Source organism: Triturus cristatus, chromosome 5_2 (assembly GCF_964204655.1).
Source record: "Triturus cristatus chromosome 5_2, aTriCri1.1, whole genome shotgun sequence".
NCBI classification, from domain to species: Eukaryota; Metazoa; Chordata; class Amphibia; order Caudata; family Salamandridae; genus Triturus; species Triturus cristatus.
Window position 1 is genome coordinate 199,633,487 of NC_140588.1, and position 144,179 is coordinate 199,777,665.

The 144,179-nt window shown below is 43.8% G+C and overlaps 1 protein-coding gene across 2 annotated transcripts; it reads left to right on the forward strand.

The window, feature by feature from the left end:
- The first annotated feature begins 38,460 nt into the window (after window positions 1-38,460).
- On the forward strand, window positions 38,461-121,376 carry ADNP2 (ADNP homeobox 2). 2 transcript variants are annotated; one of them, XM_085606988.1, is made up of 4 exons: window positions 38,461-38,612; window positions 45,330-45,450; window positions 87,907-87,996; window positions 116,767-121,376. In XM_085606988.1, exons 2-4 carry the CDS (start codon window positions 45,343-45,345, stop codon window positions 119,617-119,619), a joined length of 3,051 nt encoding a protein of 1,016 aa, XP_085463114.1. In that variant the 5' UTR covers window positions 38,461-38,612; window positions 45,330-45,342; the 3' UTR covers window positions 119,620-121,376. The 2 variants fall into 2 exon arrangements, with proteins under 2 accessions (XP_085463114.1, XP_085463115.1); XM_085606989.1 differs by lacking the exon at window positions 38,461-38,612 and adding an exon at window positions 38,685-39,500.
- Window positions 121,377-144,179: the final 22,803 nt, after the last annotated feature.

A 144,179-nucleotide genomic window follows, 5' to 3' on the forward strand; every position in this document is an offset into this window, starting at 1 on the left:
GTCCGAAAAGCTGATGCTATCCCCCCCCCCCCCCCCCCCCCGCCCCCTAGACTTACAGACCAAGCTACGCCCCAGTGTAAGTCGTTTTAAAAACCATATGTGAATTTGTTGCTGCAGCAGCCGCTTTCTTTAATACCTTTTCTACTGGCCTGATCTGCGCATACTCCATCGGAAACCTCACGTCAGCCATTTTTCACCGTACATACTCTTCATGACAGCTGCAGCTAATAGCTCCATCTACAGAAGTGCGAGGGGGAAGGGCTGTCACTAACGAACCTTTCAACAGTGCTGACGAAATATGCTGTGTGTCTACTGAAACAAATGTAAAAAAAAAGTCTGCTTTTGGCCCCAGTCACATCTGATCGTATACTGTAGTTCATTTTCTTTCCTTAAAGAGTTAAAAAAAAAAACCTAGGACATACCCTGGGCGCTTCCATTCATCACGGGAGCCACGCTAAAGAAGAAAAAAAATCAGGTTTCTTTGAATTTGTACACTTGGACCTTAATCCAAACCTCGGGCGAAAGTTTTGTATGGTAAACCAGAGTACCTGTTTCCTACTTGGCAGTGCTGGTCCCAGTGCTTAATTTATTTTTAAATTAAAAGTAAGAGCTTGGGCCATACTTAGGAGACGACCGCAGCTTGCACCACTCATTGCCCCTGCCAGCTCTGCCAATGACAGTACCAACTACAAGTTTTCCACCCAAAGTCATAAGAATGGTGTGGCCGGCAGGTATTATTACATTTTACATATATATTGAATTATTCAACCCTGTGGTTGTGCTCAACCCTAAATTAGACATCGCCACATGTGGTGGACTTTCATTAGTGCCGGTGATGAAAATGAAGTACTGGTGCCAAGCACCAGAAACCCCTGGCTCAAATTAAGCACAAGCTGGCACTCTCCTATTAAAAGAATTGCACCTCTCTGCCTGTGAGTACCTGCTAATTTAAACGCTGTCTGTAATATGTGATTCTGCGGAAGGCAGTAATTAGTGTGTGCAAAATTACCACACTATTCTAAGTTTGGAAATTGTTTTACACTGTCTTGAGGTGCACAAATTCAAAATTTGCAGTTTTGGCCTGCATGGGGCCCATTAGGTTGAGAGAAATTAGCCAACTTGGAATCATGATTGGGGAGCAAACTGAAGTTTTCCTTGTGTTATAATGAGGGCCTGACAGGTAGTTTAGATTAAAGCACTAGGGCTAGAAACAGGAGCAAATTTAATTTTACAGCTTGTTTGAACACTAGCGCGTTTTCGGAGCCAAATGCAAACTGTGCTACCTCTGATTTTAGCACAGACTGGGTTTGAGAAGCTGGCCTGGTTTATGTTGTCCACTTATGTAAGTGGGCACCTTGCACCAGTCCAGACAACCCTTACAGTGATTTAAGAGGTCTTAGATAACCTTAGAAAGCTCTCTAAGTGGTAGCTGTGGAGAGCAGCCTTCAGGTTTAGTCCAGAAGGAGTGTAAAGCAGTTTGTTTTACCAGAATGCAATCTTATAGTATAGATTAAGTGAAAAGAACCACACCAAGCATTTATAAAAAATATGTATTTATTATATAATACTCTCTAGTATGTTCAAATATCTCCTACAAGGAGATAAACACAATGCACACAATACTTTAGCAAAGAAACACAGTAAATAGCATGAAATACAGAGTGGACCCCAGGGGGTGACCAAACAATATACTAAGAAAGTGGTATAAGAACAAAATCAATAAACACCATTGATGAAAAAAAAGAAAGTGGTATAAGAACCATGACTCAGATCAAGAAAATGTCGAGAGGATGTAGAAGTGCTGAAGCCCCAAGAAACCCTTCAAGGTGAGTAGATAGGGACCCCACCGAAAGTGGGTGCAGTGTGGGAACATGAACACGTGCTCCGTACAACTACGTGTAAGTCACGCTTGGATTTTTAAAGATTAAGGACCCTTCCCAGTGGACCCTGAGGAAACCCAGTGGAAGACAGAAGGTTGGAGAGCCACCTCATCTGTGGATACCCTAGTACCCACGTTACCTACACCAGGGAAGCCGGGTGTATACGTTTGAAGTGGTGTCGGAAACCGCGTTCGAACCCAATGGAGGACTTCAAGAAAGTGCCGCTGTTGCAGAAGGAGAAAGTGCCCAGTGGAATCAAAAGGTGGATTCTAGATGAGAGGTACCTGCAAGTAGAGGGGACAGAGTCCATGTCACTCAGGGGTGACCAGGAGACTTTGAAGACGAATGCCCTCCGATGTGGGTGTTGCAGGATGGATGATGATGACCTTGACTCTACAGCTGTGAGGACCAGGCGATGCTGAGGAGGACCAGGGGGCCATGCACGAGCTGTCCCACGAAGGATGTCGAGTGCTGAGGGATCGGTGTCCTATGGGAACACCAACAAGCCTTGGCAAATGCAACCAATGCAGGAATACAAGAAGGAGCAACGTCGGGACAAGCAAGGTCCAGGGGACTCACCAAGAGCAAGGGAGTCAGGGCAGGCCCCGAGCAATCAGGGGAGCCCAAAAGAAATAATGGCAACCCTCAAGTGGACCTACAGGCCGGAAGCATTGGAGTCGCAAGAGGACCTCAAGCAGCTCACCAAAAGATGCAGGCCATGATGCACACAATATGGTGTGGCTGAAGATTCTGGTCACTGGAGGTGCTCGAGGTTGGGGCTACTTGGAGCCCAAGGATCTTCTTGGAATGAAGTCAACAAGCCTTTGCAACTGCAAGTTGATGCAGTGCACAGGGGTTTGGGTATTGCAACCTCCACGAGGGATACTGGCCTCAAACTTGGCGAGAGGGCAGACATCAAGAGCTGTGGAAAAACCACCACTTGTGTTGCAGAGCATTTGGAGTCCGGAGGAGCTCATGACCAGCAGACCGGTTGACTTAGTTGCAGTGCCTGCGAATGCAGGGGAGTGACTCCGTCACTCCAAGGGAGATTCCTTCAAGTGTCTTTGATGCTTCACAGTCCTTGGAAAGTTCCTGTATGAAGCACAGGCACAGGCCCAAACGAAGTCCAGCAAAGTCCAGAGTGCCCAGTTATAGAAGAGTAATGGTGTCTGATCTGAATCTTATCCCACGGCAAATCTAGGGAGCTACACCGAGGTAAGCCCTTAAGTACCCTAGTGAAAGGGTTGGGAAGATTCAGGGGACCCACCCAGGGGAGGGTCTGGACAGGGGTGAGGTTACTTCCATATCCTTTGTCCAGTTTCCTGCCAGAGCTGGAGCCAATGGCTCCCAGGACTGGTTTGACCTGGACTATGCACAGTGTTAGAAATGGCAGAGGTATGTACCTTTGTCCAAATAGGGACCCTTCTTCCTAGTCAGGATAAGGGAGTTACACTCCTAAAATAACCCCTGCTCACCCCCTTGGTAGCTTGGCATGAGCAGCCAGACTTATCTTAGAGGCAGTGTGTAAAGTATTTGCACATAATCAACAGTAATACAGTGTAAGCACTACAAAAGGACACAGCACCAGTTTAAAATATCCAATATTTTTTTATATTCAAGACAAGACCCAAAACGATACAAAATCCACAATACAGTATTTAGAAATCTTCAGTTATCAATATAACCTTGGAAAACATTTACGCCAGGTAAAAGTTAGGTCCAAATTCCAATCAAGTCCACGTCAGGACAGAAGATGTCAAAAGGGATTAGCCTTTGTAGTTAGAAGAGCCAGTAGTCCAAAAACTAGGAGGTATTGAGTAATCCTCTAAATTAGAGTAAATCTGTAGTACGATGTAAAGATTATTAGTAAGCAGAGCTCCATGTGCGAGACGCGTCCAACGCCGTCCCGCTCCGGCATATGAATGTGGACTTGATTGGAATTTGGACCTTACTTTTACCTGGCGTATTGAATACTCTACACCATAGCCCTGAAGAAGCCCAAGTCTGGGCGAAACGTGTTGGCTGTCTTCATATGAAAACCTAGTGCATCTTTAATAAAAGACACCTAAGATCAAAAACACTTCAACGTGGAATTTCTTTGCTCTCTTTTGTACATACTAACTATTTACTGTATATATGTTGCCTCTCATACCCTTTTGAATTTATGTTGAACTTTGTGGTCATGTGGCAGCTGACCATCTGAGGTGGGCATTTTTTGTGTTACGGTTGTGACTAGTCTCGGCAGTGCAATCCTCTCTTACCCGGCTGCCTCTTTTTGTATATTACTCAGTGCACTTTACTAGGGATTGACACATAAATCAAATAGGCCAATCGTGGAAACACCAATCCATAACACATTTTACCATAGAGGCACTTACACTTTACCACTGATCAGCAGTGAGAAAAGTGCGCAGAAACACTAAGCCAGCACAAACAGAGTCAAAACCGGGAGTCAGAAAGCAAAAACTCAGGGGTAAACACGCCAAAAGATGCCAAGTCTAACACCCAGGGACACCAAATGTGCCCCTCATGCAGACTGAGTGGCGCTGGCAAGCGCACCCACCCCATCCCAATACACTAAATCCAGCCTGGGAGGTGGTCACACCTCCCTGTGACAGGATGCCTATTGTTCAGCCTTCCCCTGCTCGAGCTTGGCTAAGCAGCAGAAGGGTAGAATTGTGTCTCCGGTCCGCAACAACCATTTTGTGCTGTCTGGGTCAAGAAGGCTAGTACCAGGAACACTGAGAGCCTAACGGAGGGCTCTTCCAGTGCTTGGATTCATACCCCCACACCATTTACGGTGTGGGGGTATGAATCCAACATGTTTGATACCGAACATGATAGGATTTGTTGCAGCTGTTTTTGAGATGGTCATCGCGTAATTATGCGGAGACCCTCTATATAGTATATGGCTGCTTCACTGACAACCTGGGAGAATGGACTCCGTAGGCTGCAGGGGTGTCCTGTTCATGCAGGGGCACCCTCTCACTTAGAACCAAGCACCCTACCTTCAGAATTGCAAAGGCCTGATGTAGGGGTGACTTATAGGTTTTAAGTGCAGTGATCTTTAGTAAGTGGTGCAAGCACCAACATACACAGGCTGCATTGGCAGGCCTGCAGTTCCATTTTTAATGGTCTCTCATGGGTGGCATAATACATGCTTCAGCCCATGGGAGACCTCTGGGGTACCTATGCCCTTGGTACATGGGTACCATATACTAGGGACTTATAAGGGTACCCTAGTATCCAATCTGAGGATGTACCTAAGTACTGAACATAACAATTTAGGGAGAAAGCAGATAGACTTGGGTCCTGATTAGCAGGACCTCAGTCAGACTAGTCAAAAACCAGCATAGCACCATGCAAAAAGTGGGGGTAACCATGCAGAAAGATCCTACCTACCTACACGGGTCAAGGATTTGCAATATTTATTCTCAGCCTCAAGAAGTGGCATACTTCTCATAGTTATTTACTATCATTGAGACAGAAAAGTTTTGTTGGATATTGCCTTCGATGACCTGAAGGCAGCTGCTGTGGCATCTGTTGGTGGGGGGAGGCAGGCCAGCGACATTTCGATTTGTGAGACCAGCAGATGGATGGGTTTCACTAGTCCTGCTTGATGAAGAGTCTCTTTTCAGGGTGGAAGTTGTTTAGGGACAGTTTGGAGAATGTTGATTGTTAATCATTTAGTAATCAGAAGCATGTGCAGCACTTCTTGTCTAGGTCAGGGTGAGGCACATCGCAGTGAATGGCCACATCCCAGGGGATAGGAGCAATGCTTAATTTGGCCCTTGGTTTCCTGTGCTCAGCACCAGCACTCCATTGCCAAAACCTGCACTTATGATAGCTGCCACATGGTGGCGCTGTTTGTGTAATTAAAAAAATGAGCAGAAAAACTGTTGTGTTAATTCAATATACATTAAAAACAACTAATACTTGGCAACTGAGCCATTCTTAAAGTGCTGGCGGCCTCAAAAAGTCAAAATTGTCACGCATGTAGCAGTGTGATGATTAGTAGTTGTGTAAGGACAGTGGCAATCTGTGATGCAAACTGGCAAGCCTCCTGACAAAGGCCCGGCACTTATTTTTTTACAAATTAAGCACTGGATACGAGCATGCGTCTAGTAGGTCCTCTGAGTTGTGTTGGTCCCTCAGTTTGCACCCTTAGGTTGCTTGTCCTCCTCAGATAATTGGTCATTATTGATGTTTCGCTTGCAGCCTTGGTTTCTGGTGTTTTGTTTTCTTCTGGTACCCCAGCCTCCTTGTTCTGTCCAATTCTTTGTGGTCATGGTGATGCAATAAATGGTTTGATAAACGTTACTACAGTTGGCTGGTTTTGGAATCATACTGATGCCACTTTGGTGCTTCATCACAGAGTAAGGAGCAGGACAAGGAAGGAGATGAGGAAGTAATGGCTCAATCACTTACTGGTAAACATAATCCTTTCTTTATCCCAGTAGGTAGTTTTGGATGTTCTTAGTCTGCAATCCTATTGTATTAGCTTCATGGGGTCAGGGACAGGATTTGCTGTTGACCCAGTTCCCATAACAGTCTCAAGAGAGGGAGAGCAAGGCAAGGGGTCATTAGAAAGATGGCTTTACAGGCACTTACCTTTTTGACCGGCAGGAGTTCAAAAAAATTTTTTGTAACTGGTCCTGTGGTACAAGGTTGGTTGTATCGTTCCAAGTTTCTATGTTTAGAACACAAATCCACGCTAGTGCCTATTTCTGCACTAGCCCACAGTTGCAGTAGTTTTGATTATTTTGGTCCTGAAGAAAGCCTCGATCACTATTTCACGATCCCGTATGGCTGAAACATGTAGACCTTTTTTTGGTACATTATAAGCGCGCTCGTTAATTTGATCAGACCGCGCAACTACTCTGTTTTTAATATTGACACAGGCACATCATAATTAAAGCAATTTTTTGTTCCTGTAGTCAATTTTATATCACTTAGTTTTACACTGCAATTTTGGGCCTCACCCAACTTAGGCTAGCCTCATCGATCTTTAGGAGATCTCATTTCATTAGCGTAGTTTAAAACATCCGTGAGCTCCTCCCTTAGATATATCCTGGGAGTAGTAGCTCCTTAGCCAAACCAGGTTTGGTTAAGAGGAGATCCCATATGATGAAGCATGCCACCACGGTGGGTGATGGGATTATGTCCTCTTTATGAGGACTTTAATACTAGGTTATAGTGTTATCTTCATTCAGGTTTTGATAGGTTCACTACGTATAGGTTGATTTTTGTTTTGCTTGTAGTCTGGTTTCTTATACCCCTGGACTTCTGTGTATTCATATTGTTAGTAGGGGGATTTAGTCCGGGCTGGTAGTGTGTTCCCTCAGACCCTATTGCTTACTCGGTTTTTTGGGTCATTTTTGTTACCAGGGTTCGGCAATATTGGCCCCCTGTAACAAAATCGGCCAAAACCGTGCCCAGCTAACAGCTTGGCTGCACCCCCCTCACCCCTGGGGGGTGGGCCAAGCAGTTTGCCAGGGCCGGTTTCGATACCCAGTCCGGCCCTGGCTATTAAAGTTGTAACCTCGGATACATCATGGTTACTACATTTGGAAAGATGAGGGCTTAGTTCCTTTCCCTGTAAGGACAGGACCACGAGATGCGCAATCTGAGCTGGTATGAGAGAATTTGGCTGATTGTCCAGAGCTGTGAAATATTCCTAAAATGAACTTCTTATGATATGTTGACCATTGGGATAATTAATCAGAAATTTAGAGTGAAAGGTGAGATCTGAGTGGCTGAGAAATATTTTGTATCATGGCTCAGCTCGTAGTTGGGAGCTGTCATTCCAAGTTTACTAATCTGTTCCAAAATATTGCTGGTGCCTTGGGGGGGGGGGGGGTAACACCTGAGACGGACTTAGTCCCACCCCATGGAGTGAAAAAAAAAACATTTCATTGAAGAAAAGTTTAGGACTTAGGTTTCCCAGTTCACAGACTGATATACAAAGTTTTATTAATTAAACTATTTTCATTCATAGTCAGTACTTAATTTGTAAAATAATAAGTACCGGTGCCCAAAGATTTTCACAGAAGCCTGCAGCTAGCGCTGACAAATGTTGGGTTTGCTGAATACCAAGGCTGTGTAGACTTGATTCCACTTCGTGCCTCTGAGTTTGACCACCATACCTCACTGCCCCTTTATTTCAATCTTGTGGGTTCTTTTCATTGCTGCTTTCCCTCTTTGTTACTGCTTTTTTGTCTTTCTCTTCCTCCTTCTTTCCTCCTTTTGTGTTTTTCTATCTCTTGCTCTGGGTCAAAGTCTGATGAGGAAAAGTAAGTGCAGGTCCCCAAAAATAAGTACTGGTGGGCCCAACCTGAAACCACCGGCTGAAATTAAGCACTGTGCTTAAGACGCTAAACAGGCACTCGTGGAGAAGGGGAAAAATATGGAGGTAGTTCACAACTCGTGGTTTAAGGCTACATCATGCCCACAGCTGGACCTTGCTCATTATGAGTGAGGACCAAGGCTTACAGTGCATTTTGAAGAGGACTGGGCAAAGAACTGGGTAAGGCCAGTGACCATGCCCATCAGCCTCTGAGGGTGGGAGAAATCAGCAGAGAGCATGAATGGAGACCATGCTCTGCACCTACAGCTCACAAGGCGTGCCCAAACTGGGTAAAGCGCTTGGACGAAAGCCGCGCCTTGTGCCCCACGGACACTGAAGGTAGAAATAGGGGGAAAATGCTGGTACTTGTTAAAGTATATCACTACATAGCAAAATGGCTGAAAAACGTTTTGTTAATTCGTGGTATAATTATCTACTAAGGTCAGTAATTAATATTCAATAACAAAAAAATTAAAGTCCCATTGAAATCTTCATTTGAAATGACATTATGGCTTTAAACCAAAACGTAAACATCACAATTACGCCCAATACACTGCTCATGAACTCACACATGATAACACAGATAACCTTTCAAATGACATCATGGGTGACTTCACTTGTGCCAACATCAAAGCATCAGAGGTATCTATTGTCCTATCACATATGTTCTGACATGATGATGAAAGTTTGCATGGAGTGCGAGTCATTATGGAGTGACATTGAATTAATGTTAAGACATCCTTCAGAAATATGGAAAAAAAAGCTGCAATAGGACTCCCAGTCAGCAGATGTATTAAGGATTGCACAGAGACATAAGATTGCAGCATCCCTGTCGGTTACTAGAAGCATTTGCAGGTTTGGCAAGTAGGCTGGAATTCTATAGACTGTCACGGTATGTATGGAGAGCAATGGCATGCAGTGGAGAGGCTTCAGGTCTACTAATGGCAATTTGTCACACCCAATCAAATTACTGATAATATTATTGTGTAGCTATCATGTAACATGTTGCAAACAGCCTGGCACATTGTAAACACAAAATGTGGCTTTATTTCTACAGTCTTTGGCAATATGTTCCTTCAATGAGATATGGTGCTCATCTGGCACACATAAAAAACTACTTGGACACATAGAGGCGCTGTAGCGGATTAACGAGCCATTTATTTTAAAGGCAATATGGCATTTAGACCAAGTGAATGCCTACCATCACCATGAACAACTCCAGGCTGTTTACAGAATTGGCACAATTGAACTGCATGTAATTACTGAGAGAATATCTGGTATCTGTCTGCATAATTGCAGTCCTTCCCATATAATAGTCAGAAAGAACTTCAATTGGGCTCAGGGTAAATGTCCGGGGATTGTGCCAAGTGCTGGACCAGTAATGGAATCACCAAATACCACAATCACGGAAATACCAGGACTGGGCAGTTGTGAAGTTGATGAACTGCCCACTAAGTCCTTTGGGCAAGCAGGAGTTCTCCCTTCTGAGGCAGCACCAGGGGCACCTGATGCAACGCATCCCGACAGTCACCTCCCTTTGGTCTGAGGAGGATTGTCTGTCTCATCCAAGACCATCACAAGGCTCAGCTCCCCTCCACTTCCTTTGGTAGAGGTGTCGATGGTTCAGCCCTCACATTGCATGATAGTCAGGCAGAACACGTTTATAGTCGGGAGATGTTGAGCATCAGGGATTGGGCCATCCTGGTGTTCTACCTCCAGTTCTGAATCATCTTGATCTTGTTCTAAAGAATCATCGACTGGTTCCAGGTCAAAGGAGAACCAGACCCCTCTTCTTCCTCTTAAGCTATAACTAGGTTGATGCTTTTGATCTCCCCTGGCTCTGAGCTGAGCCCAACATGGCACTGCTGGGCCTTGTGGACAAGAAGGGAGGTAGCCAAGCCACAATATTGTTTGTGGCAATGGGACTGTTAATAGCTAAACAGATATTGCCCGTCATTGGCTGTCTCACAAAGCTCCCAGTATTAGAGAATGGAGCAATGGTATGGGACACTGCGCAAAGGCAGAGGATCATGTACATATGTCAAGGGGATGTCACATGAAATATCCTATGGTATTCGATAAATGATGTGATTACTAACATTGAATGGTTAGAATGTATTTGTTGACATGCTAGGTGACACACTATTGTGATATTATATGCCTGAAGCCAGGCCTTTGCCCAGCAGTAACAACTGTATATTGTTTCCATAGTGAAAATAAATAGTTTCAAAAAATCATGATTAAATAACATTTAAGTCAAGATAAAAGCATATCGACTTGAACAAAAAGCTTTGTGAATTAAGCTCAACATAAGTAGGATGGGACTCCCGCAGAAAATGCTCTATTCCAGCGGGTCTTAACCTTTTGGCATCTGTGGACACTTATTGATTTGCCCCTGGAAGCATGTGACTCTACCTAAGTAATTTCTATGATTTGAACCTCATGACAGTATACAAAAATACAGAAACATGAATACATCAACCAAATGCTCAAATTATGACAAATTTAGTTTAATTCAAAACAAAAAATATATAAAAAATCGAAATTTAGATTTTAATGGGAAGATTGGAACTTTTCAAAAGTTTCTATGTCTAAAAGATGAAGCGAGATGCTTCTAATGCATGTTTTCTTTTTTTGCCAGTGCATACCAGTTCTTCAATTTAGGCCTCCACTCGCCCATACTAGATTTTGTTTGCTGTACATGTGCTGCTCCCACTCAAGCTAAGGATGACAACTTAATTGTAAATTCCTCCACATTTACAGAGCATTTAAAAATGTTCAGTTGCTGCTTGCTACTCTTCAATGCAAGTGATACCTGCCTGGAAAATATTTTCCAGTAAAAGAGAGGTTTAAAGTAATGCAGTGTCATCTTAAGGATTTTGAGGTCCGTGGGCAAGACATATGTTGGGGCAGTGGCGGCTCCTTCACTAAGGCGGAGGAGCATCGCCCACTGTCTGCAAGCAGGAAAAGAAAGGAAAAAATAAAAATGATAATAACATAATGTCATTATCATTTTATTTATTCCTCCTGCTGCGGCAGCTTGCGTGAGGGGGCGGGCCTGAAGAGCACGGGAGGAGGGTACAACCCTCCTAAGTGCACAATGACTGTTTTGTCGGCCCTCTTGGGCTGCCCAAATCAGTCATGCGCACTTTCCCTATTCTCCATGCAGGCAGCATTACAGCCTGCATGGAGAACATGCCCACCCCTGCAGCCCTTGGCTGAGCGCCAAGTCACGGCGCCCGGACTAATCACAACGCTTTTAATTTTTGATTGTTGTGACCTGCGTGCCCCCTACACCTCCCGTGCCCACGTACACCCCCCACATGCTATGCCACCCGCACTCCATGCCTGCTGCCGCTGTGTTGGGGACCCATTTTAGGAACAACATTGACATTTATTAAGCAATTCCTTGTTAATTCAACACCGCATAATCCCAAACTATACTAAATTATATATTAAACTTCCAGAAACTGGGTCAAATAAAAATAGTTTAAATAAGTTTTGCCTGGGACCACAAACATCCTTAAGATGATACTAAGTAGAGAGACAGAGTAAGAGGTATAGGCAGGCAGAGAGAGGGAGAGTTGTTTAGATAGTGAAATAGACATCGTAGAAAGAGGTATAATAGAATTTCCCCTTTCCCGGGGTGGCTCCCTGGAAGGTGCCCACTTTGCCCATGCCTTAAAAAACCCTGAAGTAATGGTCATTGTAATCCCATAGAAGAACACAGGAACTGCACTTTTAGTGTGACCACCTAGCCAGCCATGCAGAACAAGCATTTGCAATGCAATAGGTCTCGCATTTACGTGAGTTTGAGCTATTGACATTGCAAATAACTATGCCTTTTATTTTTATTTTAAAAAACATAAATAAAAGGCATTGTCATTTACAATGCCAACAGCTTATACTCGTTTAACTGCGAGACCTATTGCATTGCAAATGCTTGTTCTATTTCTTTACTTTTGATGAAATCATGGCACCCGCGTGGGTGCCGAGATTGTAACTACAGTAAAGAAATAGAAAAGAAATGGCAGGGCGGACGCATTTAGCATGCGGCTTGCTGTGCCGCTTAAAAAACAAGCATTTGAAATGCAAGAAGAGGAGCGTTGTAAACTTATTTTCGGCGATGTGCGCGGCCGCCATAAAAACACAGCAGGGCACTGGGAGGCCGTGGGCCATATGGTCGTTTCACAGTGGGACTGTCCTAAATGCACGCTCCGTGGCAGTCTCAGGAGAAGGGGGGCGGGGGGGAGGCGCAGCGTGGATAGAGCACGCCGCCGCTGGGGCTGCCGGGAATTGAAGTCCCGTGATGGCGGCAGCGCTGCTTGCGGCTGCAAATGACTCCTGGCAGTGGCGGCGCTGCTTACGGCTTCAAATGACTCCTGGCGGTGGCGGCGTTATCGGTGTGGTAAGTCCCCCGACTCCACCGGGCTCAGCGCTGCTCAAATGCGCCTCCTGGCGCTGGCGCAGCGTGGATAGAGCGCGCCACCGCTGGGGCTGCCGGGAATTGAAGTCCTGTGATGGCGGCGGCGCTGCTTGCGGCTGCAAATGACTCCTGGCAGTGGCGGCGCTGCTTACGGCTTCAAATGACTCCTGGCGGTGGCGGCGTTATCGGTGTGGTAAGTCTTCCCCAAAATAACTCACTACACAAAGATCGCACTGCAATTAATACTTATATAAAATCAAGCTCATTTTCAGCATATTTAAATACTGGGTTACTATTCGCACTGCAGCCCTAACATGTTTAAAGGCAAGTTTTTGACATTGGGAAGAGGTGCAAGACGACTTTACTTTATTGTAGTAAAAAGTGTAGTGGAGCGATGCAATTTGATCAGTATATGTGCATTCAGGAGATGTTTTTGTACTCGGTTTTCACATGCTGCCGATAGCTTGGTTCTAATGACAAATGTATGAGATTCATAAATGGTGAATAGCTCGGCAACTGTGACGTCATGCCTCCATGATGCTTGGGAGATGTAGTTTTGCTCCTGCTAAAGTGTCGCGATATGTGGATAAAAACGAATAGGTGCAACTACGCCCAGAAACGGGCAACTGTTAAGTGTAACATATTAGCTGGAAGTTTGGCGAGTCAGAGTATATTGCGGTTCAGCCTCCCTTTCTTTAAATGAACATATCGAGTTGAGCGTTCTAGCACCGCACTTAAAACTCCATTCGGCTCAACAATCAAACAGTAAGGTCCTCAGAACTGGAATGATGGTGTCTTTGTTTTACGATGCATTCACTGGAACTCGGCACAAATGCACTTTCATCTTCTCCTCACGCTGTGCAAACTCACAACAAAGGGTTTTCCTTGCACTGTGACGCGATAGGTCCGAATGATCACGTGACTAAAAGAGCACGCAGTCATTTGGGGGAATGCTACTACTGTATTTATGTGCGAAGAGAGCGGAAGGTGAACGTTTTATATGCGTGGAAGACATATGTATTTATTTCAAAAGAAGTCCTTTTCGCTCGCTAGATGGTAAATAAATATTGTATATTTACGGAATACGGATGGATTAATTAGTGATGCATCTCATAGCTTTGGCAGCCTTCCCCCATCCTAAACTGTACCATTCACTGATGCCGTATAAGGAATCGATCTGCCGTACTTTGACAATGCCGATCCTTGCCTGCATTCTGCACTGTGCACGTGCACTGAGGCGTCCGCTGAGCTCCAGCCCTGCAGTCAGTGCGCCTCTATCTTGGCTCTCGTGATGCACCTGTAGTAGCCCAGTGCGAGTACATCCACGGAGCTCCAACAATGACTTCTGATTTCGGGCGCACTTTGGCTGTCTCAGCAACGAGGCAGCAACTGAGCCCTCTCGATGCCCCTCGCCCTATTCTATTTGAATCATCTGCAGAAAGAACGCTAAGAGCGCGCTTCTTGGCTGCACGGTCTGTATATGGACTTTTAGCAGGGCTAGCGGGCCGAGACGGGTCCCTCTCGGGCTTCATTTATACCCTCAGGGTGAAATTAGAAAAAGAAAATACTTAAGTCTGCAATAGTTCCACCCAGAGGCGCATCTAGAGCCACATTTCGAGGGGGGGGGGGGGGGGATGGGGCTACTAGAAATTTCGGGGGGGGGGGGGCGGCTAATTCTTCCAGCGATAGTCAGAGTGGAGATCTTGGGGCTAAGAAAAGGAGGTGAAAAACAAAGCCTTGTTAGCGAGTAGATGGTCTTTTAAAAGCCTGTGATGTACTCGGGTGCGGCTGTATGGGTGCCCGGGAAGCTGTCTCAGCCCGGCTGCTACACACGAGGGGAGGGGGGGGGGGGGGGCTGAAGCCCTTTCCGCCCAATGGGCGTTGCACACCTGGTACCATCCCTCACTGCTTTTGATGCAACTTCAGGGACCGTGTTTCAGTTTTATATAGTTTAAACTTTGAGCACTTTACATGAGCACAAGTTACATTACACAAGGACCTACTTTGAATCACAGGATGTTGAGCCGACGTCAGGCCTTACCCCACAACCTCGCTCACAAGAACTGAAGCATTTTGAAAATGATATACAACAAAGTCATAGTTGTTGCTTATTTATCGTATGCAATTTAGAACCTCTGACAAAGCCAGTAGCTCTGGCTTGTTGCAGGTGTAATGTTACTTGTGTTATATATCTGGAACAGGGCCGGACTGGGAACAGAAACCGGCCCTGGCAAACTACTCGGCCGCCCCCCCTGTTGGGAGGGGGGTGGTGCAGCTGAGCTGTTTGCAAGGCCCGGTTTCGGCCGATATTGTTACAGGGGGCCGATATTGCCGACCCCCAGTAACAAAAACGGTCCCCAGGGGCCCAAAACTGGCCCCCACCCTGGTGGCCCACCGGGGATCCTCCCGGTGCCCGCAACGGCCAGTCCGGCCCTGATCTGGATGAATGGACAGAAGCAGTTAAATACCAGTGGGGCGGCACACTATGCTAAGTACAGATTTTTAGCTTAATTACATCAGCCACACCCCTATGTAAGACCCCCCTAGTTTTTTCATCCAACTTAAAGCCCTGACTTTAAGTTCACTAAAAAGAGACAGACAGGGCTCTTGCAATACACCCACCCAGTGATAGGATCAGGTTGGTAAAGCGGGCACTCAAACAATGGGCGATGGTGGTGCGATTACTTGCTGCTGCTGGCCGTTATTTTGTGTAGCCAGGTGGTCGATTTGGGGGGAGTCTATACTGTTCAGATGCCGCCAGGGGCCTTACCAGAAGCCGATGGGTCTCTTTAACCTTCCTTTTTCCAACCGGGGGGGGGGGGGGGGGGGTGTCATTACCAGTTTCATAAATGTATGCAGATTGAGCAGGGGCAGGGGGCCTCAGCAGAAAGGGCCTCACTTATATTTAGGTGCAGTTCACCATTTGTGAACTAATCCGTGCACAGAGTCCTGGCAACATTAGCATTTTTTTTTTATCTCAGTGAAGTTAAGAAAACATTCCTCAGTTGGTCTTTTTTTTTACAGACAATCCTCCCCCCCCCCCCCCTCCTTTCATACTACTAGAAACACTTATGCAGTGTTTTGCGAAAAGGCACAATGTGCAAATGTGGGCCACTTTTGTTTAGGGTGCCAGGTCCTATTTTTTATCCCAATTCAGCCCTGCCCAGTACTGAAGGAGGTCATTGAATATTTGCACCCCCTTTCCAGTACATAGTTGCAGATTTAGAGGTGCGAATATTGAATGGGCTACCGCCACCTTTTATCATTCAAAAGTCAATAAAATGAGTACCATTGAGATTGGTAGTCATAGCCACTATTAATGATATTATTGATAGCTGCAAAGTAGTTCAGTTTAAATGCCCTATGCATTTTCTTTCCTCTGAGAACATCAAGAGATCATCTAGAATCGTCTTTAGAATGAGGCACAAAGCAGCCCTCCAGTCCGAGAGAAACATCGAATGCTAAATAACATGGTGTGTGATGAACTTGCTTAGTGAGCTGAGCATACATTGCTGTGACCTTTGTGCAACATGTAGGTCTCAGAGTCCATTCCTAGTAAGAGAATTTGAAGCAGTGAGAGCCTAGAACAGAGACCTGTGTGTAACAGGCCCACACATTTCCAATTCCTGTATGAAAGTCCAGCGGGTCAGTGCAGCTGCTGTAGATGTCTAAATATAACTAGGGCTTCCAGTTTTCCGTTTTGGTTGATTTTTACAGATGAATACAGACAGAAAACAATTTGTTTCCTGTCTGTATTTATTTTTAAAAGTGGAAAAAACAGAGATTTGTGCCTCTTGTGAGTGACTTTTCCTTAGTGAATTCCAGGCCAACACCTGAGCAGATAGACAGCATTGGGAGTTCAAAAACAGGATGATATTTCCTTTAATACAGGCATATTTTAACATATATTTGTATATAATGCTAATATTTACATGTTGGATCAGTGTTTTGCTATATTGGCTGCTTAATGTTCTAAAACGCGACAAGCATCAAAGTATGAGTGCATGTTTATGAGTTAAATACATTTGGAAATATACCATTTTATCACTCGATTTGTTGTTAAAACACAAAATAAATATAGATAAATACAGACTGAAATGTTTAAAAAATAAAAACTATAAAACTGGGAGCCCTCAATATATAACCTGCAGGTTCAGATCTAATTAAGATGACTCAGACAGCCACAGAAATCTAGTTGTAATCTACAGAACTCGGGTTGGAAACCCAGAAAATGCCCCAGGGCATTAATGTGTGCGGTGCCAAGATACTTTGGTAACTTGCCAGATACAGATAGAAATACCAATATGTTGGTTCAGAGGTCAATTCATGTGTGCTGACATCTATGTGTAGTTTCTAAGCTATATGTTTTAAACCAAATAAGATGACAATGTGGATTAATGTGCACACTGTAAAGATGTTTAAAGCAATTAAAAGCCAGAAATTCCAGACTGCAATCCAGATTTCCTTTCGTTTTCTCACAACAGTCCATGATATTTTTTCCTCATATGTCATAGACTAGATTTTACTTCTAGGCTATCTTTGTCTTTTTATATGCTTTTTGGGCAGAGGTAAGAATTTGTTTACAACAATTAGGTAGGGAGTAAACCAAGGCTTGTTCTCATAACATTTAGTTAGTAAGAGACTATTATGTTTTGATTACACTTCAGGGTGTCCACAAGCGAATCGACAATTTTTAGTCAAAGCATCAAAGAATGGTTTGCATCAAAAAAGATATCAATCCAATCCATGGTATTTTTTCAAACTTGCCACTCTTATTTTTGCCAAAGAAACTCAACATCTTTTAAACATTTTCAATGAGGCTAACTAATCCTTTCATGTTCATCACCACATTATGCGTTCTGCCTGTTTTACATCATTATCGAAAGACAACACTAGTGAAAAATTATCACTTTCTTTTCGTTGTAACATGTCAGGCAACTACCTCGAAACACGTGTCCAGGGATGGCACACGCCACGCATACTTGCACGCACTCTTGAGCATAGGTGTATCCGCCGACGCTGACCTTCAGGGACCATTTTCATTGGGGGAACACGACTGGTAGGTGTAGCAGTGTGCGACCAATCTGATGTAACTTTATATTCAGGCTCCCTTGAGCCGGTGGAGTCGACGGACTCATGGTTACGCACCTGCGCGCTAAGAGAGGTACTAGACCTGATTATGTTTTTAGCAGCTTACACAGCAACCCCACTCTCATTTTCCTACTCCCTGCTGACGAGAGGCAACTACCTCGAAACACGTGTCCAGGGATGGCACACGCCACGCATACTTGCACGCACTCTTGAGCATAGGTGTATCCGCCGACGCTGACCTTCAGGGACCATTTTCATTGGGGGAACACGACTGGTAGGTGTAGCAGTGTGCGACCAATCTGATGTAACTTTATATTCAGACTCCCTTGAGCCGGTGGAGTCGACGGACTCATGGTTACGCACCTGCGCGCTAAGAAAGGTACTAGACCTGATTATGTTTTTAGCAGCTTACACAGCAACCCCACTCTCATTTTCCTACTCCCTGCTGACGAGAGGCAACTACCTCGAAACACGTGTCCAGGGATGGCACACGCCACGCATACTTGCACGCACTCTTGAGCATAGGTGTATCCGCCGACGCTGACCTTCAGGGACCATTTTCATTGGGGGAACACGACTGGTAGGTGTAGCAGTGTGCGACCAATCTGATGTAACTTTATATTCAGGCTCCCTTGAGCCGGTGGAGTCGACGGACTCATGGTTACGCACCTGCGCGCTAAGAGAGGTACTAGACCTGATTATGTTTTTAGCAGCTTACACAGCAACCCCACTCTCATTTTCCTACTCCCTGCTGACGAGAGGCAACTACCTCGAAACACGTGTCCAGGGATGGCACACGCCACGCATACTTGCACGCACTCTTGAGCATAGGTGTATCTGCCGACGCTGACCTTCAGGGACCATTTTCATTGGGGGAACACGACTGGTAGGTGTAGCAGTGTGCGACCAATCTGATGTAACATGTCAAAAATAGTGCAGGTGGAAAATAATGATTGAGACACAAATGTGTAATCTAGTGTAGATAATCCACAAAATTAATACTGTGTGTGCACGTGTCGAATTAAATTTACCTCTTCTTTGCAAAGACTGAAGGTTAAGAGAGGTAAAGAGCTTAGCAATCCTTCGATCTGCTCTATTTTTCATGCTTAACATTTTGTCATTATAGGGTCAGTTAATTTGTGATTCAGTAAATGTTTCCAACAAATTAAGATTGAATTCAAGTGTTATTATGACTGCATGTCTTGGATATTGTCACGGCGGAGCACAACTGTATGTAAATAGATGGTTGTGCTAATTTTGTAGGAGCAAGATGTATATCCAGATGCCAGCTCCCCAAGCCTTCTCGAGCCTTGTCACCACTGGAGAAGAAACCTCCTAGTTATAACAGCACCCAGAACAAAGGGGAACTTGGAGAAAACAAATAATGGTGTAGTCAGGATTCCGTTGTAGCATCCACCTCACGTCTGGAATTTCCAGGAGGAGTCGTCTATGCTTCATGTATATCTATAGAAAACAATGTAAGAACATTTATAACCGGTTTGAATAGTTCCTATGTTACTACTTTCAGATAAATTTAGCTATGGATTGTGGTATTCCTTACCATGAGTTCCTACTTTCCCTGCTGTTGCCCTAATGATATTTAGCCACTTATGATTTTGGGAAATCATAGAAGTAGGTAACATACAATGAGTGTTGAACAGTTTTCCAACCAACATGTGCACTTCACATCTATATCCCCCTTAGTCCATGATACCATATATCATTACAGAATCATTCCAATGCATGAGAACCCTGAAATCATCCATCATGCACATAGGTTTGCAAAAAATATCAACAAACACAGAATGTTATAACACAAATAAACAGTGAAATCCTTCTCAACATAATGTTCCAAGGAAATACAAAAGTGTTCCAGCAGACTTTACTCTTAGTAGACAGAATTAGTCAATAGTTTTTAAAGTCATTATAGTACAGTTTTCTCAAACAGAAATCTAGAAGATCTAATCCCAAGTTTTAAGATAGAAGCCTGTTGCAGTACGGTAGGTTACTCCCAATAATTAATAGGCATGCATCTTACCACTTTGGTAGAAAAAAGTATTGTTGGTAACATGTTACTTATTCTTTTGTATAGGCTACCACCTTCAACATGGTGCTGCAGTTACCACAAGCAGAAATGGTCCCGGGTCTCTGAAGCCCGTAGGTGAAGAAACTGTAGAGAGAGAGGGAGCCAAACTATAGAACAAAAGAGGTCCAGAGACTGGGTTGAAGAGGGAGCGCACGCCGACCAAATGCCCAACCAAGGATTCCATGATACAGGTAACACCAGGTAAGTACAATTAAAAGCCCCGATGGGTCTCCGAGTGCTGTTTTTGTATTCGGCGCTCGGGAACCCAAGCCACATCTTGCACGAATTCTGGGATGCGGGTCAACATCAGAGGCACATGGAGAACTGGACCACATCATCCATCTCAGTCCAGCTCTCTGCTTCCGGATCACTGGCTGCCACTGCGCTCCTCGATACCGGACACGTGGAACAGCCATCACAGAACACCCCTCCCAACACTCTTTCCACTGGTTTGAGTTTGTGTGGGTATCACAAATAAAACTACTGAACAAGTCGGGGAGCCCTAATGTGAACTGCAGGTTCCCAGGATCTATTCTCCGGTCCATAACACTTCCAATAAATGAGATAGAAGATATATCCATGCACCCTTTTTGAGTCCAAGATAGCTCTTACTTCATATTCAGTATTGTTCCCCATATCAAAGGGGGGAAACTGCAGGTAAATGTTTACCTTCTACTACTGGTTTAATCAATGATCCATGAAAAACGGGGTGGCCATGTAACATGGCGGGTAAGTCCAATTTAAGCGCTACAAGGTTGATCACCTTACATACTTTAAAAGGTACCATACAATTTAGTTGGAATTTATTTAATCCCTCTAAGCACAAATATTTGGTGGTCAACCATATGGAGTCCCCAACAGAATACATTTTGTTTGGGGGATCAATGTTTATCAGCATATTTTTTATATCTGTCTTTGGCAGGTTGTAAATTCTCTTGTGCACTCTGATGTATACTACTCAAATGTTCCTGATATTCATGTGCTGCAGGGACAAACTGAGGCATATCTATTTGATTGTTTATTATTTTAGGATGAAAACCATAGGGCCTACAAAAAGGAGAGAATCCCAAAGATTCATTCAAGGAGTTGTTACAGACAAATTCTTAATCCCAGAGTAGATCACTCCAATTGGAACCTTCATGTAACATGTAACATCTGATATATTGCTCTAAACATTGATTCACACTCTCAGTCTGCCCATCTGTCTGAGGATGATGACTGAATGACAATCACACCTCAATGCCCATAAGTTTGCACACAACCTTCCAAAAGTGGGAAATAAACTGGGAATCACGATTAGAGCTAAGTACCTATGGTACACCATGTAACTAAATTATGGCTTGTGCAAACGTTCTGCTATTATTTTGGCTGAGAGTAAACCCTTTATGGGAGTAAAATAAGCCAACTTTGTGATATGGTCGACTGTAACCAAAACAGTATTGTAACCCTCTGGAGTATGTGGTAACTCCACTATTAAATCCAAAGACAAGGTTTGCCATGGCAGAGGGGGTACAGGGATGGGCAATAATAGACCCGTAGGAGCTGCATGTACATTCTCCCACTATTAAATCCAAAGACACGGTATACTCTGGCCGAGGGGGTACAGGAATGGGCTTTATTAGACCTGTAGGAGCTGCATGTACATTCTCTCCCTGAGCACAAATAGCACATGTTGCTATGAACTGTTGTGAGTCTTTCACCATAGTGGGCCACCAAAAATGTCTATGCAAAAGTTTAAGAGGTCTTTTCTCTATTAGATGACCAGCTAATTTGCTCGAGTGGCACCATTCCAATGCTTTTTCCTGCTAATCTCGGGTTGGTAAATATAGCCCGCTTTTACATAATGTAACTGATCTTTCATCTCACTGTCGAAGTGCTTCAACACTTCTTTACTTTGTTGTGTCCCTTGTTTATGTTGAACAGTAGTTAAAAAGTCAGGGGCCACAGTAAGTCCTAATACCTTCTCTGCAGGAATTATAAGTGGGATTTCAGTACCGTTTTCACTTGGCTCATACCCATATCTAGAGAGTGCATCTGCTTCCTGTAAGACCTGGGGTCACCAAGCCCTAAGGGGGTAACGTGACTTGAGCGGCTGGGCACCCAAAGGCTTTTGTGTACAGCGACCATACACCACACACAACCTCTGAAGCAGGGAACGCACACAATAAGGGACGCAACACTGTAGGGTTTATACAACAACTCAAGTTTATCTAAGCAGATAGGCATAAAGACAGTTCATTATATGTAAATGCAATTCATCAGATGTAAATGCAGTTCATTATAGGTAAATGCAATTCACTAGAGGTAACTGCAGTTCACTACATCAGTTAGCATCTGTTGCACTATATTCACCAGCAATTCCCTCTGAGGCCCTAGGCCACACTCATGTAGCTTGATGTCCGTTGTACGGACTGGGAATTGTAGCGCCACACCTGGGGTCTAGTGGGGGCTCAGGGCCGACTTCGCGGGCTTCCCGCCCCTCTGGTACCCTTAGTGCCTCAGGGGGCGGTTACCGCGCTACCCGCGATAACTGCACCGTGAATCCTTGTGAGCAGAGCCTGCGGACATAGCGTTACTCGTAATAAGTACGCATCGAACACTTCCGAGCAAAGCCTACCAACACAGCGTTACTCGTAATAATTGGGCATTAAACACTTCAGAGCAAAGCCTACGAACACAGCGTTACTCGTAATAATTGGGCATTCAACACTTCAGAGCAAAGCCTGCGAACATAGCGTCAATCGCAATAATGGAGCATTGATCACTTCAGAGCAAAGCCTGCGAACATAGCGTTAATCACAATACTGGAGCATTGATCACTTCAGAGCAAAGCCTGCGAACATAGCGTTAATCGCGATAATGGAGCATCGGACACTTCAGAGCAAAGCCTGCAAACATAGCGTTACTCGTAATAATTAAGCATTGAACGCTTCCGAGCCCAGCCTGCGAACATAGCGCTACTCGCACTAATCAAGCTTCAAGTACTTCTGTGCAGTTCGTGGGGCACAACGCTGCTCGACAGTCTCGGAGACGAGGGGCAATCCCTCGGCGGGGTGTCAAAGTCTGGCGTGGACGGGGGGCCTCCCACGGAGGGGAACCAGGGTCTCAGGGTGCGGTGCTGCTCCCGGCCTGTAGGGGGCGCACCGGGTCCGGTCCAAGCCTCCCGGGCTTACCTTGATCTCAACGTCTTGAGGCGTCCCAACCAGCTCCGAACTCCGCAGTCGGTCCTTCCGCGACGGGGGCAGGCCACGGCCCCACACACCTTCACCAGCAGCTGCGACGGCAGCGACGGGGCCCCGGGCTTCTCCACGGGCCTCGACACGATGAGGGGTGAGGATGCACACTTCAGGCTTCCGGGCCGCAGCGGTGAGCGCGCTCTAGCCCCCGCGCCAGGGGGGGGGCAAATTAAGCGGAGAGTTCCGCGCTCGACGGGGCTTGCTGCAGGGGATCCCAGGCCAGGTCAGGGAGCGCAGGGGTCACAGCACTAATACCTGGTCGATCCCCAGCAATTCCACAATCAGCTTTGGCATAAAGTTTCAGTTGTCAGTTCTGGCATGCAGTCTCAGCATTCAGTTTCAGCATGTCGTCGTGACATGAGGTTTCAGCATTCAGTTTCTGCATTCAGTTTCTGCATTCAGTTGCTACCTGAATTCTTGATGGCGCAGGTGTCTCTGGCGCCCTTGGGGGGTTCTGTTCCTGGGGGGTAGGGATTGAGTTGGCGACTAGGTCCTTCCTAGTCAGGCTGGGCAGAGGTTCCCTGGGTCCTCCTACTGCTGGGCAAGATCATTGGGCTTTACAGGATCCCTCACTCACTTAAGAGGCAGCACCTAAATCCTGTCACTCTCAGAGGCATAAGTCCCTGGCTAGGCCCTACCGCCTAAAACTCCTGAGTGGATTCTCCAGCTCTGCTTTACCCCACTGGCCAACTAACTAGAAAAAGTTCCCTCCCTCACTTAAGTAGCCCTTGGTCAGGTGACCTCTAGCCAAGGCGACAAAAGTAAAACCACTCCTCCCTTCTAGAAGGTTCCAGCACATTCCAGGAGCTTCCCCATACTACCTATGGGGCAAAAAAGGCGGGCTGGTGTTACAACATTGTTGTGGGGTTCCAGCCAGCTCCTGGCAGCTAGGGTGCTACTAATGAAGACCACTCCGCAGTAGCAGGGGCCTGTGGCAGCCATCTTGGGAGAAGGGAGCACCTGCACCTTAACACTGATTGGCAATGAAAAGGCGCCCGGAGACCTAAGTCCAACATCAAAATGAGGGTGGGAAAAATGAGGCGCGATCAAAAATAGATGGGGAGACCACCCTAGGGCTGACAGGTCCAACACTTCCCCATTCTTTCTTCGAGGATAAAAAGAAAGCACAAAATCATAATCCAAAAAGAACTAAGTCCATTGTAACTGCGGTGCTGACAAGGCCCTGTCTGATTTAGGAAACTGCAAATTACGATGGTCAGTATGAACAGTCAATGTGTGCTGTACTCACAACAACGAGTGCCTCCACTCCTCAAAAGCATATTTAATAGACAGCAGTCTCTTGTCTGCCACAGTATAGTTAATTTCAGCAGGGCTAAGCTTTTGAGAACAATATGCAACTGCTTGCAGTTGACCAGTACACGGATGGTATTGGGACAACATCCCACTCACAGCAGTCTGGGAGGCATCTGCCTCCACAATACAAGGTTGTGGGGAGATCTGGATGTCTCAGAATGGGTGCTGTAATAAAGCATTTCTTAAGAGCCTGAAAAGCCTTTTCTGTGTTACTATCGCACTGGGAACGCACCTCTTTTTTCAAAAGTCTGGTAATTGGGGAGAACAAAGTAGAAACGTTATTTCTAAATCATCTGTAGAAGTTAGAAAAGCCCAAAAAACTCTGCACCTCCTTAATAGACTGTGGAGATACTCAATTCACAATAGCGTCCACTTTCTTAGAATCCATTTGTATTCCTTTTGTAGAATGATAAAACCTAACAACTCTACTTCCTCCACATAAAAAAGACATTGTTTCAATTTTGGAAAAAACTGATGTTACCTCAAGGTTTTCAAAACATACATGACCAATACGTTTGTCAAGTGTATTAGTGAAAATTAATATATCATCAATGTATAGCTCAGCACAAATATCAATATATGCACGCAACACTTCGTTGATAAAAAAAAAATTGGAAAGCTGCGGGAGCATTGCAGAGGCCAAAGGGCATGACCAAAATTTGAAACAATCAAATTTGGTACGAAAAGCGATCTTCCATTCATGCCTCCATGATCCAATTTTGTGAAAATGGTAGCGTTTCTCACTTAATCTAGTAGCGAGGATGTTAAGGGTAATGGGTACCATGACACGGTTTCAAGCTCTATAGTCAATACACAGCCTGAGTTTTGCACTCTTTTAAGGCACAAAAAACAAAGGAGAAGATACCGGCCAACAAATGAGCCGAATGTCTAAGAGTTCATCAAGATATTGTCACAAATGCAAAAATTTCCTCTCAGTCAGTGTATACATTCAACTACATGTTAGCTGTGCCCCAGGTTCTAAATAAATTCTACAGTCAAAAGGGTGATGTGAGGGCAATACATAATTTCTTTCTTATCAAATATATCCAACAAGACCTGATAGTCTATAGGAACCATAGGATTGATACTTCCTAATGTACGTTGTGTCTGTTCCAGCTCCAGAACAGGTTTCTTAAAATACTTTTGTTGACAGCATAGGGAATGGTAGGTAATGGTACCCAAAACCTAATCTATGGAAGGATTAAGTTGATATGGCCAAGCCACCCCCAAAATAGCATGAAATTGGGGTACAGTTATTAAGTCAAAACATATTTCTTGCTGTTGTCATTCAGCCATCGTAAGTTTCAATCGAACAGTTTGAGTTTTTACTGGTCCAACCAGAATTTCCTGGTGATCAATAGTAAACATATTCTCTACTTTAGTTATAGGTACTATTGGAATGCCTAACCTGTTGGAAAATGTAACATCCATGAAATTACCAGTAGTGCCTGAGTCAAGCAAGAGATCAATAGCCACTTTATTCTTCACTTCCCACGCTAAGAATACAGGCATGTTAAAATGCTTAATTTGAAAGACACCAGAGGTATTACTCAAGTAAAAAAAGACTTTAATATCAAAAGTACCCGGTAATGTGGTCTCTGCAGTTACTAGGCTTATGCGTTTCCTGATGGCTAGACGCCTGAAGATGACACCATAGCATCATCCTCAGGTCTGTTTGTACAATCTTTCAAGAAATGGCCTGCTTTACCACAATATGAACATAATTTCTTCTCTTTTCATCTTTGTCTTTCTTCCTTAGTAGGGGGACCACAAAGTTCTCCAATGTGCATGGGTTCATCAATTGGTTTCTGTTCTATTGCTCCGTCTCTTTCTACAAAGAGTCTAGGTTCAGTCTGTCCTTTGTCCAATTTTCTTTCCCCCAGCCTGTGATCTATTAGAACAACTAGATCAATCAAGTCATCTCAATCCTCTGGAGGATGCACCGCCTGAGCCAATAGACCTTTCAATTCCTCTCTCAACCCTTGATAAAACAAGGATGTTCTCTTTACTTGAGTCCATCCATATTCTGCTAACAATCGGTTGAAGGCAGTTAAATAAGTGATGAGATTCTTGTTGTCCTGTTTTAGATTCAACAACAGGGGCAGCTCTTACGCTATGGCAGAGGAGCGTCGCCCCACTGCTTTTAAGCAGTCGGAAGCAGAAACCTAAAATGATAATAACTTTGGGTTATCATTTTAAGCTGCTTCCTGCTGCTTTGTGGGTGGGTGAGTGGGCAGAGCGGCTCTGCTCTTGCAGCAAGGCAAGGGAAGAGTGGTTGGCCCATTCTAAGTGCGCAATGACTGTTTGGTTGGCCCTCTCTGGCCTCCCAAACCAGTCATGCGCACTTTCCCCATTCTCCATGCAGGCTGCATTACAGCATGCATGGAGAACAAGCCCAGGCCCCCATTCCCTGGTTGAATGTCAAACCAGGACACTCAAAACAATCACAAAGCTGCATTGCAGCACTGTAATTGGTCAGGGGAGCCTGGGTGTGAGTTAGTGGGGTCTGCTTTCTGTTACTCGGTGTGCTCGAGGAGAGCAGAAGCAGAGACGCGGGACCCGGCCATCGGCAAGGTAAGTTTATTTTCATGGTTTTGTTTTATAATTGATCCATTTTTAAAGACAGTGGTCCCTAGACAATAATCTGGTACAAAACAAATACTATAGACTCAATCAGTGCTATATCTCTCTGTCCAGCCGGACAGACATTTAATATGCGATTTAAAGTATAACATGGATTAAGAGAAAAAAATGATAAGTGGGACACAGCCTGCGTCCAACTAACACCAACCGACAAACAACATCAAGTGAAGGGTTCAGGCAAGAAAAGCTTGTCTGTTTAGAGGCACATTACATTTCAAACAGACAGGATATATTTGAGACACCATTACATATTTTACATAACAATCTCATAAATGTATATGGTGCGTACTGTGTCGACTCCATTTCGATTCCTTAAATGAATGTTGGAATCATCATCAGGACATTTATAGTAGCATGCCTGTATACAATAAACTAGTAGGTGGAATGGTTATTGTCCCTGAATGGGGAGCGATGGATCGAGGTGCACAAGGGCACTGGCAGTGTTTCTATCCCCTTAGGGGGGTATGGAGCACTGGCAAAGCACTGTGTAAAGCAGGGTGATGCTGTCGTTATTGTAGAGTGTGTCCTTGTGGAATAGTGGGAACTGCGGGATTCAAGCACCGGATAAATTGCTTGAATTGATCGTTAAATTAGAAATGCCAAGTTCGGAATATGGATTAATCTGAGCCACGTTCGCGGTCACACTGTTCGGTGTGAGGCAAGCCGTGGTGATTAAAATGCGGATACAGAGGCCTTAACTCCAGCACTTAGCTTGCCCAGCATTGAGACCGCAAACGGGGCTCCTTCTCATCCATATGCCGATCCTGGCATTTTAATCACCACGGCTTGCCTCACACCGAACATTGTGACCGCGAACACGGCTCAGATTAGTTCATATGCTGAACTCGGCATTTCTAATTTAACGATCAATTCAAGCAATTTATCCGGTGCTTGAATCCCGCAGTGCCCACCATTCCACAAGGACACGCTCTACGATAACGACAGCATCACTCTGCTCTCTTCTTCCTGTCACACTGGTATTTTGTGTTTTTACCCTATATTAAGTAAAGTCAAGTCAAGTCAAAGAAACTTTATTCGAAATGCACAATGCAATTCAACAAAATATACTGACATAAACTTATCGTGTAGTCACATCACAATTCAATAAATAGATATTAACAGTGAAAAGGGTTAATAAAAGTACTTCTCAAAATGTCATTCTTAGAACACCAGATAAAAACAATGGTAAAAAAAAACATACCTTAGGGCTAGATAAAGATTGTAAAACAGAAGAGTAAGATTCTCTTGCCTAAAATCTAAAGGTAACAAGAGGGGCAAAATATATTTATAACTACCTTGTATTCAGGAGAGAGACTTTTAGCACCACTAAGTGCACTTTTTAGCAACCGAAGAGAGGGCTAGGTGCACAGAGAGGATCACATATTGTTTTAGGTTAATAACCAAAAATATTGAATTATATGAGAAACAGAGGCATCCGGTCCCAAGGAAAGAAGTTCCTAGAAGGAAGTAAAAAGAAAAGGATCAGGGTGAAAGTATAAAAGCGACTAAGCCTCAGTAAGAGACAATAGCATTGTATTTAAATAAAGCCTGGCAGTTTAAAACTAATACAAAGGTTTATCTCTACTATACATCCCTTTACCATTCGACAGGGACTTAGAGAGCACACCCTGGGAGGTGAGGTGGGGGTGGGGGTAGGGGGGTGGAAACTGCCACAGGTATATATCAATCAATATGCTTAAAAGGTTTGCGAGCCGCCATTGTTGCCTCCCGCTTCACCAGCTCTGTCCCCCTAGATGACCCCCTCCCCCAATCCCGGGCACAGTGGTTTCCCAGTCCCGGACCTATTTCCCTTCCCCTCCTTCGATTTTAGTGTAGGGTTGGGGTCCCCCCATTTGAGGAGCATATGTTGTCACTCTTGTTCTCGGGTTGCCTTGCGGGTGTGGTTTTTTGTTGTTAGTGTTGTATAAAACGAAACCGTATTGTGGGCTCAGAGTCATGTGGCCCACGTTGTTGAGACCTCCTGATAGCGTCTCTGTAATGCCAAGTGCCTTATTGTATATATGTCACTAATTGCTGTCACTTTAGCGGCCGGCCGGAAGGTTGTAGGCCCATACCTGTATATATTCGAGATTGTAATAAACGGTTTCAAAAAAAAAAAAAAAAAATATGCTTAAAAGGCCCAACACACATACCTATCCTCAAAGGTCATCAAAAATGTATCCAGTGTGTTTTTTTAAGACGTTAGACTTTTTTTTATGTTATGTTTTTTCTTGTATCTGCCTATCTTCTGTGGGCCTTTTAGCACAGATCACAATTGGTTCCTATAAGCAGTTTATCAGAAGCGCTATGGAGATGTCCTTACTGTATCTGAGCTCTGCTTATGTGTAAAATGTATGCTGAGAACTTGTGGAAATGCTGAGTTGGTAAAATTCGGGATACCTGTTTATCTTGGCACCTGCACTCTGCTCAATTGAGCTACAATGGTTTTGTATTCTTGTAAAAGACCAATAAAAAGATTTTGACACAAAATGTATCCAGTGGTCGTGAATTGACCCAGCTATCTCCAAGGATAGATTGTTTGGCGCGATGGGGATAGAACTGAACACTGGGGGTAACTGGCCTCATAATTTCACCTCTCTAATGCCACAAAGTCATTAAAGGCTGTTGGGCTATTTTCCCACAGTTGTTTCACCAATGGTCCATACAGACTCATCCCTTTAATCCTCTTCCTTGTGATAAACCTCCAATTCTTTAGTGTATGAATCTCTTGACCCACTGAGTCCTTTGAGATGGGGGAGTCATCTGATACAGTCTACTTTTAGTGAAGTAGGTTCTCCAATTTCTGGTTGGCAGGCCATATTGCCTCAGGTAGTATGCCTCAAAGTCATTAGTCACTGATGCAGCAGTTATCTTCAGCCAATTTGTGTCTGTTTTATTATAGAATGAAAGACCAGTCAATCTTTTTGTGAGTCCCTCCCTCAAACAGCTATCCTACGCAGTACAACATACATTAATTTTATCCAATTTGCTCTTTTTACACCTTTTCAGCTCCCTTTTTTAACATTTCTCCTCTTCTGCACACAGACCCTGCTTCCCCTTTGCTTGCAACGGCCTTCCTTTTTGCCAACTTCTTGCTAACCTGTTTAAATTTCCTTCTAGAATTGAAATACAAAGACTACTGTCACTGAGTGGACACCTTTATTTTTAACTCATCTTCTTTAAGGCTTGAACATTTTTAACCTTCAGTCCCCTCTGATTTGGGAATTGTGATAAGTTTTTTGTTGTCTTCTTTCACCTTTGTCTATGTTGCCACACTCAGGTTTCAATACCAGGTCTGTCACCATTCTTTTGCTGATTCATGTTGGTGATTCATATATTTTTCTGTAGCTAAACACACTCCATGAATGTAGATCTGCATCTGGATTAAGGTGTTGAGTAGTGTGATTGGTAAGGATGTAGCACGGAATTTGGAGGGAAAATGGGATGAGAGGAACCTACAGAATAGAAATATCTTCTTGGTCTGCTGATTTGCTGTTGATTGCAGAACTTGAGATTACATCACTTTGGCCACTACAGGAAAATGCAAATGCTGAAATAATCGAAAATTTGGCAAGTACTCAATTTTGTTTTGCATAAGCTAATTCATTAAACTGTTTTTGTTAAAGGGAAGAAGGTCATATGATATTTGTAGACGTGTGTTTTACAACCTTTAACTACTAAATATTATGGTGTACCAAAGGGACCTTATAGCTCCTGATACTGTAAATTCAAATGATTGAGTTTTCTCACACTGTCTCTTTTTTTACAAGTTTTTTATTTTATTTTTGGAAGTCAATTATTGGTGTGTTTAAAGTGTTACATGTATCACCAAATGCAGATATTTATGTTACTTTCACACTTTCATCATTTTTTTAAATTTATTTAGAAAATCCAAGCCAGGCTATCTGCTGTTTCTTCTTTCCCTCTTTGCACTTAAAAATGTGCTTGCTATATCTACAAATACTATGGAATTTAAATATATTAAAATTAAAGATGCAGAAATAATATCAGTGAGCGAGATGATTCTTTAAAAGAATTGTTCCCACTTTTTTCTCAAATGTTCACAAATCTGTTTATTTGTTCAATTAGCAATCATTGAGATGTTATTATTAAATGGTAATTGTAGATGTCTTAAGCATTGCGTATCGTATTTGATATAATTGGGTATTGATTTGCAAATTGTGTTACAAAATATGTCATCATAATTCTACTAATGTTGTAAAAATATTAAAGAAAATGTATGGAAATGGTCTTTATACTTTTTGCCATAGGAGGTACATGAAAGCTTTAGAACTTGGTGTATGATCCCACTTTAATGTTTTTTCATTATGCTAACCTCCTCTCTAAATATTTTGGAACAATAAAAGGACATGTACTAGTTTAAAGAAACCAAAGTAAAGTTTGCCCTAATTCTACGTTAAGGAGAGTGCCACGCATAAGAGATGGTGCAGGTGTAGGGAAAGATTTCTGACTAAAGATTTGCAAGTAGAAGTTGTGAGTATGTTCAGCAGTATTTCTGGAGATCCACTTGATATGCTCAAAAAAGCATTTGTGGTGGGCCCCACAGTATCAAAATCTAACTTATGAGGATCAATGCAACTTTGGATGTGAGTTGTAATTTTTACAAATACATTGCAAATGAGGCAGATTTATTGAATATCACGATTGGCATATTCATATTTTTCTAGCTTTTTTTATAGTTGAGACCTTAGCTACCTTTTCTCTTACTACTCAGATGGTTAATCACATAACGAACCAACTGATAGCCTGGATGCTACATGTTTCCAGAATTTCTATCACTAAATGAAGAAAGAGGAGTGCCCAGAAGTTGTGAAAGTAATGTGGTTCCAAGTAGCTACTGAGAAGATGATACAATTGATATGTAAAGAATATCAAAGGATACAAACGTGTTGACACCATTTGCAGACAATGTAGATGAAAGGGACTGTAAACATAAGGACAGTCTACTTAGAGAGGTGGTACTTACATTAAAATGCGGTCAAAATCACTGGCTGGTTAGTCATAAGAATATATCTAATGCTGAACTGTAACACACAAAGATTTTTAAATTATATTTCATAGGACCAAATAAGAGGCAAAAGCAAGGTTAATACTACCTATTATCGACCATGACATTGGACAAAAGGCATATTGAGTAGTGCCCAGTAGTTTTCTGAAATATAATGGTAGGTGTGCTTGTAAAATGCTTTAGTGCATTTGTGATATCTGTTGGACCAGGTATGGTATATTGACAGCATACCGCTAATTATCCTCATTATACTTCCAATTCAGCTTTGTTTATGTTGTAGCTTTTCTGAATATTTGAAGCCAGGAGCATTACTCATAGTTTATCGTCTTTTTGCCTGTACTATAAGCCATTATGGTGGTATTAGGCCAGATTTAATATCAGTTATTGGAATGTAGTCATGCCTCATATGTTGATGAGGTTTTAGCTACAGCCACAATCAGATATGATAATAACCAGCTATTAGGATTTGGCCTCACACAAAGAGAATTATGGGATCCTTGGTCATACCCACCATTAGTCTTAGCTTTACTAAAAGAATATTAGCAAGCTTAAATTCTAAGAAAAAGAGAGGAGATTTTCCAATTAGTGATTGCTACAGGACTGCTGTACTATTTTGGGCCTTCTGGTTCATCTATTTCTCAATCCTAAACCACAATTCATGACATTTTACAAGCTTATAAATGGGAAATCGAAAGTACATAATGTGTGATATTAGCCATATACAGCTCATCTTGCAGAGTTGCTTGCTTTTTGCAAACTATTAGTTTAATAAATTCCAGAATGCTTTCAAATAAATTCACAAATTATCTTATTATTTAAAACATTTTTCATCAATTATCCTTTTTCGTTGTCTTGATAAAGCATAATTTTTTTTCATAAAAGCCAAAGCATTTCATGTGCTCAGGCACACATCAAAAGTTGTCTTATTATTTCATATTTTTCATGAAGTTTCCTTTTCCATTTCGTGATAAATCATTGCTATTTTTTCATTAAAATCCAAGCATTTTATGTGCTCAGGCATACTTCTTTAGAAGCGTTTATTGCCTAACAAATGTTGTTATTCGTTAACCTAAAAACAGACAATAACTATTTGATCAATGTCTTAAACTTCACTGTTCTCTCATATGCACAAGCAATATAAATCCTTGTAAAAAGAGATTCACTCATTTTCATCACTAACAAACACCAGCGCCCATGTCTCTCATGTACTGATCCATTACTCAGCCGTTATATCATTACATCATTGTCCAATGGTATGTTCACAAATATGTCATGCCATAGCATATATTTTCAATGTTGTAGGTCATACATCCTTTCAAGTGTCTTAAGGATAATTGCTTATGGGAAATCGAGTCTTATCTCAATTGAAAACCATCATTAAAACATTTCAAATCCAATTGTTGGCTTGCCTCCTGTTTACTGAGTCTCAGGGATATCAAAGAGACTGTAAACAAAACAGCAGTATTGTAACAACTACAAACATTAAAAATCTATGCAAATGCTAAATAATTGGGAATGAAACATCAATTATAGTGTAATATCGAAGGATATACCCATCAGTAATGGTTATTTTATCAACCACAACCATATTATAAACGTTGTATTCAATCCTCTTATAAGCATCTATTTTATTGATAAAAAAATCTAATGTCACTATCTTTCCTAGAAAACCTACCAGGATCTGTGCCAATAGTCAGCACCTTGCATGTCAGCCAGTCAAATGGTGCAGAGTTAAAGTATCTCCCTTATGTACTATGTTGCGCACTCATTGAAAACACCTGTGGTCATCAAGCAATCCACAGGAGTGCCAAAAAAGGCAGTAACATAGCTGCCATCCTGTAGTGATGAAAAAAAATATAAATTATATCATAAAGCTTAATGCAGAAGTGTCGATGAAGCCAACCACTCACATTCATTCTCGGACTTGTCTAAGTAAGAATGATTACACATACTAATATATTACATTTCCTAAAATCAGAAATGCATTTGCTTGAATTCCACACCAGTGCCGTCAGTCCAATTAAATAGCCGCCATCTAGTCTTAGAGGAACGGTATGACAATTACGAAATATTCTCACGTTGAAGTAACTTCAGTTTCAATCATTGATGTCCAATCCATCCTGCATATTGTAGCTTATCCCAAATATACGCTCACTTGTGTTGGTTCCGAACTTTAATTAAGTTGATTTGTTGATTTTTGGAATAAGTATTTTAAAGTGAGTGTGTATTTGGGACATTGAACATTTTAGTAAGTGGTTCTTTCCTTTAGAGAGAACATCCACAAACTAGAAAGTTTGCAAGCAGTCATATTCATTATGCAGGTTGTTTTCAACACTGTATATACACGTGACACTAGTAATGTCAAGGACAGAAGCAGGGGTGGGGATGGGAAAAGACCCTATTTTGAACAGAGTTTTATGTAAGGGGTTTCACAAAAAGGAAATTAGATTTACAATAGGAGATTAAAAAGGTTGGATTTACAAATGCAGATTTATATGCCTGGTTCTAATTAAAAATTTGGGAATGTTGTGCATTTGAGCATTCCTGACAATCTACAACTGTCATAGATTTCCTTCACTGCTCCAGTAAAAACCTTAGCTCCAAACAAAGGAGCAATTTCAGGGGAACAATGTTTTACATTTTTTGCCTTGTCCTTTGTAAATCAGGTCTCCCTATCTTGACCAGGGCACCAAAATTGGAATAAAGACCTTTATTTGATGTTCTTCCATAAGGGACTGCACAAATAGTTTTACGCTTTTAGCAATTGCAACAAAATAGGACTAAGCTATGTGTTGTGACTTTTGTACTACATTGCCTATATATTCTATAAACAACTCTTTGTCCTTTAGATTGGTGTGCTCTAACCCAATCACATATAGAGGTTGTGTCTTTGAAAGACAACGGCAATTGCCTTTGTGATGTATTGTTGAATATTCCATGAATCCTCCAGCCTCTCACTTATCAGCAGCATTTCCATGAGAAATGTATTTACATAGCTTTATGGATGGTGCATAGATCAAAGAAGATGGAGTGATTGACAGTTTGGACAAAATGACAGTTGTTGCATAGGTGAATTGCACCAGCTGTGTCCTTGAAAATGGTGGGACACATATTTTAATAAGTCTATGACATGTATCCAGTTAGTAGATCATACACTCTTACAATATAAATATTTAGAAGGCAGAAGAGTAACCACCCTCTTTTTATGCCTACATTGGCAGCGCAGCTGTCGTCAGACCTTATGTGATCAACAAAAAAGAGCTTTCAGAGTACTACTGAGAGAGGGGATTAGGTTCCACCCACATGTCGGTTACCCCACGTACAGGATGTTATTAGGCCAAAGTTGTGTGTGTCCACAGAAAATAGACTTCTTGAATTGCACTTTTTGGATTAAGACAAACTGTAAACTCAATACAGCAGAACTGGGTTGGCTATAGCCAAAGATGACGGCTATAGACTTGACCTGATTATTACAAAATATTTTGATAAAGGCAATAGGCCTTATGTATAGGTTGTGAAAAGCATTTGTTAACATCAATCCATTTAAGGGTGGATTTTTACTTCTCTGCATGAATGTCTGCAGAGAGGGATTTTGTTACACAGACTCTCACAGATTAGTGTAGTGAGCAAGAATATTGGTGTTGGTTAACCCCTGTGACACACAGTAGAAATACAAGATTTGCTCTGTGATAATTCATGTTAGGAGAGATGGTCTTTGCTTAGCCAACTGTTATTTAGTACACTTTTGTAATTATATGTCTGTGTGTTTGAGGACTGCCTTGTGGAGAAACGTGGGCTCAAAACAGTAGGCGACAGTTGGTTATGGTTGGAAGATATAGGCCTAATTGGTGCACTGGGAAATGTTATGTCTGATGCCATAGGTCTGATCGGCTTATTATGAAAAGTTATGAAAAAGGCAGTAGTCCTAGCTTAATTATTGTGAACAGCATTTGTCAAAGCTAGATGGCCTTTAAAACAATGGGTTGTTATCACATGTGCCAAGCTATAGACAAGTATGTTGTTATATTTAATCTTAAAGATTACCTTAATAGCCAAATGTTTTTGATAGTGACCCACTCTGACAAACCCTGGTGGTTTTCACTTTGATGATTCTTCTTAGGTGCTATTGAGAGAGGTTGTATGCTGTTTTGGAAAAAACATCTACATATTGGTCATTTTATACAGAAAGCATGATGGTTGCCAGTTTATGTGCACTTAAATAGGTCTGTATTCGTTTTGGTGTCAAGCAAATGGTAAAACCTATAGGCCTTATTGGTTGATTGGGAAAAGTTATACCAACTTCCAAGACTCTGATCTCTTTATAATAAAACATTATGACAAAGCCAATAGGCGTATCTTACTTTTTGTGAACAGCATGTGATAATGACTACATGCTTTAAATGATGGATTATACTATACTGTGCTAAAGCATATAGGCAGATATTTTGTTACATGGAGTCTCATACATAGCCAAAGTAGGTGTTTGTGACTCTCATGGGCAAACAATGGGGATAGAAAAATTACTTTATGATAATTGTTATTAGGTTCTACCAGGGGGTATTTTATATTGTTTTGATTACTGTAAATTTGTAGATATTTGTAATTTTATTACGCATATTTCTACTTGTATTCTTGTAGTGTATCTTGTGTTATGTATGTGAGTTTGTGTGTGTTTTAGTGTGGTTGTGTCGCAGGATGAATCATATGAAGCATGACGGCAAAAATTAGTGACACAGTTACATGTATGATGAATTATTGAGTGCCATAACCCATGACTGCCATAAAGAATTTCCTTCATCAATCTATTAGATTAGCAATGCTTGTTTCAAGTTGCTGTTTTGAATTCTTGTAGAGAGTCTTCAAATTAGTAGGGTGAGGCTGGCAAACTGTAGGTTGCAAGCAGTGTTGTATTGAGACAGGATACTGTAGAGGCCATTTGAAGCCAGAATGTTTCCTGCTTTGAAAATAAGTGTCAGGAAGTTGCAGAAAGCCTGGTTCTTTGTGAAGCCAATTATCTTGCTGGAAGTAAGCTGAGATGGAAGTATGTTTGGGTAAGCTGTGTACCGTTCAGATAAACTCTTCCTGAATGTAATGTTATGGATCATGACACTGCTTGCTAACTTTAATAGGTTACTTGGGTCCCCTGGCCTCATTTTCCTAAAAAAAAACAATTTGATGTTTTCACTTTATCTGATAAGAATATTAATATTTCTCGAAGGAAAGTAAAGGAATGATGAAGAAATCTTATTTAAGGTTTCATCAGTATTCATCTGTGGATCCAATATTGCTGGGAATGTCTGTGAGTAGTTTCTGTCCACTTTACTTAGATATAACCTACCATTGGTTTTGGAAGGTATACCCATCCTTATCCAATAATGGTTTCCTGTTGTGACTCTAACCTATTGTAATTGGCATTTGTATTCATCCAGTCCACTGTATTTCAAAATTAAGATCAATTTGGACCACTAATTCCAAGTGATAGAAGCCTCATTACAATGGTGTGAGGGTAAGAATTATGCAAGGCCTTCATGTGACCTACTGTGAGAAAACACCAACTGACATCTCGAGGTCTGTACCACAGCAATGGATTGCCATGGTTTGACGTTTTAAAAGCACATTTATATCATTAACCCATCACTGTGTTGCAGTTAATGTCTAATTCTGAGGTCAAATCAGCAGAACCCCATACAAAGATCTGCTAGAATCATAGTGTAATAAATGTGTATGTTGGATGGTGATTAGATGCAATTAAAAGTGATTATAGGCATATTAGTGACATCTCTATAGAAAATACAGCATGCTGTGATATAAGTAGAAGTACTCCACTCTGTATGGTACATCATTAACAAATAATGGACAAAACAACATTTTACCCCCAAATACAGTCAAAATATTATTGAAAGGTGTGAAAAAATTACACATCATTTGAACAATAGAATGTTGGGTTGACCAATTGAATTGTCATATTGATTGGTGGTGTCAGCTAGATCCTACTTGACATGACTCATTGTCCAATTGAAATGCAGGATCAGCACAATAGACTTCTGCTACTGGCTGATGGGTGAGTGGGCGGGACTACTGAGCTCCACCTCCGTTCCATGCAGATTTGGCAAGACATTTTTCATTGCACGTGATTGCTTTACGTATGAGTCAGACCCTCCCCTCTCGGTGACGTCATCCTCAGACATTTCACGATTACTTCAGAGGCATGCCCATCCCCTCCCCCACAAAACAAAGAATGTTGATGGGGGGTGCGATGACGTTGGGTACTTTTTGGGGGTCATGACCCCTTCAATGCCAGACTTTCTAGCAGACCCTTGAAAGTGCCCAAATGGAAAGGGGCCAAATTCTACATGCCATCTTATTGGTCAGTTGACAGCACATGCAAATGAGGGTCTGCGTCACTTCCTGGGTATAAATGGGGCGCCATTTTCTCGTTCGCAGGAGTTGGAACCTCAATTGCGGGGGGAGGTGCAGCTGCCGCTTGGCGCGGGACCGAGCGGGTTGGACCGGAGCGCAGGAGGCGGCGCACCTAGGTCGCAGCAGATCGCAGCGCTGCCGGTAAGTGCAAGTGGAATCTGCACAACGGAAGGTGGGGATGGGGTGCAATCTTGCAGAAGCGGGAGAGCACCGACCCCCTGCAGCCAGGTGTGCGGGGCAGTGGGAGGAGGCGCGTCCTCACCCAAGCCCTGCAGCTCCTGGGTTGCCTGAGAGTTCCCATCCTCGGATGCCGCCCTTACACCGGGCCGTACTTCCAGGTGGCTCCTCCCGCTGGCCGGCTTCTTGAAGCCGTTGCAAAGCGACCGCTTGCCCGGGAGGGGCTGCAACCCTGGAGCGCTCTCTGCGTCCCGGGCACATCCCTTCTGCAGCAGCGCACAGCATTCGTTATGCTGTGGTGTCTCCCGCGCAGTAAACTGCGCTGCTGCAGCACCGCCAATTTTTGGAGGGAGAAAGCGCAGACTGAGCCAAGCTTTTCAGGCACCGGAGCCGCCCCTTTCCTCCCTCCCTGCAGAAGGGGCCGGGCCCAGCGCTGCTGTTCCATGTGCTGCGCTTAGCCCCGCTGGAGCCGAGTAACAACACGAGCGCAACCAGGAGCGGAGGACCTGTGAAACTCTCACCAAAGCTGTGTCGAGGTGGTGCAGCCAACGAGTTCAAGAAAAATGTATTCGGTTTCGCTTCATGTTTATACACCCGCCGGATCAGGCCGTGGCTCTCGCCCTCTATTTCTTTGATATTGAAACTCTGAACATTGTTTACTTTTCTTTTGAATTGCAGTTAACATATAACCGTTTCCAAGATTTGCTAAGGAATTATAATTTTGTGACAGGAAAAAAAAGGATCTTCTGTTGGCCGGACAAGTCAGGAGACTTAGTTTTTGGGTGCTGATCCTGTCAGACGTAATGCCTTTAATGCTGATGGCCACCCAGGCTGCACATTATCCCGCCAGCAGTAAGAATTCGTCTCAAGTTCTGTTTTGCCATTCAAAGCCTATTACCCCACCGCCCCCGTTAATTCAATATATTATATGTTGTCCATGACCTCTATTGCTATTATTCATTGGTTCAGATGTTGAACAGTAAGCTTTTATGAGAAGCGCACGATGACTCGTGTGAATTTGCACTATCCCTGTAACACTCCTGGGTCTGGGTGACGTACACTTGTTGTGATTTAGCAGCCTGCTTATATTATGAATATTTATGATGCGTTTACACAGCTTGAGCCACATATGTAGTAATATCAGTTGATACTTCAACGAGAGCTGAAAATGTCATGGCTTTTGTGGCATAAATCGTATGCAGTTACCATTTTGTTGCGTAGTAGACATAAATGTGTATCTTAGTAACAATGAAGTATTTGCAAGTCGGACATTTCCAGCATTGACTGTTATGAATGAAAACTATGGTAATACGCGCCATATATAAAATTGTATTGTAACATTTCTAGAATGCTCCTCTGACTCTTGCTTGAGACCTCGAAGCACGTTCTGACTGGTCAAGTAGAAATGATCTAATTTTGATATTAACAGATGGGAGAAAGGTATTGACTGTAGTGATATATTAGTGTTACATTTTGTGTCCTGCGAGAGGCCTAGAAAGTGTGGTGCACACTTCGCGACGCGGCTTGTGGCTGTGGCTTGGACTGGGAATTGCAAGTCAGAGGAACATCACGGATAGTCTCACTTGCTGCAGGGGCATAGATTTCATTGGTGCAGCAGATGCAGTGAGTGTACTTGGGCCCAGAGGGGGCCACTGAACCCTCTTTATTGCTGTATTTTATAATTCAAAAAGCAGCCAGGGGGGCAATTTTCTTACTTGCACTAGAGCTCATGACACACTGGCTTCCAGGCTCGGATTGGGAAGGCGAGCAATTGGACCTTGGTTGATGGGCAGGTGCCCCAGTGTTACCTGTGGGCCGTTTTTTGGGGGCCTCTGTAAACCGTCCCAAGAGACTAATCCCCCCCCCCCCCGCTTTAATGTGGTGTCATTATCTTGGTCACTCCCCTGCCGTGCTGTATATTGAGCGGTACAAAAGGGGGTGGTGATGGACGGAGCATCAGAACCAATCAAACACTCACACCCAGTCAACAGATCTGGGTTTGATCCATCACTGTGTATTGAGGCTGGGGGCCAGGTGTTCCTTTAGCCTTTGGGGCATTCTCACCATTCCGAGCTGCCTCGCGTGCCCTTCCAGAAGCAGTGTTATCCCCCACCGGGCGACCACTTTTAGGCCATGGCGGGTGCTGGAGGGTGGGTTGCATGCAGGGGCCTCGCGGGGGGGTGGGGGGGGGGGGTAGGTTTTATTGGAATGAATTTGATCTTGTGCAATGTAACTGGTGCTCATGTACATTGATCCAATGACTTTGGCCGGAGTTCACACTATACAAACTATAACAAAAATAACTGCCCAGATTCCAGTGAGACTAACCAGATGGTGATCCATGAAAGGTAGGATCGGGGAATGTGGGCCACTTTTTTCTTTTTTGAGTTCCCGGGCCTAACGGTGATCCTGATCCGACCCTGCTGGCTTTGCTACTCGTGCAAACTTGGTGGGGTGATTCATTTGGGCCCTACTTTTTAGCAACATTTAGGTCGTTATTGTGTTTCTGAAAACCCACTGGTTGTTTCTCGTCTATTTTCTTTGGGAGTTTATTAAAGGGGTTTATGAGGAATGGAGGCATTTGCAATCTGAGATTTCTCCTCTGACTGACCTAGGCTAGATTATAGAAATGTTTGGTCCTGTGTTTATTAGCCTTCTGGAGTAAGTGCTGAGTGCTTAGAAGAATATCCTTTTTTAGATCAAGCCTGAGCAGCGCATTCTGTATTGGAGTATGGACTTGAAGCCCGCTCACTCTCCGCCCATATTTATCATAGGCTTGTGAGATTTGTTAATAGCTTTTTAGTACCTCCATGTCTTTATTTGTAACCTCCCATGAGAGCTGGCCCTTTTACTTCGGTTGTTACATGGTACGTCTTATTTACCCTGTAAGCACTATTTTCTTGAATGGTTTCTCCGACTGCAGGCACTACATGCTTTCAAAGGGAACTTTTACCCACTTTATAGTGGCCACGGACATTTCTTTAGACATGGCTCGTCTAAAGAAAGGGGCGTGGCTCCTATTAACGTGAAAGTGCAGCATGATGCGTTTGTAAACAAGCATTTGCAATGCAATATGTCTTGTATTTTAGAAAGTTTGACCTATTGGTATTGTAAATGACAATGCCTTATATTATTATAGGCTTTTTAAACACAAACAGCGTTGTCAGTTACAATGCCAATAGCTCAAATCTCGCGACTGCGAGACCTATTACATTGCAAATGCTTGTGCCGCTGGTAGCCAGTATAGAATCTTGAGTGCAAGGGAGGCGTTGTCATGTCTGATCAGGTTTAGAACTTATTTGGATTCTTTGTAGTTTGATGATTAGTTACCAGGAGCATCTGATGTGGAGGTCTTTGGCATCATCAAGGCATGACATAGCTGGCACTAGTGATGCATGTATCTTGTGAGTGAGGTTAAGTAAGGCAAACTACCTAAAAGCACTCTACTTGTTTAAAATTAGTCTCTTGTCACTTTGTTTATTTGGGTTTGTACTGAAAGGTTGGAATCAACGATCACACAAGGTCTTTAATTCCCCCTGACCCCCGTAGATAATGGTTGGAAGTTGCATCTCCTAGAACTGAAAGGCCATGATTTTACCAGGCTCCACGTGTTAATATTTCCGTTGTGAGGGAGTTATGTTTAAGATGTTTGATTAGATGTTTTACTGCCGATAGACGTTTGCTTGATGTCTTGCCCTCCAGCGGTCTTTGCATTTTTAAGAGGATATCTGGGTTTTCAACTTGTGTAGCAGGTTAGACTGAGGTAGTTAACCAGATCATGAAGAAACAATAGGTAAACATTGAAGTGTTTGAGTCCTCTGGGATACCTTCCCAACAGGTGAAGGGTGAGAAAATTTAATAAATGTATTTAACTATTTAGAATCCATCATTAAGGTAGTATTTGATATAGTTGAGAATGGAGTCTTGAGTCAAAGTTTGTGGGCTAGTATTTGGTGTCAAATGCTAATGACCATTCACACATGGTTTTGAAAATTTGAATCCAGCACTTTCGGTCATGGTCTTAATGTTTGAGTGTTATTGTTAACAAATGATATTACCCACACCAGAGGTAGTTGAAACTCTGAAATGCTCCATACAGGCAGTGCAGTGGCAAATGTTTAGTATATTTCTCCAGGAGAAAGCCCTGACTATTATGGTAAAAAGCTTGATGCACAATACAGAGAGCTTAGAAGTGAATACCCTCACTTATATATAGACCGTAAAGTGAATAAAAGCAGGGTAGGTGGGGATCATATTTCATCCTAACTTGAGCCAGGCAGCTGAATTATGAAGTCGAACCACATTATGCTCATTAAGTTCTTTTTGTTTTGAGTCCATGGTGGGCGACCCAAAACCGTACAACAAGCAGCAAAATCTTGTAAGAACAACATTGTCAGAATATAGTGCATAAGTCTGAAATGGAGAACAGCAGGATTTAGCGGTCAATATTTTTAAGTTGGCATTTCTCACAACTCTCGACATGGCCATGCAGGGGGTGGGTCAATGTGCTACATTGAATAAGTGGAGTCTTGCTGAGAAGAATCGTTGACTTTTAGGCATTCAGTGTTATCTGATTCGAGGACTAGAATGGCTGAGGGCAGTGATGATCATTGTGCTGTGGGCATATGCTGAGTAAGACAAAGTCCATTTAGTGGTATTATTTTAAATGACTATAATCTGGTTGAATGTAGCAGGATTACTAATGGTCTTTGGTAACAGTTAAAAAGGGACAGTGAAATATCTGATGCCTAGGTCTTTTGCCCTAGTCAACTGATCATGAAGAAGGTCCAAAAAAGGGATTAACCTTCTTAAAAGGCGGCCCAGTTTAGGGTAATTCACTGAATACTGCCATTGACCAAACAATGACATTGAAACAATGACATCGAAGTGGATGGTCCTGACAGCAGAAATGCTTAAATAGACAGCGGTTTGCATTTGCTTCTCTCTTCTCCATTCTTTGATCATCAGATGTCAAAAACAATTCCCATGCTGTGTATATTTGATATGCAACTAGCCAGAGAAAGATCAAAAGTGTCCTTTGAATATAATTTTGCATCTGTGCTGTTACTGCATCATTCACAGGTAACACCAGCAAAGAATTTGGAGTAAAAGGGATCGGTTGGACCTAAAGTCGGCTATTCGCTTACTTTTTGGATGTTGCTATTTTCAACTTGGCCATGACCAGCTCAGAATGTAAGAAACCGTTGTATCAAAAAAGGATTCCTACTGCTACAGCTTTGGTATCCTCCAACAGAGGCACCATTAGCGAATGAATGACCGATGTTTAAGTGCTTACTTAAAAAAAAGAATACCATTGATAAATAGTGCTGCTATAGTACCTTTGAAAATTTACCCAAATGTTATATTTAATGGACAGTGGTTGAGGTTTTCCAGTGTGCTCCAAGTTTTGTCTTGTGTTGGAATGCTATTATGTATTGAAAGTATGCATAGCTCAGGAGTCTTGTGCACTTTTTTACTGGGAATATCTTTGACATTGTGCTGGGGGGGAAGCAGGGCAGGGCAAATTACGTGCCAGCCAATGGAGTTGATGCCCTTGACCAGCACCATTTGGCGTTTAAGGTCTTATGGAATTGGTTTGTGGTGCTTCAGAGTAATTGCACAAGGGAATGGCAAACATTGAATGGAAGGATCCTCTATCTTCTAGAAAAATTTTCTCGTCCACTATCTGAGTAATGATACATTATCAGAAACCAGCCGTGGGTAACTAACTGTCAGGCTGGAAGATAGAAGCAGGAGAGGGAAGAAGGTAGTAGAAAGATGAGCATGGATTCAGGATTGACAGAGTAAGAAGTTTCTGATGCCTGTTGAAGAAAGGGAGAGAATGATTTAGGAATATAGAACCCGTGGTCTGGGGTGCCTTTGTGAGATATCTGGCTTACCCTGAAAATAGTTCTTTACTTCTACCTCTTTGTAATAGATGGATTTAACTGCAGACACATATTTTGAAGAGCAAGCTAATGAACTCTGCGTAGGCATAATTGCATTATCACCCTGAATTGCCAGTTGTGGAATTACAGGCAATGAGGACTGAAATGTGTGCATTACAAGTGGACTCCTGTGAGGGCAAAATTGTGACTTCCGTATTGAGCAAACCTGGCTCAGAACTTTTATTTGCTGTAACTTTGCGTCCATGGCTTCTTGACTGTAATTGTTAAACTCCTCAAGTATGAAGGTAAGCTTGATACTTCTATGATTCTTGGGTTGGTGATTATGTACCTCGTTGGCATTTTAAAAGAGCCGTTTAGTGAAAGTGCAGTTCGTATAGATTCCATATCTGTAGGACTTGACAATGAAAAGCTGGTTTTTGACAATGTTAAATGATCTATTAAACATTATTAAATGTATTCCGGCCAGGACGGATGGAATAATTTTAAGCTATTACCTGCTTTCCTTATCGTTTCAATTTATACCTTGGTGTTTAGCGAAAACAAATGTTTTGACAACAGCGTTGACATTAACATATATGGCCCGTAAGTGATATCCTTGACTGGAACACTAATCTGAATAAATTCCTTCTGGTGTAGGAACTACTCTAGCAGCCGCCAAAATAAAATTTCTCTTCATAACAAAGTGGTTCTTTGTTTTTGTTGCAACGTTTTAGTCTGTATTGTGTAGGGTCCTGCTGCTGCAAGAGGAATGACATGGCCTCATCTCTTTCAGGTAATTTGCCAACATGTTTCAAGTTCCGGTGAATAATCTTGAGAGAATCCGAAGAGCTCGTAAAAAAGTGAAAGGAATTCTTCTAGAGCTTGGTCTTGAAAGCTGTAGGGACTTGTTGCAGGTAAGAAGAAAATATAAACGATAGACCGAAGGCCCAGTACATTAACTACTAATAATGGAGCATTTTATGCAGATGTTTTTGCTGCTGTTTGAATTTGTTTGGCTTTGACAGTGCTTGAAAAACCAGATCTTGAGATGCAGTTAAGGAAAACAACACTACATGTTGGTTAGTATAGGCAAAAGATAATATTTTGCAGTGTAATGGAACTTGTTGGGAAAGCTGTGCTTATATTTGCATTTTGAAAAACAAACCAATAAGATTAGTCTATGAACAAAGCTTCAAACAATGAAAGAAGCACATGTTCTCAATAGCCCAATACTATGATTAAATATGGGGCTAATTATGTGAAATGTGGGGGGGCACATGTTCTTAATAGCCCAATACTATGATTAAATATGGGGCTAATTATGTGAAATGTGGGGGGCCACGTGGATCCCCCGTAGCACTGGGGACCACCGCCTCCCCAGGGCTGTGTTTTCAATGATGCAATGGGGGTGGGGAGGGGCTGGAGCCCCCACCACGCACCCCTGGGGACTGCCACCTCTCAGGGGGCTATGTTTACAATGATGTGTTGGGGGGGGGTCCAGCCCCCCTGCGCAGCCTTGGGGACATATTTAAAAATGTGTCCCTCCCGGAGATGTAAATGGCCCCGGGGGCCGCCACACCCCAGGGCCAACTCCTGCAATGTCCCAAGATGCCCACCCCGGGACATTGCAGTTTGCTATGGGCTGGCAGGAGCATTACTCCTGCCATCCCATAGCAAAAAGTGCTTCACTTTGAACAAGCGAGAGCATTTTGCTCTTACTTTTTTTGAAGTAGAGCACTTAGCTTTTTACCCCCAGGGACCTGCATCTTAGCAGCCCCCTGGTGGTAAAAAGCAGTGCCGGTTCCCGCAGGAGGCGGGGGACCGCTGGGGCCACCAGGCTCCCCCATGGTCCCAGAGGAGATGGCCATGCCCCAGTGCAAGGGGTCCTCTGTGTCGAAAATGGTCCGGGAGTGGGACTGCCCCCCCCCCTTTTTTTTTTTTATAAATTAAAAACAAAAAATGGCTGGGAGATGGGGTCCCTATCTGCCTTGGGAGGGGGGCGCGCGGTCTCCTTCCATTAAAATAATTTAAAAAATGGCCTGGCCCCAGGGGGTATGGTCGCTGGGGCCAAAAACGGCCCGGAAGGGGGGCCACTTGGTTCCCCCCTCACTTTTCAAAATAAAATATAAACAAAGGCCGAGCTTCGGGGGATGGCGTCCCCACGGCAGAAATCTGCCTCTGGACTAAAGTGGACTTCATTCCCCAAGTAGCAGTGTGCCAGGAGGTGCATTTGCAGAGTGGTGGAGAAAGGTGCTTAGCCTGCAACCACCTCTCAGCAATCCCACTGTGTGGGGCTTACTGGAGGTATCAGTGGGCTAGTTGGTCCCTAAGGACCCTCCCCAGCGAAGGGGACTTCTTCCCCCAACCAAGAGCATGCCAGAAGGCACTTTTGCAGAGTGATGTTGAAAGGGGGCGTGGCTTGCTATCAGGACTCAGTAATTCTGCTGTATGAGACTTACTGGAGGTAATAGGAGAGGTAGTTGGCCCCCAAGGACCTCCTTGGGGGGAGGGGGGGCAACTTCCCCTCCTGTTCCCTCCAGTAGGTCTTAGTTGTCAGAGGTCACCCGCCCTTTCTCCACCACTCTGCAAATGTGCCTCCCGGCACATTAGTAGTTGGATGATAAAGTCTCCAGAGGGACCTTGAGGGCCAAGAAACCCTCCTGCTACCTCCTGTAAGTCCTACACAGTGGAATTCCTGTGAGCTGGTTGGAGGCCCAGTCCCCTTTGTCCACCACTCTGCAAACGTGACTGCTAGTTAAACATTGAAAATGCAATAGGTCTCGCCTTTGATTAAGTTAAAGCCATTTGCTTTGCTATTGGTATTGTATAGCAAAGCAAATGGCTTTAACTTAATGAAAGGCGAGACCTATTGCATTTTTCATGCTTGTTTTACCTCACCTCATGTAACACCGAATGGTTAAACACTAACTGGCAAAACAGTTTGTGGCAGGAAAAAAAGGCCCATCAAAATGAACAATAACAAAAGCCTGAATACGTCGATAGTAAAATTCAAGAGTAAACCTTCTGCTCCCCTAAAGCTCCTTGCTCTCAGGTCGCATGCACACGCATCCCCAACCGCCGGTCTCTTCTGTTCCCCACTAGGGAACAATTCAAGACATCACCTTCCAGTTACTGTAAAGGCACTTCACCCTCTGATAGTAAGCCTCCTTGTCCAGAGTGACAGCCATGCTGCCCAGCGGAGGTGCTTGGAGTGCGCCGCGAGAAATCACGCGAGCCTGGGGCCTACGAAGTGCGCCGCGAGAAATCACGCGAGCCTGGGGCCTACGAAGTGCGCCGCGAGAAATCACGCGATCCTGGGGCCTACGAAGTGCGCCAAAAGAGGGAATCGGAGGATCCCCAATAACTCTAGTGAGAAACACGGGCAACAGAGAGTGTGGGAGCTTTGGGACACCCAAGGCAGGGCGCGCACCCGCACCAAAGCGCACTCACGTTCCCGCCAAGAGTTTAAAGGGGGAGGAGGAATGGAACCCCGAGACAAAATGGCCATGCAGATATCCACCAGCCCTTTCTATGTGTATGATGTGATAACCGTAGGTACCCATCGGTCCCACCCTTATGCTTGTATGTCTGCGAGAGTATTTACAGGCAGATATCTTTAGTTTTTTCTTAGTGCAGGATGTGAGGGTAGATGAAGGCATGTATCCCCTACACTCACACATTCTGTGTGTATATGCCTGTATGTGTCAGTACAAGCAGACACCCATCAGCCACACGCCTTCTGTGTGTACGAAGGTAAGTGCAGATACCTGCAGACCCAAGGCTTCGCTGAGTAAGGCGAGAAAAGGCACCACGAGTGCTGCTACTACCAGCAGGAGGCACTCTCACCTTACCCAGTACAGGCACATTGCCTATGAGGGTGGAGCAGATCCTCTCCATGGGGTCAGTACAGTCACGCGCCCAAGAATGATGGTAATGCAGGAAGATCCCTCCTGCCCAGAAGAGGCATTCGCATGCAGACATGTGCTGAGACAGAGGCCCCACAACGACGTGCGTGCCCCACCACAAACGTGCAAAGTTCATCAGTTCCTCCTACTTTTACCGCTCTATCTGAGCCTTCCAAAACATTTTAACAACGGGTCCTGAAATAATCTGCCTGCGCAGTTTTTGCGGGTGCAGGTTTTACTTTTATTGTCTCTTAACGCGCTAGGACTAGTGTCAGTACGGCGTAAATACCAGACACTGTAACTGGCCCCCTTCGAACCACCACCCTCGGAACACCTCTCTGAACAGCCCAAAGACCTCGTTACCCACCCATGCCACAGTATTACCTATTTATTATCTATTGATCAGAACAGATTTATCACACCCGGCTCCAGTGCTACAAATCTTCATGACGAACGACACATGTCAGAAGCAATCTGCGCAGGAGGGCTTTTCTATTCAAAAGGTCTTTTTTTGGATTTGTTTGTTTCTCCGTTCTCCAAAGTAATGGAAATTGGAACATCTGTGACACTTGCCAATGCGTTTGTTATGTACACATTTTATATTCCCAAATGCCCTCCCTAGTATCGTCCTACCCCCGCCACCCCCTCATGCGCGCACACAGAGGCTGCAAATTATCCCTGTGGGCACAGGTCTCTGTAAACTCTCGCATTACTGGGCTCTGCTTGACTGAAAGATGCTGGCATATAATTAATTGTAAGAAAAGGGCACCGACAGAGCAATGAAGACTCCCAGAGATTAGGCCGACTGAAGACGAGGCCGAGCCAAATCTACTCGCCAACACAGCTTCCTTCCTTCTGCTCTGTGGACATTTGCGTCTGGTCCCCAAGGGGCTCTCCGGAGAGAGAACCCCTGTAATCATGAATAATACAGGAGGAAATCAGGAACGAGGTCTGGGGTGAAAGCGATATCGTGTTCAACCATGGACGAGCGTTTCTCTGCAGGATGCATTCCTCCTAAATAGCTGAAAGCCGGCTTTCATGAACAGGCAACGTGGCGAGCGCTGGTGACAAATAGCTCTTGGAGAACGCCATCACCAGCAGAAGGTCGAGCACCCAGAAAACCCCAATCTAAGAAGGTATATCCATTGTTGTAGCAGACGTGCGAACACCGCGTTAAAAACCATAATTCCCGCAAATTTTCTTCCTGTACTACTACAGTTGTTTAGTTGACTCCGCTTCAACTACCTACTCTTTCTCCCTATTGGACAAGCTAAAGCCACCAGAACGAGGCTATGTGCTTGCACAAGTCCCGCTCATGTACGATACATCCCTACTTTATAGGACTTTACTGAAAGTGTGACGTCCAGTCCGCAATGAAAACATCTTTACCGCGCATCCCCTGTGTTCACATGCGTGAAAGAACAAGCTCGGTACTGCAAAGGCAGCCGGGTGTTTATTTTCGCATTGCGCTTTCACTTTAAGTGAAAGCGCGATGCGAAAATAAACACGCGGCTGACTTTGCCAAAGCCGAATGTGAAGAAAAAAGTGCGTACCGGCTAATGAAGGAGAGTCACACTGCCAGTAAACGATCCAATCCCAGTAGGCGGGACCAAAAGGAGACAAGGCAGCAACAAGGAGGGACTAAGAAGCATCTTTTACAATGAGAAGCCAGCATTTTGCATGGAAGATGATGCTACCCATTTAAAGATGGGCGGGGCTTCAACTCCGCCTCCAAGCTTCGGAATCTGTATGGATTCCAAGCACCTCTTGAATGCCGAGAGCAGCGCATGCGCGCTGTCGCCAGCCGAGACCTAAAAACTCAAATTCACGGATAAAACAAAGATTACAAGAACGTTCTAGTTAGCAAACAGTATTTAAAAAACCTTATAAATTCACACAAAGTTACAGGGGCGTTCTAGTTAGGCTGGCATTTCACTTATACAAAACCAGAGCAATTCAGTTATTATAGTTACCTGCGTTAACTATAACTAGCGCCCCTGCAATGCACTGCTTATGACTTCCCATAATAAATCACTCATGACCTGGTCAGTGACATCATCCACATTATCTCTGATGCACCAACTCACACCCCTATAGAATTTTTTTAACACCCACTGCCACTCCCACACAACTATAAACTGTTCGTATTGTTTGAAAGGAGACTGACACGCCCGTCTCTACAGCTGAAAAAGACAGGATTTTTCCTATAAGAATTCACAAGAGAGATTGGTAAGGGAGCTAGTTAGAATATTAGTTTCCTGCCTGTGTTTTTTAAAGGGATGAAATCGCATAGATAGGATAAGTAAAAGCAAGGCAGTGCCACCAGTTACGTGACAACAATTCTTTTCAGCGCTTTGAAACCATATGAAAATATGATCATAATTACAGCGTTTTATTTATTATTATTATTATTATTATTATTAGTTCTTATATAGCGCTCAACTCACCCTTGGGCATCTTGGCGCTTGCATTGGGAACCCGTCCTGGTTTTTCCCTGTGAGATAACCCGTACTGGGCATCCCCAAGGTGAAAGCCAGGCATCCCGCCGCGGGGGGGCCGTTGTGGATATTAAGCAAGCTTGTTGCCCAGAGCTGCATAGTGTGAACTCGTGCTTAGAGTGGGCACCGAAGCGAGAATTATCGAGTCCGTGGACAATTGGGCTCCGGACCCTGCCGCGTCGGGAATTGAACCCTTTTCCCGGGTCTGACCTCTGCTTCAGGGTATGCCTCCTCTAACCAGTGAGCTACACTTCTCCACTTCTGAACTTAAATGTCAACAAGTATGCTGCATAAAGTTATTTGAATTAAAGGTTTTTTCTGCGCTTTCCATGTAAAGCACATGACTGGAAAACTACCAAATAAAGTGTTTTTTACTTACTTCCATGAGAGACACGAGGTCAGTTGAAAAATGGAAAAAAACCTTACTTGTGATCAAGGCTCCCGAGAGAGCTGAAACGTGTTAGGAGGTTGGAAGTGCACTGCTGCCTATCTAAAGAGAAATATAAAGCGCTTGAAACCCTTTGAAATAGGATGTCGGCGTCTTCTTGTGATGAGAAGTTTGTTTGGTGTATGTATGTATCTGCATGTGAATGTGTGTTTTTCTGAAAATTAAATATGTTTTATATATGTATATCTCAAGGTCGATGGAAGAATAAATGGGTATATTACTGTCTAAATGGATAATTTCTTTTTGAAAAATTGATTGTGTAACTGACTGATTAAGTGTATCATAGTGAATACATGGCTTAGTGAGTAATGTTTAAATATATAAATATCTGTATCAGTCTCTCACTTTGTGTATAAGTGGCTGCATGGGTTGGAGAGTAGCTACATGGGTGTCTATATAGGTTATTAGTTGGTTTTTTGAGTATCAGTATGAGTGTCTGCATGGTTCGGTGGGGGGTATGACGTAGTGCATAGGTGCATGAATGAGTGACTCACTGTTTGTATGTGTTGAACAGAGCATGTGTGCAGGACTGCATGGGTGGATGAGTGTGTGTATGGGTGTGTTAGTGAGTGAATGACTGTCTCAATAGTGTCTTTATGAGTAACTACATATGTTTAAAACTAGTATATGTGACTATTGGTTTATATATGTGAGTATATGTGAGAGTGAGAGATTGAAAGAGTTCCTGTATGAATAAGTATGTATTTCTATAAGTAATTGTTTAAAAGACTAAGTATGTGTAAGTTTCCGTAGAAGTAAGTGTGGTGGTGTGTGTATAACTGTATATGCAAGTAAATGTATGTTTGATTCTTTATTAGCATGAGTGACTGTGTGTGAGTAGCTCTATGGATGAGTGGCATTGTGTAACAGGATGTATAGGTGTATGAGTACATATGATAAGTGAGTACATGTATGAGTGACTGTATTGGACTGTTGGTGAATGAGTGGATGTGTATGTGGATCTTAGAATTACTGAAGAGGTTGTTGTAACTGTTATTGGTATGTCCATTGTTTTGTAAATTTTAGTCTCTATTTTTGAATGTGTGTATCAAAGGTTTTATTAGGGGAAGAGGAGGTCTGCCACTCTATCACAAGGATGATGTCATCAGTGAGGTCATCAGTGATGTCATTTGAGATGTCATCAGTGATGTCATGAGTGATGTCACTGACCATGTCATGAGTGATGTAATATGTGACGTCATCAGCAGTGCATTGCGGGCGCGCGAGTTATAGTTAGCTGAACTAACTATAACGGGGGAATTTCATTGGTTTTTTACGAGTAAAATGTCCAGCTAACTATAACATGTGTGAAACCTATGGTTTTTTCACTGAATTTCTAAGGTTTTTTTAAATGCTAATTCCTAACTATAACGTGTGTGAAACCCATGGTTTTTTCAGTGAATTTGCAAGGTTTTTTAAATGCTAATTCCTAACTATAACGTGTGTGAAACCCATGGTTTTTTCAGTGAATTTGCAAGGTTTTTTAAATGCTAATTTTTTTTTTCTTCTATTTTTTCTAACATATTTTTATTTTAATTTTCTTACCTTTTATAAAGACTATGATTAAATTTTTAAAATTCTTTAATGTTTTTTTTTATATATTTTTTAAAATAAACATGTAAAATTTATTTGCAGTACTTTTTTTCTATTTTTAAAAAAAAATTTTTAGTACGCGTACCGTAAGCTCACGGTAAGCGTACGGTTTACGCAACGTCCGTAATTTTCCTACGCTGCTTGCGTATAGTTACGCAATTTGCGTAGCCGCGCGTACTCCGCGTGGGACGCGTACGCGTGTACGCTACACGCGCACGTTACGCGGAAGTGCCGGGAGTGACTGTTATGCGCATGCGCGCAAGCGCGTGTCTTTTTTACGCGCATGCGCACTTTTGCCGTAAGCGTACCGTAAGCGTACGGTAGGTCATGTGATCATGAAACACAACTTTTGATTGGTTGAAACTACTTTCAGTTCTAGAACTCTCCTACACCACACCCATTCCCCTCATTTCTGCTTGTGATCCCTTGGGAGAAGGAGCTGGTTTGTCTTTGGGATACGATGGCAGAACAGCAGAGCTCTTCTGAGAGTGAGGCTAGCACTAGCAGCACTGTCTTGAGGCAGAGATCGAGGAAACAAAAGCCCTCTTATGTATGGGATTATTTTACTTTTCCTGAAGGCCAGCAAAAGGTAAATGCACCCTTAGTGACTTGTAAGCTGTGTAAGCGTGTACTTTCTAGAGGTAATCCTAACAGGAAGTATTCCTTTGGGAATCACACCATGAAGAGACACCTCCAGGATGTACACAGAAGGACACATGGTCATCTTTTTGGAGGTAACTCTTCAGAAAGACAAGCCAGTACATCCACAGCAGCTCAGCCTGGACCATCATCTGCAGGGCTGACTCCTTCTTCTGCAGGTCAGGTGAGCCCTTCATCTGTGGGGGGAGAATCTCCTTTTGCTGGCCCTCTGGAAATTAACCCTCGGTTTGCGAGGGTTGAAGTACGGTGCGCCACTTGTCACGATCTAATTACTTATAGGGAGACCAGTGTTTCCCTAGTGAACAGTAAAATAGATCAGCACACTTGTCGTACCGTCTAATATTCCCAATCTTTCTTTCCTCTGTCCCTGCATGAACACAACGGCTCTTTTAAGAGCCAACCTTACCTTTCATCTATTTTTTATATATGTTTTTAAAAACTTTTTTTTTTTTTTACCGTACGCGTACGGTACGCGTAATTTTTTTTTTTTTTTTTTTTTTTTTTAAAACACTAAAAATCAATTATCACATTACAAGGTCCTTGAGAGACTACAATTATTATTATTGACTTACCATACTCACTCAAAAAAATATTTATTCATTTGTTTTTTTAAAAAATAGCTTTAAAAATGGTTCTAGTTTTCGAAAATTTTCTATATGAATCTGAAAAAAAAGAAAAAAGTATTAATATTTTTAAAACATTTTATAATACAGTACACATATTTACATATTTATCAAAAAATATTTTTGCCTTATTTTTGCTGTTTTCAGAATATATTGCATTTCACTATAAATTGTGAAAGCAATTGCATTCATCATTTTACAGCGGGCAAAAAAAAATAACAATCACAAAGATTGTAATAAAAAAGCCCAGAATCTCTTTTTACTTAAACTTAACATTATAGAAATGCATAATATTCTAAAAAAAATATCATCTAATACCAATACTTATTTCTTTAAAATACCGGTTGTTATGTTTGTTTCAGAAGTATAATCACAATATTATATCTCAAATAACTCCAAAATACATCTGATTTCATTTCCTTTAGACCAAATAGTAATTTTCAATTTTTTTTTGGAATAAATTTCCAACGGTAATCCAATAAAATTCTAAAGTTTAATTTGTCCAGATCTCACCGATTCTCTGTAACATTTTGGTTCACGAAAATTTTTTGAATAATTTATTAAGTCCACAATAGAATTGGTTACTTTTCCGCATGGCCAAATAGTAATTTTTTAAATCATTTTTGAAAAAATTTCCAATGGCAGTCCAATAACATTCCAAAATTTAAAATGTGCAGAAGTTACCGATAATCTCTAAATTATTGGTTTTTCAAAGTTTCATTAAAAATTTAAAAAGTCCACATTACAATTGGTTATCTTTCCATTAGGCCAAATGATAATTTAAAAAATCTTTTTTCTACAAAATTGTAATGGTAATCCAGTAAAATGGTAAAATTATTTTGTCGAGATCTTGCCAAATCTGTCTAAAATTTAGGTTTCAGGAAGATTAGATAGGAATTTGCTAAATCAAAAGGCAAACGTTGTTTGAAAATCAATTGGGAATCATTACACAGTGTCCAGCCTTTTTCACATTTAAGATAAACTGTGTAATGTCCAGAAGTAACAGTAGGTCCATCATGGAAAATTATTGCAACAGTTACAAAAGTTTTTCCTGAAATTGATAATTGCTGTCCTGTAAACTTCTTTATTAAAGTATCCAATTTTGAACCATCAGCTCTACATCGTTGCATCATTAAAATTACATACTGTCCGTATTCCTTTAAAATTAATGTTGAAAACATGTCAGAATTACACTCACTACATTTCATGCTATGATTAGCATCTTTAACTAATTTTGCAAAAGTGACTGTTTTACTCTCTGGCAATGTCAAATAAATAAATCTTTCATTATCAACAATAGAGCCACATATATTATAACAATTATCACAACTATGTTCCCATTTATAAGAGAGACCAAAAAAAATGTCAATGGGAACTCCTTCTTCTTCCACTACCTGAAGAAAATACATCAAAAATTCATGTGCATCTTGCTGTTCATTTTGAGAAAACTGTGTTCGTCCTGAACATACATCTAAAAGTTTTCTAATTTCAGTAGCACTTTCTATTTGAGTTTTATCTTTACTCAGCTTTTGAAAAAGGAGACTCAGCTCTGAACAGAATCTTTTTCCCTGATTTACTATTATCTGCTCTTGCAAACTTTTCAGATAAAATGCAACATTCAGCACTACATTTGCGTAGCAGTTGACACCAGAGCTATTTTCAAAATGACATCCTACAACCTGTTCTTCATTTTCCTTTTTCTTTTTGCTTGCAATTACATCACTCCTCTTTTTTTTCCTCTTCTCTACATCTTCATTACAGATATTCTCATTTTTTCTTTTACGAGAAACTACACGTTTCTCCAACACAGGATACTGACCTAAATGAGGAGCATAGCTTCTTCTTAATCTATTATACTCCTTTACACAGTTTGTATCAGCACTAACTTTTGAGTCATCAAAGTCTATCATGAATAAACCTGATAATGTTTTCACTCGTGACAAAACTACATATGCCATACCTTCTTTGAACACAGTTGAACCAATGTTCACAAATGCACAATCTACAGTCAATCCTTGAGACTTGTGAATAGTTACAGCATATGCTAGAGAAAACGGAAACTGCTTCCTACGTACATATAAGTCTTTCACAAGCATAAAACGTACTGTACAACGACAAATATCTTTAACTTCTTCTATCTGATCAAATTTTATTTTTAAACATTCAACTCCTTCTTTTTTCTGGTAATTAATAAAACCCACAACTCTTCCCATCGCTCCATTAACTAAACCTTTTTCAACATCCAAATTTCTCCTTAAAAATACTCTACAGTTCATGCAAACATATAGATTTTTTTCTAATCCAGCTGTTTTGGAGATGTTCTTCTCTAGTGAGTCCAATTTATTTTTCAGTTTGCCTGTTACTGTGACACTAATTCTTCCATCCTCAATTTTGTCCACTGCTTCCAATTTCCTGATCTCTTCCTTTTCCAATTTCAAAAGCTCCTCATTGAATATTGAGCATTCACGTAGAGTTGGCATTAAGCAGATGACACTTTTGTTTTCTGCAATGTTCTTGTATATCTTCTCTGCAACTATTTCTTCCTTTGGAAATAAATTATGTAGCAGCCGACTCTGTAATTTGTTTTGCCAACTTCTGTGAGTAGTCCAATCCTGATATCTTTCAGAATACTTCCATATTCTTCATCGTTTGCTTGCCTCATATTAGTAGTAAGTTCCTTGTACTCAAAGAAGGACCAAATATTTGTATTTCCGATGCTTCCCAATGACTTCTTCGTGTCTTCATGTGTGACAGTATTAAACACTGGTTGTCCTTTAACTGGAGTAAGTTGCAAAAGATCTCCAAAAACTATGACGTGTTTTCCACCAAATAACATGTCATAGTCTGTCTTCAAAATTTGCTGCATTCTTAAATGCACAAAGGCAAGCATTAAGTTTGATACCATGCTCACCTCATCAATAATGAGAACTTGCATCTTCTTCAATACTCTTGAAACTTCCAAGGATGCTTCTCCAGTTAGCTTGTTGAATTGTATTTTGTTCTCATGCTCCACTGGTAACATTAGCAAACGATGTAAAGTGATTCCTTTTATGTTATATGCTGCTAACCCAGTTGGAGCAGTAACCACACAAGACAAAGTAGAATCCGTTTTTTGCTTTAGGTAGCTTCTGATTACTTTTATTAGGAAACTTTTTCCAGTTCCAGCTTGTCCGCTTACATACATCCTGATTGGATGAAATGATGTGCATGAGCACTCTTTTTTTTCATGTAGAAATCCGTGATCAATTTTGTTTTTGATCTCTTCATAAATTTGTTGCTGCTCTTGATTCAGTTGTCTTTCCAAATTTTCTAAGTCTATAAATTCTTCTTGAGCTTGATTCATAGCCGTTTCCACTTCATTCATGGCTATTGATGCTTCATTTTCAATGATTGGTTGTCCTAGGGGATCTTGACTGAGTGTTCCTGAACTTTGGCTGTCCTGAGAACTATCTCTAGCGATTTCTGCTGCAATTGTAGTTTCCTGATCAATTTCTTCATTTAACATTTGCAGATAAGTTGAGAATGTACTGCATTGTATGCTGTCTTTGCAAGCATTAAAAGAATCTTCATAGCTCTGGAATTCTCCCAGTAGTTCATCCTCTGTACGCCATGGTTTAAACAACTGTAAAAGAGCCAAGTAGTAAAATTCCTTCTTGTCAGTAGTGTCGCAACTCAGCTTCCGGTGATTTATCAAACTTCCTTTTGTTTGCTTCACCAAACATCCTTCTTCACCAACGACTTTATATTTTCCATTATTGATGTCTTCTGTGGCTTTCCGTGAATAAATGTAGTTCTGCAGCACTTCATAGAGACACATGTTCTCCAGATGTTGACTTCTCTTGGGATAATATGTGTCCAACATGTTTGTTTTCAAAATATCTGTACTTTCTGGGTCATTCTCGGCCAAATATTCAATTTCTCCTACAGATTTCAGTACCCGATTTCTCATTGCTGCAAGGCCTAAACTTGCCCAAATTATTCTTCTTGACTTCGAGTAGAGACTTGCAGAAGATAACCTATCTGAACATTCGTAGGATCCAATTTCTCGATGCGATAACATCTTCAAACTGAAACTGTACAGCTTCTTACTGACAGTCTTCTCGTGAGAAATCTCTTCCCACATTTCCTTCAATTCTGTTTTTTCTGATTTCGTAATGTAAGACGTTACATATCGAGCAACAGCAATGGAATTGTCAGCTACATACTGTATATCCATGTTAGCGTTCCACATGGATAAAATGACTGGGTTGTAGTCATTTATATTTTTTGATTCTTCTTTTCTTTTTAGGTTGTAGGTATTCTTAGGTGATTTTCTTGTGATAGTATGTCTCACAGCTGACATAAAACTGTTGACTCTTCCATTTGAAAGAACAGGTCTAGGAAATCCAAATCGACATTTAGTGTAGTATTTTTCTTTGCTCTTGTATTTCCGTCGACAGTATTTTCCACACCGATGACTTTGGAAACGTAAAACTTGCTCCTTTAACTTGTTCTCTTCTGTGCTTTTTGGTATAGCACATGTTGCATATTCTTCAATGTAAGATAACACTGCTTCATCAGCATCTGTTCCAAACTTTGGGGCATCCTTGATCCACAACAGCATATGAATATGAGGAGCACCTCTTGCCTGGTACTCTTTTCTCCAAAAGAAATCCACTACTTCTCCAAGGGGTGGATTTTTTTTATTGCAGATGAAGGACATCATAGCCTCAAATCTATGATTGAAATATCTGCAAACATTAACCGGATCCAATGAGCACAGTTCTCCTGCTGTCTTGTATTCGATGTTTTTAATGTTTGAATTGGCCTCTCGTAGAAAATCCAGTAAATCATCCCAAGCGTACTCGGCACAGCTTAGGGTAAGGAACCATGTTGGTGTTCCTAAATTCCGTAACATGCATTTTAGTTCACCATGGCGTCGGTACCAATATTCATTTGTCCCACGCTGACAAGCCATCAGATTGATCAGTTGTGTTTCCAAATGATCATCTCAGTGCTGCACTTTCTCCATAAAATCCTTAGCAGACACATTTTGTAAATGTACTCCACTTTTTAAAATGTGATTTACTGCATAAGACAGTGCAGACAAGTCGCTTTCAAATAAAAGATGGAACAAATAAGGAATACTTTGTCGAAATCTGGGATCTTCAGCATATAGTCTTGTAGTCCGATACTCAGAAGCTGGAATCTGTTCTGGACGTTCATCGTATCGTCCTCCTTTTCCTTTAGGAAACAGCTGGGGAAAACATCGAGCTTCCAAGCTCTCCTCCCATACACTCACGGGAGTTCCTTTTGCTTTCTTCATCTGAAAGAGATCAATATTGTCTCCCATAACTTCTTTCGAATGAAGAGGATGTATGCTAAAATGTTCATAAATTTCTTCTTCCTTTGACTTGTCCACTTTTTCAATTTGTCCAGTTGGTATTTCTGTGTCTTCTTGTAAATCTTCTTCTTCTTCTTCTTCTTCTATATAAATTGATTCATACCATTTGTTATTTTTTTTCAAATACAAATTTGCTCTTTGTACTTTCTGCACATCTACCAGCTCCTGCCAAATCTTCTTATTCTTTGTAGGTACACCATTAACCAGAATAATTAATGGTTCAGTTTCCAAAGTATCCGCATCAATAGTTTCCATATTTTTTTTCAAATCCAAGGGCAAATACACCACTCTACCTTTTAAACCTCTCAGTAAATCTGAAGGAGGTAATTTACCAGTTTTGGGCTCCATACGTACTATGGTCTGGAACGGATGAACACATTGAATGAGTATAGACTCATATGTATTTAATTCAGAAAGTTCAGCAGGAATAGCATCCAATTCTAAATTATGTACAGCTCTGGTCGGCATTCTATTTTCCTCTAACTTGTTGTAACAGTATTTACAAATACGCTGATCTTCACCCAATTCAAAACAATTTTCTAGAAATATATATGTGGCAAAATCCTTCCACTTATAATTATCTTCATTTTCACTCTTTCTGTAGAGATCAACATTCCTAGTTTGTTTTCTATAATGAGTTCTGCGGCAACAAATACAAGTAAAATTTGGTCTTTCATTAGAGACTATTGCAAATTTTGTTATGTGATCATTAAATGTGTTACTTACAGAGGGTTCTACATTCTCTTCCACTTCTTCCTCATTTACTGTGTCCTTCTCTGCACTGTTTTGTTCAGGACCAAAGTAACAAAACTGAATTTCATCAACAACCTTCTCTACATCTGATACTGTTCCTCGGAACAGAGCCCTATTCAATTCATTTAACTTTATTGCTGGACTTTTGGCAAAATACAACCGTCTCACAAACTTTCTCATTTCAGTATGATGAACAGCCAGCATCCTAAAATGATGGAAAACACTATTGCACACTTTTCTAGATAGACAAGCCAGAGAATGACCCTGCAAACCAGTATTCTCTCTCACTCTGCATGGATCCAGACTTTGAAGCACCTTAATCTTCTGTTTTACACTTTTTTTTACTATATTCTCTTAGAAACTCTCGAAATTTGTCAATAGATTCCGGACGCACAGTGCAAATACTACTACAATTCCAAGTGTACACTGGGGCTTTAGGACGTCTCCCCATTGCCTCATCTGCCATCACTTGTACCTCATCTCTTGGAACCATTATCTCCTTCTCCATTATGCAACCATTTGTTACTTCGTATGAACGACCTCTGGTGTCAACTGCATGCAGCAAACTATTACTTTGAAAATAGCTCTCTTCATTAAAAAAAGGTTCACTACTTGAACTATGCATCCACTTTCCTAAAAACACTTTACAAAAGTTTGTTCTGTTCACTACTCTTTTCCTTTTGCTATGTGATTTCAGTACATTAACCATTTTGTCTAATGTACGCATCCTATTCAAAATTAATATGAATAGTTTCCTTTTTAATTCTAATGCCTTTGCTGCAATGGCTTCAATTTCTTTTTTTCTCTTGTAATATTTTGCCTTTTGCTTATATTTCTTCACATCCTTTATCAAATTGGACATAACTCTTCTCTGAAACATTTTTCTACGTATCTCTTTAAACGCTGTTTTTCTGTTTATGTAAATCTTTTCAGTTGCAGAAGGTATATTTGCATTAACTAAATTCTCAATTTTTTCCTGTTCTGTTCGTTTCGTAACATTCTTTCCAGTACAGACATTTTGTACATTTTTCCTTGTTTTGAATATATTTTTAAGAAATTGTTTTTTCTGCTTACCAGAAGATTTTTTCTTTTTCCCAACATGAGCATCTTCTACTAACTTTGGTCCTCCAGTTGTCTTCAAATATAGTTTTTTTTTTTTTAGCGTTTTTTGAACTCTGGATTTTGTAGGCATCTTAAATTTTGTTCACTGCTCTTCAGCAATACCTGAAAAAAACTAAAAAAAAATTCCTTTATTGTATTTAAATATATTACTACATTTCTTTTCACAATAGTCACAAAACGAAATTTCTATGCCAATTTGAATGCACACTAACTGCTCTTTTTTTTTTGGGCAAGTGAAAATCACTTTTACAAACTGTCACATTATGAAACCACTTTTCAGATTTTTTAAAAAGCCCATGTCCAGACTGCTACACTACAGCAAGGGCAACCAGCCTTAGTGATGCTGAATGTATTTGCATTACAGACTGAAACCTGAAAACCCCACTCGCTTGTAAATACTGTGCATGATTATACATGGCAAGCACATGGGTGTGTGCTAAGAGTCTGCTTCTTCCCCCAAAAATTCGCTCCCCCTTTCCATCTAATGCAACTGTGAAATCACCAGAGCAATACGCAATAAATCTCTGCCTATAATTCCTCTCTGCACACAGAGTCATGTTTTCACATTAGTCCAAAAACGAAATTTCTTTGCCAATTTGAAAGCACACTTACTGCTCTTTTTTTTTTCGGGGCAAGTGAAAATCACTTTTACAGACTGACACATTATGAAACCACTTTTTTTGATTTATTTAAATGCACATGTCCAAACTGTTTTTTCAGACCACCACCATGTGTATTCTCGGTGACTGCCTACACTCCAGCAAGGGCAACCAGCCTTAGTGATGCTGAATGTATTTGCATTACAGACTGAAACCTGAAAACCCCACTCGCTTGTAAATACTGTGCATGATTATACATGGCAAGCACATGGGTGTGTGTTAAGAGTCTGCCTCTTCCCCCAAAAATTCGCTCCCCCTTTCCATCTAATGCAACTGTGAAATCACCAGAGCAATACGCAATAAATCTCTGCGCACATGGGTGTGTGCTAAGAGTCTGCTTCTTCCCCCAAAAATTCGCTCCCCCTTTCCATCTAATGCAACTGTGAAATCACCAGAGCAATACGCAATAAATCTCTGTTTTTTCAGACCACCACCATGTGTATTCTCGGTGACTGCCTACACTCCAGCAAGGGCAACCAGCCTTAGTGATGCTGAATGTATTTGCATTACAGACTGAAACCTGAAAACCCCACTCGCTTGTAAATACTCTGCATGATTATACATGGCAAGCACATGGGTGTGTGCTAAGAGTCTGCTTCTTCCCCCAAAAATTCGCTCCCCCTTTCCATCTAATGCAACTGTGAAATCACCAGAGCAATACGCAATAAATCTCTGCCTATAATTCCTCTCTGCACACAGAGTCATGTTTTCACATTAGTCCCAAAACGAAATTTCTTTGCCAATTTGAAAGCACACTTACTGCTCTTTTTTTTTCGGGGCAAGTGAAAATCACTTTTACAGACTGACACATTATGAAACCACTTTTTTTGATTTATTTAAATGCACATGTCCAAACTGTTTTTTCAGACCACCACCATGTGTATTCTCGGTGACTGCCTACACTCCAGCAAGGGCAACCAGCCTTAGTGATGCTGAATGTATTTGCATTACTGAGTCCAACCTCAAACCCTTAAACTATTCTTTTTTTTTTTCCAGTACACCTTAATTTATTGTGAAAACATACTCCATATTATTTTACATGTTCCTCACATTTAAATTTCTCCCAAAACAGAAAATGATAAACGCAACTACAACAAAAACAATTTCCATTTCTATTATTCATTTCTTAAGTTACCACATACATCCCCTCTCAAACTGTAAACTCACCTTTAAAATTAGTTAGTTGTGAAAGAAATGTGACACTCAAACAGCAGATTATCAGAGCCAGGATCTCTGTTGTGTTCACCTCTCTCCTCTCAGCAGAACCAGATAATGGCAAACTTTCCCTCTATTTTTCCACACATATACATGTAAGTTTCAAATCTCAGTGCTTCCCCCTTTTTTTCAAATGTAATCACACATTTCTATTGGTTGAAAACCAACCCTTTTCCAAAAGTACCCTTCCCCCAACTTGACTTCTGCCTAGTACCCTTCCCCCAACTTGACTTCTGCCTGCTACCATAGCAACAGCTCATGGAACACTGCTGTGTTGAGTTAGGTCAGAAGTTCGCCAAACAATGTTTCAATTCCACAGAGCAAGAGTGCTTGACTTTTCAAACCTAACAGCAAATCCATAGTACTGTTCTTTGGTTACACATTTTTTTTGTACCAATACAAAACATGCTTCTATTAATTTACACATACAGCCTAGTTTTTATTCTAGAATGGTATGAAACAGCCAATCAGTTCTTTTTGTTTTGAAAAAAATATGTATGCCTCCATTTCCAAACTGTCTTTCTTTTCATATTGCCATTCTACTGAAAGACACCTCCTGAGTGCATCCAGATCTCCTTTGAAGATGTTCACAGTGTGGATTGTAGGGCACAGCTATGTCTTCTGGAGTGAAAAGTTTGCAGAGAAAACAGGTATGGTGAGAGACCTTGCTTTGCCAAATGTAGACATTAAATGGATTGGTCAGAGAGGGTTAAAGTGGCACCAATTGATGCCATTGGTGAAATCCTTCATGCAAATCCAACACCCTGACCTCATAATAGTGCACTGTGGTGGCAATGACCTAGGCACTTTGACTGGGGTAGGTCTGGAAATGCTTATGAAGGACACCTTTGCACAACTGTTTTCACTTTTCCCTAAAACTGCCTTTGTGTTTTCCAACATATGCCAAAGGCAAAAATGGAACTGGTCCAATCATTTCTGTCCACAGATTGACAAAGCAAGAAAGCACGTCAACAAATCTGTTTCTGCTTTCCTCCGTGACTATGGTATGGGTGCCATTTACCACAACAACTTGCGTTATGACATGCAAGACATTTATAGAGGAGATGGTGTGCACTTCAATGATGAAGGGAACAGAGTCTTCCTTTTGAACCTTAGACTCTGCATCGGTACTTACTTGTAGGTACCACTAAAAAAATGACTTCATAAACACAACAGCTCTTTTTAGAGCTCCCTAATATCTAAACTCTTAAATCTGCTTTTCATTTATTTTTTTTTATTTTTTTTACCGTACGCTTACCGTAAGCTTACCGTACGCGTACCCCGTGATTTTTTTAAAAATCAATAAATGTTTTTTTTGTACTTTTCTGTCCTTCTTTGACCCCCTTACAAATGTTAGGGGGTCTGTAACTCTCCTCATTGCCCCCTTTTCTTGTTTTCACTCTTTTTTTTCAGAGTGAAATACACAAAATGGCGGCCGCCGCTTCCTGGTTTCGGCCGATTCGAATGTTTACTAAGATCTAAGAGCCAATCAGAATCGCGCTCGCGCACGCCACCGTACGCTTACGGTAAGCGTACGGTAAGCGTACCGTAAGCGGGCTCAGATATATATATTGATTTAAAGGCTATTTTCTCAGAATCTACTGAACAGATTTACACCAAACCTACAAAAGGCACTTCCTTGACCTAGGGACTACCTCTCTGCCAAATTTCGAGTAATTCTGTTCAGCCGTTCGGGCTGTAGCTCGTTCTAAAGGTCCTATGGAAAAATGCATGGGAAAAACGCGTTTTGGGACCCCCCTTTTATCTCAGCCCCCGCTTGACGGATCCCCCCGAGACTTTCAGGGTAGGAGCGGAGCGTAGCGCCCCACCTATTTTGAGAAATTCGCGAGGATTCATCGACCGGCGCCAAAGTTATTCAAAATAGAATGTTGCGGATTTCCTATGGAAAAGGGGTCCTAACTATAACTACCTACTGGCGACCGCCAGTAGGTAATATATATATATATATGTGTGTGTGTATATATATCTATCTGCACTGCGGGTGTCTTCGGCTCGTGAGGACGAACACAGAAAAACACTGTTTCGCCTTAGATAAATGCCGGACACTTCGGACCTTTGCTGATTTAATTAATATCCCTCTAAGATAGCCCTCTGTAAGGTTCTAAACACCGAACCCTACTCATCATATGCAAATGTATGACCCTAACCTTGTTGCAAAAGAGACCCTCCTCCCTTTTACAGTAGTTGGTGCCTATAACAATTGTCTTCGTGTTCTTGTGTAAATGTTCTGGAACCTGTTGAAACCAGGGTGTTCTCCATTGTGAAGGCCTACCTTTTGTACATCTAGTTATATTGCAGCATACTGTCTGCTTTACCTCTTACACCCCCTGCCCGCCAGTTACGGGGAGTTTTTTTTTTTTTTGTACATTAATGGGCAAACAGTCTATACTTTGCATTTGACAACGTCTGTGATGTGCAGGCCTCTGGCCCAAAAGGTACTGGTATTCTGATTACACTTGCCCATATTATGTATATTTTGAACGATAACCCAGGGACCTGCTTCTATTGTGTTCTCCATTAGGTGTTATTAGTAATGAAGTTTGAGGTGGTGTATCCTTTGCTCTTAACTGCTAATTTACATATTCCAGATGATAACTTTTTTTGAACCTTGAAGTCCGCAAAGCAAGTCCACCAATCCCTGTTTGCAGTTGGGGACCTGAATACTTATTTGCTTCACTATCTCTCCATAATAACCTGATCAATAGTTCAAGTGATTTACGGAAATATGATGTTATATCATTTGAAAGTGCTTCACAAATTATAAAAATCCATGCAGTAAAACCATTTGCCATGAAGCCTGAATGGAAATCAGCACTGCCATGAATCCGAACGTATCCTGCCCTAAAGAGCCCTAGTCTTTTTGTCCAGAGGCACCGATTGGGTGGGTAGGGGGGTGAGGATTTCCTGAGACAATATTGGAGCAAACTAGGTACGATGCATGTGGTCAGTTTTCAACCATTACTGTCATGGGCCGAGCCTCATAAGTGGGGTACTGTTTTTTTTAGAGAAGTGTGGGAATGCTGGATGGTAGGAAGTTTGAGGATTCCTCCAGATTATGAGAAATGTGAGGTAAATGTATGATTTTAGTACTGTCAGGTATCTGAATATTCTGAGTAAGAAAACCTAGTGTAATTGTATTTATAACGTTTTTTTTATATAGCCAAACATGACCCGTGAGTGTATGTGATTTACAGGTGGGCGAAGTAAGAAACGAGTAAGACACAAGAGAACAATCGCATATATGAGAGAGGTACAATAAAAAAAGAATAACAATTTGAGCAACATGACATTTATATGAAATCACCAGGATAGTAGTTGTGATTGGCAAACGAAAAAGAGTTAAGGGTAAGAATAAGCGACAAAAGGTGTAGTCTTGGGGCAACCATTTGTTAATTAGATGTGTTCACTTTTTTTGACGGAAGTTGTAGATGGAGTCAGATGGAATTTTGGAGGCAAAGAATTCCTAATTTTCTGGGTGATACAACAGATGGCTCTGTTGCACATTTTCTGTTTGTGGAAAATCTGTGGTTTTAGCAGCAGGGAGCTGTTATTTCGCCATGATCCGTATCCGCCCGACTATTGTAGCTTTTGTGCCAAGTACCTAGGGGTATGGCAATGCAGGGCTTTGAGTCGTGCAAGCAGTTGCTTATTTTTTATTTTTAGTTTGAAAAACCTTATTAAGGGTAAAGTGTGAATCACAGCGTACTGCCTACATCCCTAGTAGGGCCGGCATTGCGATGCATCGGGTATGGAGAATGTATAAGTAAGAGGTGGGGAAATACACAGCAAGCCGCCTACAACCACATTGGGCCGGCCGCGTTAGTTGGAACAATGAGCTTTAAGGGCAGTCGGATATCTGTATTCATATAATAATTAACATGAACAGTGAAGGAGAAAAAGATTAACATTTCCACTAATACACTGTATTCGAGGTATGTATATCTGAGTTGATGACGCACTCTGCACCAGCGGATAGAGGGTAGTGTCTCGTGTTCTCCAGTAAATGGTGTGTGTGGATGAGAGTGGGGGTTCCCTCTGTATCATGTCATATTTCTACTGGGGCGTCGTAGATTCTGTGCCAGTAGTGTGCTCCAAGAGATGTTTGTGATTTGGGGCCCAAATAGCCTTTGGGCGGGCTGAAGGGGGTTGGAGATCCGCATAAGTATGTAGTTCTTGGCAGTAGATAAGGTCTTGGAGCCAGTCCTTAAATTTTGGTGCCCTCCCTCTTCCCCCACCTACAGGCGATCGTCTCTTAGCGAGAAGGAGCGCAAGAGAGGTGTATTTCCGCACTTTGGCAGCAATGGGTTTAGTGTATCCCAATAGTGTGGTCAGGGGGTCTTCAGGAATGTGTACTTGCGTCATGTGATCTAGCGCCATTAGTATCCCAGAACAGTTGGATGGGCCGGCAGTCCCAGGCAGTATGTTTAAAATTTGCACCCTCTCCACCGCAGCGGTCCCATTTGTCGTTATCTCGAAGCCATAGGCGGTGCAGACGCGCTGGGATGTAGTAGAGGCGATGTATGTACTTACAGTGTATGGTTCTAAATCTACTGCTAGCGGATATATCTTCCGTTTGCTTGCAGCAAAATGTCCACTGTTCCTCAGTAATTCCTCCTCCAATCTGCCCCGGTCCTGAGGTGGGTCATACACTGTTAGATTGTACTGTGCGGTATAATAGTGAAAGCACATGTGCAGGGGCAGTTGGTTGCAGGAGTGGGGGCATAATAAGGGGCTCTTGCAGGAAATCGGGTGTAATCGCTTTCACGTTCTGGCGCAGTCTAATATTATATCGTTCTAGGGGGGGTGGGATCGGCATCGCAAAAAAAATAAAGGCTTGTGCGAAATTATCCTGCTGTGTAGAGTTTCCCCCACGTTTGTATGGATAGCTTACGGAGGAGCAGACAGCATCCGCCTTCCTGTGTAACCGGGATATCCTGACGACCTGGGAGGGGCAGGAGCGAGGAGTACATCAGTGTGCACTGTGTGAACTTAGCTATATCACGCCAGGCGCTGGTAGTGCATTGGACAGTGGTGGAGGCGAGGCGACGCTGGACTGCCGGGGTGCTTAGATAGACAGAGCAGGGGGTAGGGGCCATATAGCCATCCTCAATTGCAATGTGGGGCATGTAAGGGGGGGGGCATCATCCAGTATGCGGCAAACTGGGCTTGTGCGCAACTATAGTATAACTCCATATCTGGTATTCCAAACCCCCTGCACAGAATGGACGCGTAAGGGTGTCCCATCACAGCCTGGCCTGTTTCCCTCCCCAGGTGAGTCGTATGATCTGAGTCCTAATGGACGAAAAGAAATGGCGACTGGGGGCATAGGTAATATTGACAACAGAAAGACTCATCTGTGCTGAAATATGACTGCCCGGTTTGGGGGATTCCTACCCATGGTACGCGGACTATGGCATTTTATGCTTTTTTTGCATATCCCCCATTCACCAATCGCTTGCTCTCCTGGCTCTTCGCTGCTGAGCTTGCTTGCGAACCCGGGTTTGCTCATTGGGGTGGGGCCTTCCCGAGGGATTTATGTGGCCCCTCTTGTAGTTATTTGTGAGATTCGCGGTTCTGTGTACGGTTCTGTACCCAACTCCTGGATAAATCTACCGCTCAACAGATTCTGTGTCCCTTTGATGTCAACACCACGCCAGGGCCGGGTCCAAAGTCACAAAAGCCGATCTAGTCATATGGCATCTTTCTTGCGCCTTGCGGGACTCCCGTCCTGGAGCCCCGATTTTTTTTTTTTTTTTTTTTTTGAAGAATAGCCAGGATTAAAATAAAGCCTCTTTCGTACTGCTTCCTGAAATGTTCAAAGTAAATTTCATGTCCACAAACCGTAGTGGAAGCAACCGCCAATCTAGGTTTCCACTTTGCCAAACAGCTATCAGAGAAAGATCCCTTCCTCCCCCCCCCCCACCCCACTAGAACCAACTGTACAGATTTCTAAACCTTTGCACTTGAGATATGTACTCACTGCAGTTCAGCTGCTGATGAAAGTCAGATCAGTCACTCTACACAGCCCCGGCTCCGCAGGTGTGGTGTCCCGATGGCCAGCCTCCGAGAAGTGTCAGACAGAAGGTACAGTCAGCGGGAGCTGCTGACACATGTGATCCCAACACACACTGCCTCTCATTTACTCCACTTCCTGTGACACGGCCCTCTGGCTTTTAACTACTTCGGTCTCCAGGCGGAGCGGGCGTGGGGCACGAGAGCTGCCTTACACAGAGAAGGAAGTTAAACTGCCGTCTGTGCCTCTCCTTCTACTCGAGACCCAGCGCCGAAGCAGGTTTGTTCAGTCTTATGCAAGTCAATCAAAGGCAGGGTTCCCACGTGACGTCAGCGATCATAGCAACTGCAAACACTGAGTTTAGAGACACAAACTTACAAGACTATGCCATCTCATCAGAGACTCAGTGCTCCAGCCGGACCTCCTATGTAACAAAATGCATTCTGGGAGTTGCAGTTCTCCCTAACGTCAGATTATGTACAGTAATTAATATACTCAATAACAATTTCTAAAAGAAAACTCCATGACTGGAAAATTAAGGGCTTGTGACATGGGGTCATATGGTAACCTTAGCCAGGGATCAAAAGGCTCTCCAAGTCTGCCCCTTTTCTGCCTAGCCTTCACACACCGACCACAACATGGTCTCCAGCGTTGTGTAATGTTCTTCTTCCACAAAATTGTTTTTTCCCAAACCTATGCAGAGAAAGGAACTTCACGTTAAAATAATTAAAAAAGTAGCGTGCAAGCTGAGAACCGAGAAATGAAAAGCGCAGAGAACAGAGAAATGAAAAGCGCGTCAGCCATTGTTGAAGGCAAACGCGGTAATACAAAAAATAGTGCTTGGCGGCTAAATAAGAGACAGTGTCTCCCGCCGCAAGTAAAAGATCAAATCCCGGTGGGCGGGGCCAAACGCAGACAGGGTGGCAACCCTCAGTGTAATGATTGCCTCCGGTGCAATCCTTACACTGCGTTTTGCATCATCCATGATGTAAAACGATGTGCACCAATCACAATTGTAGGTGGAGCCGCATCACGACTTCTGGAATCGTATAGATTCCAAGAAGCCCTCTCATGGCGAGAGCAGCGCATGCGCGCTACTAACGCCAGGCGAGACCTAAAAAGAGTACGAATGTTTTTTTTGTGAGAATTCCGGACCTAAACACTAGATGGTGGAATAATGTACAGCTTGTGAATCCCAAAAATTCTTCAAGCTGCAAAACTACACCGACCGCTAAGAGACTATATGGCCAGTTAGAACAAGACATAACACACAATTTGACACCGACCGCTATAGAGTGTGGGTCAAATATACTAACCTAGTTCATCATGGCCAAAGATTTTACCTTATGACTTCAGTCATTGAAGTCCAAACCATCACAGGAGTACGCTTCTAAATCCCCAAAGGGTAGGCACTTAGAGACTCAGTGTGGGAAGCAAAGGCCACGAAAGGGTCCACACGCTCCAAAGCTGACTGAAATGGAATAGATTCAACGCATCTGGCCTGACAGCCTGGAAAAACAATTGGCCTGCAAAATGGTCAAAACTGGTCCCAGAGCTGCACTGTCTATTGCTAGGCACAAAACCAAAGAATCAGCCCTAACCCAATGAAACAGTGTGCTGACAATCCAATCCACGGTGCAAAATAATCCAACTAAGTAAAAAGGCACTGAGGTAAGCTAATCGCAATTAATTACAAGCGGTTGAGGAACGAAACAGCTCGTCAAACATGGCTGACAGCCAGGGACACTCACAGGAGAAACGTATCTGACTTCAAAAGGCAACAAAAAGAATCCCACTGGCTGCACATCCAGTCTTCTAACTCCAAGCAGAATTCTGGCTATACATCAACAGGCTGTCTGGACATGGTCACGATTGGCAAAACGGAGTTCCAAGTCACATATGGGACTCTTCTCTCAACCTCCCTTTAGACTACGACCATTTATGAGCACCTGCCCATATAAAGACACTGATAACAAAAACTGGGTAAATAAAACCAACATGGAGGAAGCACGTGAACCTCTGGATGTGTACAACTGCATGTTAAAAATACTAAATAACATGAAGCAACAGAGTCCCAGGGCCCAATGCCCTCCCTGGACAATTGTTCAAAGAGGACATTGTATTCTGGGCGACAATCCTCACCCCATTATACAAGTTTTGCATGATTAACTCAACAGTCCCTGAAGCCTAGAAAGGATCCCTGCTCCATCCAGTACATAAAAAAGGCGTCACCTGAGATCCAACCAACTAAGGGATGATAGCCCTCCTGGACATCGAGGCAAATACATATGCAAGCTTTCTTCTACAAGATCTACAAATCTGGGCTAATGAGGACGGAATACTACCAGTCTACCAATCTGGCTTTAGGACAGGAGCATCATCACTGGATAACATTCTAGCCCTAGCCGATCTGGTAGATCAGTCCACTCGGGAAAACCAGTGCCCCCTCTTTGCCTGCTTTGTTGACTACTTGGCAGCGTTTGACTGTCAACAGAAATCTACTTTGGCGAAAACTACAAAATTAGGGGATCCCAAACGGGTTGCTGAACGCTATGATAGCTCTCCACACCAGAACCTGGGTGTGCGTCTAACTCACCGGGAACAGAGTCACAAAGAAGATATACATGGACAGAGGGTTGAAACAAGGCTGCGTATTGGCACCGCTACTCTTTAACTTATGTACTGCAGATCTTGGCAAAACCATATCCAAAGCCAACCTGTTTGCACCCAAAATTGGGTCAACTAGACTATTCTTATTGCAATACGCTGATGACCTGGTCTTAATGGACCACACAAAAACGGGCCTGCAAAGAGCACTGGATGCACTCAGCATTTACAATGAAGAAAATGAATTGACCGCAAATGTCAGTAAAACAAAGGTAGTCATCTTTTGAAAATACCCCAACAAACTTAAACATCTATGGAAAATGGGCAACCTGAAAATATTAACAACCAAATATAACTACCTGGGGGTATAGATTATGAGTAATGGCAAGCCAACAGCTCACATTTCATCTATAGAAGCCAAAACCAAGGCGGTGACGTACCTCCTTTGCAAACTCAATGCAAAATTACGCAGTGCAACAACTGAGCCTATTCGAAAGGTCATAAGAGCCAAGTTAATACCTTCAATCTCCTACGGGCAACTTGTTTTTCCCCGGGCCCCAATTAACATCATGGAGTCTGCCAACTGCTACGCATTCAAACATATTTTCCAGATACCGGCCTATGCCAGAAATGCGCTAGTAAGGCTGGAATTTGGCTTAAGTAAACCATCTTATGAATATTGGGCCTCGGGCATCCGTTATTATCGGGGGACCTACGCTGAACTCCCTCCCCCCCCCCCCCACACACACACACACACAATGAAAGCTACCCTGAATTTTTTTTTTACGAAAGGGGAAAACCCATGGGCGGACGTTTTATCAACTGCCCATACGGAGCTGCTCCTTGATTTGTCCGACTTGGGTTACTTAACTCATCAACTGGGCCTGCTTAAAACAGGCAACAAGTTATAATATTATCAAAGCAGGAGGACATGGGGGAATAAAGAGTCCTCTAGCAGCAATATTGGGAGACTAATCAGTTCTTATAAGGACAAATTGAGGCAGCCTTACCTTGATTCAGCTCTGAATAAACCAATACTAAAGCAAATCCTTTCGGTGAGAATCATGGCAATGCCAATTAAAGACATTCATACTCGCTGGAAATCACTAGAGGTGGTTACCTCCTGCAGACTCTACCATCAGTTCGAGGAGTCCCTGGCTCACCTAGTTTGCATCTGCCCTGAACGGAGTCTCGCACGTTGGACTTTATTAAAACCCTTGTTTCTAAAATATGTCATCCGTACCTGCATGGACGCAATGAAGCTTCTCTTTAATTTAGAGATCCTCATGGAACTGGCTAGACTAGCGAAATTTGCACGAAAACTTAGGGAACTTTTAAGTAAAGATCGAGCTTTGGCCTAATAGAAGACTCTAAGCCCAAAGTTGTGAGCACATATCAAGTATCTATGGACCTTTATTTTATGCTTTCGAAACAGTTCTGAAATGAATTGAAACGATATTGTTTTTATTAACGGTCGAAGAAGGGTCTTGGAAGTACACACTACGCATGGTCTTTTGTAACAATTTTTATTAATTGAAACAATCATTTTGCACACCTAGTCCCAGTTGCCACTGGGCAGTTGCAGGAGTAGACCTCTTGTAGTTTTTGTCCCCGTATCTTTAACAGGAGGTCAGACTTATGATATTACCTATGGTTATCCCAGTGTCCTCCCATATCTTTTAACACCAAAATTCAGCTAGTGTCAGTCCCTATACTCACATTAAACTCAGACAGAAGTCTGGTAGAACAAAGCTGAGTTTTCAGCAACCAGACGTGCTAGACCAGGATTATTGCGGCAGCCTCAGGTCTCAAACTATTCGCCTATTCATTATGGCGAGTCAGAAATTATCAGGTCGAGCTATTTATAGGACCTACTTGTTCGTGCAAGCGAGTTAACTTGAGCTGGAAATGGACATGTGTTCTCTTCATCCAGAAAGTGAATGAGCAATAAAGATGCCTTTAAATTTGCTGTCTGTTACAGAACTAAGGAGGTGTCAGTTTGTCTTTTACCCGTTTACTGCCTCGCTTATCCATCAAAACTGTTTACTTTTCTTTCTCTTACTACAGTGAGAGGTGTTTGTCAATTGAGCTGTCTGACAATCACAATGAACCACAAGGCTGTATGTACGATGCCAATTTTTCTTTTCTAACACGCAGCATTTAAATAACTTGTAAATGAATAGTGCAAATATTTATAAATATATTGGGAATTACAGAAGCACTTTATTTATTTTTTATTTTTAAGTTCAGAAGTGTGATGCAAACATTATTTTAAATAGGCGCAAAACAAATCGGAGCACTTTACTTGGTGGTGTACAAATGACAAATATTTGCCGAAACTCAATATCCACACATTGTTTGTACACTGTATAGTTTTATCAGTAAAATTGCACATCACTGGTAAATTTTGTGGTTATTTCAGTGGAAAATGTGCTGATTGCAAATGAGTGTGGTACCTTTCCATGCTTTAATTATGTATTTATTAAAATTGATCGTTTTTAAACATAATGTTTTCCTGCCCCTGTCCTGTTGCCAGTGCGGTTAATAAACTAAGAGGCAAGTAAGGGGTTATGTGTGTCTTAAATGTGGCTAGATTTGTATTCTATATGGAGCGAATGTTTAGTCTATTGAATCAAATGAAAGTTTTTTTTTTTTTTTTGTACAGCAGACATGCTGAACTTGCATATTTGAGGGTGCTCCTATATTTGATAATGACGAAAATGGCGGCTCAGTAAAAATAAAAGAAAATACATTTTGAAAATGTGCACCGCTTAATTAATTTCAGATTTCCTTATACTAATTCCCCACTAATCCTGTTTGGGCCCTGAAGTAGCGTGCTACTCGCCAAAAAGTGAGCAGCAAGTGCTGTATTCATGCAAACCTTTCCCTCTTGTATCCCTCCACTATCCTTTTACAATACAAATAACAGACTAACATGTCCACCGCTCAAATTAAATTCCCATTTCCTTACACTAATTCACTACTAATCCTTCTTGGGTTCCGGAGTAGTGTGCTACTCGCCGAAGAGTGCTTCAACCTCTCATCCGGGGTAGCAAGGGCTATGTAAATGCAAACCCTTCCCCCTCCATCCTTCCACTATGCTTTTCAATCCAAAGAACAGACTAAAATGTCCATCGCTCAAATCCTTTTTTGGTTCTGGAGTAGCATTCTTCTTTCTGAAAAGCGCTTCAACACCTGGTGGCAGGCGCTATATGAATGCAAACCTTTCCCTCTTCTATCCCTCCACTATCCTTCTCAATTCAAATAACAGGCTAATGTATCCACCGCTTAAATTAATTTCATATTTCACTATATTAGTTCACTACTAATCCTTTTGGGTTCCGGAGTACCGTGCTACTCGCCAAAAATGCACTCTCGTCAGGGGTAGTAAGCGCTATATAAATGCAATTCCTATACAGTGTTTAATTCTGCCCATGGAATTTGGGGACACTTGTGACACACAGTTCTGGCCGAATTCCGCCAATCGCAGAATATTTTCCTGCGATGCTTCAGATGCTTTATGTAAGTCTATGGAATTACGCAGAGTGAAACTATGAAAGTTCAACCCACACCTACTTAAGACCCTCTGGGTTTTTATGGCTCGGACACAGTAGTAAGATTTTATCAAGCTGTTTGTACACCCAGTAGTCCATACAATGACACATGCGCAACTAAGCTCTTGTTTTGGACACTGAATTGTGTTCTGCATCTTCAAGCAACACAACTGTAACTCCATTATCTTGAGTGCCTGCCTCTGTTTTTGAGAATGAGTTGCTGTTGATCAGCACTTGCTTTTTAGGAGTAGGTGTTATGCTTGGTAATCTCATAATGCACAGGATGTATTGACTTGCATGCACGTGCTAAGTGGATTATTTACAAGCTCGTTGTGCTGACTGCGTCACTTTTTTTTTTACACACCGGAGGCACAATGACCTTACCTATATTTACAAGGCCAAGTAAAGTCACCCTGCGTGACTTCACGGTCTTGTAAATATGGGACCATTTCACGCATGCATCTATATGAAAGAGGTGTGTTCCATGGATGTTGCTGTGGGTGTTCCCACCCAACATCCATGGAGCATGACTCATTCCCAGATTTGCTACATTTTGTAAAACGGGTAATCCATCAGAATCCTATGCCTTTCCAGGGGAGGTGTAGGAATGGCAAAAGGAGGAGAAACTTTTATTTCTCAGTGGTTTTTAGGTCGCGCGGAGTCAGCGCGCATGCGCTGCTTGGAGACATTTTGTAGTTAAGTTTTCAAAGTGCTGCTGGCTGGTCTTGCGCTTGCATTCGCGCGAGCAGCCGGCCGCCAGCAGTCTTTCACGAGTCATTAGAACCGTGATGACTTTCACTTTATCGCGGCACCCGGTCTTTACTTTTAATGTGCAAAGTAAAGCGCCGGTGCCGCAATGCTCGTTCTCGTGCGCTGACAATGCTTGTTAATTTAATTTTTGCGATCGCGATGACAGGCTGCTTCGGAAAGTGAGAAGACTTGTGATTTACACAACCTGTCGTGAAATATCTTCCCACAACTTGCAGGCAATGACCAAGATCCAGTCTATATTCACAAAACTTACCTTCAGTTTCACTAGCGAAGCCCTGAATCAAAGATCTGGAGGCTTGAGCAGTGAGATGTAGGACTTTACATCAAAGCTGCAGTGCTTTTTCTGGGATAAATCCCTTTTCTTGATTAAGTGTTATTAAAGCATTTTGCCAGAGATGAAATAGCGGCGTTTGTCGGTTTGCCTTTGACGACGCCTGCCCAATTACTCTAATTCATGTAACACCTCCATAAGGCCTTTCAGCCAAATGCCTCCTCCATTTGTCCGTCTGTCCCCCAGCTGCAGGAAGCACACACTCGTGTATGCTTCGGGCGAGACACGCTGATAGACTCTGATGGCACATGTTAAGATAAGGCTGGTCAGCGACCAATTACCTTTCTCAACATGAGAAAGTGTACTTTTTTGAGCAACGTCTAACATAAGCTCCACGTTTGCACAACTCGTTTTTAATCAGGGTTGGTTGCCGTGCGTTGATGGGTCTTGTTTAGACATGGCATCAAATCCCTCACATGGGTTATTTTTGCACTTTTTCATTTTGGACTTAAATTTGTTTGGGAGCACGTGGGATGGATATCAACTTCAAAGAAATCTTACATCAAAGCTTTGGACGAACAGTTGTAAAAAAATACTGGAGACTTCCCACCCCGGAGAGCTTGGTGGTCCAAGCCTCCACCTCCAAAAGCGCCTTCCCTACCGCTCCACTGGAAAGGGAATCCAAGAAGCTGGACCACCTTGGCAAGAATATTTTCTCTTCCGCCAGCTTATGACTGCGGTCCGTAAACACCGCATGTCTCTTGGGGCGTTATTCGCACTCTGTGTGGGATACGGGGGCGCAAGTGCTGCCTCAGTGTCCGGGTGAGGCCCGGGCAGTGCTCTCCCAGGCTGTTGCCGTCGGGAGAGATGCAGCAAAGTTTACAATCCATTGTGGATGGACACCGCCGACTCTCTGGGCAGGACCATTTCAACGTCGGTAGCGCTTGTGCGCTGCGCCTGGATGAGGTCCACTGGCTTTTTAGGGATGTCCAGAACACCTTGATGGACATGCCCTTTGATGGCTGGCGCCTTTTTGACAACAAAGCAGACAACGCCTTCGAGCCCTACAAGGACTCCCGGGCTACGGCCAAGTCCTTGGGCCTCTCCTCCCGTCCGGCGCAGTCTTCTTTTCGCCCCTTTTGTGGTTACGGATGGGGTGCCCCGCTACGCCCCACCCAGGGCCACAGGCCGCGGCAAGTTACCCAGCCTTTGTGCGGCCAGAGACATGGAAACAACCGTCATGGTTCCGGGGGCCAGTGGGCGGGCCAGTCCACCACCCCCCCCCCTCTGCAGCAGCTTCCAAACCCTCCTAGTCTGTCCTTTCAGGCCCATCAAACGCCAGTGAGTGGCATGATTCGCCATCACCTATCCCCACTGACGCACCATCACTTCGGACAGGTGGGTTTTGCAGATAGTCCGAAGGGGCTACTCCCTCCCCTTCGAGACTACCCCACCAGCCATGCCACCGCAATACCACCACACGTCGGAGGATCATCTGGCCCTTCTCCAGCAGGAAGTTACGGCTCTCCTGGCCAATGGAGCCATTGAGCGTGTTCCTGTCTCAGAAGTAGGTCGTGGTTGTTCCCACTACTTTCTGGTTCCCAAGAAGGACAAGGGCCTGCGTCCTATCTTGGACCTCAGGGACTTCAATCGATTCCTCCGGAAGGAGAAGTTCAAGATGTTGACGCTTGCTCAGGTCTGGTCTGCCCTCGACCCGCAAGACTGGATGGTAGCGTTGGACTTGCAGGACGCTGATTTTCACATCCCCGTCCTGCTGGCCCACCGGCGTTACCTATGGTTCACAGTAGACCACGAGCACTTTCAGTTTACTGTGCTCCCCTTTGGCCTTACCAGCGCCCCTCGGGTGTTCACAAAAGTTGTGGCGGTAGTCGCAGCTCATCTGCGCAGATCTGGGGTTTCAGTCTTCACCCTATCTCGACGACTGTCTGTTGAAGGCAGGCTCGCTCCAGGCAGTAGTCTCCCACCTCCAGACTACGGCTGACCGCCTGCATTTGCTGGGGTTCTCCATCAATGTGCCGAAGTCGCACCCGAGTCCCTCTCAGAAGCTCCTCTTCATCGGAGTGGTTCTGGACACGGCGCGGTTTTGGGTCTATCCTCCCGAACAGCGAGTCCGGGATATTCGGGCTATGATTCCGATCTTTCAGCCTCTATCCCAGGTTTCAGTCAGAATGTCCCTGAGGCTGCTGGGCCTCATGGCCTCCTGCATCCTGCTGGTCGATCATGCCTGGTGCTATTTGCGGGCCCTGCAGTGGGACCTGAAGTTCCAGTGGGCGCAGCATCAGGGGAATCTGTCCGATTGTGTCCAGATCTCTGAGGGCACTGCTCAACAACTGCAGTGGTGGTTTATGAACTAGGATTAGGTCTCACTTCCCCAACCAGACCACACTGTGGTGACGGACGCATCCCTTCTAGGATGGGGCGGCCACATGGGAGTGGTGGAGATCAGAGGCCTCTGGTCTCAGGCGGAGTCCAGGCTTCACATCCACCTTCTGGAGCTCCGGGCGATTCGTCTTGCACTGAAGGCATTCCTTCACTCTGTCCGGAAAAGAGTAGTGCAGGTGTTCACGGACAACACCACTGCCATGTGGTATTGCAACACACAGGGCTGGGTGGGGTCGTGGACCCTATGTCAGGAGGCCCTCTGCCTTTGGACATGGCTGGAACATCAGGGCATTTCCCTGGTGGTTCATCACCTGCCCGGCTCGCTGAACGCCAGGGCGGACAAACTCAGCCTCAGGTGCATGATGGATCACGCATGGCGTCTTCACTCGGAGGTGGTGCAAGGTCTCTTTCAACAGTGGGGAGAGCCTTGGTTAAATCTATTTGCCACCGAAGTCTGCAATTCTGCGCGTTCGAATTTCCAAGTCGGCGCTCGCTCTGCGACGCTTTTCGTCACGAGTGGAGTTGCGGTTTGTTGTACGCCTTTCCGCCTATACCACTTCTGCCCAGAGTGCTAAAGATCATCAAGCGCGACCGGGCCCAAGTCATTCTTGTGGCTCCGGATTGGGCGAGAAGAGTCTGGTATCCCGAGCTGCACCGTTTGTTAAAAGGCTTAACACATATTTTTCCCCCAATCCCCTTCGTTATTCCTCAGTGGAACTTGAACCTTGTGCTCACTTATCTCATGTGTGCTCCTTTTGAGCCACTGCATAACTGTCCTTTACGCCTTCTCACTCTTAAAACTGCTTTCCTGGTAGCCATCACTTCTGCTAGAAGAGTGAGTGAGCTCCAGGCTCTTTCTTCAAAACCTCCTTTCCTGACTGTTCATCCGGACAAGGTGGTTCTCAGGACCCGTCCATCCTTTCTTCCTAAGGTGGTCACTGCCTTCCACATTGGGCAGACCATTACTTTGCCCACCTTCTTTCCGCCTCCGCATCCTTCAAAGGAAGAAAAGAGGCTCCACCGTCTGAACCCAAAGCATGTGCTCTTCTATCTGGATCGCACAAAACAGTTCCGGGTGGATGATCAACTATTTGTCGGCTACGTGGTTGCAAAAAAGGGTTGGGCTGTACACAAACACACCATTTCTCGATGGTTCGTGTTGTGTATTAAGGCTAGTTACTCTCTGGCTAAAAAGTGCCTTCAGTCGGGCTACACGCTCACTCCACTTGGCAACTGCAGCCACTACTGCCTTTGGAAGAGGAGTGCCTCTGAATCACATTTGTCAGGCAGCCATGTGGGCATCGCTGCACACGTTCACCAAACACTGTCAGTACAGCCAAGTCCGGAGAGACCGCTTCTTTGGCCATTCTGTCCTCCAGGACTTTCTGGTGTGGTCTTGGCTTGCAGACCCACCACCGGGGTTGGTATTGCTGGGGTATCTATTCTAAGGTAAGGAATCTATAACTAACGTGTTTTTTATCAGATTCACAATTTACTTACCTTCGGTAACTATATCTGTAAGAAACATTAGTTAATTATAGATTCCTTACGCCCCCCCCCCCCCCCTCCTACTTGTTCTGCGAACTGATTTCTAGGGTTAAGGACATCCTTTCAGGGCCCAGGTTTTGTGCACCAATGGTCAGTGTCTTGCATGGCGCTGCGTTTCTGGCATGGAAATTTGTGTACAGAACTGACGTCCGTGTGCGAGGGCGGCGTCTAAGTAGCTGCCGCGACGTCATCCCGGCGACCACCAAAACGACTGCCGCGGAGCGGACCAATGCCACCTTCTGATGCGCAGAGGTACTGCTGACGAAAAAACCTTCCGGATCCAGTCTGACGGGTGGGAGTAATTCTAAGGTAAGGAATCTATAACTAACAAATGTTTCTTACAGATATATGGTTACCGAAGGTAAGTAACTTGTGCGTTATTTATGATAGTTTCAGAACACACTTGTTGTCGGCCTGCCTCTGGTCGTGTAGTGATTAGTTTTTGCGTCCTACCAAAGCCCCGGCTTCATGGAAACAACCCTCTGCTCTATTATCACTTGTTTTGGGGTTGTGTTCCATTTCAAAGCTAATGACAATATGTATCTTTCTATATATATCTTTCTATATATATCTTTCTATATAACTGGCTTCGAAAACTACTTTTACCGACAAAAAGCATTCCCGTGCACACACAGGAATCCACTTCTGTGCTGCCTCGTAACTTTATGCAAAATCAATACTTGATGGACCGAATGCAGAACAATGTCATACATTCACCCCAGTACAGAGATCTGGGGTCTAACTCCATCGTTGTTTTGCTCACCATGCCATTCCAGTTTGAACCCAGCCATATGCAAATCAGTATTGACCCTGTGCCTCATGGGAACAGTCCAGCCCGAACTGTCAAGCCAGGTCCTCCCTGGACTGGAAACAGTCTTGACTTTTGGTTGTCATACTGTCTGGTTAAGTTCACATTCTGCCTCTGTCTTCCACAGTATACAGCACGGAGCACTTGGGGTCAGTCCACTTGACAGATTGGCACAAGGCCTGTACTCATTGTTCACATATGCCTAGAAAAGTTCCCTTCTCTCAAGTGGTGCAAAGGGTGCTATTTTGAATTTTCCTATATTAACCTTAAATACCGTTTACTTGTTTTGCCTGCACTGTAGGTGCCAAGTTAGACAGCAAATCATTAAGTCTTCTTGTTATAGTTGCTGTTAGTGCTTAAGTAATCTTGTAGCTACCTGCAGTATAAGCATTTGGCTAGTTTGAGATTTGGTCTGGTCTCCTTAACAATCAATGGAAATAAAATACATGGCACCATGCGCCGCTTATGAGAAGGGAACTGTTTTAGGCAGATGTGAACAATTCGCCCATACCTTGTGAAGTCCAACACTTTACACTGTAGGTAAATCTTTCCTAGGAAATGCGCAAGAGAAAATTCAATGTGTGTTTTCTCTGAGAAAAAAAATACAAATACCATCAATTTTATTGGCCCCTTTTTCAGTGCAGTGAATACAGTACATTACTGTTTGAAATACTGCTATTACAACTTGCACCATGGCTTATTTTTAGCAGAGATGCAAATGCTGCCTATGAGTAAAAGATGACATGCCTGCATCACCTTTTGACTTTGCTTTCGAGCAACTTTAAAGGTGTGAAACACTTAAAAAGAGGAATGACTGTAAATTTGCACAGCTGCTTCCTTTTTGCATCAATCACTGGTGTGGCAGGTTTACTAAGAAAATGACATGCTGTTAATTGTGGCTCAAGTAATCTTAATCCTTGTTTTTCCTTCTGTTTCCTGATATTTAAGGATCGTGGGAAATAGGATTTTTTTTTTAAAGATTTGGCTTGTTTAATTTTGAAAGCCCACTTTACTTTCAGTCTGCTTAACTAGCCTGGACCTATCCTTACTACCCCGGTCTGTTCACACTCTACATATATCCCAGCCTCTTTTCTCCCCTACTCAAAGCAGATTTACCCATTGCTGTTCATGGGGACCCCGAGTTAGAGAAGAGTTGGCTGTGCCATGCTTATGAGCTTTGTGTGCTTCCCTATCGGTGTGGCAACCTCTCTGCGGACGCTACCAGCATAAAGTACCTCCGTCCTCCCTGTTGCTTTCTAACACTTCTTTGCAGAAGTCATGCTGCCTGGTGGTGCTCTTCTATGTCCAGCACTTCAGTGTTATCTTTGTATATTACCTGGTCGGTAGTAAAAAAAAAAACGCATTTGCAATTCAGTAGGTCTGGCATTTGCAAGACTTTCAGCTATTGGCTTTTGTCAACAGAAAACCGGGCGCCGTGCTGAAATGTAGAGCACGGTGCCCGTGTTGTAAAGATGAAAGCGAGCGCTGTGCTGAAACCAAAGTTGGACCGTTGCCTAAAAGAATGTGTAACCTCATAAAAGGAAAATGGTGTAGATTTAAAAAAAAAAAAAAAAGAATTCCAGGATTGGGGCATTCCCGAACCTTCCCTAATGCAATCTTAAATGAGCATTTGCAATGTAATAGGTCTCGCATTTATGCGAGTTTGAGCTATTCACATTACAAATAACAATGCCTTTTATTTTTGTTTTTGTTTTTAAAACTTAAATAAAAGGCATTGTCATTCACAATGCCTTAAACTCGTGTAAATGCGAGACCTATTGCATCACAAAATGATGGATTAAACCCAGATCTATGACTAGGTGTGAATGTTTCCATTGTTCATCATTCCGTCCATTAGCTGTGCTGTCAGGCCAGACTATAAAAACGTATGCCTGTGGACTTAGATTCCCCTAAATGCCAGAGATAAAATGTGACATTACACAACCTTTTCACCCCCCAAAAAATCACAAGAATGATTCCAGTGTACCAACTTGATTGTTCTGCAACCTCTTGCTGCTCAGGGGCAAGGAACGAAGTCCAGAAAGGAAGCATGCCTATAAGAGTCTGGTCATGTGTACCTTGTGTTCCTGCTGCTGTTCCCATGCCCCCTGAGATCATGGGGTGCAAAAGCAGTGCCTGTGAGGTAGCAGCTACTACCCTTGGCTACCTCAAGTGTGGCTCTCGACAGTCGTTTTTCCAGAGAAACTGCCCAACATTCTACCCTAATTTCTGATCACATCCTTGAAACGACCCCTAGTGTATTTCAACAGAAAAAACATCGAAAGCAGAATGTTTTTCATAGGTAGTACAAAACCAGTGGCATTTGGATCATGTTAAGTTCTCAAAGAAGAAATACGCCCTGAAATATTTCCAGCAGAAGTGTTCTAAGAAACACAACTACAGCAAAATTGTGACCGACATCAAGATGTCTTAGAATTTTATTGCATTTCACAAAAGAAATAAGTATTTTAAGACTTCCTGTTCCAGACTTCTGCGATCGGCGAGAAACTGGGAATATTTCACGTGGGACAGCTGTACTTGCACGTACCCCTGAATGCCATATTAATGTCTAGCAGGAGCACAGAAAGGAGGTAAACTCCAAACTACAATGCACAGCACATCTATACTATGGGGAGTAAATGTGGTGACCGCAAAGAATGAGCTTTTTTTTTTTTTTTTTTTTTACTCGTCACGCTGTCTGGTCATGGTGCGAACAAGATCACACGTGCAAAGTGAGGCATCACCGTCGTTTTCCTTTCTATTCTTTTATAGTATTCCTTTAATTACACCTAAGCACACCAATCTACATGAAGTTCCCTGAACGAGACCAGTGATTTACTGCCAGGCGCTCAGACCTCCGATATGTGACTGCTTTTACTAAGTAGTAGTATAGTCTCATACCCAGGGCCACTGGAATTATGTGATTGCGCAGTGATTTTTGCATAATTATAGAAATAACAAATAGACTTGTTGCATTTGCCACATAATCCATCTGCTGCATAATTTGCAGATATTAACAAAAAAAATTTTCTAGCTCAAACGCTTCAAAAGCTACTAAGAACGCTGCGACACATTTTGCAATGCAGTGGAAAGCTCTTTGCAAAGGTTGACTGGTCCTCTTTCTGTAGCTTATTGTTGTATTTGGGTGTTAAACTGGTACTAATGAGGTGCAACTAAGGTCCAGACAGTGTTAACAAATTACCAAAATAATGAAGAAATACCATCAGAAAATGTGCCACATAAATGCCGCATGACTTGCCTTTTCTTGCCGCATTATTTTCTTAACCCTGCAGCATAATTTGCCCCTCATGCCGTATAATTCCAGTGGCTCTGCCTATCCTGTGCACATACACTGCCATTAATCACCTAACCTGACTATAGCAGCAGAAACCAACAGCTCTGATGTCACTTCAGAGTGAAGTATAAGTGATAGTGCCCTGGCATGACGTCATAGTGCATGCAGTCTCTTTCATGCGATCTCCCTCATCCCCCATGCTGCACGTTGGCATGACGTCAGTCTAGGCAGTTACTTTCATGCAATGTCTCATTCCCCCCATATGCACCCTGACGTGATGTCACCGTGCATTCAGTCTTTCATGTGGTTTATCTCATCCTGCAGAGTGCACCCTGGCATGACGTCAGTCTTTTATCGGTCTCATCTTCCACAACCACTCGGTCTCCACAAATCACAGAGAGTGCTGGATTGACAGCTGTTGCATCACCCTCTTCTGCGATAGGCGAGAAACTGGGAACATTTCATGTGGGACAGCTGTACTTGCACGCACCCCTGAATGCTATATTAATGTCTAGCAGGAGCACAGAAAGGAGGTAAACTCCAAACTACAGAGCACATCTGTATTATGGGGAGTAAATGTGGTGAGAGCAAAAAACGAGTGAAGCTCTGTAGAAAGGAATCTCCTCCGATTTTTGACTCTCCATGCTGTCTGTGAACGGAGTAAAAGTTGTGGCGAAGCTCAGGTGCATTATAAGGTTCCGGTAGATTCTTTGCGCAACATGAATAACAAGCGCCTTTGTCCCCATCAGTGTCCATTTTAAAAAATAGTGCTCAACCACCATATAAGCCCACTGTCTAAAGCCGCAAGAAAATGATCCAGTCCGGATGGGCCATCCGAGAAGGAGATGGGGCTGTAAACAGCAACTGTATATAATAATACGCGCTGGGCAATGGTTCGCTCTTTCAGCTTGTCAACGGCGTTTCAACCCTCTATCAGTACGGGGTCTCCTCAGGACTAGTGATGCAGGGACATCTGGATTGCGTAATGCGCAGCCTTGTGAACTAGTGATGTGCCACAAGTGAGAAGTGAAAGGGTATTACTCACAAGAGGACCCGTCCGGGTACTCGGTGTGAGGAAAGGCTGGCAGTCAGGGGTACGGTTTGGCCGACCGGCTCTTTACATCAACTCGCGTCAGTCATTGTACCGTCCTTGAAGCTGACTCACGCAGCTTGGGAATACAGATGCTGTGATTCTTCGCGCACAGAATATCATCCAGACCTACACAGTGCATTGTCACGGTTTCCAGAACTTACCAGAGATTAACCATACCGCTATGGCTATAGCGAGTTGATGTAAAGAGCCGGTCGGCCAAACCGTACCCCTGACTGCCAGCCTTTCCTCTCACTGAGTACCCGGACGGGTCCTCTTGTGAGTAATACCCTTTCACTTCTCACTTGTGGCACATCACTAGTTCACAAGGCTGCGCATTAAGCAATCCAGATGTCCCTGCATCACTAGTCCTGAGGAGACCCTGTAATGATAGAGGGTCGAAACGCCGTCGACAAGCTGAAAGAGCGAACCATTGCCCAGCGCGTATTATTATATACAGTTGCTGTTTATAAAGAAATTATACAAGAATGGTCGCCTTTTAAGATTTGTGGAAACCTTGTATATAAATATACACCCTGTCACTTATGATTAGGTTCCATTTTTCACTTTGGGACACTGTGCACAAATATCTGTTCTATTGTAAATTTAAACAATGTATATAATAAGTCTGTTGTGTTTATAAAACAAGTCATAATTGTACAAATGTGTTGGTGGTTCCTTGCCCTCTGACATTATTCTACCCTCTTTTTATTGCGATTTTGCAAATATTGCTTGAATCATTTTTTATGAGTCCACAGGAACCGTTGTTTCCTTTTCAATGGGAAGCCTGCGTTTAACATAAACGCTGACGCGAGCCAATAAAAATGATGTGTGGGGCTTAAACTGAAGTTCCAGAAAATCCCAACTACAAAAAGCCTCGCAGAGTGAGCAGTGCATGCGCGCTGCAACGCTAGGCGAGACCTAAAATGGAAATTGATTCAAAGTTCTCTTCATCCACCATGAACCTGTGTAAAAGATGGTCTAATATCTACTGGTGCATGGCACAGTGAAATGATTCTTCAGTCATGGGACCTTTTTTTCTAACTTTGAGCCTCCCCTGAGCTGGAGCAGCAAATGGGTGGGTTGTTTTATCCACAGCTCATTTCACATCGCTTCCCCTCCCATTTGTTTTTTAAAGCCATTTCTAGGGTGAAGCCACCCCTTTGAAGAGGTATTGTAGGAAGCTCTGGTTTCTCAAGAAATGGCACAAAAAAGGCAGAGTTGAGATGAATTAAAACAGCATTTTAGAAGATGGAGCTGAAGCCCACAAGAACTGTAGTGATGATGAATGAATTTAGCTAAAGCATGATTGGGGCCGTTTTCCCCCCCCATGCCTCGGTTGAGACCAGCCTGATGGGATACTGTGATATCTATCTTCCAGTGTCCAGAATTAATAAAGCCTCTAGTGCCCTTGGACTTTTAGCATTTTGGATGACTATCTTTATTTCAGATGATGTTACATGCTAGATCCGAGAGAGGTAGAAAACGGCATGAAGAAAATGGAAGTCTGCATACAATGGTCTGATGACCACATTGGCTATTCTGTAAGAGATCTCACATCCTTGGTTTGTATGCGAGTGATCTGTGCTGAACTAGCATAGTACTTGTAAGTCTCAAACGGCTGAATTTTCCCTAGTCTGCTGACATAGGCCTTATGACTAAGCAGAGTAAACCTTGTTTAAAATTGTATGAATATCGTAACCGCATGCAAGTCTAGGTGGCAGACGGATACAACACAGAAGCCTCAAAATAAAATAATTTAGAACTTTCTCAATCGCGAGGTGCAGAAAATCTAATAAGGAGCGGAATATGTTGCACAAGCAGTTGCTGATAGAACTATGATACCAAGCTACAGCTTACATTTTATGGTGTATGTTAAGTGGTTGGAGGAGTGGACAAACAAAGTATGGAATTGCACAACAGGGGCTTAAAAGTCTTAAACTAAAAGCGCCTGATATAAAAAGCTGTTTCCGGCATGGTTTGCTACTGATTAATAATTCCCAACCACTTGGGTAGGATTGAGAGCATGGACATTTGTATGTTTAATACTAGATGTACCTTTAAACTGATGTTCCACACTCCATTTCATGTTTTGTATTTGACTTATTTAAATTCATGTTTGTTTTTAAGGAAATTAACAGTTGCAGTCCAGGAGAAAAATGCTTTTCCAACACAACCTGGGCAGATTTATCTCTTTGGGAAACTACAGGAAAAAGAAAGGTAAGTTCACCAAACTTGTGGTCATTATAATCGACCACAATAATTTTAATTGTCATAGAGGATGGAACGGGCAGTAGAGTGCCAGAAGTAAATTAGAGTGACGGTTGATAATTTTTGTTGCTTTTTTCCACATTGCAGGTACTGTTAGAATTCATTCAAATAATGCAATGCATTCCTAATGTACCCTTTTAACGTAATTTTATTGGAAAAAGTGGCTAAATCGGTTGTTCTGTTATATTCTGCATGGTAATGATTTCCTATACTGTTTAAGATTCTTTTTAAATTTGTTGATTGAGGAGCTCCACCTTACCACTTAATTGCAATTACGAAAAGTTGTCTTCAGTTATGCTGAAATTAGTATTTGCATCAGTTTGTTTCTTGCTCTTATATTGGGTTAGTACCTTTATCTCATTGTGCCAGAAGTGATTCAAATAGTTGGGGTCGGGTGCAATGGGGCATTCATTGTAAATCATTTGGATTCCTTTCCTTCCAAACCTGCCGTTGCCCTGCTTCAATGAGAGTTGGGAAAGAAAGGTAAGACTTCCTCAATTAGAACCATCCCAAATTACCTTTACCCCTCAGAAGCCTTTTACTACCTAAACAGTATATCAGAGAAGGAGATTTTAATGTGAGCATTGAGCTAGTAGTTGATATAGTCTAATTGTCTCCTAGGGATCGGGTAGGCAAACAATGAATCACTTATGCTGCCTTAGATAACCCCTTTTGGTTTTGAAGCTATATAGCACTTCGAGCATACCAAAAGTCAGGCATTTGCATTTTATATATAGCTTATGCACATTTGTTATTTGATTTACAGCTAGGCTCTAAATTATGGCCAGATACAAGTGAGATTTTTGTATGTAGATCATAGTGTTTTGTCCTGTCCCTGCAGGTTTGCTGAAGCAACTGCATCCCATGGACCATTGTCACCCGGATGCCGGTGGTTCAACTTGTAGCGTTTGAGCAATAAGTAGCTTGCAGCAACATAAAATGTGAAATGGCAAGCAGCATTTGCCAGGCTCCTTGGAAAGATGTGTATCAAGTTATGCTACCTTTCACGTATTCCTGCGCTTCTGACACAGCACTGTGTCGGAGTTGGAAAAGTCACAAATCTAAAATGCCCTCTCCTGCTCCACGATGACCCTTAGCACATGAGTGTAAGAAAGTGGGTTTCTGTTGCAGTAACCCCCCCCCTTTTTTTGCCTAATAGCTGATGGACTTTTCCTTGTTGTGCCCTGGGCTCCTGCCAATCAGGTACCCAGGGCCTGTGTTCCTTCTCTAAAAACTGCCTAACAGCCAAAACCCAAATTGGCAAACCCTGGCCACATGTCAGCCCCTGGTAAATGGTACCCTAGGTACCCAGGGCCTTGTGACCAGGGAAGGCCTCTAAGGGCTGCAGCACTCATTGTGCCACCCTTAGAGGCCCTGTATCCTAACACACACACACACACTGCTTCTGCAGGCTGAGTGTCTGGATACAAGACAAAGCAGAGAGTCGACATGGCACACATCCCTGTGTGCCATGCCCACAACCTACACTGCCCTGGCATACATCAGCCACCCCTCTAGCTGGGTACCCTATGCTAGTGATGTGGGCACAGAGGCAGGAGCCCTGTGCCCCTACAGTACCCAGGTCCATTCCTGGGTCCTGTAAGTGCAGTGCTGCCATCTAAGAGTATATGGTGCTGTGAGCTTGTCAAACACGAACTCCACAGCACCATAATGGCAGCACTGAAGACTGAAGTTTGGTATAAAACTGCTCAGCACATTAAATCCACACTGATGCCAGTGTGGGATTTAAGGTACCAAGCACCACAGAGGGTATCTTAGAGAGGCCCCCTGAAACCTAAACCTACAATCCACGTCTGTTCTGAGGCTGCCTAGGCTGCCGCACAGCATACATGTTGCTGGTTGCTGGACCCCTGGGTAGGAGTGCCCCTGCTCTCCTGGGTCTGCAACAATGCACATCCTGGGCGAGGTGCTAAATCTCCTCCCCCAGGTTGGGCAGGGGGAAGCTTAAAAGGCATGCCGCCTCTGTGAGCTTCCCCAGGCCACTGCAACCCCCCACTCTGGCGGGAAGCTTGGCCGGAAACCCCAAATAAGGACAGGGGATGTGCCACCCCTCTGGTGGGGGAGGCGAGGTGAAGCACATCTCCGGGCTCTCGCCATCTTGAAGATGGGAAGCCCTGCCCAATCAGGACTAGACTCCTGCCCCCCTCCCACAGGAGAGAGGCAGGATAGGGGGTGTACCCACCCCAGGACAGGGACACATTGGCCCCTGCCCTTCACCTACCTGTAACGCCCCTAAATCTAGTATTTAGGGGCACCCTGAACCTTCCTTCCCCAGATTCCAGATTCCAAAATACAAAGAAGAGCAAGAAGAAAGAAGACCTGCCCTGCAGCTGCTAAGAAGAGGAAGACACCAACTGCTTTGGCCCCAGTCCTACCGACCTGTCGACCCTCGAACCTACTCCTGCTCCAACCCGGCATCTCTTGTGGCCAGCAACCTCGCAAACCCCGGAGGACCTGGCTACCTTTTGGCTCTAAGCCCCTGGGACTCCCATGAGTAGAGGCTCTACTCAAAACCTACTTCTAATCCCTGGCAGCAGCCCGGAACCGCGAACCCAGCACACTCTGCACCAGCCAAGCCTGGCCAGTGCTGGAGTGAACAAAGACCACGAGGACGACCCCACGGCGACTGTGACCCTGAGTCCGGCACCCAAGGACCTCCCTCGACACTCCTGAAGAAGCCTGCAGCCTCAGAACAAGGTGCCCCCCTTACAGCGATCAACAGAGGGTAAGATTTCCCGACACCAAAAGGCACCCCTGCACGCGGAGCCCCGCAGCCCCCTGTGCCCAATCCTGGGGTACCTACCTATCCTCCAACTCCCCAACTTACCTCTCGAAGTGGTGGTGGCACCTGAAGAATCCTCGTCCTCGAGATTGCAGTCTTTTTCTAAACTGGAGATTTCCCATTGAAATCAATTGAGCGCCCGAAGGCTCAAAAGCACCCTGCACCCAGCCGCCCGAGTGGCCTTGGCAGTGCAACCTCTACACCTACCTAGTTCCCCACTTGCCCTGAGTAAGTGACCAGGAGCCCAGCTCCCACAGCCGCGTGGCTTGCTAGTCAGCAGCCACCAACCAAGGCCCCCCTATCCCTCATAGGATAACATTGGGCCTAACTCTCTCTGCACCCAGCCGCCCTTGTGCCGCTGAGGGTGAACCAACTGTACCTACCTGACCCTGGGGGACCCCTGAGTCTATGCCCAGAACCTCAACTCTGCCAGTCGAGTACTTACCTTTAAACCGATAACTCTATTTTCTTCATAGGGTAACATTGACTGACTTTTTCCTGAAATTTCTTCTAAGTGTGGACTTTTCAAATCTTAAAATATTCACCACAAATCAGCCGAGTAACAAACGAAAATACTCACCTGCTCTCAGTGCTGGATCTTGGTGCCCAGCACTGACTCTGAAAAATACTTACAACTGTACTTGCCAGTAACCCAATTTTCTCCCATAGGAAATCATTGACTGTTTTTCTGTGAAATTTCTTCTGTCAATTTCTGCAATCTTTAAATATTCTTTAAAAATCGTATAATATCTGAAAACGTAATTACTTACCTGTTTTGGATAAAGGTCCCAGTACTGAGTCTAGGTACCCAGTACTGGATTACAAAAGTAACAAGAACATACTATACCTGTAACTTGACTTTTCTGCCATAGGGAATCATTGACTGTTTTCTATGAAATATTTTCGAAGTGTCAACTTTTAAAATAGCAACATATTGTCTAAAAATCATCACTGTAATTAAGTCGATTTTTATCACTGGATTCAAAGTACTGACCCAGGACTGAATCTAGGATCCAGTCCTGGAATTCCAAAAGTAATCCTAAAAGTAATCGGTTGCAAATAACATAACTTCCATTGAACTCCATGCATTATTGTGTTTAAAATAGTGTTGCCTATTGCAACCACTTGTAACTGTTTACAAAAGTCAATTGCATATTGCAAAAGTATTTATATAAAGCATCTCCTTCTGAGAAAGTATATTTTAATTCCAATTGTTGGTTCTAAAATAAAACAAGCAAATATTTTTTTATATATAAACCATTGGCCTAGAGTTCAGTTATTGAGTGTGTGGAACTATTTGCTGACTGAGTGTGTACAACAAATGCTTTACACTGTCCTCTGATACTGCCTTACTGCTCGACCAAGCTACCACTTTAGAGAGTAAGGTTATATCTAACTTTAGCCTCTGCCAAGCGTCTGGGGACTGTGGACTCTGTACACCCTGTACCTATTTGGGAACAGTATATACAGAGCCACTTTCTCACAATGAGTCAACCACCTGGCCCAGCAAGCGATGAGGACCGGTAACAGTAGTACTGCACCATTGTCATCTATACCCCACCACCTGTAGTGCTGGTGCTAGCAGATCCACTGACAAAACCACACTAGCCCTACCCAGCTCAATCAAACACAAGGTCCAACCGTCCAGCAGACCTGCCCCCATCATCAGCAGAAGCCATCAACCATACTAGAGCCAAGTGCCCCGCTCATAGGTACCTGAAGTAAGCGTTTCTTTAACTATGACTTCCTCCAGGTGGTCTAAAAATGTTATTTCAAACTGAATACAGTGTGCGCTAAACTGGCAGTCTGAAATAGATGGCATTATTGGAAACACTGAATATATTATGATAACTGAGATACTGGTCATTATGGAAATATGGGAAGTTAAGAATACTGTAGGAGCCAAAAATATAGTGACCTCTACGTGTGATGGACAGAAAGACCACTAGACACGAGTAACTCTTTAAAAATGAAAAACCACGGATAATGTTATCCTGGAAGCTATTAGCACGACACATTCTTTGGAGGCCAAGGTAGGTGCCATTGCAATAGACCTTAATCTCCTCAGGAATGATCACAAGAAACTGACTGAACAACTCGTCTGTGCAGAAGAGACTCTTCAGGGTTTACCAGCACTATCACTTGAGAACATGGGGCGAAATCGCACCCCACTCCGGGCGCACTGCATTCCTTCTCAGCATTACACAGATGCCACAATTAGACCCGTTTGTCAAAAGTGTTTTTTCATTTAATCCGCTGTTTGTAGTACATTTATTGTTGGTATTCCAGTAACATGATGGACACTTGTGTTTACAATTTCCTTAATGCTGTAGATATGCCGATACGGGCCTTATACTAGAGCATGGTGTAAACATAGATACTCCTCGATAAATGATTATCATCACCCAATGCATTTCGGGCCCAGATTGGCCCTTAGTCAGGGGTTCTCTACAAATTGAAAACATTAATGTTAGACTGTGACTTTAAATAACTCGATACTTATCGTATTTTACACGTGATGTAAAAAACTGTGAAAAATACATGCTTAAAACTGTGGTTTACCCCATTATCAACGTTGTGCCCTCTGAATTCAAAATAGTGCATTTAACTAAATTTCTGTCCGTTCGTTCCTCTCCCACTCATTTAACCCTTTCCTCTCTTCCGCTCTAGTTTCTCAATGTACTTATTCATGTGAAAACGACCTCTTATCACATAATTGTCTCTGACAAAACCTTGTTAAACGAGCCCGTACCTTGCTTGTGCTGATAACCGCTTCCACTCCTGTTTGAAGCCATTCAGAGTGCTTCACTTCCTCACTCCATTTAACACCCCTGTGACGTGTCCCCGCCCATACTGATTCCTCTGCTTAACGCCCACCGATCCATTGTACTACCAAACCCATAATGCATCACATTTGCTGTTGAAAGCCTCCTCCTGTTTTTCCGTTTGCGCATTTCGCAAGCTCGTGTTTACTCACACATTGTATTTAAACCAAATGTGTTAATCTTCAACATCATCCCGTTTATCTATAATGTTCTAGTCTTCAAAATCCTAAATCTGTTGTAATGTGATCGCTGCGTTAATTTTCGTGTGGTAACCTCTCACTCTGTTCATCCTGACGTTAATTTCTATGTAATGCAGCCCCTCATTTCTCCGTCTCTTACTAACATTACCCACTGCAATGTGTGCCAGATTTTTAACACGCTATATACCTTCATAATAATGCTTTTCTACCCTTCATCGGAGTGTTAACCTCTCATATTACTATCACCCTCCCGGATGAATAAGTAAATTGAGAAACTAGAGCGGAAGAGAGGAACGGGTTAAACGAGTGGGGGAGGAACGAACGGACAGACATTTAGTTAAATGCACTATTTCGAACTCAGAGGGCACAACGTTGAAAATGGGGTAAACCACAGTTTTAAGCATGTATTTTTCACAGTTTTTTACATCACGTGTAAAATACGATAAGTAACGAGTTATTTAAAGTCACAGTCTAACATTAATGTTTTCAATTTGTAGAGAACCCCTGACGAAGGGCCAATCTGGGCCCGAAATGCATTGGGTGATGATAATCATTTATCGAGGAGTATCTATGTTTACACCATGCTCTAGTATAAGGCCTGTATCGGCATATCTACAGCATTAAGGAAATTGTGAACATAAGTGTCCATCATGTGACTGGAATAACAACAATAAATGTACTACAAACAGCGGATTAAATGAAAAGAAACTTTTGACAAACTGGTCTAATTGTGGCATCTGTGTAATGCTTGAAGGAATGCAGTGCGCCCTGAGTGGGGTGCGATTTCGCCCCATGTTCTTAAGTGATTTATGTACACGTGGCTGGGCTGTCCACGATACCGGGCTAGCACGCAAACACAGGACAAAACCAAGATTATTGATCAAGCGTGAAAAGAAAATTGGAGTCAATTTCTTACATGTGATTTACCAGCACTATCTCAAGATCATCAACACAAGCTCCTGATTCTCTGACTGAATGCGTTCTTTAGAAGGAAGGGTAGAGGAAGCAGAGGGCTGGTCTCGGAAGGACAACATCAAAGTGGTGAGCCAGCCAGGGGGTTGCAGAGGGTTGCAATCCCATAGAATAGTAGCTTAAGATCTTGTGTGTGTTGGTGCATCGCTTTACTGCACTTCTTGGCAGAGTTGTGCCTCTGGGCTCTGATATCTAGGAAATGCATTTGGGCCTTACACAGGCTTTGCCCCCTTGGGTCTGTTATGAGCCCCAGTGTACCCCAGTATGGGCCTAGGTAGTTGCACGACTTAGACCTGGCACCATTGGCATGTGTCTCCCTTCCATTTTTTCACTGTTGCCTCCTGTGTTTTGCTATGTTTTTGCTGGTCTAGATGCTTTGGGGCCCTTTGCCACTGCTTTTCAGTGTCAAAGTGCAAGTGCTCCCTATTGGAAATGGATGTATTTGATTAGTGACTCCATGATTGGCTTATTTGATTTACTCGTCGGGCCCTAGTACAGTGCACCATGTGTGCCCAGGGCCTGTAAATCAAATGCTACTGGTGGGCTTGCAGCACTGATTGCGCCACCCACAGAAGCAGCTTGTAAACTATGGCTCAGGCCTGCCTTTGCAGAGCCTGTGTGCAGTCTGGGACTGTCATGTCGACTTGGCAAGTGCACCTACTTGCCAGTCCCTAAACCTTCCCTTTTCTACATATTAGTCACCCCTAAGGTAGGCCTAAGGGCAGGGTGCATTATATGTAAAAGGTAGGACATGCCCTGATGTGTGTGGCATGTCCTGATAGTGAATAACATCCAATTTCGTATTTCACTATTGCAAGGCTATCTGTTCCTATTGGCCAGAATAGGCTGTTTGATTATAACATCTAATAATCCTAACTGATCCTAGAAACGAGACAGGAAAATAACGTTTAGTATAAATGTAAATTGACACTTGTATAGCGCACTACTCACCCACAAGGGTCTCAAGGCGCTTGTACGAATACCGCTGTGAAACCCATCCTCGGTACAAAAGGGGGTGGTGATGGACGGAGCATCAGAACCAATCAAACACTCACACCCAGTCAACAGATCTGGGTTTGATCCATCACCGTTCTTTAGCCCACTCTGCCACCCCAGTTCAGACATGGCCATATGCAAATCAGTCTGACCCATCCTGGCTTTCCCTGTGAGGTGTCCCCTCCTGGGCACCCCCAAGGTGGAGGCCAGGCATCCTTCGCGTTGTGGGGGCCGTTGTGGAGATTAAGCAAGCTATTGCCAGAGTTGCAGAGTGCGACTCCATGACTGGAATAGGCACCGAGGCGAGAATTGTCAGGTCCGTGGAATTTTGAGCCCAAGAACCGCCGAGGCAGGGAATTGAACCCTGGTCCCGGGCCAGACCTCTGCATCAGGATCTGCCGCTCTAACCATTGAGCCACACTTCTCCACAGTATGCCTGAGCTCAGAAAGTTAAAATACATCTTTTAGTGAGGGTGATTTTTACATTCTGTGTTTGAAAATACCACTCTTAGAAAGTAGGTATTTTCTTGCCTAACCATCCAGCATGCCTCTGCTAGGTTTGTGTATTCCATGTCTGGTTTGTGAGTGACTGGGCTGGAGAGGGCCTTGGCTCCAGCAGTCTGATGGATCAGGGCTGAGCTGAATGGGACCTGTATTGAATAGAGAGTAGGGGGAGGAGTTTTCCTTTCACTGACCTGAGCCTTCATAGTATAGAGTAGTGGGAGGAGATTTCCTTATAGCTACCTGGGCCAGATCTGCTTTTAACAATACTGTCTCCACCTCCTGCCAGGAAGGACTGAACTGGTTTTCGCTGGGCACAGACACCCCCTGCCTTCAGAGGACCAAGGATTTTGCAGTATAAATATTGGGGCCCAGACCCCAGAACTATAGGTCACTTCTGGGCATCAAGTCGAACCTTTGCCAAGGAGAAGAACCAGAGAAGCTGAAGGAAGATTACTGCCCCTGTGCTGTTTGCTGTTGGGGTTGGCCTGCAGTGGTTACTTTATTGCCAAGGAAAGGAAAAAAGGACTTTGTTGTGTTTACTTTATCTTGAAGAAGATCTCCAAGGGTTTGTGTCTGAGCTTGCCTCCTGTTCTGAAGTCTCAGGGACACAAATACTTCACCTCCAGCTCCCCCTGAATTCCCTTGCTGGGAATTCTACCTGCAGAGAGGTGCCTGCTGTTGTTTGGGCCCTCTGAGAAGACTGCGTGTCTCTGGGAGCTGGAAGCGCGACGCAACAAGGAAGAAGCGTGTCGCCGCTGCAGTGGTTTGCAATCGCATCGCCAAGGAATTTTGTCTCCTCAACGGAGAAGCGTGCCGCCGTCGCATCACCGGAGAAGCGTGTCGCAGGGCTTGTTGCGCCTCAAGAGTCTACAGAGTTGCCGCACGGCCATCCACGCATCGCATCCACGTTGTCGCATGTCAACCAGGATGCCATTTTGACGCATCGCACCGGATCATTGCATCAGAGCGCCGTCTTGTCGCATCGTAACCGGAACGCAGTAAGAAACAGACGCATCACCTCCTCTCCGGTAAGGAACCGATGCGTGATGCATCACCTCCCCCCGAAGCAAGGAACCAATGCATAATCTTCCCTGCGACCCTTTTGTTTGTGTTGCGTGACGCATCCAAGGTACTTTGAGAGTAAAGTGTTGCTTTTACCATCTACATTGAACTAAGCTATTTCTACTATTTTAAAGACTTATTTTTGATTACAGTATTGTGGATTTTTGTAGTTTGGTCTTGTGTTAAGTCTAGTAAAGATTACTTATTTTTCTAAACTGGTGTGGTATCCATTTGTAGTGTTTTCACTGTATTGCTGTATGTGTTGACAAATTCTTTACACATTGCCTCTGAGATAAGCCTGTCTGCTCGTGCCAAGCTTCCAAGGGGGTGAGCAGGGGTTATCCAGAAGTGCACCCCCCTTTCCCTGACTAGAAGCAAGGGCCCATACTTGATCAACGGTACCTACCTCTGCCAATTAGAGACCCCCATTTCTAATAACCTTTTACCTACATTTGTCCTACCTCGCTCTACATAACGGCTCTGGCACGGACCTTTTACCTAGTTAGGTGCCGAATAAATGATGTGTGGTTTCCCTCAAACTAGCCTAATTTATTATGCATGAGGATTCTCATTATCACAGCAGGATTACCATCTCCTGCAGAATAACTCTGTACAAACGTCCCTACTATCGTCATATTAAGCCGACAGGCCCACAGTATCGTGACACATCTAGGTAGAACCCGTGAGGGTCCTTTCGGGTATAGAAGTACCCATCTTCGCTGGGCAAACAGAGGAGAAGCTTCCATGCTGACACGAGACGCTGAAGTCCCTGCACGCAGACACTCCAGCACGCAGTGGTCTGACATCCCTTGCGGGATGTCCAACTCTAGAACAAGACGGGGTCCGTCATTCTCTCCCATCAGATAATGGGGTTGGCTCTTTCCTAGAGGGAGTCTTGGCTTTATACCTACATACATGCTAGGTACATTTAGTTAGGATTTGCATCTTGGGAGTACTAATGATTACTGCCATGTTTCTATATGCCTGCATATATTCACTGTTTTAGCACCATGGCCGAATTCTACCTTTTATTCACTCTGTTTGTGCTTGTAACCTTGTATATCTGTTTCTGTCTAATGGTTGTTGCAGGACACAATTTTTTATACAAGAATGAAGTTGGTTTAATAAATGCTTATTGAAAATGTCCCCACTGTTTATTCTGTGTGTCTCTCGGCAACAAAGTGAGCATGAGTGGCTGCGCGAAAAGTACTGAACTGTTTCCATGATCCCGGAGGGGTCAGAGTTGTCACGTTCGATAGTTTCCAGAAGCAATTCACTTCTTGGTAAGGTGGGGGATTTATAGTGGCACTGTGAGCTCGCTAGTCTACAGACTAACATATCCTTTGGGGGTGTCTGGAATCAGTCTAGACACCAATCCCTTCGTTTATGTTGTCTAAACGTGTAGATCCTAGATAGTTTTGTAAGAACTACACGACAGGTCACCACCAATGTTCCCTCTAATTTCATTCCTGCAAGATCTGTGCCCTGCAGCAAAGACTGTGTGCCAAGCATGCGTCCGCAGCATGCGAATATTTAAATCCGTGACAGTTGCCACTCAGAAATTTTGTTTATAATGAGATCGAGAACAAGTGCGTTTCACACACTTGGCTCTAATCAGACCCCCCAGGATTTCGCGATTTGCAAAAAAATCGCGAAATCGGCACTTTTGTAAAAATGCCGCGATTTTTACAAAAGTGCCCGCGAAATCCTGGCATCCTGGCGGCATCCCACCCCCATCCAGCAGCAGACAGCAGATCACGCGCCTCTCTTCCTCTTCTATTGTTCTATTGGGCCAGTGGCTCTTGCCACGGGTCCAATAGACCAATAGAAGGGGGTTAGGGGGGGTCCTCACAGCAGGCAGTGCTGACGACACGATGACGACGCGACTCACCTGGTCTGGAGCGGCGCTGCTGGTCTGGATCGTCATTGTATCGTTGTCTGGCTGGTGGTGGATCGTCAGATCGTCGTCGTCTCGGGAGGCCCAGAGGCCCAGGTAAGCTGCTGTGAGCTGGGAGGCGTCTCTCGCCCTTAACATTTGCTTCCACAGGCAATAGTGGGAATCCATATCGCCTGAGTTCTTTTCAGCAGCGGTAGAAAAGTGAAGGATCGACCCGTGCTGGCCGCCGCAGCAGAAGGGCTATAGATTGTATATAGTTATACGTTGCACTCTGATTCAGGGCCGGCTTTAGGGTGCTGGCTTCCTGGGGGCGCCGTCAATGAAAGTCTATTAAGCTTTTGAAGCACCTGCCGCAGCGTTTCTTTCCGCGGGCAATGACCAGGCCTCACATAAATGTCAAGATAACTCCTGTGATTAATTATCTTCCTGGATAGAGATCAGCATTTTGTGTAGTTCAGGGTTTGACTTGGGTGAAGTTAGTGCAGAGGGTTAATGTGCCTGCTGCAAAGAACGTGTACCAAGTAGATTACAGAATGCGTAGGATGTAAACGGATCAGCAGGTTACTGCTTTCAAAAGAGACATCCTTTTGTTACTTGCAATTTATAACTTAAAGTCCTAATATAGAACAGCGAGCTATTACCTTTCATCCCGGAACTGCATACACACCGCAAAGTATACATTATTAGAACATTGATTAATGTTGCAAAAAGAGTTAATTTGGCTATTATTAAAGAAAACTCCCAACTCTGCTGTTTCTTTTTCAACTCTGCGTTTGTGCTTCTCCGCACCAAGCACTCTTAAACTATACTGCCTACGAGTATGGACGTAAGCATACAGGTACCCTGGGCATTTATTCAGTAACAGGTTTATGTCCTATTTGTAGTCTTGAAGACAAACAAAGTCTCTACATTGTAAATAAACCAAATATACATAGCTTCATGGTGTTAAATAACTCAAAAAACAAAGATCTGGGTTTGTTGTAGGATAAACTGCCAAATAAAACGCCGCTAAATTGCCGCTAAATTCCCATATTTGTGCCGCTAAATTTCCATATTTGTGCCGCTAAATTTGCTAATCCATGCCGCTATATCCTGGGGGGTCTGTCTAATTAACACAGTCTTGAGATCGTTTTGCAGTGTGGAGAGAGATCATCATAACATTAATTGTTTATCCTAGCTGCACTTTATGTTCGAGGCATGTGGGCTGCTGAATTCATATCTGTGCATAGATCGCCGCCTAGTGTTGGGTCCGGATGATTGCACATTGTTGTCCTGGAAGAGTCTTCGAAGTATCACGAGATAGGTGGCTCCTCCCCTGGACTACAGTGCGCATGGGCATCCTCTCCATCCTTAGATTGTTTTTTTCCGCCATTGGGTTCGGATGTGCTTATCTTAGCTCAAGTTAGGAAAATTTAGTTTAAGGCCAAAAGGCCTTTAGTTCTCGTCGGTACTGTTCCCGTTCGGTATCGACCAGTTTCTTTAGTGCTTTAGCACTTTCTTCAAGCTTTTCGGATCTGCTTGGTCCGAACATCGAACTTCGATCGACGATGGAATCGCCCGGTTCCGCTCGAAGAAAACTCTCCAGAATCGACTGGCAGCGAGATTGGAGGTGCAGCAATCGGCGCCTGCCCCGGCCAACATCTTTAGCACCGAGGACGAAGACGCCGAGAGCGTAGAAGACGTAGACTCCAGCCACGCTTCCGAACACGACTCCCGATCGGAAGACGACGATGAGGTGATCTTTGAGGGCGAAGACGTCGTCAAAGAGGTAGGAGACTACGATGAAACCCTTGGGGCCGAGGAAGATAGCTCCAGTGAAGAGCTAGGCCAACCCGTCGATACGGAGGCCGAGACACGTAAGTCGTCATGAGGCTCAGGTCGAGGGATCGCCTGCGTGCCTTACCTAAGATAGATCACAGGGTTCTTCGGCCCCGCCTCCGGGCCCGGCCTCGAACATTTCACAGGAGCCATTATTATCGAAGACGACTGGATTCCCTCAAGCGAAACCGTCCATCGCACCGGTTCCATCGAAACCAAAAGTGAAACTGGTTGCGTTCGGCTCGACGGCCTCGAAGCCCTCCACTCCTTCGACACCCGGCAAAGGTCGTCGGCTCCGACCGCGAAAAAAGATTTCGGTGCCGAGCTCACCGCAACGGGTCCGCGCGTCGAGCCGAAGAAGAAGGCCCTCGGTCCCCACGCGGCGTCTCGGCATTTGGCACCGAAGATTACGGCACAAACCACCAAGGTCAAGGTCGCCGACCCGTCTGCGTCGACGTCGAAGACAGCGGCGCATGCCAAGTCATCGACTCCGATAAGTGTCGATACCTCCCTTCGAATCGACGACCCAAAGACTGCAAAAAAGTCGGATGCAGTTTCGACGCCTACCTCCAAGGTGCCGATCGGTTCCAAGGCGCCATCGGCGTTCACCGTGCAACAGGTCTCCGCATCGTTGCAACGCATCAGAGACCGGGCAACCCTCCACTCTACGTCGGGTCCCGAAACGCTCAAGGCCGCAAAATCACACTCTGCGCCAGCGAACATCACATTTGGGTTGCCGCCACCCACGGCGCCGAAAATGTTCGACATTCGGACACGTGTCCGCCAAACACAGTCCCCATCCACTGGACAAACCGATAGCGAGCCTTCACAGGCACACTTTATCAACGCCGACACTGGTAAGTTGATACTCCGCAAGCGGAAAATCACGCCAGAGAGGGGCTTGGACTCCTACAGAATTCCTCTGAAACAGAAATTGCCGGCAGGATCAGAACCCGTGCTTCATGAACACTTTCAACCCTTCCATCAGGATCCACCGTCCTTTTCTCCTACGCATTCAGAGACAGACGCAGGAGAGGACTATGTAGGGGATGATACCACCTACCCTGGGGATATCGATCCTGATGATCACTTGCAAGACCTGGATCAGGCATGGGATGACCCCACCGACCAGGGTAACGCACCAGATACTCCTGACACGCAGCTTTACAATATAAAGACATCTCCCACAGAGGACACTGCTGCCTTTAATGCCCTCCTAGAACGGGCTGCTGCCAATCATGGAGTGCAACTCCATTCTGACACTGTAGAAGAAGACTTCTTAGTGGACACTTTCGCCTCCTCTGAAAAAACTGTCAAAACTCTGCCAATGTTAAAGGGAGTTCTAAAACCTGCAAAAGACATTTTTAAAGAAACAACCAGGGCACGGGTGCTGAACCCCAGAATCGAAAAGAAATACAAGCCTGCACCCGGAGACCCTATGTACATGAGGGGTCAGTTACCTTTAGACTCCATGGTTGTTGCTTATGCTCGCAAAAGAGACCACTCAAAAACAACGGGTGATGCTCCTCCCCCAGACAAGGAGTCCAAAGTGCTGGAGACATCAGGCAAAAGAATAGCAGCGCAAGCGGCAAACATCTGGCGCATTGCCAACACACAGGCACTCCTGGCCCGTTATGACAGGTCCCACTACGACACACTAGAATCACTGCTACAACATTTGCCAGATGAATATAAAGAGGCTGCTGAGCTCCTTATCAGAGAGGGACAACTCCTTACCAATGCGTCCATCAAATGCGCACTGGATGCAGCCGACACTGCAGCGAGGGCGATTAACAAAAGCGTCATGTTGAGGAGGCACGCATGGTTGAGAATCTCAGGCTTCAAGCCTGAGATTCAGAACAATATCTTAAATCAACCGGTCAACCGAGACTATTTATTTGGCCCTGAAGTTGACACTACCCTCGAAAAAATTAAGAAAGACACTGAAACTGCTAAATCAATGGGGGCTCTACAGTCGCAGCAGTTTCGTAGTGGCTCCTTTCGTCGCCCCGGGAATAGAGGAGCAGCTAGAGGTCAGGGGTCCCAGCAGCAGTACAATAAAGTGGGCACACAAAGTAACTATGATAAAACCACCAGAGGTGGATATCGTGGATCCAGCCCCAAAGGCAGAGGACGTGGGTACGGCAACACCAGGTCCTCCCCCAAAAACAAACAGTGACGCCTTCTCCCTGACCCCCGACCACATAACACCTGTCGGGGGGAGACTCCAGCAGTTCCTGTCAGTCTGGAAAACCATCACCACAGACAGGTGGGTCAGGGACGTTATCCAGCACGGTTACTGTCTCGAATTAACGTCCACTCCACCCAACATACCGCCAAAGCACCGTCCTATGTCCGTAGAGCACTTGGCATTATTGCAGCAGGACGTACTAAGTATGCTGCAAAAAGGTGCTATAGAGGTCGTGCCCGTCAACCAACAGGGGACAGGGGTGTACTCTCTGTACTTCTTAATCCCAAAAAAGGACGGTTCGCTCAGACCAATACTAGACCTGAGACCCCTGAACCACTACATTCTCTCAGAGCATTTCCATATGCTCACCCTACAACAGGTTCTACCACTACTCAGTCAGGGAGACTTCGTAGCCACACTGGACTTGAAAGATGCGTATTTCCACATACCCATACACCCATCACACAGAAAATATCTCAGGTTTACTATTCAGGGCAATCACTATCAGTTCAAAGTTCTCCCCTTCGGAGTGACAATGGCACCCAGGGTCTTTACCAAGTGCCTAGCAAAAGTGGCTGCACATCTACGGAGACAACACATTCATGTCTTCCCTTACCTGGACGACTGGCTTGTTCAGGCAAAGTCAGCCCAGCAATGTGCCAGCCACATGTCCCTCACCATTCACCTTCTTCACAGTCTGGGATTCTCACTAAATTACCCAAAATCACATCTCCAACCCGCACACGTACGACAGTACCTGGGCGCGACAAGAAATACTCTGGCAGCCACAGCTCAGCCAAATTTAGTGAGGATCAACAGCATGCAACTGCTGATCACAAAGTTCAAACCTCAACACTCCCTTCCTGCGCGAGTGTTCATGCAGTTGATAGGCATGATGGCCTCCTGCATTTTCATAGTCCCGCACGCGAGACCACATATGTGTCCGCTTCAGGAGAGCTTCGCACGTCAATGGAATCAGGCTCACGGACAGTTGAAAGACCTAGTGTTGGTAAGCGGTCGGGCATACAACTCTGCATTGGTGGAATCCACAAAACCTTTGCAAGAGCCGACCGTTCCAAGAGCCTGTTCCACAAATATTACGGACAGCGGACGCCTCTCTCCAGGGTTGGGGAGCTTATGTACTCACTTACACAGTGCAGGGCCTATGGACGACACAGCAAAAGAAGATGCACATCAACGTTCTGGAACTGATGGCAATCTTCCTAGCCATGAAGGCATTCAAGGTACACTTGTGCAACAAGGTCGTGTTGATCCGGACGGACAACATGACTGCCATGTACTACATACAGAAGCAGGGAGGAACACACTCTCCACAGTTGTCTCATCTGGCTCAGAGCATGTGGAAGTGGGCCATTCAGAGGAACATCTTCCTCATGGCAGAACACCTCCCTGGCAAGGACAACCAGATGGCGGATCTGCTCAGCAGACACAGCCACCAGATGCACGAGTGGGAGCTACACCCGTCAGTACTCCAACCGTAGTTCCAACATTGGGGTCATCCAGAGATAGACCTATTCGCCACAAACAAACGCAAAATGCCAAAGCTTTGCCGCCAGGTTCCCACATCCACAGTCACAGGGCAATGCGATATGGATGAACTGGTCCGGCAGATTTGCGTACGCTTTTCCCCCAGCGCCATTAATACCGCTAGTGGCATGCAAACTGCGACAACACTCATCCTAGTTGCTCCCACATGGGCACGCAACCATGGTACACCACCTTTCTAGAACTTTCCGTGGTGCCGCATCAAAGGCTGCGGATCAAACCCGCACTTTTAACGCAGAACCATTGCGAAATTCAGCACCCAGATCCGCAACAGCTGAACCTGGCAATCTGGCTCCTGAAGTCTTAGAGTTTGGCTACCTCAACCTGCCACCTGAATGTATGGATATCATCAAGGATGCCAGAAGACCCACTACCAGAGCTTGCTATGCGGCTAAATGGAAGAGGTTTGTCATTTACTGCAACAACAATGACATTAACCCGCTGGACGCATCCATTCAAAACATCATCTGTTACCTCTTACACTTATACCGATGCAAGCTGGCATACAACTCAATACGTATCCATTTAACCGCGATAGCAGCCTATCTTCAAAACAGGCAGCACCTCTCTTTATTCAGAGTGCCTGCCATCAAAGCCTTCTTGGAAGGACTCAAACGAGTAATTCCCCCAAGACACCCACCGGCACCGGTGTGGAACCTCAATGTGGTCCTCACCAGATTAATGGGTCCACCCTTTGAACCTCTCCATTCATGTGAGATTCAATTCCTCACCTGGAAAGTAGCTTTCTTAGTGGCAATCACTTCGTTAGGCAGAGTTAGTGAACTCCAGGCACTAACCATTCAAGAGCCATTCATACAGGTTCACGCAAACAGAGTTGTACTACATACCAACCCCAAATTCATGCCCAAAGTGATATCGCAGTTCCACATGAATCAAACTATTGAACTGCCTGTTTTCTTTCCAAGTGCACAAAATGTCGCAGAGAGAATGCTCCATACACTAGATGTAAAGAGGGCCCTAATGTACTATATAGACAGAACTAGGGACTTTAGGAAAACAAAACAACTTTTCGCTGCCTTTTCTCCACAACACAAGGGCAACGCCATTTCCAAAGCAGGGATAGCCAGATGGATCGTTAAATGTATTCACATTTGCTATCAAAAAGCTAAATGCACTTTAACGATTCCCCCACGAGCCCACTCAACACGAAAGTTAGGGGCGTCCATGGCTTTCCTAGGAAACATTCCTTTACAGGAAATATGTAGAGCAGCCACATGGTCCACTATACATACATTTACCAAACACTACTGTGTAGATGTACACTCAAAACAGCAGGCAGCTGTAGGACAGGCTGTTCTCAAAACTCTTTTTCAGACTGCTGCAGCTGGCACGGACAGCCGCCGCTAATGGAGGGACTGCTATATAACCTATGCACAGATATGAATTCAGCAGCCCACATGCCTCGAACTGAATATGCTACTTACCAGTGTGCATCTGTTCTTGGCATGTAGGGCTGCTGACATTCATATCGCCCACCCTCCTCCCCGGCGCCTGTAGCGGCTGCAGCACTCAATTACTGTATAACATGGTCATCACTTACTGTATCTACTCCATCACTGCCACAATGGCGAAAAACAATCTAAGGATGGAGAGGATGCCCATGTGCACTGTAGTCCAGGGGAGGAGCCACCTATCTCGTGATACTTCGAAGACTCTTCCAGGACAACAATGTGCAATCATCCGGACCCAACACTAGGCGGCGATCTATGCACATATATGAATGTCAGCAGCCCTACATGCCAAGAACAGATGCACACTGGTAAGTAGCATATTCAACCCCAGGCTTAGAAAAGGACAGGACTCAGAAGGGAGCACCATTATAAGATTTACTGAATATTCTTGATTGGCGCACAGATCATTTGGTGGGGAATTGCTGGTAGACTATACAAGAGAATATATATTTTGCAAGTGGACAATTACATAGCACAGTTACATTTTGATGTAGAACCTAATGATTAATGTATTTGCTAAGACAAAGTATGTGAAATCTGAAAAAATGATACAAATTAATAAAGATCTTGAACATCTAAGGCAGGTCTATAGAGGTAAATTAGAGACAAAAATTAAGGCACAATGGTCCGTTCAAAACATGCAACATTTTGAATATGGCGAAAAAGCGGGGGCTATTTTAGCTTGGAAAGCAAGAGCAGACCGCGCTAAAAATAACATAAGTGAACTAATAATTGATGAGAGGGGGGAGAGTTCAGGAAAATGGGAGGACATGCAGAGATGTCTTGTGTCCCTGTTTTCAGATCTATATAGAGAGGAGTCTATACCAAATGCAGATAGTATTCAGAAGTGGTTGCTACTTAAAGAACTACCTGTGTTAACTGAAAGCAGCCGACTCACTATAGATGCCCCTATAACCGAGTTAGAAGTAAAACTACATATTAGCAAGATTAAGAGCAATAAAGCTGCAGGGACGGATGCCCTTCCAGGTGAAATATATAAAATACTACAGAATGAGTTAGTCCCTGTGATGTGTGAATTGTTTAATTCAATATATAGCCCAAGTGGTAGAGTTCCAAATTCTTGGAAAGAAGCTACTATTGTTCTCGTACTTAAACCAGGGAAAGATCCCCGTAAGGCAGATTCATATAGACCAATCTCCCTGCTAAATGCTGATTATAAGATCTTAGAGCATACTTGCAGGGAGATTGGTCAAGATAATCCCCTTTCTGATAAATGGGGACCAAAAGGGCTTCATCCCTGGCAGATTCATTCAGAATCAGACTCTCCAGTTAATTGGCAGTATCGACCTAGCGTCAGCAAGGACGGAGCCCTTGGCCGTAGCTGCATTTGATGCGGCTAAAGCCTTCGATCGCGTTTGTTGGATCTTCTTATGGGAGCTCTTGAAATCAATGGGCTTGGGACTAATTTTTATTCAGACCTTGACTAATTGTTACCAGGGGGCCTCTGCTACAATTTTACTTAATGGTCTGTTATCATCTAGCTTCGCAATAACTAGAGGGACTAGGCAGGGTTGCCCCATCTCGCCCCTGTTATTTGATCTGTACATAGAGCCTTTGGCTCAAGCCATAAGACTAGATGAGTCAATTACTCCTTTCAGTGTTAACCTATACAGCTGCAAGGTAGCCCTATATGCAGATGACTTGCTCATATATACTAACAACCCAAGTGAGGCACTCCCTAGAGTAGAATTAATTATGGATGAGTTTGGAGTCCTCTCGGGCTATCTTTCCAACTCATCTAAAACGGAGGTGATGTGCTGGAACATCGAGAACTGGACTGGCCGTATCAGCAAGGAATTTAGATATTTAGGGGTAACTATAGTGAGTAATCTAGATGATGTTCCGAGGATTAATCTGAAAAAAGCCTCAAATGAGATCGATCATCTATTCTTAAGGTGGAAGAACTTACCCCTAACCATATATGGAAGGGTTAACTTGGTAAAAATGGTAATCTTGCCAAAATTGACTTCTCTATTTAGTACCATCCCTCTCAGTTTCTCTAACAAAGATATTAGTAAAATTCAAGGCAAGATTGGCAGCTTTATTTGGTCCAATAAAACCACGAGGCTCTCCTGGAAGAAGCTAAGGCGAAAACTTCTGACAGGAGGCCTTGCTCTTCCTGATCTGTTTCTGTATTCCTATTCATTCCAATTTAAAAATGTCCGGGCGTTACTTATCTTCCCGGGGGACTCAAACTGGGGGATGATCCTGAAAGAAATGGCTACCTTCGAAGGTGGAGGAAGGGGTTTCCTATACAAATTTGGAGCCCCGAGGTTTTTCAAAAAGGTACGCTTGAAGGTATTAAAAACAGCCCTAAATGGGTGGTATAAAATCAGGAAAATGTGGGGAATCTCTTATTACTCAGAGTTTGCTCCAATCTGGGGTTCCCCCGGTATCCCCGCTTGCCTGAAAGATAGCCTTGCGAAACCCATAATAGATGCAGGCCTTACCACCTGGGCTGACCTCATTTCATCAGAAGGTGTCCATCCATGGGGGGTGTTAAAATCCCGAATTGGTTGCTCTTTCTCAAAGTTTAAATATCTCCAACTGGTTTCCTGGTTTGCCGCAGAGAGAGAGCATATAGGTGGAAATTGGGAAATTGAGTCTCTTTTCCAAAATACAAATCTCATCAAAAAAGAGGCAGGCCTTTGGTACAAAAATCTTTTGGAAAATGTTACAACTGAGTCACCCCCACAACAGATGGTTTGGAACCTGTCAGTCTTGGACAATGCCGCAGAAGAACTATACGAACTCTCATTGGCTATATTATATAAATCCATCAAACCTGCTTCGTTAAAAAAGAACCCTTTCTATGTTATAAACAGGTTATATTACACCCCCAAGAAAATAGCTAAGTTTGCTCCCCTAGCATCTGCAAAATGCCCAAGATGTGAATTTTCCCCGGCTGATGATCTACATATTTGTTTTGAGTGTCTGAAATTAAGGCCTTTTTGGCAGCAAGTAGAATATGCACTCCAAGCCATTTTTAAAGTTAAGATCAACTTGAGTCTCCCGTTAGTAATTTTTGGAACTGATAAGGACTTGATGAACTGGATGTCCGTAAAACAGAAAGGTCTGATTATGTATTTAATCCTTATAGCTAGAAGGGAGATTTGCAGGCTGTGGAAGGATCCATCACCCCCACTGTACGAAAAATGGTTGCGGGCTTCTTTTAGTGCTGCTCGATTAGATCTTGGACATTTTGATGGTCTGGAAATCAGCATGTGGTCACCTCTCTTAAGTTGGGGTAGAGATTTGAGATTGATTTAGTACCCCCAGGTCCTATGATTACACCTAGCTTCAAAAGAAGCTGACCTGGGTTGGTCTATAGCTGATGCAAGATGCAGATGCCAGGGAGAGCTCAGGACCATAGCTGGCTTACTGTTCTTTATTGCAGGTGCTATATGGTGAGATGAGGACAAAAAAAAGACAAAGTATGTGAAATCTGCCCATCCAGGCCAAACAGACTGCGGGAAAGTGTGGCTCAGACAAGTAAAGTGCCATCACTAGATGTGAAACATTTGCTTCTCTCGCTGGTCCTGGTCATTCTCCCCGTGCTGAGAAACTCTTAGCAAGGTCAACTTTGCCATTTAAGAGAGATGCCTTCGTCCTCATCAGCATAACCAAGTGATTCTCCATGAGTCCAGCCAAGTCCCACAACGCAAAACATGCTATTGGTTGAACATAAAAGAAAGGTAGATGGTATATGTCAATAGCACTCAGCAAACCTGGGAAAGGAAAGATAAAATGTAGTTTGTGTGTACACTTAGCAGTGTATATCTGCTTTCGTGATACAGATGCATCACGTAGGGCCTGTACAAAACCACAAAATAACGTGGAAGGCTGACAAAAGAGCATCATAAGAAATACTCAATTACTCTGACCATCCCCATTTCAGTAATTGTTAATGCACGGGCTCCCAGAATATAGCAATACAGGAGAAGGAATACCTCAGAGTAGAGGTGGGACAATCCAAGAAATTGAGTAGAACAGAGCCAAGGATTGGCTATAGCTCTAAATCATTCAACAAACATGTTTGAGTAGGATATGGTGCATTCAAAATTCAGAAAGTATTTCCTCAACGCACACAAATGTTTCACCTTGCATTCCTGGCCTAGTCTTAATACCAATGAATGCTACTGAACTAAGAGGCAAGTCCATGATCATGTATGCTTTAGTTAGTGGCTTGATTTGTGCTTTAGTTGGAGAAATATTATAGACTATTTAATAAACACTAAGGTTTCTGTATAGTGCACATCTTGTACTCGCATGTTTGAAGTTGGTCTCGTAATATTGTACAAAACCGAGGTGCAGTGAAATAAAGTATTTTCATTGAATCACACAATTTGTTCGAGCAGGGATCTCTCAGCTTTAAAAATAAACCAGCATTAGCAAAAACAAGCGACCTGGTGCTAGCCGCTGTCTTGGCTTTGGTAATTAAGTTTTATTTTTTTGTTTGTTTTGGTTTTGAAAAAATAGTTTTGGGGGTAAGCTTTGTGCCATCATCAATCTAAAAAAAAATGTAAACAACCTGTTGAAAGCTAAAATATGTCTTGGTCTGCACATAACACACATTACTAGTTCCTGGTTCTGAAATGAACTACTTTTTGTGTGGGTGTACTCTTTCTGAAAAGGCATCATGTTGTAATTTACAGTGAAGTCAACCAATGGCTGAAGAGAACGGATTCATTGCCCCTTGATAAATGCTGAAACGGGTGGAAGAAAAATGGGAATGACACAACAGGCTAATGGAGGACACCTGACTGAAAAGTCCTATAACTATGCGCCACACACCTTTCGTAAAGCCAAAAGGTCTTGGATCTTACCAGACCTAAAAAAGCAAATTAATTTGCTGTTTGCTGCTAGCCACTTTGCTGATGCATTTTTAATGTTTTTGGAAATGTTTAGCTTCCTTGTACAAAGGTCAGTTCTGAACCCGAATGGCTTGTCGGTTGGGGGGCATAGAGGAGATAGAGTGCGGCAGAGTATGTGACCTGAAATTGTGTGTATGATTAGCAAGACTGTAGGAGAAGGTAGCTTACAGGGAACAATAGTCGCCACTATATTAGCCCCCATTTCGAAGGGAGTCCCATCACAAGACTGGGCGGTCAGCCAATTGCTCCCTGCCCAGTTCAGTTGATTGCCCCATCTACATTTTTCCCTACCTCAACCCAGACTTGGGCCCATATATACAATAGGCTTTTGTAATGCGCACAGTGCCAGTCTGGTGACTTCTGGTCAATATTTTGTGGATAATATGGCATTGAGCGAGGGACATTCATTTCCAGGTACCTTATGCATCCACTTTAAGGGGATTCCGGCAAATTACCCCCATGGAATATTGTGGGATGCACATGGCTGATAGGAGGTACATAATAGACTTTTGAAATGCTAGTGAGGCCAAATTTACTCCACTACTTTTTCAGTATTTGCGAGGGGGCACTAATCTGGGTCAGGGCAAAGGTTCCCCTCTATAAAGTCAATAAATATTGACCTAGCGGATTTGTTCCTTTTTGTGGAGGGAGTGCTTGATGGGATGCCTCTTGTCTTGGGTAGTATCTATGCCCAAGGCGTGGAGCAAGCAGTATTTCACAATAGCCTTTCGAGCTCCTGGCTAAACTGTTTCACCTCCCTTGGGCCCTGGGCTGGTACTTTAATGCTGTTTTGGATATATTCATAGATTCTGCCGTCCCCTGCCATGTACTCCCATGATCCGTAATGCAAAACAGCTTTCAAATTGGCTTCAATGGGGGGCTCCTAGTGAACATATGACTTCACCAAAACCCTGAAAGCCCTTCATCCCTTTCCCCAATCTTCATCTCCATATGATTTATACATCCACTTAGACCATATATTCTGTTTCGCCCAGTTGTGCTCAAAGCTGTCTATCTAGGCAGATCCAATCCTGTTTGCAATAACCACCTCTGTCGTGGCACTTATTCTAACAAGGCGCTTTTAAGGCACAGCATTGGAAGAGACTCCATTCAGTGCTTCCTCGGCAGCCTGTTTTCACAATTATTTTGAAGTTGATAAGGGCGCCACCACTTCTCATTGGACAGAAAATAATCACACCTGGCCACTGTGTATTCATGAAATATCAGGAATTTGAAAAACAATTGGGATTGGACATTGGCAGAGAATGCCAGTAGGGTGCTTGAGAGACAAACAGTAGTCCACCCCAATATTTGAGATCCTCTTCGAAATGCTTGCGAGATTCAGTTCTCCTTGATTTAAAAACCTGGTGGGCCTTGATTACACCGCTTAAATGACTCATTCATACAGAAGACAACAAAGCCGTCTGGCAATTGGCTTGGCTGGCTACTTGTGACACCTGACAACCCCCAATCGCTGAACACAGAGCCCCAAATGATACTCTAGGTTACTGCCAACATGAGCTGCTCGAAGGCCTCCTCAACTTTTACCAGAGACTTTACAATATGAAACCTATTGCCCCTCCACCATAGGTTATCACATTTTTGAGAGATCTTCCATTACTCACCTCCTTGGCGGATATCCGAGAGGATTTGGAAGTGCTTTGTCTCTCAAAGGATGCCATTCAGAATCTCTCAAGGGGGCAAGGTGCAGGGTACAGAAGGCATGCTGTTGTATTTCTATCTAACGTACCCTGATTTGCATGCACCTAAGTTGGCCATGGTGCATGAAGCAACCCTGAAAGATGGGCTCCTCTCTAAATTATTCAGGGAGGCCCTCTTGGTTTTCCCCCTCCAAGCCAGGTCGACTGTAGGATGACCCATCCTCCTATACGTTGATAGCCATTCTCAACATGGACTATACGATCCTAAGTAGGATCCTTGCTGCATGCCTCTGTTCCTCTCTCAATTGTCCACCCAGACCAAAATGGCTTTTCCTCCTTAGAAATGTTTTTCAAAATCTTGGGTACCTTTGCAAAACTTCTAGAGGCCAGCCCCTTGACCATGTCTTAGTCTTCTTCATTAAGCTTTGACCTGGAAGAGGCTACATACACAGTGAGAACCGTGGCAGGGTATAAGATGCTGCACCAATTACTTGTTCTTGTACAAAATCTAATACATATTAGTTATTTCAACCAGTAGTGGTCCTACAAAGGCCCACCTCCCGAAACCAGCCACCAATTTGGTTTCAAATATAAAACAGATCTACAGAAAGAAGGGAGAGGCAATGCTATAATGACCAAAGAGTTGATCTCTTTCATTCATCACAGACGATGACCGAATAATTTTTGTAGCCGGAAATGTTCTTAGTCTTTTTTTTATTTCAGTTTTTTATGTATAGCAGCAAAACAGCCAACGCGTTTCACCCTTTCAGGCTTCTTCAGGGCAACTATGTTTCGCAGAGTCTTCGGCTCGGAGTTTCCCGATACTCATTCTAGACACTTTCAAATTTTAGGATATACACTTTTATAATTTAGTATGAGTTACTGTAGGTACATATTCTGGTCCACATTCCTCTTTCCAATTCAGCGGGTCCTACTATCACACCAATAAGTGAATGCGCTCAATCGCCCAATCTTTCAAAATCAAAAAGTTGTGCTTCTATGTGTTTTAGTCCACACCCATAGTAAATCCAAGGACCTCGAATAATAGACAGTAATGTCGGCGCTCAATCGCTACCCCTATTCAGCATGGAGTCTCCTCTTCCATACACAGGTCCGGACACAGGTAGCGATTGAGCGCCGCCATTACTGTCTATTACTGTATATTATTCGAGGTCGCTGGACACAGGACAGGCGTCATCTTCTTTGCAGAGTTTTTAAAGCTGGAAACAGGCCGGTAGGGTTGGGGGCAAGTCTGTAGTAGTCTTCAGGCTTTGGTGCACTGCGTTGTCTTTGTCCTTCTTCGTAGGTTTCAGCAATCAAACTTCTGGGTCTGGGAAAGCCACCTAAATATGCAGCTTAGGGGAGTAGTATGCAAGTCCAGTAGGCACCTTACCCGAAGGGACTACACCCACTATTATGCCACCCTCCTGTAGAAGGAGGCATAGACCTATTCCTGATTGGAGGAGCCCCCCACATTCTCAAGATGGAGGGTGACTGGAAAGTGTGCTAAACTTCACCTCCTCTACCTGAGGGGTCAATGTGGCAAAGGTGGGCACACCTCCTAGCCTTTCTAAGTTTTCCTGCCCAAAGTGGGGGTGTAAACTGGGGGCTGCCACCTGCTGCTAGCAGCAGCGGATGGGGATCACATTACAGAGTGGCAGGGCTTTGATGCTTTCCCTTGGATCACTGGCCCATCCTTGGGGAGGAGGTGTGACACCTGTGCCCAGGATGTGCATTGATTCTGGTCCCACGAGTGCAGAGGCTCTCCACCCAGGGGTAAAAAACATGTCTGTGTGTGGCAGGCTGCCTAAAGCGAGTCAGTGCCCACACCAGGGTCCGTAGGGTTTCAGGGGGCTCTTCTGAAGTGCTCTCTGAGTAAATGTTACAATAAATCCCACAGGGGCATCAGTGTGGGTTTATTGTAAGAAGTAGTTTGGTACCAGACACTTTTGTGTTCACTGATGCCTTTATGGTGCTGGGGAACTAGAGTTGTCGAGTTTCAAGCCCATGTACTTGGCTACACTGGCACTTACAATATTAAGGAATAGGCCCCAATTTTGTAGGAGCATGTCTGCTAATGCAGATATACCCACATCTGTGATCTAGTGCAACCTGCCCTAGGGCTGGTTAGGCCTGCTAGAGGGGTAACTTACCAATATCTTAGTGCTAGTTGGCATGCCACACAGGTAGTGTGCCATGTAGACTTTGTCAGTTTGTCTGCACTAGGTCATACATGCTGCAGTGGCAGTCTGCATGTCCTAGGTGAAGGCTCCCTAGGGGATCCTTTTCAGTCCTAATGCCCTTGGTACACGGGTACATTTTACTAAGGACTTACAAGGGGCCTGAAGTTCCAATTGGTGAATATTTTTTAGGAAAGAAGCACTGGCACAGGGCACTTGATTGACAGGGGCCCTGAGCACTACAATCTAAATCGCATCAATATCAGGCAAAAAGTGGGGGCTAGCCATGTCAAGAGGCACTTTCTCCCAGTGACGATTTATATCTGGATTTACAAGATGCCATACACTGAGTTCTGTTCTCCCCTTAGACACCAAAAGAATGGAGTGCCTCCTTTGCAGTGTTGATGCAGCAGAGGTTTTAGTCCTGCAGTTATCCACAATGGAAGTCAAAACCAATGGTCTCAGACATTTCTGATGGATACTCTTTAACAGCAGATTCCTCGCCTTTAGAATACTCCCCTGCTTATTGCTATGTGATGCCTAATGGGGCACCCTGCTGACATAGTTTTACTCCGGTAGGATACCACATATAAGCATCACCCAGTCGCGCTAACGTCAGTTTTCCTTTCTGCACCCCCAGATGTGGATCCGTAGCTACCCCTCGTCTCTTCACATGACTAATTTTCCGAAGATTTAGACATTCTGATACCAGTGTGCAAAAGAAAATGTCACCCCTTAAAACCACAGGTCTCAAGCCTGGTAGGTACTCTTGCGCCCGGCCACCCACCCACACCATGCCCCCACAATCCCCGATTAGTCTTTGGTGCTTCAGGCCCCAAGGAACTGCGAAGACTTCTGACTGGGACTCCACTGGCAGGTCTGTTCTCTGATCCTTTCGCTTTAAACCCAGGTCACAGTGCACTGAAGCACAAAGGTGCTATTAAAGCCTTTCATTTAACTTTCTCTACAACTACAAGTTCTCAGGCGACACTGTATAGACTCAACTGGTGAACCACGTCAACATATACGAAGGAGAGCCTTTATCCTTGAGACAATGACCTATAAATGTATAGGCTTTCAAAGGGCCACCTAAAGAATGCTTTAGCTTTTATCCGTCATATCCATAGCCTCCTTTTTATGTAACAAGGACACTTATTATCTCTCCACTGATGCTCCTGTTAAATTTTAAGTGGTCGGGTGTTATAATGTGAATTTTGGACTAATAGCCGTACACTAGGTGATGATGCCTAATAAGACAAACATACTGTTTTTTGTACCCAGATTAGTTTTTGCCCAAGGTGGTTGACACAGGTCACTTACCCGCACATCTGCATGAAAGATTTTATAATATTGCTGCAAATCTGTGCCATAATACAACCGACCTGTTACAAAATATTCTACGTTTTTGATGGCCTAAAGTGATTATTTATCTATGATTGTTAGAATATAAGCATATTATACATGTATTAACAGACACAGTTGATGTATGTTTTTGAAATGTATATTGCATGTGCCTGTGCATAATGAGAGAATAGCATGATGGTATCCATCTTCAGAATTGTGCATTGGCTTGCATGCCTACTCCTAAAGAGTTTATGAAACCAGTGTTATTGTATGTAAATATTTGAAAATGTATCCCTTAAGTCAAGTTGTAATGTTTATTTTCTATTTTTGCAGAGATACAGAACAAAGCCGTTTTGCTGCAGCTTATGTAACTTTTCAGCCAAGATTCCTTCCTCATTGAAGAGCCACTTACATCGAAGTCATGAAGAAGAAATAGATCAAGAATTGGTTGTTCCGTGCCCAAGTTGTGCATTTTCTTCTCAATCAAAAACAGTTGTGAAACATATGCGGATGTTTCATACCTCTGTTCGGAAAATCAACAATGCTGCAGCGAATAATGGTGGTGGTGCAGGACAGACCCATTTCAAGAGGGATACTCAATTTTCCTGTCTAAAATGTTCTTTCACAGACACTCTGTATTACAGTATAAAAAAACATGTGCTGGTTACGCATTTTGATAACATTTTAGGAGCTTACTTTGGTGAAATGCCAGCAAACTTCAGTGAAATGCACGAATACGCAGCACTCAGCAGTGAGCAGAAGAGCCAGCTTCCCAACAAATACTACTGTAAGAATTGCCACACACCAGCTACCTCTGCGGATGCTCTGATATATCACATTCTGACCTCTGAAAAACATCGTGATCTAGAATATGAGCTTCGATCTCTTATTTCTGAATTCAACAGGGCATCAACTAAAAGGATTGTGTCTTCAAAGCATACAGTTAGTCAATATTCTGGTTCTGCAGCTGTTCCAGTTCCGAATCCTGCTTCTGTCCAACTTGTTTCTTTTTCCCAGCACAATAGAAATTCACTTATGATGGGACAGTTGACTGGTCCTTTGCAGAACTCTGTTGGGCCAATGCCAGGTGTCCCAAATTGTCAGGTGGGAATGATGCATACATCACCTGCTTCTGTCATGCCACAATCACGTCATGGTTATTTGTCCAATTCTATTCCAGTAAGTCAAAACATGTCCATTCCGTCTTCACTTTCACAACCCATATTTGTTTCCCAGGGTTTTCATATGAGTCAGTCTATTGGACCTGGTGTTCACCCTGGAAATCATGCAATTTCCTCAGGGGTTCTTCCACCCAATCCATTTGTTAGGCCTGGCATGTTTCCACAGTATCAGTCTGGTGTTCTCCCTCCTAATCAGGCTTTACATCCTGGTGGGCTCCCATTAAATCAGTCTAATTCTGGAGGTTTTACCCTTAATCACTCTGTTCCACCAGGGCTTTTTGGTGTTAATCAGTCTGTGAGGCCTGGATATTTCCCTCCAAATCAAAATGTCAGGCCTCCTACTATTCCAGGAGCACAGTCTAATAGCCCTGGGGTCTTTCAGACAGGTCAGTATACTGCCCCAGGTGTGTCACAAAATAATTTCATGGCTACAGGAGGCCCACTGATGCGACAGTTAATTCCAACGGGTAAACAGGTTAATGGAATACCTACTTACACACTTGGACCAGTTCCCGTTACAATGCCAGGATCCCCAAGCGGTGTATCCTCTACTAATCCACCCCAAGTGCCTGTGCAGCTCTCCCAGTCAGGTGCTGTTGTACAGGTTTCTCGGTCACCAGCGAGTGCGCCCTCTCCTCCTGTAGTTGCCTCTCCCCAGAGTATTATAGACCAGGCCCTCCGATTGCCACCTATCCCAAGTGCTGAAGAAAAAAATACTAAGCAGTGGAAGACCTGCCCAGTATGCAGTGAACTTTTTCCTTCCAATGTTTATCAAGTACACATGCAGGTGGCTCACAAACTACAAGGTGGTGCAGAGAGCAAAGAAAAGGACAAAGTTGACCAAGAGAAACTGGCTGCTCGTGCGCCATTTTTGAGATGGGTGAAAGAGAAGATCGTCCGATGCTTATCGTGCAAGTGCTTCATGTCAGAAGAAGGACTTGTAAAACATTTATTGATGCATGGCCTAGTTTGCCTATTCTGTACATGGACATTTCATGATCTGAAAAGCTTTGTGGAACACAATGCGATTGTGCATAGTGGAAATAAAAAGATGCCTGTGGATTATATCCAGAAGGGACTTCAACTTGCTAATGATGCTAATGGAGAGATCCTGTTTCCTCACTTTGATTTTAACACAAAGATGCCAAAAGACCAGATTGGTGGAAAAGAAGTCCATTTGGCTGTTTTAGCTGGTGCAAACCATAAGGCTGTGATGCCAGTTTACATTAAAGTCCAACCCCTAGCTGCAGATATGGGGGATACATGTGTTAAACAAGCTTTCAAATGTCCCTTCTGTCTGTGTGCTTTTGCTGGCTTACAGGTATATGAAACTCACTTAAAGGAGCGGCATCACATTATGCCAACTTTGCATACCATTTTAGGGACTCCTGCTTTCAAGTGCATCCACTGCTGTGGTGTTTATACAGGAAACATGACACTGGCAGCCATCTCTGTTCATTTGATGCGCTGTAGAAGTGCCCCAAAAAAAGGCAGTTCTAGTGTTGACCTCACGTCTCAGAGTAATGGGGACATAATTCCTCCAATGAATGGTGAGAAAAACAGCTTTTTGACGAAGAGAAGATCCTCTGACTCCTCATCCATGCTAATACAGGACCAAAAGGATAAAGAAGAAGATAGTGAACAGATGCTTTCTAAAAGAAAGCGACTTGAGGATGTGATGCAAAAGGTAGAGATTCCTATTGATGATAAAGCTGGTCCTCAGGGACTTGCAATGGATCCTGACGAGTTTGAAATTGATTCAAAGGGAGATGCTAAGCTATTTCTGTCTGAATATTTTAACAAGAGGCCATATCCTACAAAGAAAGAAATGGGAATTCTATCTTCTATACTTTGTGAGTGGAAAATTGATGTGCCTGCATTCTTTTTGGGAAAACAGCAAGTATGCCTGAAGGCAATTGAAAGACAACAAACTTGTGTGGTTCTGGGATTTAATATGTGTGAACTAAAACACGTAAAGCACAATTTGAGCATAGGACAAGAATAAACCAACATCTATATCTTGAAGTGCTCGCTAAAATTCAAACATGGAGATAATCATACTTGTAGTATTCAGTGTAGCAATCTGTAACACATGTTCATTTTTACAAAAATATTTACTAATCAAACAGAACTGAAGGGTTAGCAATGGTTTGCCATAGATTGAATATTCAGGTGGTTTTGTCCATGAAGATGCAACATGGCCACACTCGAACTTTTTGGAGAAATGGATTCATTTGTATTTGATAGAACTTTTAAAATATATATATATATATATATATACACACATTTTTGGAATTTGTATAGATTTTTTTAAGTTTCTATCCTTTTGGCAGAGAACTATATTCCATGCAAACCTTCATTATTTGCTGATATTTTTCCATTCAGCTCTGTAAAAAGTTTCCTTTTGCTTGAAAGCTATTGTAATATTTGCAATGGGATGACCAGGTTCTTGCTTTATTTTCGGTTAGGAGAGGTGATGGGGTGGGTAATAATCATTGTTTAAACACCTAATGAATCCGATCCTCAGTTGTTTTATTTCTAATGTTGTGTGTTCTTCCAATCTTCATCTTAGGTATTTATGGTTGCTGCCATTTTTACCATCCTTATAGTTAATAACAATCGAGCTGTCCTGTGATGCACAAATTGCACTTATTGACGTTGGTGGTACATTATCAGCTGTACCAAAAGGACGACTGGTTTATTTTGGTCCAATAAGATTCATACATTCAAATCTTAGTTTTTGTTGGGTTTTCTCAGAGTACATTGCATTTCTCCTGACTTCGTCGAACTGCAAAAATATAGTACCTATTTTACTGGGGACTTTTTTCACTATCACTATGCTTTCTGTAGGAGTTGTGAGTTTGACAATATGGTTAAAATGATGAACTAATAGTTAAATTCATCTGCTTAATCTGACTGTTTCATATATTGGAAGATCACCGCAAGTAAATGTTATAAAAGCGATGGGCTGATGAGGACCTATACAAATTAACATGTGCTAACAGTTTAACAACTTTGTTTAAAACCATTCTGGATAAAGCATATCAGCCTAGTAATACACAAAGTAGAAAGTGATCGGTTTTGTGATACACTTTGTCTTGGCTACTACTGGTTGTGAAGGCGTATAGTACTGCGTTCCAGCAGTGCTGCATATGTGCTATTCAAAAAAGTATACCATTCTGCAAAAGCCCAGCTTAAACAGTGTTAACATGGCTATTTCAAATATATCTTATTTTACATTGACTTGTTTGTTTTGCTCTTAAAAGGTAGCACTACATCTTTTGCTTTTTGACAAATATATTCCAGCTTTTCACCAATTCCGTGTGTTTAGTAGAAGTCTTCAGAAGGTCTGTCTGCACAGCAAATCTACCTGTAAAGGAGTATGTTTATTGAAATCCCAAAGCAAAATGGCCTTTATGAGCAATTCTTTTTCTCAGTATCGAATTTTGGTTGAGAAAATAGCTGGCAATATTGAATTTCTTAAATATATTTATATATATTTTTCTCTTTGAGGTTTTATTGTTTTGAATACTTCCTACAGTTCATTTCAAGACCAGTGGTACTGGAATCTGTTTTCTTCAGATATATAATTTATTAATAGCTTGGGCTATGAGGAAATGGTCTATTTAGTTATAGTTCATGCTTGTGTATGTGGGTGTGAAGTCAAAATGGCTTTCTAAACCTTTCTTTAATGTCTGTCTAGTAGAAAGAATGTGTTAACCATTTTATCTATTCAATTTTCCAATAAACATTTTAATGGCTGAGTTGTGCAGAGGTTAATTGATGTGCACGAGTGATCATGCAAAAGCAGAGCACGTGTGTACCAAACATTTTGTTCTAACCAAGAAATTAAAACAAATCTGCCTTAAGTAGTTATCACCTGTGATATAGTAGTTGTCATACCCTTTAGTACGTATTGCATATTTGGTCAGTTCAGTGTACAATAATTTTTAGCGGCATGTGGCTTGAGTGCTTCAGAACTCAAAATCCACACAAAATAGCAAAATTGTAGACTGAATGTAGAATTTCCTTCAGCAGCTATATTTGTAGTGTTGATGGATGCAACCTCTGTTTCATTGCATTGATGTGCTGAAAGACCATATAAATTAATGAGTTGGTAGCCCTGAAGCAGACCCAGGTTGTCCTAAATGTTTTCTACTCTGGCGTGTTATATATATAATTTTTTCATGAAGGAACAGAACACAACTATAAAATTTAGTATTTTGAAATAGAATTCCTGTGCAGTAGTTGCAAGATGTTGGATTATTTGTTGAAGGGGGTGAGAACCCACTAAAACAAATAATCCCAATCCATGTCATGGTGAATCACAAAAGTCACAAAATAAGCCTGTGCTTAACCCTCTGGTAGGTTGGCATAAAAGCAAGCCACCATAACAGTCCACCTTAGCAGTCTGGCTTAACTTAAAGGCAATCTGTAATGTATTTATGCAGTACTCAAACAGCATTAAAGTGAAAACACAAAAAAAAATCCTGAACCAATTTAGGAAAACAGAGGACCTTTTAATAAATAACAGGACTGCAAAACTACAAAAAAATCAATCCATAGAACTGGATTTGAGTTTTTAAAAATTATGGTCAAAATAGCGCCAAAAGGGTCAAAGCTCCAACTGTGGGTATCCGTTGCACCGGAAAAGGGGAAAAAGTAACAAGTTCAGGCTTGCTGCTATGGAGCGCTGGTAGGGTATGGGACCAGGTGCGGCTCCATTGGAGATTGCCCTTTTCTTCTTAAAGCAGAGACTGCGCTTGGCTGTGATCCAAGGCTGTCTGTCGAGCCGCCAGTCAGCTGCTGTCATGTGAGGCCCCTGAGGCATCCTGTGTTGGTTCAGTGAAGCAGACTATCATGAGCTGTGAGGTGCTGCGATGAGAGGCCCTGTGCCGGTCTGCGCCGTGCTGCGTTGGATCTGGTGAAAGTCTATTGAGCAGGGAGGAGTACACGGACTCCAGCCATGGGTCAAGGACCTTGTGGACAGCACTTAAAGAGGTCTCTGGAAGTTTGTTGTGTCTCTGTAGATCAAACCGGTCAGCCAATTGATCCTTGGAGTACCATCTGGGGTTCTGGGTTCACGACAAGCAGTCCTTCAGACAGCAGGGCAGTTCTTTTGATTGTCCAGTAGTGTTTTCATTTTCAGGTTCTGAGGAGTGATTATTTTATACCCAGTGCCAGCCTATAAGTATGGGACACCCCCTTTGTTTTAATACTAAACTGGTTCTAGGCAGTTTGCCACTTTCCCTTGGATCTGGCTCAAGCCTGGATAGTGAATCAAAGAGCTCGGCAGACCCCAGGTGTGAGATTTGTTTTTTAGTGACTGGGTAGGCATCTTAAGAAGTCTGGAAGGGGATGGCTAGAGCCCTCTGGTTTCCCTTTGATGCCCAGGATTATGCTGGGCACAGCCCTCACGCCCACCCCATAAGGGGCTTGGTACAGTTACCTCCCAGGGCATTCTGCTCTGAAGAGGAACACTTAATCGCACCCTAAGCTTGGAGAGGAGTTGGCCTAACGGCTAGGGCGGTCAACCTAAAATCTGCGGAACTAGGTTAGAGTCTCGGCAATGACGCTGAACATTCTGTTATTCTGGGCAAATCACTTAATCTCCCCATGCCTAACAAAAATGAACGTGTCCTCATGTAAAGCAACTGGTGCGATGTAAAGTGCTGTGATACCCAAAGTATCGGGTCAAGTTCGCGCTATATAACACTCAATTAAAAAAAAAAAGCCTTTTTGTCTTCTTCTGGGAGGAATACACATTACACCACAGGAGAGCCATTGACCGTCATAGGACTAGACACTGACAGAAAGGCACATTTGATTTATGCAGGAAAACTGCAACTTTCTAATAGTACAATTTTCAAAATAGTAAGTTAAAATCTGACATTACGCTTAGAGTAAAGAGTATTTTAGACTACAGTTCAAATGAGTGGAAGAACTATTTCTGTAGCTATTCCTATATTGAAGTTATCGTTTATTAAATGTAATGAGGTAACCCAGTGTTAGTCTATGGGAGAGATAGCCTTGCTACTTTGACAAAATGACCCATGTCCTATTTTTTTTTAAATACCCTGCACCATTCCATATCCGCTGTTGGGGCCTACCCTTGGGGGTAAGGTATAAGTATATTGAAAAGGAAGTTGTAGGTCTGGCAAAAGGTTTGTTTTGTCTGGTCGAAATGGCGGTTTAAAACTGCACTGCTGACTTAAGTGGTAAGACTGCGATGTTTTACAATGTTACTTTAGTTAGTGGTACAATGACCTCTGCAGACCACTTGTAGCGTTAAATTTACAGGCCCTTGGTAGACTAGGTGCCATTTACTAGGAACTTGTAAATTAAATTTGCTAATTGGGTGTATACCAATTTTTATTTTGATAAATTCTTTTTATTAAACATGCACAACTTATTCAACATAGGCACCGTTCCATCAGATCAATGACAGGGAACACAGCGATATCAAGGTGTATAAACTTGGGAGGATGATAGTTGTTATGGTGAGGGGGGACTGTCACATTCGGGGTCACCTGGTGGGGTACATATATAGCCGCGATATGCATTCCAAGGAGACCAGATCTTAGACCACTTTCGGGGACAGCCCCTAACTGTATAAACTGTCTTTTCCCGTAGCATGCACCAGTCGAGGTCCGTCTTCCAATCCACGACCCTTGGGGATTGTGTTGCCCCCCAGAGTTGAGCAATGTTCCTTTTGGCAATCATGCAGCCAAGTGTGACCCATTGTGTATAGCATGTGTGTTTAGGTCAGTAGGTTCCCAGATATTAAGGAGGCATCTAGGAGCTTCAGGCCTTCTAGTAAGCTCCAGTGCCTGACTCATAATGTTATGTATATCTTGCCAGTAAGCCTGTATTGGGCCGCAGTGCCATATTATGTGAATAAACGTACCCATCTGGGTGCATCCCCTTCTACAATACCCATCCGCTGAGCCACCCATGTGCATCAATTGGGGCCCGTGATGTAGACTCTGTGTAGTATTTTTAGTTGCACGAGTCTGAGGCGCGCTGGGATGGCAACAGTTTTGGGGGAGGAGACTGCTGCAGTCTGCCAATTTTCATCGTCCAGCTCGATACTGTCCTTCACCCATTTCTCCCGCAGAAGCATCAATGGGTCATCCATATTATTAGTGAGTTTCCTATATGTTAGGGAGATGGCTCTCTCGGGCAGATAGCCATCTAGCAGTCTGTCCTCCAGTGGTGAATAGTCAGGTGGGGAGGTGTCACGAGGTAGTGCTGTTTGCAATGCGTGGCGAATTTGCAAGTAGTGAAAATGCCATGATTCCGCCATGGAATATTGGAGTTGGAGAGAGTCAAATGACTTGATACCATTTTTGTCCCACATATCTCTAATGTGTGAAATGCCAATTAGGTCCCACTTATCAAAACCCTGTGAATTGCCCAAGTCTCCGAGTCTCTGGGAGTCCCACAGGGGCGTGGACAGGGTCAATTTGTTGGTCCAACCCAGCGAGGCGGTCGCAGTGTGCCAGATATGGACAGAGTGCTTGGTGGGGCCAGTGAGGGGGTATCTATTCGGCTTAGAGTAAAGGGCCCTGATAAAGGAACCGTTAGGAAGGAGCAGTTTGTCCATACCAAACCCGGGATCTTCAGGCCGCCCATAAGTGCTGTGGTTTATTGCCGTTAGGTGTGAGGCCCAATAGTATTTCCTTATATCGGGTAATCCAATCCCCCCGTCAAACCAGTTGAGGGTGAGTTTCTTGAAAGCGATACGAGGCCTCCCATTACATAGGAGGTCTCGTTGAAGTCCCTCTATTTGTTGAAAGTAAGAATTTGGTACTGGATCTGCCGAATTCGGAAGGACATAGAGGAAGCGGGGTAGGGACATCATTTTGAAGAGGGCCGCTTTGCCCAGTAAGGAGAGGGGAAGCGCTTTCCAATTTGCGATGTCCTGCTTTAGGCGTTGTATCGGGGGAGCAAGATTTCTGGTGAAACGGAGAGGTTTGTCTAGTGAAATAAAAATGCCCAGATATTTGAAACTGTCTGAGACTATTGGTATGGGACAGTTTCGGGGTATTGGGGGGGGCCTTCCCGCTTAAGACGTAAAGGAGAGATTTCTGCCAAACCCGAAGTATCTACCAAAAACGGAAAGGATATCAAATAACGCAATAAGGGATCTTTTAGGGGATGCGAGGTATAACAGAATATCGTCTGCGTACAGGGATATTCGGTCTTCCCAGTCGGTCGACCATCACAACCCACGGATCATTCCATCCCTGCGGATCCAGGCCGCGAGGGTCTCAAGGGCTAGGGCAAACAATAGAGGAGAGAGGGGGCACCCCTGACAGGTCCCTCGGCTAAGTAGAAAGGAGTCGGATTTCCTGTTGTTTACAATTACTAGAGCCATTGGGGTGCTGTATAACAATCATACCAATTGACTAAAGCCCGGCCCAAATCCTAATTTCGTGAGCACTGCGAAGAGATAGGGCCATTCAAGCGTATCAAAGGCCATCGTTGCATCTAAGGAGACCACTATGGCGTCCTCGCGCAAGGTCGACGCCCTGCCCAAGACCCCATGCAGTCTGCGGAGGTTAAGGGCAGTGTTTCATCGCGGCATAAACCCCGATTGGTCAGGGTGCACTAGGCCCCCTATAACCTTGATCAGTCTATTAGCGAGCACCTTAGCCAATATTTTGGGCTCAGCATTCAACAATGAGATAGGCCTATAGGAGGCACAATCAGTCTTGGGCTTCCCTTCTTTATGAATCGCGAAGATAGTCGCGGTTCGCTGGTCCAGGGGAAGTAGTCCCTGCTCAAGACTAGTCTCAAACATTGATTTCAGATGTGGTGCTAGTCTGTCCGGGCGGAGTTTGTAGTGTTCGATCGGGATGCCATTGGGGCCCAGGTCCTTGCCCGGGCGAAGTGTTCTGATTGCGGTTGCAATCTCGTCCGCTATAAGGGCGCTGTCCATAAAGGCACGGTCACTGTCAGATAGCACCGGTAAAGAGATGTCTCGTAGAAGTTCAGAGGAATCCGCTTCGGCGTGTGGCGCAGTAGAGCGGTAGACTGTACGGAAGTGGGCTGCAAAGTGGTCAACTATTTCTTGGGGATCCACTAGGGCGGACCCTCTGGGATTCCTTAGTTCGGGGACCAGTCGGCTAGCTTGCTCCTTTTTGTCTAGCCAGGCAATTAATTTCCCGGCTTTGTCACCCCAGCCATTAACCCGTCCCAGTTTGCGCTGTCCTAAGATCTTAGCGCGGTCAGTGACCAGGGCTCGATATTCCTCCTGCCGGAGTTGCAAAGCGTGGAGGGCCTCCGGCGAGGGGGTCGGGATCAAGATAATTTTCCAGACAATAAATGTCTTGTTCTATATCGGAGACCGCCGCTAACTTGTCTTTTTTGGACACCGCTATTAAGGAGAGGGCTTCGCCCCGTACCACTGCTTTGAAGGCTTCCCACAATATCTGTGGGGAGTCAACCGAGTGTTCATTGTCCAGAAAATAGTTGTCAATGGATTGAATAAGACCGGTCTGTATTTTAGGGCACTTAAGGTGCAAGGGGTTGATTGGGGCGATACGCCCCACCGGGGAGTCGTCAAGGACGATGTGGGCCCAAAGGGGAGAATGGTCGGAGATGCCTCTGGCCAAATGCTGTATCTCATGTACGTTCGTCACCTGTGGGGCGGGGACAATGATATAATCTAGTCGCGAAAGGCTGTTATGGGCACCCGAGTGGAAGGTGTGTTGCATCTTGTCAGGGTGGTAAGCCCTCCAGCAATTGGGTGTATACCAATTTTACCATGTTTGAAGGCGGGGAAGCTGTGCACTTTACACCTGATAGCCAGTGGTTGTCCTAAAGCCAACATAAATGGGTTCAGTAGATATAGGGTTGTGAAGGCAAAAACTCTGGGGAAATATCACAAAAAGGGTAATTTCCAGCATATGTTTACTACTGTGATTCTATATTGCATATTCAAGAGTAAAAGAATTCATAATAGTGCCCATGTTTCGAAAGGAGGCAGGCTACATGATCCCGACTAAACCAGCACTGACAAATCCAAAGGATCTGCCTTGATAAGCTGTGGGCGGGATATATATGTTCGAGGCATATGAGCTGTAGATCGAATACTTTTGCATAGGTTGCCATCTGGTGTTGGGCTCCGATGTTTGCACTTTGTTATTGTAGAAGTCTTTGTAGTCACGAGATAGGTGACTCCTCCTTTGGTTAGTAGTGCGCATGGGCATCGACTCCATCCGCAGATTGTTTTTTTTCTGCCATCGGATTCGGATGTGAATTGCTACGGGTCGGTGTTGTTTAGATTCCCCTTCGACAAAGCTCTCACCGCTCGATGGTATTCTTTCGATCGTGATCTCTTTGCGCGCATCTGATTCTCGAGTCCGGTCGTCGACGTGGGCAGTTAGGCCGATTGGCGCCATCATCAACAGCATATGGAAAGGACTCCATTTAACAAATGCAAGTGTGGGGCTACATTCCCACACACAGATCTCCACGAGGTCTGCAACCTCTGTCTCTCTCCAGAACACGAGTCAACACTGCCAAGCCTGTGATTCTTTCAAGTCCAAGAAGACTATATGTGATCACAGGGCTCGACGCCCCGAAATGTCCAGATCAACAGTCTCGGTGCCGGAAGACATCTTCGAGGCAGGCCCCGATGATCCGGAACTGGAGACAGGAGATGAACAAACCAACGTCTCTGAAGCCGACGAATCAGACTCACAAGAATCCAGGACAATGAACTGTGAGTACTGACGTCGATACCCCTGCCTCGAAAAAACACAAGGCTCCGATAACACCTTCACCTTTGGGTCTGGGTCGACACTGTGCTAATGCTTCAGAAGCCCCGCCTCCGGGCCCTGCTCCAAAGCCCACTAAGCCTTCAGGCAGCTCGGGATTGAGCCAGCCACATCACGGTGCTGAAAAACCCTCTTCGGCACTGAAACATAAGTCCAAAATACCAGAAACTTTGGCACCGAAGCAAACTTCCAAAACTTCGGATCCAGAAAAACAGCCGAAATCTTTGGAGTTGAAAACACCACCCAAGCAGAAGGACACAAAAACTCCTCCTAACGCTAAGTAAGATATGCCAAAACACCACTCTGAGCCCAAGTCATCGGCGCTGAAAAAAAGTGAACCCAAAGATCCACCGGATCCAAAGCAAAAGACACTGCATATTGACCCCTTTACTAGGCAAGTCACCTCTATGCCTCCTAAAAAGAGTAAATTGGACACCTCAGAAAAATCTGAGATACCCTCAAAGAGAAAAAGACTGACACCTCACCTATGAGGCCTTTTTCACCACTTCCACAGCTTCCAGCCATTATACTTTCTCCAGCACACTCTCCAATACCTCCTCTATCACTTGCAACACAAGATGACGATGAGGATTTAGAGGGTGGAGATGAGGACATAGACCCACCACATCAGGATACAGATACTGATGATGACGCCCACAGTATTCCACCTCATGACTCTTGGAAGATTATAATGTCCCAGATGTATCTGAGCCAGATTTATACCCCTCCAGACGACAACGTAGGGCTTCCCCAACTAATAAATAGAGCTGCACAATACTAAGGGGTTCAACTCCATTCAGACCACCTGGAAGAGGATTTCTTAGAGACCTTTTCACAGCCTCAAAAAACACTCTCCCTATGCTTAAAGGGATGATTAAACATGCTTCTGTGGTTTTTAAAGACCCTGTCAGATCTAGGATACTCAATCCTAGTATTGAGAAAAAATACAAAGCAGCTCCAAGTGATCCAGTTTACTTAACAAGTCAACTTCCTCTGGACTCATTGGTAGTGGCGCAGGCCCATAAACTGGCAAATTCCCAAACCACAGGTGATGCAACCCCGCCAGACAAAGAGTTTAAGCTCCTAGACGCATCAGGTAAAATAATTGCGTCCCAGGTGGCAAAATTCTGGTGTATTACCAACTCACAAGCCTTACTAGCAAGGTATGACAGAGCTCACTACGATGAGCTTGAAAAGCTCATGCAGCATCTCCCAGAACAATATAAGACCAAGGCAAATGATCTTATACAAGAGGGTAAATTAATTACAAACACCTCAATAAAACTTGCTCTAGATGCTGCAGACACAGCATCTCGCTCAATCAATACAAGCGTATTTCTGCGAAGACATGCGTGGCTTCGCATATCTGGTTTCAAACTAGGGGTACAGTCTACCATCCTCAATGAACCCTTGGATCAGGAACACTTGTTTGGACCTACTGTGGACACATCTTTAGAAAAGATGAAGAAGGACACAGGCAACCAAATCCATGGGGGCTCTACAAGCAACAACCAGTAGAGGTTCCGTTCGTCGCTCCTCCTATAGGGGTCCCACCAAAACAACTGGCACAGAAAACACCTCTTCAGCATACAAAAGCCCCATTCAAACTTCCCCCTAGCAGATGATATTTTAGAGGGACTTATAGGGACAATAACCTAGGTAGAGGATGTGGTTCTAACACCCCCACCACAAAACAGTGACTTCCCTCTACTCCCTGCAGACAACTCCACTCTGGTCGGGGGAAGACTATCACAGTTCCTACCTGTCTGGAATTCCTTCACCACATACAAGTGGGTAAGACAATTTACCTGGTATGGTTACTGCCTGGAACTTACTTCTACTTCCCAACCCCCCCTATACCTCCCAGACAACTTCCAATGTCCACAGAACATCTAACGCTTCTCAAACAGGAGGTGTTCTCTCTCTCTAGCAAAAACATGCAATAGAACCGGTTCCCCTACACCAGCAAGGTACAGGGGATTACTCCCTTTATTTCCTCATTCCCAAAAAGGACGGCTCTCAGGTCAATATTAGACCTCAGACCGTTAAACCTATACATACAATCAGATCACTTCCACCTGGTCACGCTACAACAGGTCCTCTCACTGCTCCAACAAGGCGATTTCCTTGCCACTCTAGATCTCAAGGATGCCTACTTCCACATTCACCCTGCTGACAGGAAGTACCTACGGTTTGCGGTGGACGGACATTACCAGTTCAAAGTCCTTCCATTCGGGGTCATAACAGCACCCAGAGTCTTCACAAAATGTCTTGTAGTGGTAGCAGCCCATTTAAGAAGACAACACATTCATGTGTTTCCTTACCTAGAAGACTGGCTCATAAAAGCCAAGTCACACAGCAATTGTGTTCAACAAACACAACATGATCCAGCTGCTGCACAACTTAGGTTTCACAATAAACCTCACCAAGTCACATTTCCAACTGTCCCACACCCAACAGAATATAGGTGCAACAATGGATATTGCCAAAGCCCTTGCATACCCCAATCCTGCCAAGATAGCTAGTATGCAAGCCCTCATAAAAAAAATGTCAACCGCAACATTCACTACCTGCTCAAGTGTTCATGCAGTTAAAAGGGATGATGGCCTCTTGTATCTTGATAGTCGTTTAAGCAAGACTTCAAATGCTTCTGTTACATGAATGTCTAGCACAACAGTGGAACCAAGCTCAAGGTCATCTTACAGATCTGGTGTTGGTGGACAGCCGCATATATCGCTCTCTGCAATGGTGGAGCACACAAAATCTTTCCAAAGGGGGGGCCGTTCTTAGACCCGGTTCCACAAATATTACTAACGGCGGATGCATCGTTCACCGGCTGGGGAGCTCATCTCTTAAACCACACCATTCAGGGTATGTGGACCCCTCAACAGAAACTCCTCCACATCAGTCACCTGGAGTTACTAGCCATATTTCTCACCCTAAAGTCAATTCAGAAACCTCTCCTAAGCAAAACTGTCCTAGTCCGGACAGACAACATGACAGCAGTGTACTATATACAAAAACAGGGGGGACACACACTCTGCAGCTTTCACGCTTAGCACAGAGCATTTGGAGATGGGCCATTCCTCAAAAGATATACCTCTTATCAGCATCTAACTGGGATACTCAATCAAATTGTGGATCTGCTCAGTCGTCAACAACAGCAGATTCACCAATGGGAACTTCATCCGCAAATTCTTCATCCGTATTTTCAAATTTGGGGCCACCCAGACATAGATCTGTTTGCCACACATTTAAACACAAAATGCCCAAATATCGCCTCCAGGTATCCACACCCATTGTCCAAAGGCAATGCGATATGGATGAACTGGTCAGGCAGATTTGCGTACGCTTTTCCGCCTCTCCCGCTCATTCCGTTACTGGTGCTCAAGCATCAGTCTCTCACAATGATCCTGGTTGCTCCAACATGGGTATGACAACCATGGTTCACGACACTGCTGGAACTATCAGTAGTTTCACACCAAAAGCTGCACTTTTCCCCAAAGCTTCTCACAGAACCATGGAGAGATGAGACATCCAGATCCAGCTCAACTGAACCTAGCGATCTGGCTCCTGAAGTCTGAGTTTGGTTACCTCAATCTCCCACCAGACTGTATGAACGTCATTAAAAAAGCTAGACGTCCTACCACTAGAGCATGCTATGCAGCTAAACGGAAAAGATGTTATTTACTGCAATAATATTACAATCAATTCACTAGATGCTTCAACTCAAAATGATGTGACCTGGCATACACATCCATACGATTACATCTTGCAGCTATAGCAGCCTATTTACAAAATAGACAACACTTGTCATTATTTAGGGCACCTCCCATCAAAGCATTCATAGAAGGCCTTAAAAGAATAATTCCTCTGAGAATTGCACCCTCTCCAGTATGGAATCTAAACATTGTCCTTACTAGGCTCATGGGACCCCCATTTGAACCTTTACATAAATGTGAGTTACAGTTCATCACATGGAAAGTAGCTGTCCTTGTGGCCATCACACCTCTCAGAAGAGTAAGTGGACTCCAAGCATTAACCATACAAGAACCAGTTTTGTAAATACATCACAACAAAGTGGTTCTTAGGACAAACCCTAACTTCTTACCTAAAGTAGTTTCAGCTTTCCATCTTAACCAGTCTATCAAGCTCCCAGTATTTTTCCCTCAACCAGACTCAGTAGCTGAATGGACTCTTCATACGCTGGACGTCAAAAGAGCTATTCTTTACTACATTAAAAGGACAAAAAGTTTCAGGAAAACAAAAATTATCGTAGCTTCCTCACCACACAAGGGCAATCCTATATCAAAAGCTGGAATTGCCAGGTGGATCATTAAATGCATTCAAATATGCTACCAAAAAGCAAAGGGTACGTTATCCATTCCCCCTAGAGCGCATTCCACATGCAAAGTAGGGGCATTCATGGCATTCTTAGGAAACATCCCCATGGATGACATTTGCAAAGCCGCAACATGGTCTACACCGCACACTTTCACAAAACACTGTGTAGATATGCAGGCAAAACAGCAAGCTAGTGTGGACCAGGCTGTACTAAGAACACTTTTTCAAACTACTGCAACACATACAGGTAGCCACCGCTAACTGGGTAACTGCTGTATAGTCTATGCAAAAGTATGCGATCTACAGCTCATATGCCTCAAACGGAAAATGCTACTTACCAGTATGCATCTGTTCTTGCCATGTCGAGCCGTAGATCCGCATACTCCCACCCACCTCCCCGCACACCTATATGTGTTGCAGTACTATCTTACTTGGATACATTACACATGGACATCTTTTCTAGTTCTTACTAACTCCATCATCACCCTTTATGGCGAAAATACCCTTTATGGCGAAAACAATCTGTAGATGGAGTCGATGCCCATGCGCGCTACTAACCAAAGGCGGAGTCACCTATCTCATGAGTACAAAGACTTCTACAATAACAAAGTGCAAACATCTGAGCCCAGCACAAGATGGCGATCTATGCAAAAGTATGCGGATCTACAGCTCGACATGCCAAGAACAGATGCATACTAGTAAGTAGCATTTTCCTTTTTTAGCAAGCATATGCCACGGAAATAAAGACGAAAAGAAAGAAAAACATGCCCTTTTGTAAACTTGATGGCCTTACACTTGCAATAAACATTTATATAGAATCGATTTAAAAAAAAAAAAATCATAGAGTATCAGTGCTTTCTGTCAAGCAGCTATAGTTGGAGTGCATTACAGGATAATGGAAATATGACTTTTATTGATGCAAAGCATGGTACCATTGGCTTTTTATCACTCTGACATGAAGACACAGTTTAAAGGCACAATGATGCCAAAGAAATAAAAATGGATAAATAATGGAAAAATAACTCATTGGTAAAATATTGTTCTTCGAGTCCTGCACAGAAAAACTGTTGGATGTACATACTATTAGAAGAATTCCTGTTGCTCCCTGGTCTGGAGAGCCAGTGACTAATATTGATCATTTGGGTGAGCCTTGCCCTGGGTTGTATCACCCTGCATCCCAAATTCGAGCCCGGATATCCTGAGACTTACTATCAGGGGACCTGGGGGGGAACCCTGGACTTGTTCAATGTCTGTATAAGGGGGACCAAAGGGGGCAGACCCTCGCCTATAGTTACAGCCTTAGAAGAAGCCTTAACTAGTTGTCTGTCCCTCTCTAGTGTTGTAGTAGCAGGAGATTTCAACTGTACCTTCGAACCCCTGTTTATAGAGGACCTGATTGGGGGGGGGGGGGGGGCGGGCAAGAAGGATGAGAATAAATGTTCTCAACTCAACATACCCCCTGTCAAAAGATAGACTCTGCTAGTTCTCCAACTTAATGCTCTTATGGCGGAATTTGGTCTGAGGGCAGTACATGGGAGAACGCCATCAGATAGGGTGCTAACCCCTACAACAGTCAGCTGCCCCTCGCGGATTGACTATATCCTACTTGATGTAAGGCTTAGGGGAGACCTTATAGACATGAAAGTTGGGACCACTTCTGATAGTAATCATAACCCCCTTTGTCTTCATATGAAACCACTTTGGCTAGTTCCATGCCATACTGAGAGTGCACAAACTTTAACAATAACTAAAGAAATTGCCCCTTCCAATTGTAAAAGATTTGAGGTGGCCCAAGATTGCACTCCAGGAAACCAAAACCGCTGGGGTCCGGCAAGTTTTAATCTCTAGTGCGTCAGCACTCCAGGCTGTAGTCTCTGACCCCACGGGGGCTGACAGACATCCTAAATGTCCACTCTCGCACAGTGGACCTAGTAGGTGCTCACTTTCTAGCCCCGAGTAAGAGAAATCAGCCCAGAGCGCCCACCAAAGGGCCCAACCCGTGGTATATGAAAGATTGTAGGCAAAAACGGCAGCTCCTAGCCAAAGCCATTAGAGATAAGAACTGGATGGCTAGGAAGAACTATAAAGCAGCTCTCCGCTAAGCAAAGGTCACTTGGGCTGAGTCACATTGGCTGGAACTTTAAGAAGCAAGCCTAGCAAAGAATAATAATCTATTTTGGACCTCAGTCTCGGGGCAATAGGAAAACTGACTGCCCGCTTTCAAATCTTATTCCAAGTTATGCTTGGTACAACCACTTCGAGAAGCTATATTTTACACCGGAGACTAGGTCACTTGAGGAGCTTTATACTTCTCTCGACCCTCCTAGAGCTGACAATAACGGTGATCTCTTTGGCCTGTGTGAAATTGAAGTTGCTATAAGGAAAATTGTCCCCGCCAAAGCAGCTGGGCCGGACGGCCTGCCCGGATACCTCTTCCTAGCAGATGTTACAAATTGGGCACATGCTATTCTTCTTGCTAATGGACTTGCCAGTGGAAGCCCAATACCGGGATCCTGGAAAGGTGCTGAGGTGGTACCAATTTACAAGAAGGGACCAAGATAAGACCCCCTCAAACCACAGACCAATTAGTTTGATAGATGTAATGCAGAAGGTCTTCGGTAGAGTTCTGCTGCAAAGAATCCAACATTGGGTAGAAGAGGAAGATATTCTCTCCCAGTATCAAGCTGGCTTTAGGGCCCGCACAGGAACGATTGATCAGGTCTTTAGGCTGCTCCTAATATATTGGAAGACAGTGACAATCGGCAAGGGCAGTCTTTACCTCGCATTCATCGTTCTAAAGACTGCCTTTGATCTCATCCCCAGGAATAATCTATGGCTAGTACTCAAGAGACATGGGCATTCCCCTTCCCATCCTCAATTTACTGATCCGGCTCAATGAGGGTAACTACGCCCAGGTGAGGTGGGGATCACAAGGTCAGCTGAACGAGCGGATCCCTTTCAACAGGGTAGTCCGCCAGGGTTGTGTCATGGCACCCACCCTGTTCTCTCTACATGAATGGGGTGGTTAGCTTTCTCAAAGAAGGTCCGGCAGACTCACCAACCCTGCCGGGCGTCCAAGTACCGACGCACTTGTTCGCTGATGACACCCTGCTGGTGTCCAAGACCCCAGCAGGACTACAAAGATTCCTCAACAGATTCCAATCCTTCTGTGACTCTCGGGGACTGATCATCAATACCACAAAATCAAAGTTCATGACATTTAACCCCCATAAATCATTTAGGAACCATCTTGCACTCGGCGGGGCATATTTGGACAGAGTCAGGACCTTTGATTATCTTGGTGTCAGACTCTCTGACCAAATGTCTTGGAAGCCCCACCTAGCCAAGATGCTTTTGGGTCATAAAACGTGTGACCGGAGCACTAGGGAAAGAACATCGTTCCTCACAAAGCAGACCAGTTGCTCCGGCGCTCACAGTTTACGATACCAAGTCAGTCAGTACAGCTCTTTATGGAGCCGAGCTGTGGGTGTTTGACAATGTCGAGGACATTTCCAGATCTGAACACAAGTTCCTGAGGGATTTGGTGATGCTCACTTGCAGCACACCCCTGACACCCTTAAAACTCGACTTGGGCAGACGGTCATTTATAAACATAGTAAAATTACGTCTATTGCTCTTTTTGGCTCGCATTAGGCGGACCCCAGAACTTTCCACATATGCCGAAGCACTCTCTGAGGTCATCCACCTAGATGTCAACTGTAGAACTAAATGGATCTCGGACATCAGGAAATCTTTGACAGTACTGGGTTTTCAGGGACACTGGGACCGACAAGACCCACTAAGTACAGAGGAAATTTAACGGTCATACAGGGACAGGGTTGCCAGCCAGGAAATTAGCACGACCAAAGTGAGCAGACTGATGGAAGAATTCCTTCAGCACAAGCAGACTAGAGGCCTTGAGCCTTACCTAGATTTAATCCAGGTACCCAGGGACAGGATGCTGTACATGCCTTTTAGGTTTGGCACACTTCCTGTCTGAGCATTAACTGCAAAGTGGCACCCCTCGAAACAGACACCAGCAGACTGTCCTTGTTGCAAAGTGCCATTAGAGTGTGTTGCCCATGTCATGTTTGTTTGCCCAGCATACAAGGCACCAAGGTCCAAACGGCTAAAACCTATTAGCTGCCAATTGGGCACACTGGACCATCTTGAAGCTCTGCGTATTCTCAGGTTGGACCCAAGAGCACTCTTTGTGTGCGGCGTTGCCAAATATTTTGGGCCATGCCTGGTTAATTAGGCAAAAAGCATTGAAAAGAGAGGCTTAACTTCTCTGGGCATGAGACAGTGATGCAGTGAAGTAATCTCCGTAGCACGCAATGATTGTCTGACCCACCAATAAGATCACATCTTACGCACTGACACTTTATACTAGACTACCCAACACCAGAAATATGGTTTTAAATAGTTATTAGTGTTCATGTTTCTTGGGGTATCGCATTGTTTCTTATGACGACTGCACAAGGCAGGATGTTGAGTTCATATTTTTAAATGTTTTTTTTAAATGTTTTATATGCAACTATTCATATCTCTTTACTTATGATCTCTTTATAAAAAATGTAAATTGTAATTTCGACAACTGTACTATTCATAATGGCGTATCTGAGCACCCTTTCAAAACAACTGTTTACATTGTCTGCCTCACTATGTGTTTTAAGTCAATTCTGCTCTTTTGTAAATTTCTTGTTAGACATTTTACGAAGCTTTTATGACACAAGTTGCTGAAATAAAGCAATAATAACAACAACAATATGAACTGACCCGTTGCCCTGTGCAATGCTGTGTTGGCGGAAACAAAATTTAAATGACAGTTGAACAGACCAATGGATAAAGAGAACTTGCCCAAAGCACCCTTTTATTACTTTTTTATTATTATTACAAGAGGCTGGGGAGGCAGGCTTAGCTAGACATAACGGGATCAGTGAGGCTTTACCCACTAGAAAGAGGATAGATCAAGCTCCTATTGAGTAAAATAGCAAATATTCCTGTTGCCATAGGTGTGGTTGTCACTTACATCTGCTGTATCTTGTTTTGAACACAGCTGGATTTTTTAAAACAAATATTGACTTTTATGTAAGTAACTGCTGAAGTAGAAGTTATGTAAAAGTAAATCTTAAAATAGATTAAAGTTTTGAAGTTTACATAGGAAATGTTCTCCTTATGTGAGCAGGAAACGTTGGCTTAGTTTGAAGTTGTCAAAAGTAACATCAGTGTGCCTCCCTGTGTTGCAAAGTGTATATATTCTGGTGTGTACCATTATATGGTAGCATAAACTTTGCTACACAGGCTGTGGCATCTTCATTTGGTAGTAGTAAACATTTGAATAGTTCCAACAATGTACATGATCACAGAGCACTTCAGTGACTACATTTCTTTTTGTTTTTCATTAAAAATCAAGTAGCAAGTACAAATCTAACAAGTCAAGAGTCTGCTTCAAAAGGTTTACAACCTTATATTGCATAGTTATGAGACTCAGCAAAGACTTCAGTGGGAACCACCCTGCAACATCAATTGCCACAAGCTTGTCTACTTCTGCCGTTATGGTATTATATTGCTTAGAGTAACTTTAAAGTACTGGTGAAGAAACTTTTTCTTTAGAAATGCTGTTGATGATCTAAAAAAGTGTCCACTTCACCAAAAATGACCATTCCTAACATGAAGTCAAAAGGTTTACAGCTGGATTACTTTACACATTTTCATTGTAATAGATGCTTGTCTGAACATGAGACAATTAAAACCTTGTCTAGAGTACTTTTGATAACAAAAACCTGCCTAAGACCAATTTTGCTATTCACGAGAACGTCCGGGATGGGCTCATTCTAGCTACGTCATCCTTTCAATAACTGCTACGGTACTACTTTCTACTGTGTCACAATAGGGATTGAAGGAGCACTATCCCATCAGGCTCCTTGCAGCCCAGTGTAATATGGTCTTCTAAAAGGCTAGGGAGGTAGTATGTTCAAGCTTCAGATCCAAGCGGTACAAAAGGGGGTGGTGATGGACAGAGCATCAGAACCAATCAAACACTCACACCCAGTCAACAGATCTGGGTTTAATCCATCACCGTTTTTTAGCCCACTCTGCCACCCCAGTTCAGACATGGCCATATGCAAATCAGTCTGACCCTGTGCCTCATGGGAACAGTCCAGCCCGAACTGCCAAGCCATGCCTTCCCTGGACCGGAAACAAGCTTCCTAGGACCGGTTTCTGGCATTTCAGCCGTCTTCAGCCAGGCTTGCTTGAATCCAGTGGCAAAGTGAGCAAGGGACTCACGTCTGAGCATACCCTGCCAACTTGTGGCAAACAAAGCGGTACAAAAGGGGGTGGTGATGGACAGAGCATCAGAACCAATCAAACACTCACACCCAGTCAACAGATCTGGGTTTGATCCATCACTGTTTTTTAGACCACTCTGCCACCCCAGTTCAGACATGGCCATATGCAAATCAGTCTGACCCTGTGCCTCATGGGAACAGTCCAGCCCGAACTGCCAAGCCATGCCTTCCCTGGACCGGAAACAAGCTTCCTAGGACCGGTTTCTGGCATTTCAGCCGTCTTCAGCCAGGCTTGCTTGAATCCAGTGGCAAAGTGAGCAAGGGACTCACGTCTGAGCATACCCTGCCAACTTGTGGCGAACAAAGCGGTACAAAAGGGGGTGGTGATGGACAGAGCATCAGAACCAATCAAACACTCACACCCAGTCAACAGATCTGGGTTTGATCCATCACCGTTTTTTAGCCCACTCTGCCACCCCAGTTCAGACATGGCCATATGCAAATCAGTCTGACCCTGTGCCTCATGGGAACAGTCCAGCCCGAACTGCCAAGCCATGCCTTCCCTGGACCGGAATCAAGCTTCCTAGGACCGGTTTCTGGCATTTCAGCCGTCTTCAGCCAGGCTTGCTTGAATCCAGTGGCAAAGTGAGCAAGGGACTCACGTCTGAGCATACCCTGCCAACTTGTGGCGAACAAAGCGGTACAAAAGGGGGTGGTGATGGACAGAGCATCAGAACCAATCAAACACTCACACCCAGTCAACAGATCTGGGTTTGATCCATCACCGTTTTTAGCCCACTCTGCCACCCCAGTTCAGACATGGCCATATGCAAATCAATCTGACCCTGTGCCTCATGGGAACAGACCAGCCCGAACTGCCAAGCCATGCCTTCCCTGGACCGGAAACAAGCTTCCTAGGACCGGTTTCTGGCATTTCAGCCGTCTTCAGCCAGGCTTGCTTGAATCCAGTGGCAAAGTGAGCAAGGGACTCACGTCTGAGCATACCCTGCCAACTTGTGGCGAAGAAAGAATTGGCTTGGTAGTTTGGTTTGCCCTGTTCCCATCTTGCACTGGGACAGGTACAGACTAATTTGCATGTAGCCAGGTTCTGAGCTGGGATGGTGCAGTGAGCTAAAAAACGGTGATGGATTAAAACCATGATCTCTTGACTTGGTAAGAGTATTCTGCATCGTTCAGAAACTCTGTCCATCACCACCCCCTTTTTCCCAAATCGATTTTATCCACACTCAGTGTGGGAGGGTATGCTCAGACGTGAGTCCCTTGCTCATTGCACCATCAGGATTCAGGCAAGCTGGGCCGACGAAGGCTGTGATGCCAGAAACCGGTCCCCGGAAGCTTGTTTCCTTCCCAGTATAAGAATTGGCTTGGTAGTTTGGTTTGCCCTGTTCCCATCATGCACTGGGACAGGTACAGACTAATTTGCATATAGCCAGGTTCTGAGCTGGGATGGTGCAGTGAGCTAAAAAACGGTGATGGATTAAAACCATGATCTCTTGACTTGGTAAGAGTATTCTGCATCATTCAGAAACTCTGTCCATCACCACCCCCTTTTTCCCAAATCGATTTTATCCACACTCAGTGTGGGAGGGTATGCTCAGACGTGAGTCCCTTGCTCATTGCACCATCAGGATTCAGGCAAGCCGGTCCGACGAAGGCTGTGATGCCAGAAACCGGTCCCCGGAAGCTTGTTTCCTTCCCAGTATAAGAATTGGCTTGGTAGTTTGGTTTGCCCTGTTCCCATCATGCACTGGGACAGGTACAGACTAATTTGCATGTAGCCAGGTTCTGGGCTGGGATGGTGCAGTGAGCTAAAAAACGGTGATGGATTAAAACCATGATCTCTTGACTTGGTAAGAGTATTCTGCATAATTCAGAAACTCTGTCCATCACCACCCCCTTTTTCCCAAATCAAGCTTCAGATCCACTCAATGCATATGGTCCCAGAAGTCTTGAAATAAGATTGGATTTAGAAGATTGATTTCTTCTGAACTGTAGGCTGCTTTTTTAGTGCTGAAGTCCTTTTTACCACCACTCGCTTAGAAGTTAAAACTGGGTCTGAAAAATATCACCACAGTGTATTTCAATACTTGTGGGGAATGAAGTTGAGAGCTATTGCTGGCTTGACTGTAGCAATGCTTTTCAATATGACAATCCTTTTAACTTCCTACCTTTCTTCAACACCTTCATATGTATTTCTGCTGCTACACACCATTCAGTCTGATTTCTGAACACGTCTTCTTGTGGCTAATTGGGCGCCACCATTTGATTGCTATTTTATGTTGGGCCAGTGTTGACGCTGCTGTTGCTTTGTTTTTCATATATTTAGAATGCATTGTTTAGATTTTTTTTTTTTCTAAAATCATTTTTATTGGCGTTTCTTATATCCCACAGTACAAAAATTTACAATCGCTTCAAAGACAGACATCATACCAGTTGTACATGATATCGCTGTTGAGAGCCTTACACCAGTGCATGACCAATATAACATTTCCTTAAGTTGCACTGCTGACGTGAGAAGGTGTGTGGGTGTCAGGTGTTTGTCTGCAGGAGGTTGTCTGTTGAATGTACTGGGGCAAAGCATTTACCCTCAATGCTACCCCTATGATTCACTTTTTACTACGCCGCAGATAATGATCCGATCTCTTCAAACTGGGAAAATATAACTGGGGTACACTGTATTTGAGTTGTCGCGTGGTAGGGACCGGCAAGCTTATGCATCCTAGTTGGGCTGTGGACTGTGTGCGCGCTGGGGGGGCGGGACAGGCATGCCGCACTGGAGGTGGAACATGTACTTTACATCCTCTGCTTCGGGCCCCGCCTCACTATGGATCTACTCAGCGTGGGGCTGCAGTGGACAACTTTGTGGTGCGCGTCTGCTGCGGGGGATCGAATACTCTGCGAAACACTGGCTCCGCTGCTATTTCGTGCTTGAAGGAATGAAGTATGAGAGCCCATGGCATGGATATGGGGTGTTTGCGGATGCCCTTAACTTCTTCAGATCGAAGCACCTCTTCCTCCACAGTGCCCCATTTGTTTACCTCCCCCATCCAAGCTGCTAGCGGAGGCGCCCCGGGGCCCGCCAATGCATTGCGATGCACCGTTTAGCTAAAAGGAGCGCCAGGACGCGAAACGCGTCTCTTCTTTTTGGGTCTTACGGCGTTTGCCTATACCCAGCACGCCGGCTTCCGACATGTGAATGTCCGTAAACCCCGTGACCGTGAGAAGGACGGTGTGGGTTCTGGCCCAGTAAGTGCGGAGCGTTGGGCAGTCCCAAAACATGTGTAGGAAGGATGCAATGGGTGCAGGGCATCTGGGGCACGTAAAGGACGTATCAGGATAGTAATGTTGGAGCTTCTCAGGAGTCAGGTAGGCGCGGTGCAATAGATGGAGTTGTATGTTCTTAAAACGATAGTTGCAGAACACCTTTTTTGGGAACTCAAGTGCACGTTCCCACTCTTTGTCATGGAGTGGTCTTTGGAGCTCAGCCTCCCACTTCTCCCGGAGAGGCGCGAGGGTGATTGGATTTAGTGGCCGCACCACTTTGTATATCCAAGTGACCAGATGGCGCCCTGGGCCCATCTGCAGCAGTGTGTGTATCACCTGATGTGTGGGGGGGGGGGGGGTTCAGCGTCTATTGTTGATGCCTACTCTTTTTTGGTTTTGCTTCACGGAAGCGAACATGCCAGTTACTTTACTTTAGAATTTTGCAGTCCTCGTACACTCCCAGAACATGTCAAAGAGTCAGGCACTTGTCATTCTGCAATTATCGCTTTCACCATTAATTCTGGGATCTATTTTCTCAAAACTATTGCATGAGATTAGTCTTGTGATGCACATTGAATTGTGCATGATTAAGCCTGCCATCGGTCAAAGCAACACATGTCGCAAGTGTCTGCCCACTTTTTCTGAAACTAAAGGTCTACATTCATTTTCCCATTAATTTCACTTGTATTTTCCATTTTTTTAAAATATATTTATTTTATTCTGCTCAAATGCTTTGTACAATTCTGCTAGCCAGTAGTAAAGTGCCTGTGCTTCCCTTTAGGCATGCTCAAATTTGGCATATTCCTAATTGGTATATTTAACTTGCCTAAAAGTCCCTTTATATAAAGCGTACATGGGGCCCGTTAAATGTCACTAGTAGATTGCAGCGCCTATTGCGCCATCCATGACAGTGACATAACTTCAGGGCCACCAGTCTAGCACTGAACGTAGCACATAAATCTGCAATTAGACCTGTCCGAATAAATTGAACAGTTAGTCTTACTTTTACATATTAAGTCACCCCTTTGTATGTCTTCTTGCCCACAAAGCAGGCTGCATGGTATTTAAAAGTAGCAAGTGAAGAAATTTAATATTAACATGTTCTTACAGTGACGAGCCCCCAAACACTATTTTCACTGTTGCAGGCCTGGTTGCTATCTCTAGAAAGCAAATTAGGATTGGGGCTAGCTAGAAAAATAAGGAAGTAACTTTTTATTATGTTATATTAACAACTTCTGCAGCGCATAAATACCAATAGGTGTCTTGGCGCTATGGACTGTTAGGATAAGCAGAGAGCTGGCCGCTTATTGCTTAAAGAGCCAAGTTTTTACTTGTTTCCTGAATGATAGCAAGGTGGGGCTGGCCTTAATCTGCAGGGGCAGTGAGTTCCATAGTTTAGATGTGGCCACTATGAATCTTCTATCACCCCAGTTGGCTTTCTTGGTTCTGGGGACGATCAGAAGGTTGGCGTCTGCTGAGCGCAGGGATCTGCTATGTGAGTACGCCAGAAAAGCTTTCTTCAGGTATTCAGGTCCTATGGCACCTTACATTTTGTGGGCAGCCAATGGAGCTGTCGCACCACATTGGAAATTGACTTAAACTTCGGGGAACCTGACAATATCCTGGCGGCTGCATTATGTACCAGTTGCAGCCTACCCAGAACCCTTTCTTGGGCATTGATTAAAAGGCCTTTGCAATAGTCAACCTTAGACATAACCAGAGCGCTGATAAGTGTTCTCCCAGTACTGATTGGGAGGAAAGGTGGTAGTTTCTTTATCCTCGCTAAAACATAAAAGGATGAGGACACCACTGCGTTGGCGTGATGAGTAAAGGATAAGCTATCAAATATGACTCCT

Coding starts and splice junctions, on each gene's coding strand:
- ADNP2 (XM_085606988.1), top strand. CDS start 45,343: ATGTTTCAAGTTCCGGTGAATAATCTTGAGAGAATCCGAAGAGCTCGT. Junction 45,451..87,906: donor GCTGTAGGGACTTGTTGCAG/GTAAGAAGAAAA, acceptor TTTGTTTTTAAG/GAAATTAACAGTTGCAGTCC. Junction 87,997..116,766: donor AAACTACAGGAAAAAGAAAG/GTAAGTTCACCA, acceptor CTATTTTTGCAG/AGATACAGAACAAAGCCGTT.